The 144,179-nt window shown below is 37.7% G+C and overlaps 1 long non-coding RNA gene across 1 annotated transcript; it reads left to right on the top strand.

The window, feature by feature from the left end:
* Positions 1-31,412: 31,412 nt before the first annotated feature.
* Positions 31,413-118,613, top strand: LOC119866582. The gene is made up of 5 exons (XR_005380281.1): positions 31,413-31,545; positions 34,978-35,184; positions 53,679-53,781; positions 103,891-104,144; positions 117,927-118,613. It is a non-coding gene; the product is annotated as an uncharacterized LOC119866582 (long non-coding RNA).
* The last annotated feature ends 25,566 nt before the right edge of the window (positions 118,614-144,179 follow it).

The following is a 144,179-nucleotide window of genomic DNA, read 5'->3' as shown; positions in this document are numbered from 1 at the left end:
AGCAAGTGAAGACCACACAAGAGTGGATAAATAATTAAAGATAGCACTACTGTTATTAGAAAAAAAAATCTCAAAGTGCACATTCCATTGGCAGCACAGCACTTAGTTAAGCATTCACTGAGTATATTCTTTCTGGGTCCAGTTCTAGCATATCGATTTCAGGATTACTGGATTTCTCTTGCTTATCTACATGGAAAAAAGAAGAGTTAGTCATAGAATGAACGTGGAGCAAAGGTAATTTACTTTATAGATTTAAATGGGTTTTATAAGTAGCCATGACTGCATCTATAAAAATACTGCAGCCTGGTATTGGAATTGACTGAATCACTTCTTGCTATAAATCCTTTCATGAAAACTTATGGAGTCTCTCTTGTGCTAGGGAGTTAACTGGGCATCCATCACACTAAACCTAATAACATAATGCCATATATAGAATGGACCCAAAAGTTGTCTTTCCTTGAATATTAGCAGCTCTATTTGGACTTGGATCAAGCAGAGTACATTGTGTACTTTCTGAACATTCTAGCCCCTGTGCAAAAGCCATGAAGTCAGTGCCAGCTCAAGGGTACTGACTAATGAAACTGCCATGTGTGTGTCTATGTGTGTGAGTGGTAGGAGAGAGTGGAGTCTGTACTGTCTGTAGAATCCCAGTAGTCAGATTTTAGAAAATATCTTGTCTTTTGATATCCATTTTATAGACTTTTATTTCTACAAGAGACACTTCACTGTTCACAGAAAATTCCTTTTCCTAGGTCTGAACATCAGAAGGTCAATGCTAATATATTTGCCCAAGTGGAGGAGACAGGGAGTTTCATTTAATATCATAAACCCTACTGATCATGTGATGATTAGCTTTTCTCATCACAATGACAGATTAAATGAAATCAATAAGGCTATAAAAATAATGAAATAGAAGTACCATAGGAAAAAAAAAGTCAATATTTCACTGTTCTTATACATTATTCCTTCTGGTATTTGCAAAAATCTCCTGAATTTATGTCCACTGAAAATACAAGTGCTTTGTTTAGTTCATTCCAGATAAAGTATAGGATTAGTGGCTGTTTGTTTGTTTATTTATTTATTAGCAAGGAGTGGGGACAGAAGGAGAGGAAGAGAGAGGGCTCCATCTCACAACCCTAAGATCATGACATGAGCCCAAATTAAGAGTCCCATACTTGATGTTCCAGAATAGTGGCTTTAAAATTAGAAAGATACTAGTTTGAGCATAAAAACTTACTATCCCCATCACCTTACTCTCTCTCTATACCTTGGTTTCTTTACCTCCTAAAGATGAGGTAATGAAGTCTACTTCTTAGATTTGTTGTAAGAATCCCAGAAAGTCATCATAGGAAAAAATTTTAGCATAGTGTTCAGCTGTAATAAACACTTATTTTTGTCATTACTGCTTTATTGTCTCTTATTTGGTTTGTAGAGTAACATTGCATAATGAATGCCCCATTGGTGAAAATTAATTTTTATGGGTAAAAATGAAGAGCATTGCATAACAACATTTCATGTTCTATTTATCTTTATTTCATTCTTATATAAATATTCATTAAACTATAGCAAATCCATTTCCTTCTGGGCTTTGAGGTTTTTGAGATATGTGTTTATAGAACTTTAAGTTAGAAAAGGTGAATTATTTACTTATTTATTCTGAGTTTTAGTTTTATAAATAAAGAAACAAAGACCTCAAAAGATAGAGTGGTGTATTTCAGGAAAGTTATGCTGGGTAGAGACAACTGAAAGTAGAATCTCTGATAGAATGCTGAGGTAAAGACATTCAATTTGTTGATGCCTCCCTATGTCCATGTCCTTGTTAGTCTCTTACCACAGGGTCTCTAGGATATGGCTAGCTTTGTTTGACCAATGAGATAATAGAAATCTGACTCATGTAGAGACTTGTTCATTGGAGGTTGAAGTACCATGGAATGATCCCTACTACAAATATTGAAGCAACATTTCATTGTTCTTATCTATCATGCCTTGATGTGTCTTGGAATTTTGCCACTAAGATAAAAAGAGGTTGATCTATTAGTAGAAAATAGAGCATGTGGGAAGAGACAACACTTAGCCAAGGTATCACAAACATCTTAGTCATCCGAGCCAAGCTTCATCTAAAAATAGCTAGGCCCGAACCCAGCAAGTACAACAACTGAGTATAGCCAAAATATGTAATTCACACCAATATGGCTGTTGTTTAAAGCCATTCTGTTCTGGCAATTTTGTTACAAAGCAAAATATAATGGATACATAACTAATTCTAGTTTACCTTGTACTCTGCCATGTAACCTAAGGATTGAAATTAAAAATATGATTTTTACATCGAGATAGATGAATGGATGATGAAGATGTGGTATATATGTATAATGGAATATTAGTTATAAAAAAGATGACATCTTGCCATTTGTGATGACATGAATGGATCTAGAGAGTATCATGGTAAGTGAAATAAGGCAAAGAAAGACAAATACCAAATGATTTAACTTATATGTGGAATTTAAAGAACAAAACAAATGATTAAACTACAACAACAACAACAAAATCAGAATAAGACCTATAAATACCGAAAAGAGACTGATGGTGGCCAGAGAAAAGGAAGTGTGAGGATGGGCAAATGGGTAAAGGGGAATGGGAGATACAGGCCTCCAATTATAGAATGCATAAGTCACGGGGATAAAAAGTACAGCACAGGGAATATATTCGATGGTATGGTAATAGTGTTGTATGGTGACAGATGGTAGCTTCACTTGTGGTGAACATAGCATAATGTATAGAGAAGATGAATCACTTTGTTGTACATTCAAAATTAATGTAACAGTGTGTGTCAGCTATACTCAAATAAATAAGAAAATGTGAGTTTTTCTGGGTAGAGATCCTAATAATTACTGAATTAACATGAATAAATTAAGGATCTAGTTTGCTCACTTCATCTTAATTCCAGATTGTGTACCTAAACACTAAATTTCCAGTCTCATAACTAGGAGGCTGGAACAAGGGTGATTATGATTTTATTTTAGACAGTAGTGCAAAGTGAACAAATGCATTGGTCCCACAGCTTCTAAAAAACATTTGTTTTGAAAAGTTCACTACACGTTCCAATGTGGAAATGATAGAGTCTTCTTAAAACTCATACTGCCTAAGCATAGCATCCAGGAATACTTATCATGCCGCCAAGGGTATAATCGTGAAACAAGCTTAATTAAGTGCATACTAGTGAACAAACTTTGGATCACCTGCACTGTCAAGACCCTGTATTTCTTCAAAGCAGAGACAAGAAAAAGAAAGACAACTCATCTGTTGTAGTTGTAAGAGAAATGAGCTGTGGCTGCTATGATATTCCTGAAAGCATCTGCATCACAGAGCTAGATCTGAAAATCATTGTTCAGTCGGATGTTCAGCACTAGAACCAAGGTTTTATCAACAGCAGATTTCTAGAACTGCATTTGAAAATAACGATTGTGTCTTTGATGTATAGCAAGACTATTTTAAAACTTAGAACTTTATAGGCACTGTGTTTTGTGCCAAAACCTCATTATCGTGTGAATGAAACAGGCAGTCTCACAGGTGCAGAGACTCTATACTTGGGGGTGGGGTATGAGGAAAGTCTTCATGGATTAGGTTCAGTTATCACATTCTCACTGGTACCCACTTCTTGAACCTTTTTCTTTGCCCATTTGGTCTTGGCATTTCAGTTTGGAGTGTATGTCCTCTAGCTACTGCTGAATTTCATATTCCAATTTAGGGCATTTAGAAAAGTTGCAGCTATAAGCTCCTACTCTCAGCTCTACCTTTCTGGGCATTCAGATGTCTGTCCTAGAAGGTCTTCTTCACCCTACTCCGCATGAGGATAATAGTGATGCTCCTACTTACATATATTTTGAACTCTTTGGTCTTCCACTCACAGACCTTATCTCCATCTGTTCACTCCCACTACTCCACATTTTAATGTGTTTTTATCCTAATAATGCTTCTGGAACAGTTATGTTTTTCCGCCTAAACAGGCGTTTTATTTGTACATGAACCACTGGAATTTCTTTCTTTTCCCGTTTCTCATCCCTTTGAATGAAAGTTTCTGAATGATACATGACTTTTGCTTATCTATGAAATACCAGAGAATCTCTTCATTTTTGTAGTGCACTTGTCAACTTGGATTTAACTATCACAGTTATCTACCCACAACATAAGATAAAAGTACTCTGGGAGCCTTTTAATTTTTTCAAGACACATGCTGTGGTTGTTATCCTTATACAGTACTGTTAGCATTATTTAATAGTCCACTGACTACTGTGGAGGAAAAGGTGCTATCCTTTCTCAACAGGTTTACAATATAAACTAGAAATATATGTATGAAATCTAGAAAAATGTATATGAAATGAGGAAAACATGGAGTATGAATGGAAAGAACACTGAGGAGAAGTGAAATATAGGGTTGTTTTAGCTGTGTGGAAGGGGACATGCACACTTGTCTTCAGGAGCATTGCTTTGATGACTCAAGCAGGCAGCAAATTAGTTTACATTTGGGAAGAGCTTTGTTTACCCATTTTAATACAGGTATGTGTTCATACTTCTATTCCACTACTCCCAGATATGTCATGCCTCACTATGGTAGGCACTTCTTTTTTTGTTTGTTTGTTTGTTTCATTATTTTCAGCTGTAACATGCACAGTTACTTATTCAACAAAGGCACACAGGGGTCCCAAATGCAACGGGCACAGAGCAGGCCCAAGGGGTATGATAATGAATGAAAGGTCTCTGTCATCATAGAGCTTACATTTCAGCCAAGAACATATTTATATATTTACCAGTGTTAAGTATGTGTTTATACCTATTTAAGAGGAAAAGTGCTGGATCGTATGGGAATTTAAAATGAATTTAAAATAAATAACCAAAAATAAATAAATAAATAACCTAGTCTGAGGGGTGATTATTAACCAAGGAAGATTTTCCTGAGTATGTGAAAATTAATCAATGCTCTCAAAAGTAAGTAGGAAAGAAAGAGGATGAAGTAGAGCAGAAGAGAAGTCAGGAGAATTCAAGCAAAGAACAGTGGCATGTGGAGGCCCCTGAAGCACAAGGAGGCATGGCACATTTAAAGAAGTTCGGAATATCTGGTGTGACCAGAAAGCAGAAAAGACTGGTGAGAGGTGAATCTGGAAAGTCAGACGAGGGCCAGATCATGCAGTGTACTGTTCATCATGTTAATGATTTTGAGTCTTATCCCAAAAGCAGTGTGACCCATTGGATCTGAATTTTCTGGAGTCTGGAAATTTTAGCATTATATGTATATAAAATATAACATGGCTTAACTTTGAATAAAACATGTGTAGTTAAAGCATGCAGAAGAAATAATACAGTGAATCCCTCTCCTTCTTGGATGTTTTTTTTTTTCCCCTCAAAGGTACCCTAAGAATTTTATCTGATACTTTTATCTTTATAATACTCATGGAGAGAAACTGTCCTTGACTACTTGAACAGGCAGGGTAGAAAAGAAGCTGGTTCCCAAAAGCTATCTTGGGTTCTATATGTCTGCTCTTGTGTCATTACTTTCTAAATTCCTTGAGGACTCAAGGTTCAAAGAAAATAGCCATGGAAATGTGACAAGAGAGATGGGGATGAGTGGGTATCAGTGAGAATGTAATAGAAGAGTTTAATTGTTTTATCCACTTCTACCCTGGGTGCCCCCATCAGTTGGTGTTTGTCATGTTATGCCTATTAACCTGGAAGGAGGTGGATTTTAAATGTATTAAATATTAATTTGAAGTTAATAATCTGAAAATTAAACACGCCACTGGATGTTACTAAAGTCAGCATCTTGAGAATTCTTTTTTTTTTTTTTTTTTTGCTAAGAGAATACCAGCAATTAGGGAAAGGATTTTCCACTGATTGCATTGATAGTTCTGTTTTCTAAGATTAATTTGGAGAAAATATTTTTCTCTCCAGTCAGTCCTTTCTTTTGATGTAAATTTGCTGGGCCCACTTCCTTTTCTTGCCTGGCATGTGTTCTCTCAGTACTGCTTCTCTTACTCCATCCCACAACCCTCTCTCCTCATCCAGCTGCCAAATGCTTTTCTGCTTTTGACTCCCATTGACTTCTTTATGGTGGTGAAATTGTGCAGAGGATATTTTTCTCAATAATTGAGTCCAGGAATATTATATCAAGTGGAACTTCCTACCATTCAGTTCTGTTATGTCACAGAACACATTCTTAGGAGCTATAGTATGAGGCTGATCATGTGAGTCATTTAAAACTCAACTGGAAAAAATAAATAAATAAAACTCAACTGGACAAAGTCATGGTGGATGTGGTGCCAGGAATCCCCCCATTTCAGTCACAATAAAATTAAAAAGACAAAATGGGCATCACAAAAGGATCTATATCTTCAGTTTTGTTTTGTTTAGTTTTCTAAGCTGAATTCCATAATTTTACTGAAATCAGCTATATTAATAGACAGCAAGATTCTTCACTCTTTTGATGTCAAATTTACTAAGCACTGGAACAAAAGGATTGAGCCACAAAAGAAAATCATTGACTATGAAGAAATAATCTGATCTCATGAATGAAAGTTTGAACTTGGTATTTAGACACATGGGCCCTAATTCTACTTCTCTTTCTGATTCTGTGATCAAAGGAAGAAAAATTGCATAAGAACAGGCAGTAAGTTATGATTTTTTTTTTGTTTTTTTTAATTTTTATTTATTTATGATAGAGAGAGAGAGAGAGAGAGAGGCGCAGAGACACAGGCAGAGGGAGAAGCAGGCTCCATGCACCGGGAGCCCGACGTGGGATTCGATCCCGGGTCTCCAGGATTGCGCCCTGGGCCAAAGGCAGGCGCCAAACCGCTGCGCCACCCAGGGATCCCTAAGTTATGATTATATCTTGTGATAAATAGCCTGATTTCATATATCACTTCTTACAATGTTTATGTATCAATTTTGTCAGCCAATAAGTATAATTAATTTGAATTAGTATCCATTTTGCCATTAAAAGATTAAGATGAGAGATGCTTGGGTGACTCAACGGTTGAGCATCTGCCTTCTGCTTAAGGCATGATCCTGGAGTCCTGCGATCGAGGCCTGCATCAGGCTCCCTGCACGGAGCCTGCTTCTCCCTCTGCCTGTGTCTCTGCCTCTCTCTCTGTGTCTCTCATGAATAAATAAATAAAATCTTTAAAAAAAAGATTAAAATGATTTCTCTTCTATGCATTTACTACTAATAGTGCCACTACTGATACTACTACTACTACCTGCTTCTATTATTATGACTATGATTAAGATTGCAGTACACACCAGCCTCAAAGAACATTTCAGAAAATTTTCCTAACCCAAAATATGAAAACATATGCATTGCCAGTGTAGAATACAACTATGTTCTTAGGACTACAGTGTCATGGCTTTTCACTATGATATCAGAAAAAAAAATATATTCTTAAAATGCCCTGAATTTTTAATAAAAACCCCACTAGAGTTCCACAGATCAGCAGACTAATTAAATGGAACTCTTAGTTTATGGAGCATTTTCCAAAGCAACCTCTCATTTAAACCTGAGGACAATCCTGCGTGGTATGTACTATCATTAACTTTATTGATCCATGAAAAAAAAAATAAAGTTCAAAAGGAGGAGTAGTTTCTTCAGAGTAAGAGTAAGTCCAAAGTAACATCACCTTGGGTCCCATAGCCTTTTATTCTTGTTCTAGATACTTGCCCTTCTCAAGTATTTAGGGGGCTTCATTCACTAAAAAATGTTCAGGTGACAAATTTTGTGTGCCAATTACACTTTCCTCCCTCCACTTTCTTCTCTACATGTTCTGTTTCAAGACTACACACATAAATACAGGTAGTATTTTAACAAATGGTATTTTATGGAATTTTATTTTTTTAATTTTATGGAATTTTAATGAATAGTAGGGTGTTTTATCCATTATCAGGATGAACTTAGTCCTACATACACAATAATGTAAACAAATGCCGCAAGTTGTTTAAAAGACACACCTGTGTCTACAAGAGTACATACTGAGGTTCTATACATAATCTGCAAGAACAGACAAAAAACAATTTAAGGTTATTAAAGTCAAAATAGAGAATATCTCTGGGAAAATTAGATGATAGATAGATAGATAGATAGATAGATAGATAGATGATGGATAGATAATAGATGACAGTCTAGAGAAGTTGGAGAATCAGTTACCTACTCCAGAGGCTATTTAAATATATTAGTGAGAGGTAATGAGAGTAGAGACTATTAATAGTGCCTAATGAATACTTGGCTGTGAAAAATGATGGTAAAAGAAAAGTTAGGGGTTATTTTCAAGTAATTTCTGATAATATTAACTAAGATGATTCAAACCAGATAATCAAATAATTCATCAAATATAAAAATGAGCTGGTTAATGTCTTCCTATGTTTTCTGTGAAAATGTGCTGATGAGTATGAGTGCAATTCACCAAGGAGATGTTTTAGCTGGTGAGGTAAGCCTGTGATTCATTAGCATAAACACATTCTAAGTCATTCTGGCATTAAATATTGTCCAGGGATATTGTTTAGAGAATGAGGGCTAGGAATTAGAATTTTAAAAATAAATAAATGAATGAATAAATAAAGGATTAGCAAAAATAGGAGGTGAAGAAGCCAAACAAAGAGGAACAACCAGAAAAGCAGAATAAGATCCAGATGGTAACAGAAGACAAGCAAGGAGAGCGTTTCAAAGACTAATTGGTCAGTGGTATCAAATCTACAAAGAATCTACAAAGTTCAAGTCATGTAAGATTTTACATTGTCCATTGGGTTTGGGTATTAATGGCTATCAGTTATGCTTGCAAGAGAAGAGAAGTGAAATTGGTAGTGCGGTGATGGTGAAATTGATTGCAGTGAACCATAGAAGGATGTGGAGGTGAGACATAAAAATTGTGAAGATGACTGTTCACATCAATTTGAAAGTAAAAAAAAAAAATGAGGTGGAAAACTAGATGCCTAGGCTTTTGACTAATGTCAGTTTTATAATATTAGAAAGACTTGTGGCACTGTACTTGAAACCAAAGTATCACTGAGAGAAAGAAAAATTAAAAACAGAAAATGAAAGAGTACTGGGATTACAATCTTGGTGGAATAATTAGCTTTGGACAGAAGTTCAGGTTTCTATACCTTTGACATTGGAAGAAAGACCTTATGGGTATTGAAGATATAGATTCATTGCAAGCAGAGGCAGAGAGCCACCATCTCAAAAAGGAGGAGGTGAAGGCATCAATCTACTGCATAAAGCAAGTAGAAAAGGTTGAGAATAGGCTGAACAGAAGGGAAGAGGTATTACAACCTTTTTTCCTTCTCAGTTTTCTAATATCACCTTGAAATATTGAAAAATAGTATTAGAAAGCCATTTCGATTTCAGATTTGTAACATATAGTGAGAATGAAATGCTACAATTATTTAAGATCAGGAGAAAATACACTGCTCACTAACCCTAGTCCCAAGGGACCACAGAACTGGATGTGAACCCACCCTTTCTAGTCAATGCCAGCCCTTCTTCAGTACACACACTTTAACCAGGGTAGGACAAAAGTGAGGCGAGTGAGGCATTCATCTCAGACACAGCATTGAAGGAGACACCAAATAACTCAATAATTAAGACCACATTATAAAGCATTGTCTGAAACAATTGAAATTAATGCAAAAAAATATATTGAATAAAATACAACTTTAGTGAAAGATTGGCTCCTGATGTAAATTGCATTACTCTCTCACCCTAATTTCCCTGCTTCTGGAAATGAGCCAGTCTCCTAAGCCCCAACACCACTTCCCCAAAACACTAGTAAATCTGTTTTCCTCCTTTGTTCTAAATGACTGAGCTCTGCAACCAAACTTGCCTTTTGCTTAGCAAACAATAGTTTGTTTCAGATACATCTGACTACTCATCTTTTTCCTCAATCTGAGAATAATAGCAGGGCATGTATATTTTCTGTTAGATAAGGGTTCCTAACTCAATCTTGCCATTAATATACTCTGAGACTTGGCTAAGAATTGTTCTCTCTGGGTGTCTTTTCACATGTATTAAGTAGGGTCTTATGTTTGTAATAAAAAATGATTCTTATAGATACCTTCAATGAAGGGTGTTACTGCAAGGAATCACAGAAATAAACTTGAGGTTGCCATGGTCACTGCCTTTTAACCCTGAGGCATACAGCAAGCATTGGAGAAAGCCCATGGAAGTAATTCTGCTTCTTTTATGACAGGGCCAAAGCACTGGTGACATTCTTTTATTTATTCTTTAATAACAAAGATACAAACATTTAAAAAACTACTTCCCCGGTATTTCTCTCTCATAAAAAAAATTTAGCTTTGAGATTTTACAAATCATCTCCAATCATCACACTAACTCAGTTACTTTTTTTTCTAAATAAAGCAAAGCTGCCAAAAAATTTGGGCAAGACACATCACTTGAAATTACCTCGGCCATTGCTAGCTTGGGATGCTGATAATAACAAAATGCATCCAGTGCTAATAATGCTCAAGGCCCTGATCTTTATTTAAATTTTCTTTGGATCTTTGTATTCATTTTTCAAGGAAGTTACTGTTATTACCCCATTTCACACATGAGAAAACAGAAGGAAGTGATGCAAGTTTGAGCAACTATGATGGAGAAGAGCCAAGATTTCAGCAATAGGCTGTTTTGCTCTGGAACCCACATTCCTAAACATTATGAACTTCTGTTTTAAAGTTTACCATACTATATCAGATTTAAAAAATAAATAAAAAAGATGAACTAGAAATGTAGTACTTGCTCAGAGGTCTATATCTCCACAATTGCAAATTATATTATAAATAAGTCTTTTAAAGATTGTAACTACAAAATAACATAATAAGTTTTTGTTGTGATTATGTTTTCTAGAGTTATAAATATATGTTTAAAGGCTGGTTAAAAATTGCTTTAATATTATGTAAAAGGGTGCTTGTGGCTTAAAATAAATTCTTTAGTATTCATATTGGATACGATTCAAAAAGTGTCAAACAACTTCATCTTAGAAAGCATGATCTACCCCCTATTTTTTTGTGCTATATGACTTAATAATGGTTCTAGCAATGAAGTTCCTAGGATTGTAAATAGCAATAAAGTTAAATGTCCACATACATTTGCTACTCATAAGCTTTGTGATGGCAATGATTCAGGTTGTCTTAGAAATCTTTATTATGTGTTTTCTCATCATGAAATGGGATATTGCCTTATAACCAAAGTGTTCAAATATTTGAGTATACATACATTTTTTTAGACTTTCCACAAAGAAATGGTGATTTTATTGCTCCATTACTTAGATAATGTCCTCCCTGAATAGAGATTTGAGGACAAGTTGGTCCTGCCCTGTTAGTATGTGATTTACCTCTGTCCTGATGCCATCATTTGTGGCTGAGTAAAAGGGCTTGGCTCCCCTCAGAATGCACTGAGATGTGACCCCATGGACTTGACAAGCACTTGAGACTTGATGGACAACCCCACAGTCTGATGGCAATTCCCCACCTCTGCCAAATGGAAGTAGTATCACCCATTATCACCTTCCCCAGAGAGGAGATAACAGAGCTTTCTCCTTTTGTTCATCAAACTATAAATGTTAGAAGTTACTGTAAAAAGGGCAATACTTCTTTGTAGTTCTTAGCAGAATACCTGAATATGTTAAATTTTCTAGTCTAGAAAGCCTCTACATATGTGAGGTGTTAACCAAAAAAGTCAGCAAGACTGTCAGGGTTTCTGTTTGCTCCCAATGTTGTCCAACCTTTGCCTGGCACTCTGGACATATTCCACTATTTGCTGATATGTTTCACAAATAAGGGGGAAGTCCATCCAATGTCCAATGCTGGTGATATAGGTTTTTGGTTCCTCCCTAGTTTCCAAACTCCAGCTGCCTACCTCTCATATCCTTGCTATTCTTTCCTAGAGTAAAGTAATGGAAGTCAGAAAATACTAGTCAGAACTGCTTGTCCTCCTTTTATTGTCTCCATATTCTGTAACTGACTGGATAATATAGGAAATGTGGAATAGCTGCAAGAGAAGCAGGATGTCAATAGTCATTCTGAGGTCTAATCCTCTCACTTGCTATGGGACTTCGGACAAGACATTTCACCTCCTAGATATCATTTTTCTCCTCTGTAAAATGAAGGGATTGAATTAAAAGATCTGAAAGGTATCTTCAAGGTAAAAAAAATATCTAAGTCTATGATTGCATAGATATTTATAACAGTAATTTTCTTACAAAAGTTTTGTTAAAGGAAGCCTGGTACCTTAAGTTTGGTGGGGCCACTTGTGAGGATGTGCTCTATCTCAGTGTTACTGCTATTATGACATGACAGCTACTTAACATCCCTATGAATGGATCATTGATTTATTGGTGTGCATAAGGTCAGCAAATCTCAGGCAATGGGATTAGTGAAAGAACATGGCTTTATGTGTCAGAAAATCAAGGGATCAAATCTAGGCAAGTACTTACGTCATTTAACCTCTCTAATTCAATTTCCACATCCATGGAATTAGGATAGTTATACCTCCTCCCAAGGTTGTCATGAAAATTACATGAGGTAAGATATGTGAAGAATAGAGCACAGTACCCAGCCCATGTCGAGTACTTGTAACAGCTTAATTTTCTTTGTTTCCTTCCTTAACGTTAAAGCTGGCCAAATCTATGAGATCTATAGTTATTCAGTTCTCAGATAAATTTCTTGTCAAAACTTTGGCTGAAAAAAAAAAAAAAAAACTTTGGCTGAATGAATATCTCTCTCCCCTGACTTCTCTGCCTCAGCATTCAGAGATATAAAATCATTGCAGAACACTCATGATCTCCCTCCCCCAATATTCATAGACAGTAATATAAATGACTTTTAATGTTCGCCATAAAATGATATATAACAAATTGTCTTTGGGAAGTATATGTTTAGAATGATAGAATCCAGAATTTTTGATGCAACATTATAATGCTATCACTTGACTATCACAGTCAATAATTTATTGATTTTAAATATTACTTTTATTAGAAAGATTGGCATTTATTAAATATCACCCAGTGTTTCTCCATTATGTCATCCTCCTGTCTCATATTGCATTTAGAGTACTGACATTGTCTTCTATTTTAGAACATGGTGCAGCCACTCTGGAAAACTGTGTGGAGGTTCCTCAAAGAGTTAAAAATAGACCTGCCCTACGACCCAGCAATTGCACTGTTGGGGATTTACCCCAAAGATACAAATGCAATGAAACGCCGGGACACCTGCACCCCGATGTTTCTAGAACATATATACCTTTACCGAAAACTGAAATATATGTATCATAGTTCAGATGTTAAGTCTCTCAGGCAGTATGTTTTATTTAATCTTGAAAGTGGTGAAGCCTAAGCTGTATGGCTGCTGCCCCGATATTGCAGTCACCTACAATATCCTATAATATCCCACATTTTCCTTGGTTCGTGATAAGAAAGCATTCCCCATAGTCCTTCTTGTTGGACATCCATATTTTTTACCCTGGGCATTAACAAATGAATTGCTCACTACTAACTGTTTTAGGGTCAGAGAGTCTAGAATGGCAGAAGTATATTCCCCAAGGATCCCATTGACATGTTCCTACTTAATTTAAATTTCTTTGAGTCATATGTTTAATGTTGTAGACTTTTCCCAGAGGCATAGTTCTCAATCTGGATAACAGATTGTAGGGAAGATAAGTCATTTTCTGTCTCAATTTAGTCAAGCCAGCAAAAGCAACCTGTTGCTTTGATAATCAGTATACTTTCCCCCCTTTTGATTTCATTATTGTCATAAATCACACAAAAGAATTGGGCTAATCCACTTCTCCTGTTACACCATCTTCTAATATTTTCTGACTCTAAGTATTTTTGAGTAGCTATTATGTACCAGGTTCCATGGGTTTATAAGAAGTAAATGTCCCTGGCTGGAGGCAAACAAGTAAGATTCTCCTACTCAATGAGTATATGGGGTACTGATGTCATAGTATAATTAACCAGGAGAGGATGGGAAGACAGGAGTAATTGCTCTGGCTGTGTATCTTCTTTTATTTTTTATTTTTATTTTTTACTGTGTATCTTCTTATCAGACTCTTGTCCTGAGAGCAACAAACAGGAAGTGCTTGAGTATGCCTGTGATGACCACACAAAGTTATGCCCATTTCCTTGTTGAAGGTATAGAGGGACAACGAACACATTGCCAACCTAAGTATGAATTAGAGGAAGCTAAAATCTTCTTCCTTAACAAAAATATCTTCACCACTCACTGTCCATCTCTCTGATCTAACAAATATTTAATGAGTGGCAATTCTGGCCAGGTATTGTGTGTGGTGCAGAGCACTCCAGAGCAAATGAGAAAAAACTGTTGCTCTCTGAGAATTCAAAATCATAGACAATTCTTGCAGGGAGGAACTTGGGAATGGTTAACACATTAAACGTGGTATGTTGAAAAGGCTTTGGTTCAGATTAGGCTTTCTTATCTGTCTGATTTAAGAACAATAACTTAACTCTCTGACCCTTAGTTTCCTTAACTGTACACATGGTCAATAATAACATATTTTTTTAAGATTTTATTTATTCATGAGAGACACAGAGAGAGAGAGAGAGAGAGAGAGGCAGAGACATAGGAAGAAGGTAAAACAGGCTCCCTGCAGGGAGCTTGATGCTGGACTCGATCCCAGGACCCTGGAATCATGACCTGAGCCAAAGGCAAATGTTCAACCACAGGGCAGGTGTCCCAATGTAGCTCTCTTTTTAAAAGCCTTAGAGGAGAGCAGGGCACTGTGAGATCAGAGCTCCAGAGAGAGTAATGATATGGTTAGAGCAGATGAGAGAGGAGATTCCCGGGAGCCAGGCACATACATGTGGATTACATATTAGATATTTAGCTTTCAGGGCTGAACGAGGATTTATTTAACATGATCCAAAATAAGCTGAGTCATCAAAAGTGGGACTAAGAAACAACCTGGGGCACCATAGCAGGACTCTTGGTAGGCTCTTTACAACTCATGTCAGCTTCAGAACTTTTGGTACTGCATTAGGCATGGATCTCGGCTGCATGGCCATTGTCTCTAGATAATACGGTCAGGACTCGGGGTTATTTTAACCTCAGGTTATTTATTCTTCATGTTTCATGTTGCTTTGATGATACAGTCTCTGGAATTCTAAAGGAGAGGGAAAATTCTCAAAAAAATGTCCTGGAGGAAAGAGCGTAAGGGACATAATCTCCTCAGAGTACATAAGATGTGACCACCTAGTTACCTCCTGGGTTTGGACTCCCTATCCTCTGGCTGTTTGGCTATTCCATCTGGTTTCAGGGGCCCATGCTCCTCATGCCCACACAAAGGATAGAATGGAGATATAGAGATAAAGAAAGAATTCAAATGTGCCCAGCTTGCAATCCTGAGTATCTATTTTTACCATTTTAACCCTTCTTTTGAAGTCTGGCTCCCTTGAATGCACTCTCTTTGGAGGCTCTACAGAAATGACTGGGGCCAGGGGAAAGGAGTGCTTGCTAATCAGAGGGCCTCATTGCAGGTTGCTCTGGAACACGTGGGGCCTTCCTAGTGCCAGAGGGCACCCTAGTTTCCCTCTTGAACATAACTTTTCCCAGACATAGACAGAGCCACATTAGGGTGCTCTTTGGCCAAGGGTGTCATGAGGCTTTAGGCCTTCTTCACTTGGTCCAGAGGGATTCGACCCTCACCCTCATGGAAAATTCACCTTCCCTCAGGCTATCCTCATACTCTTTCCTCATAGAAACAGGAGACTCTCGTCTCCTTCTCCTCATGCACAGACAGAGCCTGTGCTATATCTGGTCCTACACCTGTGACTGGTATCTCAACCTCATCACTCCTTCCTAGTTCTGCTGCTTATGTCTCTAAAATAAACAGGTCTTGATCACAAACACACACACACAGAGTTTAGGTGCATTGTTCAGTTTTTATCAAGAAAAAAAATGTTCCATGATGTTAGAGCATTTCAATGCAAGATCAATTATTGGGGTTATTTTGGCATTATTAACTATGCTAGTAAAAGCTGTTTTTGTTGTAGTGGTGGTAATCCTTTTAAAAGGCATTTGTACCAATTCACATTGTGGAGGTTCCTCAAAGAGTTAAAACTAGATCTGCCCTATGACCCAGCAATTGCACTGCTGGGGATTTACCCCAAAGATACAGATGCAGTGAAACTCTGGGACACCTGCACCCCTATGTTTCTAGCAGCAATGTCCACAATAGCCAAACTGTGGAAGGAGCCTCAGTGTCCATCGAAAGATGAATGGATAAAGAAGATGCGGTTTATGTATACAATGGAATATTACTCAGCCATTAGAAATGACAAATACTCACCATTTGCTTCAACGTGGATGGAACTGGAGGGTATTATGCTGAGTGAATTAAGTCAATCAGAGAAGGACAAACATTATATGGTCTCATTCATTCGGGGAATATAAAAAATAGTGAAAGGAAATAAAGGGGAAAGGAGAAAAAATGAGTGGGAAATATCAGAAAGGGAGACAGAACATGAAAGACTTCTAACTCTGGGAAACGAAGTAGGGGTGGTAGAAGGGGAAGTGGGCAGGGGGTGGGGGTGATTGGGTAACGGGCACTGAGGTGGGCACTTGACCGGATGAGCACTGGGTGTTATTCTATATGTTGGCAAATTGAACACCAATAAAAAATAAATTTATGAATAAAAAAATAAAATAAAAAGTATACACAAAAATAAAAAGTATACGTTTAAAAGTAAAAAAATAAATAATTAAATAAAAAAGGCATTTGTGAGTGGCTCAGTATAAGCCCTGTGCATGTCTGAGTATTCCTTAGGGCTAGCTGCCATCTAATAATGGTTATGCAGGGGTGGGCAGACCTACCCTCTTACACTTAAAATCCTCCTTTGTTTTGCTACCCCAATATAAATAAATAATTTTGTGAATAGATAATTGCTCTTTTACTATGAGATAATTTTTGCCTACAGAATGCCTTCCAGAAAATCATTTTACAAAGCAATTTTTTAATCTATTGAAACTAACCTTTTACAATAAAGAACTACTGTTTAGACATTTTTTTTTGTAGTTTGTTTTATCTAAGAATCTTGCCCAATTTTATTATTTCACAGGAAAGAAGAAAGAGATAAAAGTAAGTTTAACACTTCCTGGCTACTGGTAGATGATTTCTATTCAAATGGTACTTCTTATTCACAAGAGTACTAAATTTCAGAAAGACAGTTATGATATGAACATATGCCTGAGCTACTATACATAATTATAAAAGCAGATTTTGTAAATTCCAGTCTCATCGGTAGGAGTGAACATTTCATCAGAACTAAGTAAAATTTCCCTTGGTGAGTCATACTTCTTCACTCTTAGCCCACATGTTATGGTTAGATTTGACCTTACTATTGTGGGAATAGATACTGAATAGTATGACCTATTTCTCAAAGTGTGGACTATGAATCACATCAAAAGCATCACTGGACAAGCTATTAGAAGCTATTAGAAATGCAGCATACTGGGCCCTGCCTCAGACCTCCTGAATCAGAATCTGTCTTTGGAAATATTTCCCAGATGAATTCTATAAACATGAATCACTGTAGTCCAGGTCTAAATCAGTGATTCTTAAGTCTGGGTAGACATTGAAATGACAAGGGAGCTTCAAAGCATTTAATGCCTGATTCCCACTCACAGATGTACAGGCTTAATTAGCCTAAGGTGGGCTTCAACATAAGTATTTTTTAAAATCTCTGCAGGTGATTCTAAGGTACAGACACTAATTTTCAACCATGGGAGAGCTTATCTCCCTACCTGTAGTGGTTACTTCAGATGTAAGAATTCGACCTAATTCAACCAATGAGAGTCTCACCTTGGACATTTGTCAGATTCTGAAGTAAAGACAAGCTCTCCCTTTCTACTTGAAGGTGAAGTTAAAAATATATAAAATTGGCACTTGGTGGAATGAGCACCAGGTGTTATATTCAATTGATGAGTCACTAAATTCTACCTCTGAAACTAATAAAAAAAAAGAAACTAGAAAAAAAGATAAATTAAACCCAAAGAATTCAGAAGAAAGCAAATAACAAAGATTATACCAAAAAAAATCATTGAAATGGAAACAGAAAAAATCGAGAAAAAGCAATACAAATATAGACATATATATTCACAAATATATACATATATATATATATAGTATTCAGAGCAGATACATACACAGGCAAAGATCATAGCTGCCTGGTAGCAAAGTCAACACATGGAGGAAAACATTGCTGAGCAGAGGGGCTGGAGTGAAGTGGGTCCTGGTGATAGTTTCAAGTCCTGCTGTAGGTCATTCCTGAAGTATTTAAGCTTTGCCTTTATAGTCATGTCAGCTGGTAAATTCCTTTTCAGCTTATAATCATTTGGTTGGTTTTTCTGTTTCGTGCATCATACAGTGTTTTAGTTAATAAACTGAGATTCAGGACTCTCTTGCTAGACTTGATCTTTATAGTAAAATACATTAATCCATTATAAAGTTATAGAATTTTAAAGCTTGAGGGATCCCTGGGTGGCGTAGTGGTTTAGCGCCTGCCTTTGGCCCAGGGCGCGATCCTGGAGACCCAGGATCGAATCCCACGTCGGGCTCCTGGTGCATGGAGCCTGCTTCTCCCTCTGCCTGTGTCTCTGCCTCTCTCTCTCTCACTGTGTGCCTATCATAAGTAAATAAAAATTAAAAAAAAAAAGAATTTTAAAGCTTGAAAGGAAACTCTTGAGTGCTGAATCAGTACACATACTTTATAATTGAGAAGAAAAGGTTCAGGACAAGTGAGAAATGAGGCTGGCCAGTAGGAGCTGGATGCAGAACAGCAAGGGAAGAACCCGATGCCTTCAGGAGACTTGCACTTTCCTGTGTGCAATACTCTCTCTACCTCGCTGACAGTTGTCCTTCCCATTCATTGCTTGGACTTTTTACATATTCATATTCTGAAAATCTAATTATCATTTACTAAACTGTGCTCTAAAAATGACCAGCAACCTGGCAGATGAATACACAACCGAAGGATTCTTTGACAAGTCAATTTGGAAAGTACTTTTTAATAATTTCTACCTCCCCTGAGAGCATCTCAATTCACCTAAGTTTCTAATAAATGCTTCTGTAAAGGAAAACTGCTTGAATCCTCCTTCTCCCTAAAAATACGTATTAATGTAACAACTTCCTGAACTGAAGTTTTAGAACATAATCGGTGAGTAGTAATATGGCCCTAGAAGAGTCTGAGTTCATAAGAGAAATGCCTAGGTTCATTTTCTCCCAAAATAAACCCTAACAAAAAGATTTGGATAAGATGACTTATTTAGAAGGTAATCTCAGAGGGCACTTGAGTGGGTCAGTCATTGAGGTGTTCAGATTTTGAATTTGTCTCATGTCACGATCTCAGGGTCTTGATACAGAGCCCTTGCATCAGGTTCCATGTTCAGCGAGGAGCCTGCTTGGGATTCTGTCTCTCCCTCCCTCTCTGCCCACCCCCTTCTCTCTCCCACACTCTCTCTAAAATAAATAAACAAAATATTAAAAAAAAAAAAAAAACATTGGTGATCTCAGGGAGCAGAACAGAAGTGAAGGAGTAGATGGAGAGATGGGAGAAAAAAAACCCAAAGATCTGTCCCCATTTGATGGGGTTCAGAATTCTGATATGATAAATAGGTAACAAAATGCTGCTTCCAGAGAAGTCCTCAGTGGTTCAGGTTTAGAGATGATCATATAGCTGGACAACTGCATGGATGAGAAGATTTGTCTTCCCCTCCTATTCACTGTAATCCTGGGACATAGTTTTCAGGCCTCTCCCCTCCTGTCTCAACAACAGTGAGGTCATCTCTGGACTTGAAATTCTCCTGAGCTTCCTAATCAGAGAATTTCAAGGCAAAAGAAGAAGAGTGGTTTTTATCTCCCTCTGATATGGTCAAATTTCATTTGTATTGATGGCTTGGACACCAGTATCCTGGATCTCAGCAGAAGATAGAAATCTGAAATTGGGACTCTGAAGTCACCAGGATGATTTTAAATTCAAATAAGCTTCGTAGACAAAAATGAGACATGCTGGTGGTACAGCCATCAAGAGAAATGAAGACTGACAGTTTAATTTCTCAAAATACTATAAGCAAAATGATGACAGCTCCATTGGCTGGCATGGAGCAGGGCAGGTGGTTGCCTCCATTGAGTATAATAGCCTATGGCAGAGAAATATAATATTAAAACATATCTATAAAATTCTACATGGAGAAACTGGGAGGGAATCTTCTGGGTAAGGATTTCAGGTTATATTTTGCCTCTTACTCTGGTCCCAGACTTCTACAGCCAGCCAAAATGTGTTGATTTATTTACTACTGCCTAAAGCCATAAAATGACCCTTTCTGTTTATCAAAATTTATCAAAATGCCCCCGTGTCTTCTGTATATCACTGTTCATACCATCTTTAAGAATGATTGTGTCAAGTGACAGTCGCATATAAAAAGGCTCATATTTCCTCCATTTGGAAGCATCTCAATTTACAATCTATCAAATGCTTTGGGTGCAAGAGACCTCACATTGTTGAAATAGACAGAAGATACATGCCACGTCTAAGTTTTCTTTACAAGGCAAGGATTGATATCTAAGAATTAATTTTATAGGCCAAATTTTCTCAACACAAAAAGCAAGACCAGTTCTGCAGACAGGACACTGGAATCCACATGGTGGGGAAAAATGACAATGTAATGAAAGTCAAATATTTTAAGCTTGTATTTAAATAATGTTGAGGAAAATGAGAAGAATGTCAGGTTGTGAATGAAATAATTTGGTGGGGGGAGACAGAATCACCTACAAAATAATAAAAAAATATTTCTTCCTTATTTTATTTTAGGACATCTACTTTAAAGTACATACAACTGTCCTTCACTCCAAATATACTGAATTCTCTGATGATGATAATTACAGCCACATTTTATAAAGTTTTTATATCAGAGGCTGAGCTACAGGGCTTACCTCTGTTAACTTTAATATTTGCACGGCAGTTAAACTATCATACTGCATAAGTAATGATGGTGAAGAGAAATAAAGTCATTTCTAATACAAGAGAAAACATATGTTTATACCATTAACTATGGCATTGGTATGGTTGAAATGAATTTCCAGGCCCAGGAAGGAGCTGCTCTTCCCTAGGGTGCCACATCAGCAACCTGAAACTTAGATTAACTTTTGTGCATCTATAAAGGCTCTGCACTGAGCCTCCCACATATAGGACAGCTATTCAATGATGCAAGAAGCTTTCTTTAAGTTTCTTAGTCTTTCTCACCCCTGTCTCCCTCTCTTCTCTCCCCCCTCTCTCCCCCATCTTCCTTTCCTTATTTATCTTCTTTTCTCTCTCTCCTCCTCTCCTTCTCTCTCTCTCTCCGTTTTCCTCTCTATATATATGTATCTCTATCTCTTCCCTCTCCCTCTTTTCCACTCTATCTGATCCATTAGTCTCTTCACAGAAAGAGTTTTCCCTAATCACTCCAAAAAAAGAAGCTGAAAGAGGAAAAACAAAATAAAACAAAAACAAACAAAAAACTTTTCCAAAGGATGAATTGTAAAATGGATTTTAAAACTTCTAGTATAAGGAGAATGCTTGCAGTTTTGCCATCTGGAATGGCAGAGCTGTGACAATATGGAAATAGGCTGTGTGTGTGTAGGAGTTGGGGTAAAGATGGGAGGGGCTGTTTTCCATCTGAGCTGCAGTGGGTGAAGTTAGAGATTTGCTTCATTCAGCTTCTTATTCTGGACTTGTTTATTCATTCTTGAGAGCCTAACCTTGGTGGGGCTGAAATCAGGACTTCCCAGGTGATTGCTGCAGCCACAAATTGGAATCTCTGGCTAGTTGAGTCTAGGACATTTGGGAGGAAAAGGGTACTTTTGCAAATGTGAACATCTCAGAAAATTAGAACACTCTTTACCCAACAGACACCTTCTTCATTACATGGAACTTGTGCCTTTGTTTTTGGCTTGAACAGGAAAAGAGAGAACATTAGAGTGGAAGAAAAGGAGTAGAAACACAAAGAAAACAGTTTCATCCTGTGATAACATTGCCTTCTCTGAAGTCTGACTGTAAATTCTAGTTCTGTTCTTTTGTAATCTGAATTTCACTATTTGTCCCTAAAAAACGGGTGATGATGTCCTGAGAAGTCTGGGGACTTATTTCCCTTTTCTTAGGAAAATTGGTTCCTAATTAGAATCTCTTTTCATTTGCATGGGGATGCTGGTGGTCATGTTTGACTCTGACTCTCCATCACCTACCATGATGCTTAGCATGTAGTGGTTTACCCATAAAAGTTTATTAAATCACTAAATGAATGTATTAACCATTTATTTAATGGTTTGTTAGTGTCCCATGCTGTGTAATGAATTACCACAATCAGTGACTTAAATAACACCCATTTAACATCTTCTGATTCTTTGGATTAGGAGTTTAGGGGCAGGTTAGCTGGTTACTCGCTCAGGGCATCACCAAACTGAAATCAAGATGTTGGTCAGGGATTGAATTCTCACCTGAGACTCAGGGTCATTTTCCAGGCTCACAGATTATTGACAAAATTCATTGTATTGTGGCTGTATTCCTGAGATCCCATTTTCTTGCTAGCTATCAGCCAGGAATGGCCCTCAGCTCTGAGAAGATGATCTCAATCTGTCTCATGGCTCCAAAGGCCCTTCACACCAAAGCTATCTGCTTTTTTCCTGGCATCAGGATTATATCTCTGACTTTTTAGTTCCTCTTCAGTCTGCAGTGAAGTGGTATTTTATAACATAACATAATAATTGGGGTAACTATCCTGTAATCATTTGCAATGTATAACATAACCTCATCAAGGAAGTAACCCTCTCATTGTATTCACAGGCTCTGCCTCAGAAGGGAAGAGGGCTATACAAAAGATTGGGAAATGTGGCCATCTAAGAATTTTGCCTACCACGAATGGCAAGTATTCATCCTCTCTCATGATGAGGAAATTCATACATGAAAATCATGTGTCTTATTTAAGACATTGTTGAGTTAGCCATCATGGTTAGCCCATTTCCTATACTTTAAAAAAATCTATCTTTGTCATTAGTATGACAGGTAAAAATTATCACTTCACCTTAAGGCATAGGAAATGCAGGCCAAACTTACCAAATTTGCACAGGTGGTTTGGTTTCCCACATAGTCCCATTCTTGGTCAGAAAGAAGGCCCCTTTACTCAAATGGGTCCACTCTTATTATTGCTAAATGTTGGTTATCCCTTGATAGAGAACCAGGGGATAGTGAACCATGTGTTCACATGACACACACACAGGCAAACATGCACAAAATTGGTTTTGCCATCTATAGTTTGCCTGTGTGACCACAAACCCTTGTCACTATTCACTAGACAATGAACAGTCACCAGAACCAAGGTGAGCCAACAAGGTTCATTTGGAAATTGAACATAGTAACTGCACTTTGTAGAAAGGTCACCATATACTCAGGTATGTATCAGCCACCATGAAAAACACACACTTACATAAACATAGTCCTTCCTACAGAGACAGGTGTAAAATACCTTACTTCCTAGGGAGAGATACACAGACCTTCATCAGTAGTAAGCTGTAATTGCCATTCTCAGAACCTTATTCAGTATAGATTTTGATCATAACAAGGAGTTATTGTCCTATTACAGAAAGTAAGGGTCACTGGAAAATAAAACATAAACTGGAAAGAACATTTTCTGTCACAGTAACATAACACTTAGCCCAGACCTCCACAGTTGTGATTTCCTGGAGCTACTGAGGCTAGGCTGTGCCTTTCCTCCAGTTTCTTTTCCCCCTTCTCACTGGTGTGAGGTGGTATCTCATTGTGGTTTGATTTGTATTTCCCTGATGGCCAATGTTGCAGAGAATTTTCTCATGTGCTTGTTGGCCATGTGTATGTCTTCCTCTGTGAAATTTTTGTTCATGTCTTTTGCCCATTTCATGATTGGATTGTTTCTTTGCTATTGACTTTAATAAATTCTTTATAGATCTTGGATACTAGCCCTTTATCTGATAGGTCATTTGCAAATATCTTTTCCCCATTCTGTAGGTTGTCTTTTAGTTTGGTTGACTGTTTCTTTTGCTGTGCAGAAGGTTGTTATCTTGATGAAGTCCCAATAATTCATTTTCACTTTTGTTTCTCTTGCCTTCATGGATGTATCTTGCAAGAAGTTGCTGTGGCCAACTTCAAAACGGTGTTGCCTGTGTTCTCCTCTAGAATTTTAAGGGAATCTTGTCTTCTCAAATTTAGATCTTTCATCCATTTTGAGTTTATCTTTGTGTATGGTGCAAGAGAGTGGTCTAGTTTCATTCTTCTGCATGTGGAAGTCCAATTTTCCCAGCACCATTTATTGAAGAGACTGTCTTTCTTCCAGTGGATAGTCTTCCTGCTTTGTCGAATATTAGTTGACCATAAAGTTGAGGGTCCACTTCTGGATTCTCTATTCTGTTCTATTGATCTATGTGTCTGTTTTTGTGCCAGTACCACACTGTCTTGTTTATCATAGCTTTGTAGTACAACCTGAAATCTGGCATTGTGATGCCCCCAGCTATGGTTTCTTTTTTTAATATTCCCCTGGCTATTCGGGGTGTTTTCTGATTCCACACAAATTTTAAGATGATTCGTTCCAACTCTCTGAAGAAGCCCATGGTATTTTCATGGGGACTGCATTAAATGTATACATTGCCCTGGGTAACATTGACATTTTCACAATATTAATTCTTCCAGTTTATGAACATGGAATATTTTTCCATCTCATTGTGTCTTCCTCCATTTCTTTGAGAAATGTTCTGTAGTTTTTAGGGTATAGATCCTTTACCTCTTTGGTTAGGTTTATTCCTAGGTATCTTATGCTTTTGGGTGCAATTGTAAATGGGATTGACTCCTTAAGTTCTCTTTCTTCAGTCTCATGTTAGTGTATAGAAATGCCACTGACTTCTGGGCCTAATTGCTGTATGAGTTCTAGCAATCTTGGGGTAGAGTCTTTTGGGTTTTCTATGTAGAGTATCATGTCATCTGCGAAGAGGGAGAGTTTGACTTTTCTCTGCCAATTTGAATGTCTTTTGTTTCTTTATGTTGCCTGATTGCTGAGGCTAGGACTTCTAGTACTATGTTAAATAGCAGTGGTGAGAGTGGACACCCCTGTCTTGTTCCTGATCTTAGAGGAAGGGTTCCCAGTGTTTCCACATTGAGAATGATATTTGCTGTGGGCTTTTCGTACATGGCTTTTAAGATGCTGAGGAATGTTCCCTTTATCCCTACACTCTGAAGAGTTTTGATCAGGAATGTATTTTGTCAAATACTTTCTCTGCATCTCATGAGAGGATCATATGGTTCTTGGTTTTTCTCTTGATGATATGATCAATCACATTGATTGCTTTACGAGTGTTGAACCAGCCTTGCATCCCAGGGATAAATCCCACTTGGTCATGGTGAATAATCTTCTTAATGTACTGTTAGATCCTATTGGCTAGTATCTTGTTGAGAATTTTTGCATCCGTGTTCATCAGGGATATGGGCCTATAATTCACCTTTTTGGTGGGGTCTTTGTCTGGTTTCGGAATTTGGGTGATGCTGGCCTCATAGAACGAGATTGGAAGTATTCCATCTCTTTCTATCTTTCTGAACAGCTTTAGTAGAATAGGCATTGTTTCTGCTTTAAACCATTTGATAGAATTTCCTGGAAGCATTCTGGCCCTGGACTTTTGAGTCTTGGGAGGTTTTTGATGACTGCTTCAATTTCCTCCCTGGTTATTGGCCTGTTCAGGTTTTCTATTTCTTCCTGTTCCAGTTTTGGTAGTTTGTGGTTTTTCCAGAAATGCGTCCATTTCTTCTAGATTGCCTAATTTATTGGAATAAAGCTGCTCATAATAAGTCTTTAAGATTGTTTGTATTTCCCTGGTATTGGTAGTGATCTCTCCTTTCTCATTCATGATTTTCTCTCTTCTTTTCAATAAGGCTGGCTAATGGTTTATCTATCTTATTAATTCTTTCAGAGAACCAACTCCTGGTTTTGGTTGATCTATTCCACAGTTCTTCAGGTCTCTATTTCATTGAGTTCTGCTCAAATATTTATTAACTCTCTTCTTCTGCTGGGTGTAGGATCTATTTTTTTTTCTCCAGCTCCTTTAGGTGCAAGGTTAGCTTTTGTATTTGAGTTCTTTCCAGTTTTTGGATGGATGCTTGTATTCCGATGTACCTCCCCCTCAGGACGGCTTTTGCTGTATCCCAAAGATTTTGAACAGTTGTATCTTCATTCTCATTAGTTCCATGAATCATTTTAATTCTTCTCTAATTTCCTGGTTGACCCTTTCATCTTTTGCAGGATGGTCCTTAACCTCCATGTGTTTGAAATCCTTCCAAACTTCTTCTTGTGATTTAGTTCTAATTTCAAGACATTATGGTCTGAGAATATGCAGGGGACGATCCCAATCTTTGGGTATCAGTTAAGACCTGATTTGTGACCCAGGATGTGGTCTATTCTGGAGAAAGTTCCATGTGCATTTGAGAAATATGTGTATTCAGTTGCGTTTGGATGTAAAGTTCTGTAAATATCTGTGAAATCCATCTGGTCCAGTGTATCATTTAAAGCTCTTGTTTCTGTGGAGATGTTGTGCTTAGAATATCTGTCGATTGTAGAAAGCGCTACATTCAAGTCACCAATTGTTAAGCGTATTATTATCTAAGTATGTCTTAACTTTGGTTATTAATTGATTGATACACTTGGCAGCTCCCATATTCAGGGCATAAATATTCATGATTGTTAAGTCCTCTTGTTGGATAGTCCTTTAAGTATGATATAGTGTCCCTCTTCATCTCTTACTACAGTCTTTGTGATAAACTTTAATTTATCTGATATAAGGATGGGTACCCCTGCTTTCTTTTGAGGACCATTTGAATGGTAAATGGTTCTCCACCTTTATTTTCAGGATGTAGGTGTCCGTATGTCTAAAATGAGTCACCTCTTGTAGACAGCAAATAGATGTGTCTTGCTTTTTATCCAGTCTTAAACCCTGAGCCTTTTGGTGGGGTCATTAAGCCCATTCATGTTCAGAGTTACTATTGAAAGATATGAATTTAGTGTCATCATGATACCTATTCAGTCCCTGTTTTTGTGGATTGTTTCCTTGGACTTCCTCTTCCTTTTACAGAGTCCCTTTTAACATTTCTTGGAAAGCCGGTTTTTGGTCACATGTTCTTTCAGTTTCTGCCTATCTTGGAAGCTCTTTATCTCTCTTCTATTCTGAATGAGAGCCTTGCTGGATAAAGTATTCTGGCTGCAGGTTCTTCTCATTTAGGACCCCTGAATTTATCCTGCCAGCCCTTTCTGGCCTGCCAGGTCTGTGGAGAGGTTGCTGTATCCTAATGCTTCTCCCATAAAGATTAGGGATTCTTGTCTCTTGCTGCTTTCAGGATTTTCTCTTTACCTTTGGAATTGCAAGTTTCACTATTAAATATTGTGGTGTTGAACGGTTTTTATTGATTTTAGCGGGGGGATCTATTTCCTGGGTCTGAATGCCTGTTTCCCTTCCCAAGTTAGGGAAGTTCTCAGCTATGATTTGTTCAAATACAGTTTCTGGACCTCTGTCCCTTTGGCGTTCTCAGGAACCCCAATTAAATGTAGATTTTTCCTTCTGAGGCTGTCATTTATTTCCCGTAACCTATCCTCATGATCTTTAATTGTTTTTCTCTTTTTTCCTCAGTTTCCCTCCTTGCCATCAACTCATCTTGTATGTCACTCACTCTTTCTTCTACCTCATTAACCCTCATCGTTAGGACCTCCAGTTGGGTTGCATCTCATTTAATTGATTTTTAATTTCGGCCTGATTAGATTTAAATTCTCCAGTCATGAAGGTCTCTTGAAACCCTTATGCTTTTTTCTAGAGCCACCAAGTAAGCTTTATAATTGTGCCTCTGAATTGGCTTTCTGACATTGAATTGTAATCCAAATTCTGTAACTATGTGGGAGAGAGGACTGTTTCTGATTCTTTCTTTTTATGTGAGTTTTTCCTTCTAGCCAGTTTGCTCAGTGCAGAGTGGCCAAAAACAAGTTGTAATGTAAATAGGAGAAAAAGAGAGGAAAAAAAAAAAAAGAAAAAAAGGGGGGGGAAGGGGAACAAAAAGAAAAACAAAAAACAAGGGGGAGTATCTTCTGATTCTATACACTGTAAATCCCTCGACTTCCTCTGGAACTTTCCAGTGATGCTTGGTCAATAACTTGCTTTTCCCCCCGTCCTTCTAAGTGGTCTTCTGGGGAGGGGCTTGCTGTGCTGATTCTCAGGTGTGTGCACCTGGGGGAGCTGCCCAGCCCCTGTCTGGTGCATGGCTCAGTGGGAGGTGTTTATCCTGTGATGCCCTGGCTCGGACCCAGGTACAAGGTGACGCCAGGAGGAACAAAAACAGTGGCGGCCAGCTCTCCAGCCCTAGAGTCAGGTCTCGCAATAACTACCACAGCTCCCAGTCCGCAGGGGCCTGGATGCTCCAGGGACAGGGGGCGACGATCTACACAGCTCCGGGGGCACCGGGGCAGGAGCGTCCTCGCTGTCCTGGGCCCTCCCCGCCTCCACCTGTCCCGGGAGAGTGCAGGGTCCTGGGCTGTGTCCCCCAGTGCCCTGGGCTCCGGGGCCTGTGCTGCTGGAATCGCACTCCTGGGGCATGCAGCCCCCTCCGCCCGGAGCCACCACCCACCACCCGAGCCGCAGCGGAGCTGCTCCGGAGGTCCAGGGCTGCAGCCCTTTAGGGAGCTCGGCCGCGGGGTGTGGCGCGCTCTCCCCGGGGTGCAGGTGCTCCGTTAGTGCCCCTGGGAGCCTGAGGGCATCCCCGCCCCTCCTGGGATCCTGCCCAAGCTCCCTGCCAGGGCCTTTCCCTCGGGGAAGATTGGTGAAGCTCCTGCTTCTCCGGGGCGGGGCTCTCCTGTCCTGGGGGCACTCACCCCGCAGCCTTAGCCTGGCTCCTTGCTGGGACCCCTCCCCCTTGGATGCTTTTTTATTTCTTTATTATTATTATTATTATTATTTTCATCTTCCTACCTTGATAGAAGCACAAACTCTTCTCACTGTAGCATTCCAGCTGTTCTCTCTAAATCTCAGACTGAATTCATAGGTTTCCAGAATGATTTGAAAGTTATCTAGGTAAGTTGGTGGGGACAGGTGACTTGGGGACCCTACTCTTCTGCCATCTTGCCCCACCCTCCATCTTTTACTCTTAACTAAAGGAAATCTCACAAAGAGAGGCACAAAGTTTTATGTTCCAACCACATTTGCAATAGGGATTGAGAGAAAGGAGCGGTAGACCGTAAAGGTTAAGGTGAGTCTTATGTTGGTCCTGAAAGAATGAGTAGTAATTGAGAAGCCAAAGAGATAAATGATAGTACAGGTAGTGTGAATACTATGGCCAAAGGTAGAGACAGCAATGCACATGTTGCATATGGAGATCATGAACCATTTTGGTTTCCACAGAGGGTTCATAACATATATTTGTGACACTTAGGAAGGAGTATCAGAAATATTCATTTTATGGAAGATCATCATGTTTGCCTCTTTTATGTAACTTTAAACTGTTAGGTTTGCAATAACAAATCCTCATTTGAAATCAATGGTCAGTTACCTATGCATTTAATTTAACCCCTTTTGCAAAATATTGTGGCAAACTGAGGAACTCTTCTATGGTTATAAATCATACGTAGTAGACCAGGACTCTACACCAAGCTCCATCACTTATCAGTTATATGATGCTGAGTAAGTTAGTCTTTCTGAGGTTCATTTTTCTCATTTATGTGCTAGGGATAATAATACCTAGTATATAGAATGAAATAAAACTATGCATATACAATGATATTAGGGTCACTAAGATATAAGATGTGACTTCCTTCCTTACTCATTCATTGTACATCTGCACTGTTACCAACTTAGGCCTAATCAAAGGTGATGATGACAGTGATTTTCATGACCGATCAAAGTAAAATATGACCCAAGAGTTTTGTTAAATGCCTTATGTGGCTCATGCCCTTTAATTCTCACAACCTCAAAAAAAAAAAAAAAAACCCTCCAGTACAGAGTTCTTGTTACAAAAAATTTTCTATTGTACTCTGGAATTATTTCCAGCTTGCTATCAATTCTGGTAAGTGAGTATGTCCTGGACTCTAAATCGAGTTGTTCTGTCAGGACAAGAGTGCCCTCCATGTATGCCATCAGGTGGTGGCTATGAAAATCAAACATCACCTTCAGAACATGTATTTTATTCTCAGGGCAAGTCTTGTGTGCATCTTACCTAGAGAGCATTCCTAAACACGATGGAGGAATTTTGTAACTGGATGAAAAAGAGAAGAAGAAAGAAAGAAGAAGAAAGAAAGAACGAAAGAAAGAAAAGAAAGAAAGAAAGAAAGAAAGAAAGGAAAGAAAGCGAAATGAGTAAGTACGGATCTTACATTCATTCAGGCCTGCCGTAATGAATGCCTGACACTGCCTAAGGAATCAGGTGAACTTGTAAAGCATCGTCACTTCTTTCCGTGCTTACTTTTTTAGTTTAGTTGTGAGGCAAGAGGGACCAGTTTGAATCCCCCTACTAGCGATCTTAAAAGTAGGGAGACTACATGCTTTCTGCTTTCTGATGACACATAGTCTTCTTTCTGAAGCTCCACCCAGGTCAGACACAATATGTTAGTGTTTTCAGTTTGAGAGTGTTGCACTCGTAGCTTATAAGTTAAGTTTTGGGGGAACAAAGATGAAACATTGATCTATGTCCTTGACTTTGGAGTAAGCAAGCCTTCTATTTCACATGATTAGGTATTTTCCTATTGTTCACATACATATGTGTTTACATAAATTCCTGAAGTTTGAAACCCACTATTTAAATAAGGTACTGGTATTTGTAGTAAGAAAGATGTAGTAGTTTATTTTATATCACCTTTGTGTTGGCAAACACGCAATCTTTAGCTGAAAAATGCATAATCTAAGAATAGAAATTATACTTCTTTTTGGAATTTGCTGATACCTTCTATCAAAGATAATTAAATATTGACTTTGGGGGTGGGGTGGGGGATGGGTTAAATAAGTGATGGGGATTAAGGAAGGCACTTGTTCTGATGAGCACCAGGTATTGTATAGAAGTGATGAATCACTATATTGTACACTTGAAATCAATATTATACTGTAAGTTAACTAACTGGAATTTAAATAAAAACTTTTTTAAAAGACTCAGGAAGATTCATATCTTTTAAAGAAAAAGGATATGAATAGAATAGAATTAGACACGAAACCATAGATTTGGGCACAAAAATGCGTGGAGTGTTTTCTTATTTATATGAATAATTGCTAACATTTAAGTAGTACTATGTGCCAGGGACAACACTAACAGCTTTATGCAAATAATCTTATTAACTTTTCATTCTACAGATATCGCTGAGAACCTAAGTTGTTCCAGGCACTGATAGAGAGGTGTGAGTAGCATGGTATAAAAAGTCATGAACGAATTCACATGAGGCAGTAGAAGATGCACGTCTTCTCATGGGAGAACTTCTAGAGGACTAAAGGTGAGGTGGGAACCTTCTGGTAGGGATGGTTAAGAAGGCTTTTTGACAAGGGTGGTGCTTAATTTGAACAAGGAATAATAGTAGTGAGAACTTTAAAAGGGGAATTTTGAGGTGGCCACAGTTCATGTTAGGCAAAAGAACTGCAAGAGCACGTGTAGAGAGGAAATCCCTTAATATATGACATCAGGTTTGAACGATTAAGGATATATTGCATGCCCAATGAGAAATTGAAAATTCATGCCCCCTGAAAACAAAAACAAACAAACAAAAAAACCCCACGCCATCCCTTAAAGATATCATTGCCCTTATTTGCACATTTAAATCTCATCTTGGATGTCATAGCTTCTTTTTATCCTGACTTGTTTTCAAAACAAAGATTGTCTTTTATTTAGTAAACTCTATCAGAGACATCCTGAGCCAGGCTCCCCAAAATGCCACTTTGCCTTATGTCTTTAAATTTATATACAAATACTATGGCTTTTCTTTATGTGTATCTTGATCATTGTCGCATACCTCTTGAAAGTGTGAAGGATGCATCTGTGTCTCCAAAGGCATACTGGCCAGACATCATCCCTGCAGCAGCCAAAAGTGAGAGCCTGGAAGAGCTTTGGAGGAGCAATGTGAGGAGGAACCAGACTCCTCAGAATGTGCCAGCCACTGCAGAGTGTAGATTCTGCTTACATCAGATACATGTCTAGGAGAGGAAGAAGTTTCCTTGTTTCTTCTAAGCTCCTTCCAGTTGGTTTGGGAATTAAATTGGCATGAGACAGATGAAAAACAAAAACAAACAACAAACAAAAAAACAAACTAAAGTGCACACAGAGGCACAATAATGAAATTAAGACTTCAAGAAATGACCAGCTCAGGAGGTTTTTACACTTTTTTCGACAAAGAGACAATAAATCTATGAGGAATTGACAGGATGAGAAAATGTAACTTTGGGAGCTACAATTGGTAAGGAATTCTAAACAGAATTTGGGCTGGGAAAATAAAAGAATAAAAAAGTAACAAGGGTTGTTTATATAGTCTCCCTGGCTCAGATTTCTTACAGAGCAAAGATTCTCTTTACCCGTATTACAGGGAAGGAACTTTTCACTTGGGAGATTGATTTCTTGCTTTCTGGAGTCTAAGACAGGTTGAGAGGCAGGGGCGATCAGAGCGTTATTTTTGCAATGGCTGTCTCGTAAGTGACATTTATTTAAAATGAATATTGATGAATGAATGAATGAATATTTTGGCCTATTGATGAATAGGCCAAAGTAGCACATTTGGGGGTAGCCTGCTCTTGGCCCCTATAGATGCAATGGTTAAAAGCTTGGCAACAAAAGTGAAATCTTACTATTCAAGGTTCATACTGAAAGAACAGGCATTATTCTAAAATTCTGATAGAGATAAAAGGACCTGGATGCTCTTATAGGAAACTACGTAGTTTTTACATATACATCAAAGCTGTCTTGTCTCTGCTTCTGCTGAGATCTACTGAATATTTTTCTACTACCTTAGATCAGTAATATGCCTTTTTACTATTCAAAATGCTTCACTTTGAAGAATTTTGTCATGTTTCTTCAGTTTTATTATCATCATAGTCCTAAGAGATAAGAAGGACAGATATGATTACCGACATTTTGTGGGAGATGAAGCTGAGAGATGGCTGGTCTAGCAGTGTGGTTTACATGTAAGGTGTTGGAAGAAGGGGAGACTAAAATTTAGGATGCAGAATTCCACTGATATCTGGACTTGCTCAGGCCTTTTTGCCATGGGCTGGGGACAGAGTTATGTTTTGGCTGAAGCCAGCATTCCTGCACATCAGGGAGTACCATTGGGATTGGGCACAGGGCTCCTGGGGTCCAGGAGAACTGATACAGGTGATATGTGCTGGGCTTCAGAACAAATTGTCTGATTCAGGGTGATTGAGGGGTCATTACTGGCCTTATGAAGTGGCCATTGAGGGAACTATTAAGATTTACTTCAAGTCAGATGTCATTGCCTCATGATAGAAGTGTTATGTTTTATGCTGACAATTATAAATCAGTCATCAATGGCTCCCTTTGCTCTTCTTGTATCTGATTGAGGCTGGGGGTTGGAGACAAGGCAGAGGGGAGTTTGCTGAACACTAGAGTAATGATTCTACTCCACCCTGATACGCTCTATAGTATGATATTTCAGAAGCTGACCTTTAACAACAGTAATAAAAGTCACCATATCTAAAAAAAAAAAAGTCACCATATCTTTTGAGCAACCCTCTATAAGAACATTTGCAAAATATCATCACTATGTTATTTAATTTAATCCTTACAACAACCCTCTGAAGTAGGAATTATCCCCATTCTAACACTGTGGAAACTGAGTGGAGTATTAATGACTGGGGTCCTTGAGCAGAAATTTACTAGAGGACAAATGGGAGTTCCAGGCAAGGCTTTTGGGGCTTATGCTCAAGCACATGTGAGAAAAACAAAGGAAAGGATCCTTCAGGCTGGCTCTCAGAACAGAAGGTGAGGCATGTTTCTTTTTTTAAAGATTTTATTTATTCAAGAGAGACACACAGAGGGAGGCAGAGATATAGGCAGAGGGAGAAGCAGGCTCCATGCAGGGAGCCCGATGTGGGACTCAATCCCAGGACTCCAGGATCACGACCTGAGCCAAAGGCAGAAGCTTAACCACTGAGCCACCAGGCATCCCAAAATCTGGTCAAGGATTTTTTTTTTAATTTATTTATGAGAGGCGCAGAGAGAGGCAGAGACATAGGCAGAGGGAGAAGCAGGCTCCTCACAGGGAGCCCAATTTGAGGCATGTTTCTAAAGAGCCTGAGGTGGCAAAGGAGTGATGTCTAAGTATGTAGGGGGGGAGATACAGGAAATGAGGCATGCAGGCACAGTGGGTGGAACATGCTTCATCATGCACTGCATGTCTCATGAGCACGTCAAATCTCCACCCTTTGGTGTGATTTTTTTAGTGTTATAGTGAGGAAAAAAGTTAGTGAAAGGTCAGGTCAGCACTGTGGTCCACCTTGGCATAGACTGGTTTGGTTCAGTCTTCACCAGTCTTCCTGGTTGAGTCTCTCTTTTGGTAAATGTGTTTCTTCCACATGTCTGTAAGATCTACTACTCAAGAGGCATAGGGGTCCAGCTACCAAGAAATGCTGAGTTTTGAGGTCAGAGTTGAGGGACCCAAGTCCAGCCCCAGCTCTGCCTCCAGAGAGGTTAAGAAAGCCGCCACAAATTATCTAGCCAAAAGGCGACAGATCAGCAATTTGAGTTTTGCTTTGACTTTGACTCCAAAGCTCTTTCTACTGTCACACTGCCCTTGTGTATTGGGTTCATGCTGAAGTTTCTTAAAGAGGAATTCCTAAGCCAGTTCAAGTGATGGTAGGGGAGCCCTTGGCATGAACAGAAGATTCTAATTGTGCCCCTTTCCATGTTACTCTGTTCTCAGGTTACTGGCCTCTTTTATTCTTTTCATGATGCCCACCCATTCCTGTGAATGACTCCTGTAGCATCACTAAAATGTCATCTCCAGCTTGTTCTCCAGGAAGGATGAACGTGTGGAAGCTGGCATTTGATTTCTTCCTGCTGGCTACTGACCTTAGAGAGACAGCATGGACAGTGTGGATACTCACTCTAACATCAGGCATGCTATCAGGTAATTGTCTGATCATACTGTACTCATGAGCCAAAGGCTTGACGGCTCTAGTCATTTTCTCTAATTAGAATGAGAGAGGAGATGGGAACCCAAACTTATTAGTCATCTGATCCAGGGCTTGCCTGTTTGGAAAGTCAAAGGTCTTTTGCTTATTTCTTCACTTCTTTCTCTCGATTAGAATCAAGGGAAGGGTTTTTGTCACTCGGGTTTGGAAATGCTGCCTCTAATCTCTACCTGACTAGCTCTGGGTAGATAGAGGGATTTTGAACTGAGCAGCCTTGGGTTCTCCAACTGGCAACTGAAACTACATTCAGAGATGGTCCTCTGCCCCCCACATTTAAAATAACCTGGGGTGTTTTAAGTAAATGTAGCCTCTGGAATTAGTATTTATTCTGTTGATGGGGGCAGAAGAGTGAGCAGGGTTATTGATGTTTTAATAATCCCCTAGGTGATTCTTAGTAACACTAAAGTTTGAAAAATATTTCCCTAGGGAATTCTTCTGTAAGGCTTCAGAGCCCATGAACTTTCTGAGATTGCCTACACATTGCGTGTATATGAGCATTTTTTTTTTTTTTGGAAAAAGTTGAAGTCCACAGCTATCTATAACTTCTCAAAAGAATCTGAAATATTGGGGTACAACCCTCTGAAGCAGGCTGGAGGAGAGGTGATGATGCATGTATAAGATGTCAGAAAGAGGAAATACAATACCTTTCTCTGGAAATAAACACTTTGTAGTTTGTAAAATGGAAATGAGTTTTTGGTACCATCTTTCTTGTTTATCCACATAAATAAGATTTGTGTTCTGAAGATAAAATATGGTGCAATTTTTTAACTCTAATAATAGTGATTAGTAGCAAAGACTCTGGAAACAGACTTCTTGGGTTTGAAATACTGCTTCATCATTAATTAGCTCTGTGACTTCATGAAAATAACTGACTCTATGCCTCTATTTCCTTATATGTAAAAATATTCTTAAAGGGTTCGTACAATCTTAAATGGCTTGGTAGCCCTTAATGCAGTACCTGGCACATAGTAATAAATATTAGCTGCATTAGTAGTAGTAGTAGTAGTAGTAGTAGTAGTAGTAGTTGCTGTTGCTGTCATCACTGAATTAATAACATGTTAAAGTAAGCACATCTAATGCCCCCTTAGCAGATGTGTAATGCATATTATCTTTCTTCTATAATTATACTCTCTTCCTTGTCCATTTTCATGTTTTAGAGGGCTGAGACCCTCATTCATCTTTTAAAAATGTTTTTTTTTTTCCTTTTTTCTATATATCCCTCACAGCATTTATAAATAAATACTCAGGGGCATCTGGGTGGCTCAGTGGTTGAGCATCTGCCTTTGGCTCAGGTCGTGATCCTAGGGTCCTGGGATCAAGTCCTGCATCAGGATCCCTTCAGGGGTCCTGCTTCTCCCTTTGCCTATGTCTCTGCCTTTCTCTCTATGTCTCTCATGAGACACAGAGAGAGACATGAGTTTACTCTCATGAGTAAATAAGTAAAGTTTTTAAAATAAATAAATATTCTCTCAGAGTAAATACTAAATTCTTGTGTGATTTTTGGGTTTGTTTTTATTTTTTTGGACTTTTCTTGGTCCACAAAAGCAAACAATACCCATGTTCTTGTGCATTAGTGTGATAAAATATTATATACCCATTAAACATATTATATAGATCTGTATTTAATGATTTTAAAATTTTACACAGCAAAGCAATATATAAATATGTATAAATATACATATATTTTTAAAATAGTAAGATTTTAAGTTCCATGAGGGTAAAAATTTTTGTCTGTTGTGTTCTCTGGTGTATTCTAAATATCTAACAGGGCATCTGGTACATAATAGGGGCTCAGTAAACTTTTTTGTAAACGGAAAGAAAGAAAATGTGAAAAGAATTTGGAAAGATAAAACTCAAATATTATCATTGATTGTGACTATCTTAAGTATCATTTAGATTGAGTTTTTTGATGTTTCTTATATGAATATATGCTAATTTTATTACTTAAAAATATTTTAAACCAAACATAAAAAGATCATTAACCTTATAAGCTTCATTATACTTAATTCTAGGCACCTAGATTTCACCAAAAAAACTCAAATCTCTAATTACTAGTGTTGGTAGATATTTTTGATGACAAAGGTGGTAAGGAGATCACTTTGTATTTTTTTTTTTCTGATTGTGTGATAGTCGATGCATCTAGGCCTTTCCTCATCAGTTGTTTTTGTTTTTGTTTTTGTTTTAGAAAAGAGACAGATATGGAGGTTCTTGTACCAACAAGACTGTATACTATATACTAGACATTCTGGTGACCTGTAAGTCCAACAAAGAAAACATATATCTCAATTTAAATCTCAGACATTACTTGATACTCATCTATGTATTTATCTACATGTACATATTCATATTGCACACACACACACACACACACACACACACATGCATGCACCCTTAGCCATATGAATACTGTGAGTAAAGCACTCATATTTTACCTGTAACTCCTCACCCAGGAATATGAATAATTAGAAGGTCTTGCATGGCAATGGAAAAGAACCTTGCTGATTGAAGTGCTTAAATGAAAGGCAACCAGACAAAAGGAGAAAGAGAAGACAGAATAGACAGCAATTGAGGTACAGAGAGACAGACAAAGAGAAAAGATCCCAAAGACTATGATAGAACCAGAGTGAGAGGGAAGAGCAGGAGGAAGGGAGAGAGAGGGAGAGGGAACAGGACTATGTCAAAACATGGAGACCCAGAGATCCAAGGAGAGAATCACAGGCAGAGTGAGAAACTGAGGGAAACCAGTGACAGTGGAGAACTTGTAACTCATCAGAGTTTTCAAAAGTTCTAGAGTGGGACTTGATCTTACATCCACTAGAACCTTTCTTACTAATAAGTTGGGTGTTTTTCATTTTGTTTTATGTTTTTTTTTAAAGTTTTGGTATAATTTCTATTTTTTTCCCCATAGATACCATGTCTTACTACTAAAGGACCTGAAATATATGCCCCGTTGCAGGGCACAAGGGTAACCAGTACACCACCACAGTCCCCGTTTGAAAGAATGTGCTGGTGGTTTCTGATGTTACAAAGAAAGGGTATTTCAATTTTTTTCCCGTTGGCTTGCAATTTTTTTTTAAGATTTTATTATTTATTCATGAGAGATTCAGAGAAAGAGGCAGAGACACAGGCAGAGGGAGAAGCAGGGAGCTTGATGTGGGATTTGATCCCGGGACTCCGCTATCACACCCTGTGCCAAAGGCAGACACTCAACCATTGAGCCACCCAAGTGTCCCTTGCAATGGGTTTTACTTTTGAAATAGTACTCACCTTGTGGTTAGATTTCTAGGCAGCCCACAAAAGCTTCAAGTCCTAGCATTAGAGCTTATGTTATAATTTAGATATTGAAAGGGTTAGATAATTTTATAGGCTCATCTGAGCATAAAACTAGAATTAGTAATTTCATTTCTGGTGAAAACTGTGCATTTGAGGAGATATGGGGGTCCCAAAGACTTAAATACCTTTGCTTTATTTTTTGACTCTTCAGACATTCCACAAAGGTAGTTGGTAGCTACCTAACCACATATACCTGTTCTTTGTGGTGGTAGGGGGGAGTGATTTAGGAATTTTTTTCTCTTTGAAGACCAAGTCAATTATTGTGTATTTTTGGTGTCTTTTTTAAAAGATTTTATTTATTTACTCATGAGAGACACACAGAGAAAGAGAGGCAGAGACACAGACAGAGGGAGAAGCAGGCTCCACGCAGGTAACCTGACGTGGGACTCATCCCGGGACTCCAGGATCATGCCGTGAGCCGAAGGCAGATGCTCAACCACTGAGCTACCCAGGGATCCTCTATTTTTGCAGTCTTTAAAAGCTTCATTTTGGTTAGTGGGACTGCTTAAAGGATATATTCAACTAACAGGCTGTACATTTTATAAGAACTTTAACAGTCATTAATTTGGGACACGAGCTCATCACTGAGCATAGGGATGGGCAAACTATGTTCCCTGTGACAAATTTGGTTTTCTACTTGCTCTTCAAAGTAAAATTTTATTGGAACACAATCTCGTTCATCTGTTTTTACACATCATCTATAGCTGTTTTTGCACCAGCAGAGTTGAATAGCTCTAACAGTGACCGTAGGTCCTACTGCACCTAAAATACTTCCTATCTGGACCTTTACAAGAAAAGCTTGCTAACCGATGACCTAGATCATGGGGAAGAAACGTTTATCCATCCCTTTCATATTCGTCTATGTTGTTTTGAAATTTTTTTGCCATGTGTATGTATTCCTTTTGTAATAAAACTATTAAAACATCTTGGATGACTGTGCTACCTGCTAAGATGCTTTGCCCCGGAGGTTACATTACATATTGTGGAGGCTGTAGCTGCTATACAGGCATAAAAAAATACAATTTAGAGTGATAAGTACATAGTAATTATAATCAAGATTTGTGCTAAGTCCTGTGAGGACAAAAATGTCTCCGGGAGAGGGAAGGAGTGACTTTATAAGGAGCTGATATTTGAGCTGGCCTTTAAACAAGATTAGGGATTTGCCAACCAGGGACTGTTGGGAGGGAAAAGGTTATGTATAGCCATTTTGCCCTCCCTTTTATGAGAACTAGGTCTACCTTGTGGTTCTTAGTACTTTTAGCGGATGTGATTAGTCGTTCTTCCTTTTTGGTCTCCTCTGTGTCCTTGCCATTTGGGACTCAGTCTAATGGTCCTTAAATACCGTGTGTTTGATTTCCTTCTTCCCTTTGAGCATCATCTCTTTGACTGAACCAAAGAATCTGAGCTCCCAAACAGATTTCTTTCTCATCTCTTTACAGTAGAATTTTACTAGCATGGTTGTGATGAAGCTTCTTTCTCCTTGATATTTGTTATGTGGCTTCTTTTACACAAGAGAAGAATGAGTGACTCTGTCATATTTTGGGCATGGGGCCTGAACCAGAACAGCTGCTGGGGTGCATTATTCTTGTCATTTTCTGCTAGTGCAGTATTGTTACCCTGGGGAGTGTGATGGTATGCAAGAGGGAATGACATCATAATTATCTATAGTCAAGCTGTTACACATACGGATGTGAGGAGGGCTTGTGTACCTAAAGTAGGTATTCTTACCTCTTGATTTTAACCTTGCCAGCTTTCTCAGAGCTGTTCCTAAAGAAGAAAGTTAACTCTTAATCAGACTTTGTAAAAATTTTTTTTCTCCAGTAATTCTCATCCATCTCTTCTTCACCGTGGATTTTTTTTAAAAGTAAGTATACATTAAAAAGTGTCCACATCATTCCTGCACTGCTTGTAGGATTTTCATAAATGAAAACACCTGTGTAGGGAGCACTACGATCAATAGGAGAGCATTAGCAGCTCCCCGAGGCCTGACTCATACTCCCTTATAGTCAGTTCTTCCACTAGGATAACCTATTTTGACTACATAGCATTGATTGGTTTTACTTGGTTTTATACTTCATATGAAGTTTATATAAATGGAATCCAATTCTGTGTCCTTTTTTTATGCCTATCTTTTTTTGTTCAATATTATGTTTTCAAATTTCTCCCATAATATACTTACTTTTCAATTATTTAAACTATATAATTTGATATTAATATGAGTCCTTCTTCTATAAACATTCTTTTCTGTGTTTTTTAGTGAGCATACAGACCCATCTCCAGTTCTGAGGACAGCAAAGTTTAGCTTTAATAGATACTGCCAAATTTTTTTACATAGTAATTGTATCAATTGATACTTCTATCAGCAGTGAAAAAGAGTTTTGGTTACTACACATACACCGACACTTAATATTTTACATCTTTTTAATTTTATATATCCATTGATTATGGAATATTATTTTAATAAGTATTTCCCTGATTACTGTTAAAGTTACTTGTTCATTTGGATATCAGTATCTCTTTTTGCAAATTATTTGTTCAAATCTTTTGAATTCTATTCTGTTTCCTGTCTTTTTCATATTGATGTTTGGGAGTTTTTAGTTTAGTTTTAGTTTTTTGTTATATATCTAATCTTGCTGAGACATGTGTCACATATATGTATATTTTCCTATATGTGATTTTACTCTTTACTATCCTAGTGATATGTCTCTCAATGTACAGAGGTTCTTGATTGTAATTTATTCCTGCATAATAATAGCTGCTCAGAAATTTTGAGGGATTGGTTTAAGAAAACCAGTCTGCGGGATGCCTGGGTGGCTCAGATCTGCCTTCGACTCAGGGTGTGATCTCAGAGTCCCGAGATGAAGTCCCACATTGGGCTCCCTGCATGGAGCCTGCTTCTCCCTATGCCTGTGTCTCTGCCTCTCTCTCTCTCTCTCTCTCTCTGTGTCTCTCATGAATAAATAAAATCTTTAAAGAAACAGTCTGCATCAGTCATCAAAAATGTTTTCCTATATTTTCTTACAAACTATTTAATAATTCATCTGCCACATTTTGATGTGTAATTCATCTTGAATAGATTTTTGAGTATGGTATAATATAAAAGTAAAGATACATACAATCATGATTCTTCTCTACAGCTATGCAGTTGACAAAGGATTACTCATTGATAAGATCATTGTTTACTCATTCTCTGCTGAGTGCCCTTTGCCACAGATTTGCTGACTATATTTGTCAGTGTGTTTCTGGACTCTCCACTCTAATCTATTTGTTGGTTTTTCCTTGTGTTAATGTTATATTATTTTAATTATATGGCTTCATCATAGGTCTGTGTGCCAACCATCTTCACATGTTCAACAATCTTCTATTGTATGCTAAATGGCATAGAAGATAATTGAGGAAATACAAATGGTTCCGGTTCCAAAAGAGAAATTTCCCTTTTCCTCTGTTAGGATCATCAGTAGAGAACAGACCACCTCAGTCTTACCAAGGGCTGACATGGGTTTTGCCTGTGTTTCAGATGTGGTAAGATTCAGTCTTTTTTGGCTAGCCCCTGCTACCATGGTGTGATTCTCCATGACTTTCAATTGAGATTCTGGTATCTCTGGTGTCTTCACCTCCAGAAAACAGCTAGAAATTCAGGGTTTTTGTTTGTTTGTTTGTTTGTTTGTTTGTTTTCACAAATATTTAGCTTAGCATTGGTCTTCTACCCCATCTAATACTCTTCTCTGCCTTTCTTTTTAAATTTATTTTCTAAAATATTTTATTTATTTATTGACAAAGAGCAAGAGAGATCCAGAAAGCACAAACAGGGGGAATGACAGAGGGAGGAGAAGCAGGCTCCCTGCTTCCCGATGCGGGGCTCAATCTCAGGACCCTGGAATCATGACCTGAGTTGAAGGCAGATGCTTAACCGACTGAGCAACCCCAGCACCACCTTTTTTATTGGAGAATGGCTATGGTTTGAAGTCCACCAAACCCTCCACCTTGTCACTAAGCAGAAATGGCTGCTAATTTATGTCAGCTAAGGAATCATAGCTTTCTGCCAACAGTCCATGCTGGGCCTCAGACTTAGCTTTTACTATATTGAGATGTGCCACCAGATGAAATGTGATTTAGATTCTCAGTATCAATTCACCATGCCTCCTAAGGTTTTCATGAGTTCCCCGCATTGGACCTCTGCCTCTTTCTAGTAGGTTGTTTACTAAGCATGGCAAAACTGCAGGTTTGCCTCTTTGTGTTCCTGTACATCCTCAGAATTCAGCAAATATGTTGTGGAGCAAACTAGACATACAAATCTCTTAGAATGGAGGCAAGGAGAACAGTTAGAAGGCTAATCCAGGCAGGAAGTTATGGTGGTCAGAATCAGCAGGTCACTTATAAAGACGAATGGACGTAGGATAAAGTGGAAACATTTGATACAGATTTTAGGCTATATAACCAGTAACCATGGGGAATCTAGGAAGGAAGGTGGGAAATGAAAGAGACAAGGAAGGTAACTCACAGGTTTCCAGATATGACCACTGAGTGCCTGATGGCAATATGTGTTATGATAGGGGACAAGTTAGGGGTACTGGATTTGGAGTTGCCAGTAAGGAGGAAGAAAGGTTAATCTAGTCTGCTGAGCTCTGCCTCTGTACCTTGCTAGGTGGGGGAAGCCCAGTACCACTGAGGATCTGTGTGTGTGTGTGTGTGTGTGTGTGTGTGTGGTTTAGTATGTGTATGTGCACATATGACTTCACCTGGTCTGACTTGCTCACAAGAGTGCAGTCTCCTCTGGCTCTTTCCTCACTGCAGGATTTTAAGTCAATGGTGACTATACAGAACCTTCCGATATGGGGGATTTTCTGTTGTTTGATTGAGTCTGTGTGCTGAATAAACATATCATGTGGTTACCTACAAAATCCATCCTGGACACCAAATACAAATCACAGGTGTTTTTCTACAAGTCCATTGTGAACAAAATTAAGGACTTGTGCTATGACCTTTCCCTGAGGGAGAAGGTGTGGCTCAGAGACAACCAGCATTATCATAAGGAAAGCAATCCCCAAGGTTAGTGACCCCACTGTGGTTCTTTGTAAACTCATTAACTTTTCATGGTAACACAGAGGTGAGCTGCCACTCTTGAATCTGTATCATCTGACTATCCTTTTGAAGCTTCCTGAATGAGGTATACATTATTTGTTCCAGTGGTCAAGGAAAATATATGAATCTAGGCCTCTGTGACTTTAAATGAGTTATGTCAAGAGAATTGGTAAATAATCTGACCTCCAGCCATGATTGCTAAGCCAGTTATATCTTGGGTCTACTACCAGTGGAATCAGTTTTGTGCTTTTCCGCCCTTTCTTGAAATATACTAATGTGAATCAGTTCTCATTAAAGACTATAAGATGTCAGAGAGCTTTTTATGTTAAAAAGGTAAATGTTGGGCATCATTCAAAATCTTCTGTCCCGCCCCAATAAACTTTGAGTCAATCCCCTATACTGTTAACAAGCGTTAGTGTATATGATGTCTTATGATGTAAAAGGTTCATTTATTCAATCTGTAATGAATTAGTAAATGCACGAAAAATGAAGACTGCCACTTCATTGCTGATTTTCCTCCTCTCACATCTTGCTTCCTCCGAGTTATCCTTTATTTAAGCATCCATCTCGGGAAAGAACCAAAGATTAGGATTGAGTCCTGATGTGGGAGACTAAGAGGGTGCAAAGTCACGTGTAGAGAGCATAGAGAATATGTGACTGATCGTCAGTGATTTGGCCAGTGCTTCGTAACAATGAACTTTAATGCTCCACTCCCCCTGAATGTTAGTGAACGTGGCTGATGGAAACCTAATTAGGAAAGACGCTAAACCGACTCTGTAGAAAGCATGGACTTTTGATTGAATTGGTGAGTTTCTATTAATAGTAATAGACAATTGAAATTACAGGGTTTTTTAAGTAATGGCAGGACTTCTTCTCTTACTGATGATCTTCAACATAATCCCAAGAGGTATTATTTTGATTTCAGAATGTATGGTGAGGTCATCCCAAGAGTTGGCACCTCTGTAATCCCCAGAGTGTCTGCTAGTGAATCTCTTGCCATGCTAGCATGAATAGTTTGGCTTCCAGTTCCAGTCCAATTCTTCTGAAAAGACTGCTGTTTTACACTGTCTTGGCATTATAGAATTCCTTGTACTGCTGACGTCAGAACTTTACTTAAACCATCCCCATGAAATTGGTAATTCATTAAGGGTCAAGGGCTGGCTGAGTCATTCCTAATCAGATTGGCTATTTGATACATATTAATTCTCTCTCTCTCTCTCTCTCTCTCTCTCGTCTCTGTTTCTCTCAATCGATTAAATCTCCAGAGGCTCATTTTGATAATATATATATCTGTTCTAATTCCTTGTGGAAAGGCTTCCCTCCACCAATTTCACTTAGTCTGGTGGGTTTGGAGTTCCTCAGAGTCTATGAGAAGGTACATGGAAGCCAAACCTTAGAGAAGCCAACTTGCTTCCTTAAGAAGGACGTTATTTTCATGAAAAGTGACTGCAAACAGCAGTAAAATTATATGAGGGAGCGTAAAACATCTCATTACTCTAGAGCCAGCCTTATCCCCTTTATGAGCTCCATTTAATTAATTATTAAAGGCTAGGACATTTCAAAAAATTTATCAGCCTCTGTTAAGGTCAAAGTGATAAGATTCACATTTAAATGTTTTAGAAGTTGTGTTATTTCAAGAACTCTCTCTTGCATTGGAGGGGGTAAACTGAAATGTGGAGTGGAGGGGTCAGGGCTGAGTCAGGAACACCTGCTGCTTCTTTGTCCACTGTTAGCTGGTGACCTCAAATATGGTGCTTAGTTTTCCATAGGTAAGGAGGTAAAAATACTGTTTACAAAGTTGGTTGTGAGGGATCTGTACTTAGGAGAATGGCTGGCCTAGTTAGGGGCCTGCCTCGCTGTAGATGTCCACTGAACGTTTGGGCTCAACATATATATCAATCTTTTCTTTAAAAAAAAAAAAGATTTATTTATTCATGAGAGACAGCACAGAGATAGAGAGGCAGAGACACAGGCAATGGGAGAAGCAGACTCCATGCAGAAGAGCCTAGATGTGGGACTTGATCCTGGGACTCCAGGATCATGCCATGGGCTGAAGGGAGGCGTTCAACCACTGAGTCACCCAGGCATCTCTACACCAATCTTTTCTAAGGCATTTGTTCAGGAAGTTTCATGAAATGCCAGTGTCGTGACTTGTGAGCACTGGTCCAGGATATTCTTAGGCTAGGGGATGATCATCTGCCTCATCCTGGAATATTAAAAGGTTTAGTGCTGATTTGTCCCTCATTTGTGAGTGATTTTTGAATAAGGTCACATAACCTTTCTTAGTATTTCATTCCCGTCATTTGAGCTAGGATCGCCGCAGACCAGTGTAATTTGGCTCTGAGTGAGACTGCTCAAGTTTCAGTCTCATCTCTATTATTTAATAAATAGCAAATTTAGTCCAAAGCCTTGAAACAGATTGTAGAAGCTGCTCTGTGGCCTCCTTTCCTTATCTGTTAAATAAGCACTTCATACAATCTTCAGGAAGCTGATGTGAACCAACACATTGAAAATGTTCTAGAGAGTACCTGTCACATCATACATGCTCATAAATGTTAATTGATATTTTTTCCTTCCTAAGTCCTCACTTGAATGCAATAACCCATCATGGAAATCAGAAATGCTGAGTATACTGCTAATACTGTAATAATGCCAACGGTAGTTCTCTGAAGAAAAAGAAAAACCTGTCTAATGCTCCCCAGTTTTATTTTATCTAATTTTTTTTCTCTCCTCCAACCCTGATTTCTCTTTGTGGCAGAGCAGCAACAAAAACAACAATGACAACAACTCTTGTCAGAGACCAAACTGCCAGAAACTAAGGATGAAAAGATCACCCCTCCTCCCTAGTCTTCTTCTGTGTCCCTGGGGTTTCTTTGGCAGGAATGTTTTTATATATTACCTCAGGAGACCTGTAGCTGTGAGTAGCAGTTTTCCTGGAAACAGAGGCAGAAGGTTCCTGCTTCCTTTATGGCAGGCTCATGTTCTCACTCAGGGAATCAAGCATTTCTTCATACAAGTGGAAGTACATGGTCTTTCCTTTCCTGGCTCAGCAGTTCCCACCCCCCAGCATCAGGCCAAGTCAAGACAAGTAGGGCTGTGACCTGGAGGAGTCTCCGTGAGCCCCACGAGAGAGTTTGGAGTGTCTCTCAGACAACAAAACTTTGATGGACTTTGACTTCAGCAATGACTCTTCTTCCTGGCAAACTACATGTTGGATGACCAAAGAAGATGCTCTCTGCAGAGTGTAATCCAGTCACCAAAGCCAGAGGTTAAGGGGAAGTTGCCATTTTCCCTTGTTGTTTACCTGTCAAGGGTCTGTTGTCCGAATCTTTCAGTTATTGGTATCCTGGCTTAGTACCCTCTGCCCTGGTATTTGAGTGTGTATATCAGCAGTGCTCGTGGCACTGCTTTGAAGTTTGTGGTCCTGCCACTCTAACTGTATGACTTCGGGCCTTCAGTTAATCTAAGTTTCAAATTTCTTCTCTGTATGATGGGAGTAGTTATGCCTGTCCTGCTTGCTTGATCAGATACAACCCCAATTTTGTAAATCTGAGAACTTAGGGTCCCAGATCTGGGTAGGAAGCTTATGTGCTAACCCACACAGCCTTTGTCTGCTTGAAGCAGCCACCCCTCACTGGCATCCTGGATAAATGATCCTCCAGCTTCAAACTGAGCTCTGGCTGGGGATCTGCCCACTCAGGAGCTGATTGTTAGAAAATTCTTCCATGGGCTGAGTTGAAATCTGAACCCTCCAGTAACTTTTACCTGCTGGTTTCTATTTTCTATCTCACCTGGACTCAACGATACACTTTTGTCACAAAAGTATTCTGTATATTGAAGACTACTGCAAAAAGTCCCACCATAGTTTTTTTTTTTTTTTTTTTAATTAGTTATCAAGTCATCTCTTCAGCTCCTTTGCTTTGCCTTAGGGGGTTCTGATCTAGGGTTGACCGCATAGAACAGGATATGGTGCAGTGTTCTGAACATTATCAGGGATCCTTGTGGCATCAGTTATAAAACTTTGCCTGGAGTTCTCTGGGGGAAGGTGTTATTAATTATTATTAATGGCAGATGTCACCACCCATAGTGTGAATGCACAAATCCTAGAGCCATAATTGGAAACACATGCTTCTTAACAGGTTTTAAATTATTCTACTTCACTTGTAAAAAAAAAGTATTTACTCTTATACCACCTTGCATTATTTTTCATTCTGAAGAGTAATAGAGATATATGAAATTTTGGTAAAAAAAAAAAAAAAAGAAAGAAAGACCTAGAGAAGAATATAAGGAATAAAATTAAAGTAATTTTTAACGCATCTATTTTAAAAAATAAAATTATATTTTTATACCTTATCCTTTGGTTGTGTTTCTACATATATATCTGTTTATGTGTAATTGTTGAAATTATGCAACATATGGTCCTGTGGTTCTATGTTTTGCTCTCTTACTGAATATTATGTTGTCTTTTCCGTGCCATTACCACTTATTTATAAGTGTTATCATTATAATGATTGCATCACAATTTCTTATTGAATGAATACACAATAATTTACTTAATGAATTACATCCTAATCCCTGATTTTCAATCTCCTAGTTTTTAGGAGCTTCAGGGCTGTTACCTCTAGATTCCTGTGTAAGTATTATTCCCAGTAATCCCTTCACCCCATTCTTCTTTTCCTAAATGAGAATTAAAAGACATATAGATCAGATCTTTTTAGAGCTGGAAAGCTGAACACAATGAGTTGTGGTGTGTGTGTGTGTGTGTGTGTGTGTTTGTATGTGTGTCGTCAACTCACAAATTCAAATTTAAAATGCTATTCTGGTGATTTATCTGAATAACAAAGGGTTCAGGTTTGTTTTATTTGCTTATACAAATTGGACTCACCAAGAGCTTGAGTGGTCTCTCCCTTGATCAAGGAAATCGAGGAAATTCAAGGATCAAGAAGTTGTTGTCCTTTGATGTCATGAAGAAAACTCAATGCACTTGAACTCCCAGCTGGAAATCAAAGAAACCCAGATTTTTTTTCCATTACCATAATCTAGGGCTCCCTTGCTTCTTAGAACATAGCCCTGGCAGCACAAAGGCTCCACTCCCATATAATGAGGTCAGTCATCTGGTGTAATTATTAAGGGGTCAATACCCCACTTCTCTACAGACATAAACCAGTCATCAAAATGGGGAACTAGAAATCTGTGTCTTTTTTTTTTTTTTTTTTTTAGAAATCTGTGTCTTTTGCAAAAATCTCCAGGTGAATTTTGTTAGGTAAATTTAAGAAATGGATCATGACCCATACAATAAAATATTTCTAGGCCATCAACAGCCTGAGAAACAATTGCCCCACACCTGTATTTCCAAGGAGTATTAATGTATTAGATATGAGACTTTACTTGATGTATTGTTTCATCTTTAGTGACTATCAAAATCATATGATTGGAAAGGAGTAGCTTCATAAACCTGTAGCCAGGCTGATGAAAGGGATTTTCTCCAATATAGAAGTGATCATTTTTGAAAGAAGCATCCTACTTCTCCCCAAGAGCATTGCCACTAATAAAGAACCAGCTGCTCCTTCCATCATGGGCCAATGTCACCCTTGTGGAATGGATAAAAACTGTTATCACCTATGGGGACTGGCTGATTCGAGGCAGTAGCATATGGTTGACTGTTAAATCAAAATAAAACCAAACAGAAACTTGTGGTTGCTTAGCCTCAGTAGAATTCTCAAAAGCCAATACAAATGACTAAGCCCAGATACAGCCTCACTCCATCTGTGTTTTATCTCCAGCCTAGAGGAACAACCTTATTGGGCTTGGTGTGCTGGGATGCTTTCAAAGCACTGTCCAGACATTTCTGAGGGCTCAGGTTTCTGTTTCTGCAGATGAGAAACTACTGATCATGTATCTCATGTGCCTATTAGGAAGTTGAAAAATTATCTCCTGACATGACCCCGTCCAATAGTGAGGGTGTCCATACACGGGAACAGGTCCTCATAGTGGTAGGCAGTGGTAAAGAGGAGTCAAAGTTCTAGGTTCTTCTCTTTCCCTTGGTATAATCGCCAACAACCAGGAAACCAGATCTTTAAACCTCTAACTTTGTTCTTTGCACAGACAAAATAATTAGATAAGAATTACCTTATGAAAAAGCAAGAAAGGGAGAAAGTATGGGAAGGAAGAGTGGGAGAGAGGTATGACCAGTCTTCTCTACTCTCCACATTTAAAAACATTCAGAAGTGTGAATTGCTTGAAAATAAGAATAGCTTCTCTTTTCTTTGTTGGGCCACCTGCAATAAGCCTGCCTGTTTTTTGTTCCCTCAGTATTGTGGAGTTGTTAAATTTTGTGGATAGGAGCTATAGGACCTTGGCTTCCAGTAGAACAGGAACCACAGCAGAGTGGGGCACCCCGCCCTTGAAGTGTTGTCCTGTACAAGAAATGCAGATGAGCCTTAGGGCCATTTGTATATTTCCTGCATTTCCTGGAGCATTCAGGAAATAAGAGGCAGGTTCCATGAATATGTGCCCACTTCTTACAAGGAGGAGAGAGGCAGAGATGGCTCTAGCCATGCTGGATCTGTGAGACCCTTCACAAAAGCAACTGGTCACTCTGAGTCTGGACATCAGTTCAGCCCAGAATCTTTTAGGTCTTGAAACCCTTTCAGTACAGGGTGTAAGGGCTGAAGAGAAAAGTTTGGTGCCCAGGATCAGGGCCTGAGGGAACACATACATGTTTTATTAAGAGCAGAGCCATGGATCACAACCACTGCAGGTACATACAGCAGACAAACTGGGCCCAACAGGAAGATTCCAGAGGCATTCCACCTGCCCCAACTTGAGAAAATTCAGGCATCTCCTCAAACTGCCTGATTTATTTGATTTTTAAAACTTGTTTTCTTTCCTATCATTCCGCTTTTTTTTCTGACAATAAAAGCAACAAACACTTGATACAAGCATCTAGTGATGTAAATGATAAAATCTAATGTGGCAATCACCCATTATTAAGTTACCACCTATAGATAACCACCATTAACTAGTATATATTCTTCTAATTTTCTTTCAATGCTTTCAGGAACATATAAAATGATTGTGTGTATATTTATAGAACAATGTTTCAATACACAGACACCCACACAGAAACATCATTTCATATAATGCATATTATGCAATTTGCCTTTTTTTCCCCTGAAAATAGATTTCATTTTTTCCCCTTTGGAGTCATGCAAGTCTACCTCATTCTTTTTTAAGTAATAGACTTTAATTTTTTTAGAACCGTTGTAGAGTCAAAGAAAAATTGAGCAAAGCCCACATACCCTCTCCTTATCACACATGCAGCCCCCTCATGTTTGACATCCCACAATATCATGTACATTTATTACAATCCATGAACCAATATTAGCACATGATTATCAATCATAGTTTACATTAGGAATCACCCATAATGGTGTACACGTTAGGGAGTTGATAAATGTATAGTGTTGTACTCACTATTACAGAATCAGGAGTAGTTTCTCTGTCCTAATGATCCTCTTTATTCAACCTACACATTCCTTCTTCCCATGAACTCCTGACCACCACCGATTATTTTATCATCTGCATAGTTTTGTCCTTTCTAGAATATCATAAAGTTGGAATCACAGTTTGTAACCTTCTCACAATGACCTCTTTCACTTTGCGATATGCATTTAAGGATTCTCCATGCCTTAATGTGGTTTGGTAGCTCATTTCCTTTTAGAGTTAAATAGTATTCTATTGTATGAATGTAACAGTTTTTCCACCTGTTGAAGGAAATCCAAGTTGCTTCCAAGTTTTGACAATTATGACTAGGTGGCTATAAACATTTGTGTGCAATTTTTTCTGTGGACCTAAGTTTTCAACTCATTTGGGTTGATGCCAATGAATGTTATGGCTGCATTGCATGAAAAGAATATGTTTATTTTTATGAAAAACAACCTGCCATACTGTCTTTCAATGTGGATTGTGCCTTTCATGAGTCATGCCTTTGCTGTTGTATTTAAAAAGTCATTGGCAAACTTAGTCTTTTATATTTTCATTTATTATCTTCCAGGGATTTTGTAGTTTTGTATTTTAAATTTGGATGTATGATCTATTTTGAGTTAATGTTTGTAAAAGGTATATTTGTGTGGGTCTATTTCTAGGCTCTCTATTCTTTTCCATTGATCTCTGTTTATTCCTTTGTCAATACCACACTGCCTTGATTATAGTAGGTTTGTATTAAGTCTTAAAGTCAGGTAGTGCCAATCCTGCAACTTTGTTCTTCTTCAATACTGTGTCAGCTATTCTAGGTCTCTTGCCTCTCCATGTAAGCTTTCAGATCAATTTGTTGATATCCACAAAATAACTTGCTGGGATTTTTGACAGGGATTACATTGAATCTATAGATCAAGTTGAAAAGAAACATCTTAACACTATTGACTTACTACTCATGAGCACGAAATATCTCTCAATGTATTTAGTTTTTCTTTGATTTCTATCAACAGAGTTTTGTAATTTTCTTCATGTAGCTCTTTTGAATGTTTTGTTGGATTTATACCTAAGGATTTTATTTCTGATGCTAATGTTACATCATCTTATTTAATGGCTGCAAAACAGTCTACTAAATGAATGTATTTAAGGACGCTCAGTAAGTCTTCAGTGCATATTTATTTTGGATAACTTTAAAAGTGAACGAACAAAAGCATACCTTTGGCCATTCACCAAAGCAGAGATGGTGATACATTACTTGGTCAAGCTGGAGGTCCAGAAAACAAATGATGCCAGTCTCTATTTATCACCCAGAGCTACAGTTGTCAAATATACCAGCATAGGGCAGCCCCAGTGGTTTAGCGGTTTAGTGGTTTAGCGCTGCCTTCAGCCCAGGATGTGTTCTTGGAGTCCCAGGATCAAGTCCCACACTGGGCTCCCTGCGTGGAGCCTATTGCTCCCTCTGCCTGTGTCTCTGCTTCTCTCTCTCTCTCTCTGTGTCTCTCATGAATAAATAAATAAAATATTAAAAATATATATACCAGCATAAATAGCAAACTAGATTATGCTAATAAGGTGAATCTACTAAAAAATAAGTACCTAAAAACAACTTAGTCTGATAGATAGACAGTTTTTATTCTTGTGTGTTTCCAAGAACCACTGATTCAAAATAGTATAGCTGAACCTTAACACATTTCTAGTGCTCAGGTTACATGAGTAACCAAGCCAGGGAAGCTTAAAGTGATGTTTCATAACTGTAGTCTAAATTGTGATCCATTAGAGATCATTTTGGGATACCTTTGATATGTATGTGCTCACATCTCTGATGTACTCCATAAGATAAGACTATAAAGGGGGTTTCTGTTTGAACATTTAGGGAAAGTTTCAATTTGTTACTTGTTTAAAAATCCCCTTTAAAAATCTGAAAACCTCCTCAGAATTTAGTCCGTTGTTTCTTCGATATCCCAATGCTTTGTCCATCCTACCTGCTCAGGAAATGTGTGTCCTGAATTGTAGCTGATTTGAAATTTAAGCGGACTTTACCTCAAGTGTAAACCCCACTGCTCATTGCCCAGGCTATTAAGCCTGCCATTTCCTACAGCAGCCTACAGAATAAAATTCTATTTAATTGTTCAAGCACAAGGGGTAAAAATATTTAGATGCCCTGCTTCTCTGAGGCTTCTTTCATGGACCTTGCCATCAGTTAGCAGTTAAGTTAGAAAAAAATAAATGTCATGAGATGGCCTGATGGAGATTCAACACCACAATAAAAGTGTAATACACATATCTCAAAAGGATGATTTGAGGATAAGCATGTAATATGAAAGAACTATTCTTCCTCACTTTTATCTAAATGTATTAAAAATATTTGAAGAGAATGGTCATTAAGCTAAAATTACAAAATAAATCCAGAGGAGCAGACCCTATTTCTTTGACTCACTATATTATCCATTACTTAAAGTTTTATCTGTAAGACCAGTAATCAGTATAAGCCTAGCACTCACATTACTGGTTTCCAACAATTATCAATTGTTCTCCTCAGACTGATTCAGAGTGAGAAGTTTCAACAGGCTGGTTTAAAAGGAATTGCAACTGTGATCACCAATCTTGAGCAAGATTTTGACCTTGGTATTCATCAACAATTGGTGAGTTTGGAGTTCATCAGGAGAGATGTAATGGAATTCCACCCCACCCCCAAGGATTCTATATGAGGGCCCTTTTTTTTTTTTTCTATATGAGGGACTTTGATACACTTTTAAGCAATAGCTCTAGCACTTTTGACTTTGTGGAGGACGGATTGGTTTAAAAGGATGATGTATTTGCAGATTTTTAAGGCCCTACTGTAGTTTCTTTTCTTTTTCTTTTCGTTTTTTTTTTTTTTTTTAAGATTTTATTTATTCATGAGAGACGCAGAGAGACAGAGGCGGAAAAGCAGGCTCCCTGCAGGGAGCCCGACGTGGGACTCAATCCCGGGGCTCCAGGATCAAGCCCTGGGCTGAAGGTGGCGCTAGACCGCTGAGCCACCCGGGCCACCCCCTATTGTAGTTCTTAATTGCAATGTTAGCTAAAGGGATAGATGTTAGGAATTAACTAATATGCATGGTCTATAAAGCCATAGATATATCAGGTGGATAAGGCTCATGAGTTAGGCAAATCAAGAGATGATAGACTGAAAAGTGATCTCTAACCCTAAAGGGGGCAGCAGATGTCCATCTCCAGGTAAATGCTACACAATGCCAGAGAACTCAGAGGAGGAGCTGAAAATCCTCAAGTTTGTTTTAAGGCTCACTCTGGGATTAGGCAAATAAATAACTTGCTTTGTCCCATAAAATGTTATTCATGCAGAAGTTTGAAAAACTGCTTGCATGAGTCCTTCTCTTCTCTTGGAGTCCCCCTACCGTAAGTATAAGCCTAGGCTTATTTGCCTGAGAGTGAAAGACCAAAGGAGGAACGAAATGTATCCCAAATAACCAGCCTAGACAGCTAACTTCCAAATATGAGGGAGCTCAATCAAGATCAGCAGAAACACTCACGCAGCTGTAGCCAACTGCAGACACAGTGAGTCCAGCTGGGTTTGGTGTAGATCAGCAGAACTGCTCAATCACCCACCCCACAGATTCATGAGAAATAATACATGCTGACTGCTGTATAACATTGAGGTTTTATGGTTGTTGGTTAGACAGCACTAATGTGGTCCTAGATAATTGGTACATCAGACTATGGAAAGTGATCAATAAATATTAACTATATATACTCTCATTTCATTGATTCTAAGGTGCTTTGATAATGATGCCACCTTTTTTTTAATTTAAATTTTTATTAATTCCAGTATAGCTAATATACAGGGTTATATTAGTTTCAGGTGTACAATATAGTGATTCAACAATTTTATACATTACTTAGTGCTCATTATGATAAATGTACTCTTTATTTTTTTTGTATATGTTTTTATTGGAGTTCGACTTGCCAACATGTATAACACCCAGTGCTCATCCCATCAAGTGCCCCCCTCAGTGCCCATCACCCAGTCACCCCAACCCCCTGCCCACCTCCCCTTCCACTACCCCTTGTTCATTTCCCTGAATTAGGAGTCTCTCATGTTCTGTCACCCTCACTGATAATGGTGGCTTCTTGATATTTCCAGAAGCTATCTACAGAAGGTTTTTGTTCCATGGCACCATAACTGTCCCCTACATGACATTGAATATTATATTTCATTGATTCTAAGATGCATCCAGAAATTTGAAGATGTTAAAATGCAAAAATCCTGCTTATTGTAGAAAACTTCACCAAGACTCCTCAGGATAGTGGTGATTTGTGAATATAGATAAAGCCCAGCTCCTCAGATCCAGAGTATCTGTGGGAATAGAGGTTGTCAGCATGATAGAAGAGAGTCAGAACTTCAGTTTAGTAAAGAACAGGGGGACCTGGAGAATGTGTGGCAAATGGTCCCTTCCATTAAAGTTTGTCAATGCTATCTTCTTTCATGTCATAGGTGACCAAACGTTTTTGGTGACTCCTAAATGTTCTCTAAGTTGCCTAAAAATCATAAAAACAAAAACTTCAAAAAAAAAAAAAACAAAAAGAAACTAAAGCATTATTTTACTCTTATAGTTTGAAGGTATAATACATGTCCCCTAGGGTCTCCTTACGCTGAAATAGGATAGTGTTTAATTAAGCTGCCCATAAACAGTATTGGGAAAGCCAGGGAGAGTTTAAATACTATAATTAAAAGCACTCATTGTATGTTTTGTCTTTTATGTTTCTTAAAGGTTTGTAAGCTACCCAGAAACAAATTAATATTTTATTCTGTTACCTCAGTCATTCCTAGTCTTTAATGGAGTGTAGTAAATAGGGTTAACATTGGGCATCTAGTGGATGTTTACAAGTATGACAAGAAAATCAATACTGTCATTTCATTGTTTGTATGATTTTGGACTAAAAACATTCCCCAGGTTAAATCCCACCTCTGGCTCCAAATAATCTTCCCCTGCTGGGGAAAAAAAAAATCATGCTCTTAAAACAAAAAGCTTCTCAGAGCACCTTCTCCAGACTCTGAGGGTCACTGGAAAAATAGGCATCCCTAGACTGTTTGAAAAAATGACATTGCAGAGATCCTGGCTGCCCTTTTCATGGCAAAATCAGTCAAGAGGAGTCAAGCTGAGTGCTAAGCTGATTCAAGATACCCTTTCTGCCAAAGGATTCTTAATACTCCCTTGTCTGTATATCTAAGAAAGTGCCCTTGGCATTATTCATTATCAAGTTGGGAATTGAGCTACTGAATATCCTCCTTGTCTAGGATACAGCTTTGGTTTCCTGCCCAGAACCATTGTAGTCTCTGGGAGGGTAAAGGTACTGTCAAGGTGGTATGAAGAGGGGTCTAATTCTGGTTATACCATATAGTAGCTGTGAAAAATTACCTAAGTTCTCTGGTTCTGAACTTCAGTTCCCTCCTTTCTTAAAAGGAATGCTGGTGATTAATAATACTGCCTTGTAAGGTATGGTGAAAACTAGAAATGATAAAATATAGCAAGTGCCTGTGTATAGAAAGGCTTGTTCTCATTCTCCCATTTCCCGCCACTCCCCCAACCCCAATCCTGAGCCTCACTCTCTGGGCCTGGCTACAGGTGCTACATCTTGATGCCAACTATTCGCATGAAGGTCCAGATTTTCTCACTCTCAAATGGTAAAAGTTCATGTTCCTCCCATTTGGCAAGGCACTCTCTTTTTGACTGATTTATCTGAAGTGACCACCAGCCTAAAATACCAGCATTCAACTTACTGTTCAACATAACTTCTCTGCTTCTGAATGTTTGTATTGCTAACCATCCTAGTGTGCAGGGTAGTCATGAGACACAAGGCCTACCCCTTTGTCCTGGGCATACCAGCAATCAGGCAAGGGAGAGCAAGGATGAAGCAGTGCAGCCCATTACTATCCCTGGGAACCTCATACAAAGAGAATTTGGTATAGAAGTTGAGCCACCTTGTCACCTTCATATAACAACAACAACAAAAAAGACACTGCTAGGATGAGGGGCTTTGGGTCATTGGGATCACTATAAGCATTGACATCAAGGTTTCTAGAAAGTTCGTTGTTAAGACAGAACAAAAATGAGCATTTATTGAGCACTTTCTACATGTGCCAGGCTCTCTTCTAATGGCTACATATTTATCATTTTGTTTAATACTCACAGCAGACTGACAATGTGGGCAGTATAATAGCTCTATTGTACTTAAGTGGAAATTGAAGCTTAGAGGAACCAGGCATCTTGCAGAGGCTGTATAGCTCCTGAGGGGCAGTGTGATTCCACAGCTCTCTCTGCTTCCCTTCAGCTGAAGCCATCCTCACTTGGGTACTGGCCATTTTCAGATTCAAACAGATTACTAAGGGGACTGGATGTGTTGGGGAAGTTCTGGGGACTGGGATGAAAGGGACATCCATACTTCTGTTATGATAGGAATTCCATCTGTAGTCACAAGTGGTCAAATTCAGGACCCCATAAAGCTTTCTCAGGGGTCAAGGAATAGCAGTTTCGATGCACTGTGTCAGGTGTCCAATGGCAGGGAAGGGATTAATCTCCTAAGGTCAAATCTTTAGGCATCAGTAAATGAGATGTCTTGTGAGTATAAAGAGAAAGACAGGTCCACATGCCCTTCCCTTCTTGGACTCCACCCTCTGCTTCCTGTTATATGTAATTAGAAGGCATGTGTATATGAGCCAGATCTGATGCCAATTAGAAGAAATGTTCCCTAGGGTTTAGGGTTCTGGTTGGCTCAGTCCATAGAGCATGCAATTCTTGATCTCAGGGTCCTGAGTTAAAGCCCCTTATTGGACATGGAGCCTACAGAAGAAGAAGGTGGAGACGGAGAAGGAAGTAGAGGCAGAGGCAGAGGCGGAGAAAGAGAAAAAAGAGAAGAAGAAGAAGAAGAAGAAGAAGAAGAAGAAGAAGAAGAAGAAGAAGAAGAAGAAGAAGAAGAAGAAGAAGAAGAAGAAGAAAGGAGAAGGAGAAAAGAAAAAAAAGAAGAAAGAAAGAAAGAAAGAAAGAAAGAAAGAAAGAAAGAAAGAAAGAAAGAAAGAAACTTCCTCTCAATGCTATGTGAAGCAATGTTCATTAATTAAGAGGCAATTCTCTTACTAACTGTAAAAATTAAAATAAAGGCATCAGGAATAGTATATCTTGAAGCAGAAACACAGCATATTTATTTCTATTCTTGTGCTTATAATCAAAACTGTATAATTTGAAACTATACACTCTCTAGAGGATTTTTAAGATGCTTCTATTTGCCTATCCTCAGGAAACGTCATACATAAGCCTTGTATTCTTGGGCTGTGAGGTCACCTAATAATTTTTCCTGCCATTTGGCAAATGTCAGGAAGTAAAAACTAATTGTCAAACATCTGCTTTATCCCGTGACAAAATGAGGTTATGTGAAAGAAAACATGTTCTTCACTTTTGAAAAATTAAAATGTATTAGGGTGCTTGTGTGGTCATAAGCTTATGCCTCAAAAGCTGTTCTTGTTTGAAAGCCACAAAAGTAAATTTTACTTATCTTTATCAAAAACAAAAATAAGTCAAATGAATAAGTAAATATTGAGGCACCTGTGTGGCTCAGTCCATTCAGCATCTGCCTTCAGCTCAGGGGAACCTGCCTTTCATTCTCCTTCTGCCCCTGCTCCTGCTCTCTCTCTCTCTCTCTCCCTCTCTCTCTCTTTCTCTAATGAATAAACAAAATCTTTAAAAATAAGTAAAACTTTTTTGAAGTGGGAGAGAGATTCATTTTTAAAAAAGATTTTATTTATTTATTCATGAAAGAGAGAGAGGGAGAGAAGCAGAGACACAGGCAGAGGGAGAAGCAGGCTCCATGCAGGGAGCCCGATGTGGGACTCGATCCTGGGACTCCAGGATCACACCCTGGGCAGAAGGCAGGCACCAAACAGCTGAGCCACCCAGGCATCCCCCACCCCCCATTTTTTTTAAAGATTTTATTTACTTATTTGGGAGAGATTTATTGGAAAAATATCATTAGCCCTGGGAATAGGTAGGGTAGCAGGAACTACAAGTAAGATTCTATTAAAGGGCAGTATGGTTCATGTACCACTGAACTTCAGATATTCCCTTATTGTAAGTACCATTTGATCAAGATTCAGAGTCCTAGAGAAGATAATCCAACTGACTGAGACTAGGTCAACAACCTACATCTAGGCTTTTCCAGGAGATGGAAAGAGAAGTGGCCTCCTTGGCTCTCTCATTAGGAGGAGGTGGCAGAGGAAGGTTGGGCTTTCCTCTGCCACCTCTGACAACATCGATAATTCAACAGAGTAGAGGTGGAATGCTACAGAAACAGAGACAGGAAAGGGTTGAATGCTAGCCAGCAAGTAACAAATTATTATTTTTTATATATAGTGCTGTGTGTATGTGTGTATGTGTGTTTCTTGCCTTATATAACCTACAGGTTTCTAAACACTGTATTTAAAATATCTCTTATTTCAGTTGTAAAAGTTAACCAACTAGTTGTAATAATTTGGATGCTGCATCTTTTCATTGTTAGTAATGCAAATGCAAAACAAGCCTCAAATTGATTTCATTTAAAAGTAGAATTATCCCACAATGGTGTGCTTTAAGGGACAGAAACTGAATTTGTAATCGAGTTCCCTTAAGGAAAGAAATTCTGAATTTTGCCTTCAGGAAGATTCTTTTTTGAATAGATCTTGTTGGAGGGTTCCATCACAGATCCTATTACTTTAGCCAATATCCCTCAAGAACCAAATGTACTGAGATCCCTTTCTTTTCCTTCCTTTGTGTGAGCATGTATATGATTCTTGTAGCAATCATGCATGCTATTTCAGCTCTGACTTATATGATTGATTTTATTCTCCTTTTCCAGGCAATTAAATAAGTCATTTTTGTTAATTGAGTGCATGCTAGGAGGTCCTAGATTTTCTTTAGAGTCTGCTTCTGGTGATGACACTTTCCTTAAGGACCACCAGGCCAGGGTACATTTTCCTTTTCTAAAAGTTCACTAGGGCACAAAAATCTCATGCCTATTATCTTTGTCCTTTTCTCTTTACTTGCATATGGAGCACTTATTCCCTCCTAGTCCAGACTCTCTGGCAATTCTTAAGGGCTTCTGATAAAACTCAATCTGACCTCATACTTGGGGAAAGTGACATTGTTATTTGTTACTTATAATTGTGAATGACAAGTGTGAAAAAAACAAAACAAAAACTTTCTCCTGTTTTTGTCCCTGTCAAAATACATCAATAATTGGTAACTGTGGTTTTGGGGGGCACCGCTGAGAATCTGCCCACAGGAATTGGCCATCAAAGCTAGCTATAACCAAAGCCCAGAGCCTCTAGCTGGCCTATAAATCACAGAGCCAAGAAACGTAAGGGCTTCTAGCCTCATGGAACCCAAGCTTAGGGATTTCAAGCCCCGATCAAAAATGTTAGTATGACATACCTTGGGGCTGAATTTGATAAGTTGTCACATTAAAATAAAAAGAAGGGACACCTGGGTAGCTCAGTGGTTGAGCATCTGCCATTGGCTCAGGGAGTGATTCCAGAGTCCTGGGATCGAGTCCCACATCAGGCTCCCTGCATGGAGCCTGCTTCTCCCTCTCCCTCTGCCTATGTCTCTGCCTCTCTCTCTCTCTCTGTTTCAAATAAATAAATAAATAAAATCTTTTTAGAAAATGAAAAGAAAACTAACTAAATAAATAAAGCACCAAAACTAAACTTCCACCAGTTAACAAAAGATTTCCAGAAAGAAAGATGATTTTTGTCACCAAAAAGATGAAAGCATATAATCTCAAATGAAATGACAGTCATTTATTTTGAATACATTTAGCTTTATGAAAAACATACTTTATTTTCTTTTTTCTTATATTTAAAACATGCATCACTAAACCCTTCAACATTACATTCTAAAATAAAAATAAATCTCCCATATTTAATGGTGAAAGAAGCCAGATACGGAAAAGCTCATACTGTATAGTACGCTGATATAAACAGGCGAAGCTGATCTCTGCTGACGGGAGTCAGGGCAGTGGGCCATCATCAAGAGGGAGATGGGGATGGTCTGGGGAGAGTCTGGAGAGAGTGAGGGTGGGCACATTTCTAGGGTGATAGTCATGTTTTGTTTCTTTGTTCAGGTGATGTTACACTTCTCTATTCATCTCGTGAAAATTCAGCAAGCTATACACTGTTTTACATGAACTTTGTCATATGTTATGCTTCAGTTAAAATAAAAAATAAAGGATTTTGTCATCATCTTCCTTTATAGACCAACAGGCATTTGGAAATCACTGATCTGGTTTGGTTTCCCTTTGGCAGATGAAGAAACTGAGGACCTGAAGGAAAACCATCTTGTTTGAAGTCAGGAAACAAACCAGTGTTCCCACTGGGAACAGAGCTTTCTCAACTTAATCCAGCACCCTTGCCATGCTGCAGGGTCCTTCATCCTGAGATAATCATTATAACTTGAAAAGTCTCTACAAGGAAGGGCCAACTTACACTTTTGTGTTCATTCAGGTGCCAAGCACTCAGTAGACACCACATCTGTACATACTAAGTGCGGCCTGGAATGAATGTGGCTGTCACCTGTCTTCAACCAGGGAGCTGGGCACTTCCTGCTAGCTAGCGGACTCTTTCCCACTTGTCCCTCTTTTGGTCATCATATTATCTCTTTAAGAAAATAAATTTATTCTCTTTCCAAGATGACTTCTCTCCTTGAATACCTGAAGCTCTTCAACCATTCTTGTTTTATTTTCTCCTCTTCCATTTGCACTTTTTTCCTTCTTTTTATTGGGTCCTCGCTCTCTGCCTATAGACATGCTCAATATTCCTCTTAGAGAATAAATATGATATACAAAAGCAAAGAAAAATGAACAAAAGTAGGCCCTTTCTTTGTCTCTGATCATGAGTCATCAGACAAATATTGGGTGCCCATCCTGTGTCCACATGCCAGCCCAGCCCACTTTCAGCCTTTCTCTTTGGTTCCTTCTTTATAACTTCACATTTCTTGAAGAAGATATGTAATAATTAATTATTCCTGTTCCTCCTCTCCAATTTTCTTCTCAGTCCATGACTCTCTGGCTTCCACTTTCACAGGTCTGCAGACACTGTTCTTTTAAAGGATGCCCATGGGGACACTGGGTGACTTAGCAGTTGAGCATCTGCCTTCAGCTCGGGACATGATCTTGGTCTGGGATAGAGTCCCACATTAGGCTCCCTGTGAGGAGGAGCCTGCTTCTCCCTCTGCCTATGTCTCTGTCTCTCTCTGTGTCTCTCAGGAAAAAATAAATAAAATCTTTAAAAATAAATAAATAAAAATAAAGGATGCCCACGGTCTCTTGGTAGGGTGTCCCTGCATCCTAATTTTTCTGGGATAGCTGCAGTATATACCTGTGGTCCTGGAACTCATATTAATGAATCTCTGCTTTTAAATTCATAAAAATCTCACAGATTGGAGAATCATTTATGGTCATTACTACATCTTAGTCACCATATAAATGGCCATTACTGAGTTCTCATTCTCATTGTCAACATTGGGCACATGTGTGCTAAGGTTATGACTATAAGCTTTAACATGGTACCCTGGGTTCAATTTCTAGCAATCATATGTGGTCTTACACAAGTTACTTAACTATTCTGATCCTCAGTTTCTCCATTTATAGAAAGTAAATAGTAGCAACAATGCCTACTTCATAATGTAGTTACATACATTCAACAGGAAAAGTATCTAAAGTATGTTGTGCAGTGCCTGGGGCAGTTAGCATTCAATACATGGGACTGTATCCTCCTGGTTGAATCTATCCCATGTTCCCAACAGTGGTGTTGCTTTTCTTTTCTTTCTTTTCTTTTCTTTTCTTTTCTTTTCTTTTCTTTTCTTTTCTTTTCTTGTCTTGTCTTGTCTTGTCTTGTCTTGTCTTTTCTTTTCTTTTCTTTTCTTTTCTTTTCTTTTTTTTGTCTCAGATGATGTTTCTTGGAATCCTTCTGTCTAATCATCTTTACCACTGTGATTTCTATGTTTGACACTCCCTTTGTATCTTTTAGTTAAGCCCCTGGGCTGAGCAGCCTGATTCATGGTTAATCTGAACTCTATCACTTAATAGCTGAGTGTACTTGGATAGGTTGTTTTACCTGTTGTTGCTTTGATTGCTATAATTACAAAATAAGATTTACAACAGTATCTAACTTCATAGCCGCTACCTACTTCAAAGCAGTTATTATAAAGATTAAATGAGCTAAGGCATGTAACAGGCGCATAGCATGATTCATGAAATGGAAGATGTGACCACAAAATGTTAGCCATTATTATTTTCAGTTACCAGATTAGGTATTTGGCCTTGCATTCATTCCTCCCTCTCTCCTGCCCTCATATAGGCCTCTATGCTTAGTCCTGTGCATTCCTCCTCTATGGAATCCTCTCCTCTGTCTACAAACCACTCTTACTCTAGTTCAGACCATTGTTCCTTCTTTCTGACGTACTAGAATAACTTTATAACTTGTTTTCCTGCCTACAGTGAATTCAATCTAGTTTTTATGGTAAAGGAGTTGAATTTTCCAGAACCACATTTCTGATCATGCCACTCTTTGGCACTGAGAAATCCTGTGGTTCCTCCTTGTCTCCTGATTAGATTTCAAGTTCTAGCGTGAACACAAGCTCTCCTGCATCTAGATCCCACTCACGTTTCAAACATTATTTCTCCTTTGCACACATTGCTGCATCTAGTGACCCATCTAGATGGACCTGTGTCCTCTTCTTCAAGTCTGACTGCAGTTACCCCATTGAAGGCACTGCTTCCATTTTTCCTCATTTTCAGTACCCTCCCTCTCTAAATGCCCAATTACTACCATTTTTAAAGTTCAATTCAGATGTTATCTTCCCTTTGACTTCCCCAATATGTCCCCTGCTGCTAAAATGGAAGATTTCTCTCTAACCAATGCAACCTTCTGAGATAGTGTCTAACTCCTCCCAAGAGATGTAACATTTTCTGGAATGTGTTCTATCTGAAGATAGTTCCCCCTCCACCACAAAAAACACCACCTGTGAATACTTACTCTCCTTGTCTCCCTGTCCTCTGTCTTTTATCATACAGTTTACATCAGTCTATCCAGGGAAAGAAGGAGAGTTGCTTGATTTCACTAACCTTACTGTATGCAAGTATTGAAACAGTTCTGTGAAGGCCACTATAAAAACCATAAGGGGGTCTACTTCTGCCTTGTAGGTACATAAAGCTGAATGGTGGAGAAAGAGTGCATACTCATGAGAATGACTTAGGGATATTTTTAGAGCAGGATATAAACAGGTGCAGATTAATGAAGTGCCCAGGGAATTGGTAAGTGCTAAAAAGATGTGGGATAGGGAGAGCCTATCTGCTTTGTGGTATAATGGGTGAAGGCACAGCAGAGACAGGAAGTTTGCAGAAGGAATAGAGAGGGAAACAATACTATTGCTGGCAAAGGGAGAGAAGGTTATCCTGGTGTGTAGGAGCAGATGGGCAAGAAGTGGCAATATCTATTTCCTCAATTGCCTGAGGGGCAAGGCTGGCTCTATCCTGAAGAATTTTAGGCCCAAATCAAGTTATTCTCCATCCTTAGTTGAAACATTGAGGAAATCAATCCTTTATCTTTAATGATAAGAACATGCACTTTGCAGTGAAACATGCTGGGGTTACCTCTTCTTTTACTTATCAGGCATGTGATCCCAGGCCCATCACTTCACCTCTCTAAGGCTTCAGTTTGCCCAAAAATCTTTAGCACAGTATGGGGTTTAGAACATGGGATTTGGTGGTAAGTTAAATTCTACTATTCCTGCATTCTGGTTCTGTGATATTGGAAAAGTCTTGTAACTTCTCTGAGCTTCTTCATCTCAATATGTTGGACATGAGAGTGACTGCAATAGTGTACATAAGGGTCTTATATATAAAAAAAGCCAATGCATTTTAGAAAATTATAAAATGGTAAAACTAATGATTACTTGCTGAGAATGTTGTACAGTGAGCCATCATCCAAAGTGCTGGGCATAGAGTAGGCACCCAATAAATGAAAGATTAATACTACTCCAAGACAATATATGCCTGAGATTAACCAGAAAAAATGCATCATCACTGTACTTAATCAATTGTGTAACTTTGTTTGAATGTTTGTCTTCCATGCTTGAATGCAATGCCAAGCATTCAGAGCTTTGACTGTTCTCTACTACTGGATGCCTGGTACTAAATATAATTTCTAATATAAAGTCAGTGTGAACTAATGCCTAGACAAACAAGAGAGATTAGGGAAATAAAGTTTTAGTGGGAATTATGGGACATGCACAGTTGAAAGATGGTAGATTTCTATGGACTAATGAATTGTGCAAATTATTTTCAGAGTTGTAGAATGAGGCCATTTGCCTTAAATATGAAGAGTATTAAATAAGGTTGTAGATTCTTTTTCCAGTCTATGTTCTTCTGTTTTATTTATTCCTTATTTGCAACAAATTTATGTTCTTGCCCCCATATTCTCTAACTTTGTCCTTTGTGGGTTTTGGGGATTGTTGTTGTAGTTTCCTTGCCCTTTAATTCTTCTATTTTTTTCTTATGGATTTTTATTACTTACTATATATATTGAAAGATCTTTGTGTGAAGAGTCACCTTGGTTTTAAGAAGGTGCCTGCTATTAGAATCTAAGACATGACCTGTCTTCTGGCAATTATTATAATTATTAGAAAACTTTAATTAGATTTGGAGAGGGGGGAACATTTCCTTGGGATGAGTTACACAGAAAAAAAGAGACAGGGGAAAAAAAGTCTAAAGAATGAAGGGAAGGTAAAGATGTTTAGTAATGGCAACTTAATCAGTTTAGTTAAACTTGATCCATTTTCATTTTTGGAAGTGGCTAATAACTTCATTTGCAAATGTTTATTAAGCACCTCCTACATGCAGTGTTGTGAAGTATTACACTAAGAAGGGTGGGAATTAGAAGAACGGGGCACAGCTTCTGATCTCCAGGATCTTCTATCTTAGTTGTGGAGGGAACTATAAATCAGTAAAACATGAGTAAGCCTCTTGACATCTTGATTTTAGTCTGTAGAAGACAGGCCAGGATGTTGGAGTTTGGAAACTAGTCATCTGAGAAATGATGAAAAGATGTCAATTATTGCCTTGGAGAAATGAAGTATGAACAGGAGTTTCAGACACTAAATCGAGGAGTGTCAATTTCATATGGCTCCAAGGGGCAGAATTAAGATTGATTAATTTATTATCTCATTCATTCATGTATTCATTAAATAAATAATTACAGAATATCAACTAAATACTAGCTATTGCTGTAAGTGTCAGAGAGAAAAAAATGCAAAAGAAAATCTGTGCCCTAATGATAGGAATGTCCCCCCTCTCCCAAAGGAAGATATTTGCTTTAGGAGATGGATTTCTTTAGAACTAGAGCTTTTCAGAGATGGGCCTCCTAGGAAGTAGGGTCAAAAATTTCTCACAGAGCTTTCAAATTATTCATACACAGAAAGCATTCAATATATTCATTTACTTATTTAGCAAATACCACTAATTATTGTAACCCATAAACTATGCTAAATTATCAAAATAGACGACACACAAAGGTCCCTGTCTTCACATAGCTTACATTCTAGATGGAAGGAGAGACAAAACAAACATTTGTACAAATAAACATGATAGTTTCAGGTGATGATGCATATACAAATAAAAAGCATTCTTTATAATTGTGATGAGGAGAATCTGAATGGGATGTTTTAAATTGGATGGTCAGCTTGCATATGAGTTCCCCACTCCATGATTACCTTCTGCTGAGGAGAGCTGCCTTACCCACGACCATGCTCCCTTCCAGGGACATATGGAAGGAGTCCACATGCAGTGACTCACCAAGGAATCATGTAAAGACCTGGGTACCTTGCTCTAATAAAGGGCAACAATGCAGAGCCTTCTTCAGTCCCAAACTCCCCATGACGTTGACTGAGAATTTCATTGAATAGTCATCACATTTCAACTTCTCCTTCTGTCCTGACCCTGCTTTCTTCACCCCCCACCCCACTCAGTTTCATCCTGAAAACAATCCCCAGTAGGTTTCCTGGATGCAAATTTCTGTTGTAGAGTTGGCTTCCCATGGTCTGCTTTCACATGACTTATGACACATTATTGATAAGGAGTTGACCATGCAAAAATACACTGGGTATACTCAGCCATAATGAAACTGATGGCAATATGGTATCATTATTGATACAATTCCAGGAAGATAGAATATTTTCCTTATTCCCAAACATGATCCCAGCCAGCTGACCCCTCATGGATGTTCTTTTGGACCAACACTGCCTTAACAATCCCTCAGCTTGATTCAACGTCAGGCAAGTTTTCTTCTTGATCATAGGCTCCTAATCTACGTTTTCATAGAGTATTTGTTTTAGAAAACTTGGAATTATAAATGATTTCTCTGTCCTTTAAGATGACACTTGCCAGTTTTATGACCCAGGAGTGTCTTTCTCAAGGACAGGAACTGGGTCCCTTTGAAATATAATCATCAAGGAAGGTAAGCATCTTACCTCCCAGTCTTTGTGGATGGGTGGGAGGCTAACTTTGATTAAGCACCAATTAGCAAATAGACATGGTGTAATTTCATTGACCAAACTCTTTCCTAATGCCCTCTAATAGTTTTCCACTAGCCCACCAGTTGCTTAAGAAAAAAAAAAATAGGGGCACCAGGGTGGTTCAGTCGGTTAGATGTCCGCCTTCAGCTCTGATCATGATCCCAGGATCCTGGGATCCAGCCCCATGTCAGGTTCTCTGCTCAGTGGGAAGTCTGCTTCTCCCTCTGCCCCTCCTTGTGCTCATGCTTTCTCTCTCCCTGTATCTCAAATAAATAAATAAAATCTTTTTAAAAATTCCTTGCCTATTGAACTGCTTCTGGTGCAATTTCTTTCTTTAACACCTCCTTTCTCTGATGATCATTTTAGCAAGCAAGGAGACTGGCAAAGGAAAAGTGGCTGGCTCTTAGCAGAGCTTAATCCTGCTGGCAGTAAACTCATGTTCTGGATTATTATTTGAATTCCTCCTGGTCAGGTCCACAGGAGACAGCAAGAGTCCCCATAGTTAGACTTCAGTAGGGGCAGCAACAATACATCTGCTGATATCTCAGACCCAACTGGATAATGAAGTGGCAAGGAGCTGGCCTTTGAGAGCCAAGCATGGGCATGAAGCCTGGGCTCTGGCATGGCTGAACAGGAAGTTGAGATTTCAGGCCTCAGAATCTATATTAGCAAGCACCAAAACTGATACCGAGCATCCAAAAATGTGATGAACTTGGCTATTTCTAAAGGCTCTTCCTAATAATTTCACATCAACGTCTCTAAGCATCAACACGGACTTAAGAGAGTTCATCTGTTGTGATTACATGGTGGTCTATTGAGCTTGTCACATTGAAATCTACCTTACAAACTCCTATTGGAATCTGAGTTACCTATTTTTTGCTATTTTGTTTGTTTGTTTGCCAGCTTACTTGCTGTAAGGTTATTTTTCATTAGAATAAATTCCCAGTATTGGGATTACTGGGTCAAAGGGCATATCATTTTTATGGCTTTTGTTACTTGTTCTGATTGTCCTTTTAAAAAATGGAAAAATTTTCATTTGCTGCCAGCAATGAGTGTACCAGTATTCTACAATCTTCTCCAATTCCCTTTTAGTAATTTAAATGTGTTTCTTTTGCTATTTGTTTGATGGGACATGGTAATTATTTTAATATAATTTGAGTATATTTAATTACCCGCTTCGTCTTTTTGTTCCCTCTGGACAGCATAACAAAGACTCTTGATATATGTTTCAGGATCTGTCCCTGGGCCAGCCTTCTGTTTTTTTCTTCTCATTGGCTAGGTTTAAAGGATACTTTCTGTGGTTATTTAATTACTGTGGTATGAACAATGGTAAAGGAGAGATCTCAGAAAAACAAGTGGCAAGCATGGAGATGTGTCTAAAGCAGGGCTCATTTCTTGGCTATGTGAGAGAGGATCCCTCTAGTTTTAGGGAGGTGCACATTGGGCCTACTTCCTGTATTCCTTTCCTCCTATCCCAACCAATTAGGAGATGTTTTATTAAAATCAAGTAAGAGCAGCTCAAAAATGTTAGAAGCCCTCTAGAGGTCACTTTAGCGTGAGGCAGCTACCCGGGAATGGAAAAGAATATTTTGATTGGTGGCTCACAGGCTAACTGTATGTGTGAGATATAGTTTCTTTATATTAAACCAAGAAGCAAACAAATATGTATAGAGTTCAACATTTTGCAAAAATATTACACATATTTTGAAACAATTGAAAAAAGACATAAGAGTATAAATTTCTAAATAATGCTGTCATTTTCCAGTTTTGCTTCTGGGATACATTCTGTGTTCAGGTTCTATGTACTTACAGAGATTTTTAAACATTACTTCAAATATTGTTATGAAAAATTATATGCATACAAGAAACAATAGAGAATGATATAATGAATATTTCTTTATCTGTTATTATCCAGCTTTATCAAATTTATCAAACTCCCATATTTCAGATTTTTCCATGTTTGGAATGTATATGCTCTGTAAAGGGCTTCCTTGGTGCTTCCTGCACATGGGGTTGGGTTCCTGTACTAAGTTACTTTTGCATGCCTTGTATCCTCTAATGCAGTTTGTACTATAGTCCCTTAAAGAAGTAGTTTTATACCTAATTATAGATGTGCAAAACTGAATCTCAGAGAGGAAAGGAAAGTAATTTAAGTTTTACAGATAATTCATGATGGACCTAGAATCTGAGGAGAGATCTGTCAGACTCAGAGCCAGCTCTCTTCAGTTTGGGGTGTCTGTGTGTGTGTGTCTGCTTGTGCATGCGCACACATGCACACACATGCATTAAGTACGTGTGTGACTGCATGTGTCTAAGTCCACATGTGATGTTCATACCTAGAATGTGTGCATGTGACTCCATACATATACATGAACAGGAGTCTTAGAACAAGGGAGAGAAGATCTTGTCATTTAAAGGGATGTGGCTCCTGGTAATAAAAGGAATTACCCTTTGAATAGTCTAAGCATTTCTCAACCCAAGTAGAGCAATGCCTATTCTCAGTCTTTTCCAGGGGAGGAATGGCCTCTCATTTCATTTTTTTATAGGAACATCTATCCCTAGCCGACAGTTTATGAGCAGCTTTCTGTCGTGGGCAGGAGCGTTGGCTCACTATAATTAATTCCTTTCTCACCCCCACACTTGAGAGTGAGAAATGAAAGGGCATTAAAGGGAATGCAGTTACAACCCACAAAGGAACTACATAAAATGTTACCTTTTGGCTCAACACACTGCTCCCTTCATGAGTCCTGTTCCTAAGTCCCCATCTCAGCCCTGAAGACCGGGTTTATTGCTGGCTGAGGCCCAATCGCAGATTCATTGTTAGTCACTCACCAAGATTTGGTAGGGGTATTCATTACAACTTTGCTGAAAGTAAAGATTTTGTGCCAAAGGTTTTACCTTATTCCGTATATGTTACATGTAAGATAAATAAAGGTAAAGAACAGAGATAAATTACTGATAGAATTTAAACTTTGTAGTCAGAGAGTTGAGTGTGAGTCTACACTGTTGCCATGTAACAACCTAGGGTATGATTGAGTCACAGAGACTTTCTGGACCTGTTTCTCTATCTGTAGCATAAGGATTACAATATGTATGCCTTAAGGTTTGGGGGAAGGTTAGATGGGTGAAGTGTATATGCTGCCTAACATAGTACCTGGCATATAGTCAGCTCTCAGTGCTAATAAAGATGTAAATGGGAAACAAAGTACTCTTCCCATTTATCTTCCTACGTACAATTTACAAAGCACATTCACGTCATGTCACTTCATTCTCATAACAATCCATTAAGACAAGCATGCATTCTTTTCTCATTTGCACACGTCTCATAAGCTGAATGGATGGCTTGATCCATCCTGTCTCTCCATTGCGACAGATACCACCATGAGAGGAGAACAGTGGCCCGTCTAGCTCTGGAATGTGTTGGATGGCTCTGTGAGGAAAACCCTCAAAACACAGGCTCTGTTCCTATCCTATTGTATAGTACAGATGGTCTTAAAGAGCAAGGATCTTACAGACCAGAATCTTCACACTGACTGCTTCAGTCTATGGTAAATTCCTTGTGTGAAATCTCAATCTTGTTTCATTTAGTAGATGACATAATGTTAGTTCTATGGACATTGGTTTTATTTGGAGAAGCAAAAATACGTTCCCAGAAGAAGACCCATTGAAGTTGAGATGTGATGGATAAGTAGAGGGTTGGCTAGAGGACAGACACCGGGTAGCCTGAGGCACTTTGAAGGTGTGTATTCTCTAGGCAGATGGATCTTAGTTTAACTTTACAGTAAATCTGTGAGTTTCATTCCATCAAAAATAAAAGGCAAGAAAAATATTCACACAACTAATCACTGTGATTATTTTCATAGACATCTGTGATGGGTTGCCAGTGAGGAACTAGTGTCCTTAGTCAGACAGCCTGTGAGCAACTCAGTCCTGACAACAGCATGTGATGAGTGTGGAAGCAGAACTTCTCCAGGTGAATCCTGAGATAATGGTAGCCCAGTCACAGCTGGATCACAACCTTCTAAGAGACCTTGAACCAAAGGGTCCCAGATAAGCCACACCCATATTATAGTCTGAAAGAAACTTTGAGAAAGTTACTCTTGTTTAAATTGCTCAGGTTTGGAGTAATCTGTGACTTACTAGTAGATAATTCATACATTATTCCTTGCTGGGATCAAAACATGTTCAGCCTCATTTTCATATACTTTCTCCTTGAAACCTTTGTCCAAAGCCTTGAGAAAGAGGGTCATAAAATTCATTCTCATAATTGTTATTAGTGAAGACAGACATCAAACCAATCATTAACCACACAGCTAGACACTTTCCACCTTTTCCATAGTCATAAAAGTCTGAATCTGAGGTTGGTTTATATGGAAGGATCCAGTTTATTCAGAAACTATACCTTAATACTGATAATACCTCATGTCAAGATAAGCACCTTGGGGCTTCTCAGGCCTGTGGTGCACTACACCTTAGGATAAACAAGGTAATCAGAAGGTCAGAAGCTAACTTCAGGGAGGGAGTGGAAGCTGCTGTCATATCAATCTTCTCAACACAACCTTTTCTACTACACTAGCTCCAGATGGCCTCCTTGGATGCCACACATTATTTCTCAGTGAGTCAGTTTCCCTGGCTTCCTTTAGGTCAAAGATCCCAAAAGAACAGGAGAGGTAATTTGCAATCTCCTATAAGCCCATGAGTTTTATGTTAATATCTAGGGAGACCCTCCTTCCCTAGAGGGTTTGGAAGCCTTCTCTTGCCCTTTGCCTCCCTCTTATCTAAGGAGAAATATTACTGCCAAACGTATTCTCAGAGCTGCTCAAAAAACATACCCAGCAGCATGTCCTGGCAAAAATAAAGGCAAGAATGAGGATAGGCTATTTCTAGATAAAAACTTAAAAAAATATATGCAGAGAAAAAAAATTAAGCTCATGCAATTTTCTTGCTTCTCCCACAGTTGTAGGGGCCTACATACCAAGAATTCAGTTTTCTTTCTCTTTGCTTTAATATTTTAATTGTGCATATTTCAAACTTATCCAAAGAAGAGAATAATATGAACTCCTATGTACTTTAACTCATCCTCAACATGTACAGTGAATGTTGACTGTGGATTATTCTTTATGCATTTCAAGACAATATACCACTAGTCTCTCTCTTTCTCTGTATGTGTGCCCGTGTGTGTGTGTATGTGTGTGTGTGTGTCTGTCTGTCTGTCTGTAGCTATTCCAATGCTATTCCAATGGTATTTATTGCTGTTTCTTTTTTTCTAGTATCATGATCTGGACTGAGTTCATAGGTATCGAGATAACATGATTTTACCTAGATTTCTGTTCACTAAGCATTGTTCATTGAATCCTCACAATAGTGCACTGAAGACAATACAATTATGAATTCCATTTTACAGATACAGGAACTGGTCTGGTGAAATGATGTCACTTGTTTAAGATCATGAAGATGGCCTTAAAGAATATGAGGGAAGATCTATTAGAACATTGATCAATATAACTTGACAAATATTGTTTCCTCAAAAGATTTGTTTTCCACATCCCTAAAATAGGTAAATAGATTTGTTTTGCATGCAAGAGGAAACAAGATGGACCCCCATTTTTACCCTTTGCTGAAGTAGGAAAGTGAGAGGCATGTGCTGAGAGCATGTTGTGACCAATAGCCACAGGTCAGCTCAGGACATCCATCTGGGGTGCTGGGGAATAAAAACAGGGAAGGAGAACAGTTTATTTCAGTTCCAATCAGAATAAGAGCAAAGGAATCAATGTTTACCAAATGAAACTTATCTAGAATAGCACTTATTTCCCAAGTCCCATAGGTATTACAAACCGAAACAGGAAATGAAAAGCTATTAAAATAAATGACCCAACGGTGTTCTTTAAACAACTATCAGCACTTTGATGAAAAGGAAGCCCAGACTGCCCTCTTCTATATTTTCTAAGCTCAAACTCATAGAACTTTCTTGGAGGGTCAGCATTAAATTTGGGTAATGACTGCTAAGTCCTAGACACTAGTAATTAAAAGGAGGTACAAGTTAAAAATAATCTATATGTGTGGGTGTTATGCTTGCAGGTAGTTTGTTGTTAGAGCAAGAGGAAGGTTGAAAGGGTGGCTATAATAAAAAATAACAACATATGAGGCAAGTGTTATATTTTATTTAGTTTAATGTGCTAGATACAAATGACTGAGATTTCCAAAATTCTTCTCTTCCATTTCCTCCTTAGCTTTTAAGAAGGTGTTGCACCTCTCTTAATCTTGCTTCTTTCCTCATTTTCCACAGAATATCAGTGAAAAGTGCAAAGGGAGAAAAACAATAGAGGTAAAGTGAAAATAATAATAATGATAATAGTCTCTTTTTCTAGTATTATTTCTCATCAGTACCTAGAGTTATGACTTTATGTAGTTTTATAGGGTTGGAGGCTTTTTAAAGGTGTTTTAAGAAGCATAGAGTGAAGGTCACTATAGTATGTGTTTTAAAAGTATATGAATACATTCTATTAATGTAGAATCTCTATTAATGTAGAGAGAAAATGTGATATATACTAGGTTTGTGTATTTAGGTTGTTTCTATATCTTGCATACTGTGAAAAATGTTGCAATGGACATCCAAGTGCTAATATCTCTTCAAGACCCTGATTTCAATTCTTTTGGGTAAATACCCAGAAGCAAGATTGCTTTTTCACATGGTTGTTCCATCTTTAGTTTTTGAGGAACCTCCACATTGTTTTCTGTAGTGGCTGCACCAGTTTGCACTCTTACCACCACAGGACAAGGGTTCTAATTTCTCCACTTCCTCATCAACACTTGTCTTTTGGTCTTTTTTGATAACATCCATCCTGTCAGGCATGAGATTGTATCTCATTGTGGTTTTAATGTGCAATTTCCAGAAATGAGGAATTACTAGATATCTGCTGCATGACAGTGTACCTATAGTCAACAATACTATATTTTACACTTAAAAATCTATTGAAGGTATATCTCATGTTAAATGTTCATACCACCATAAAAAATATATGAAGAGATCCAAGTCATTTTGTAATTACTTTTGCAGATCATGTATCTTTAGTGATTACATGAAAATGTTCCAGGTCAGAACCATGTACATTACGACTTTTATAAGCCATGCACCCAGTCTATAAGAAGAGGTAAACTCTATTTTTACTCTGCATTCTTTCTTCCTGTGCCAACTTTTGCTGGCAGTAGGAAGGATTGATTTAAATGACTGGTTAGTGCAGTGGAAAATTCCTGAATGTGTGAAAAGTACAATTGTGGTAAATTAAATAAACGTGTAAAGAAAGACTAACAGTTTTGAAAGACTGTGGCTTCAGTTTTCAAAGTTATGCATGTAATTTCTGCAGGTAAGTTCCCAAATTAAGGTTCCCCTCATTCTTTCAAATTTGTATATCCCTAAGGGTGCTTTAAGCAGAGTTTTCCTTCAAATACCTTGTGTGAGTTATCCGCAGAGGGTCATTCACAGAGATTTACTCAAGAGGTGACTGGTGTATTTGCAGAATGTTTGGCATCCAAGCTTTTGATGTTGGCTGAGCTGTTAGTAACCTTGGGAGAAGTCCAGCAGAAGTGGCTATGAGTGAGGAAGGCAGGGGTTGCTGCTGTGCATTAGAAATAGGAAGTCGGAGCAAAAAGTGCTGCTTTCTCAGCTTTGCAATGAGTCCACCAGTGCACCATCTTTATTAATACGTGTCAGTACACATATGTACTTTCATATCAGACTGAATGCAATTATCATCATGAATCTGGTTCTCCTACATAGTCTTTTAAGAATATGGTAGGCTTAAGAGGTAACATGCTGACTGCCAAATACAACTTATTTACCCAAATTTGGTCACAATGTAGTGTAGAAATAGATATAACAAGGGTTAGGACTATGGGAAGGCTGTTAAGAAAATAAAAAACAAAACCTTTTCCCAAAACTTTTACCTAATTGACCCAAACTTCCCATTTAGGGACTTTAAGTAATTATGGATCCTTCTCTTATTCTCTATTATTTTGTAAAATTTGCTTAGACTTGGATATGTTAAAACAGCAAAATCCCCCCACATGCAAATATATATATTTTCTTTCTCAAATCAACCTGTATATATATATACACATATATACAGGTTGATTTGAGAAAATATATCCAGGATATATTTAGATGGTAATTGCTAGGATTGCTAAAGGACTCAGCTTTTAAACAATTCTATTTCAGATTTTGGGCCTCTTCTATTTGTAAAAGAGTTCTAATTTGCTAAAGCTCAATTTCTCTAAGTAGTTTTTTAAGACTCTAGCTAGGTTGTGAAACAGAGTAGGCATATGGAGATGCCTAAAGCAAAATCTTGGATAAAACAGTACATAGGTCAACTCTAACCCTTTGGCTGCCTTTGTGCAGGAAAGAAGAAAGGAAAGGAAAGGAAAGGAAAAGAAAGGGAAGGGAAGGGAAGGGAAGGGAAGGGAAGGGAAGGGAAGGGAGAAAAAAGAAGAAAAAGAAAGAAAGAAAGAAAGAAAGAAAGAAAGAAAGAAAGAAAGAAAGAAAGAAAGAAAGAAAGAAAGAAAGAAAAAGAAAAAGAATTTACATCATCCTTTTCTCAATACAATTTACTTCTATCACACTATGGTGATAAATTAGAAAAATTAGATATTTTCCTTTTGGTTGTGTCAATGCTTTTCTTAATAAATATACAAAAATCTGATGTTGGCAATGTGTTCATATCCTCTAGTTTGTTACTGTTCTCAATACCCAACTAGCACAAGCAGATGCACTGGCTCCAGGGTTTGGTGGTTAGTATGAAAAGCTAATGAGAAAGCCTTTCCATTTCTATTTCTTAATTCCTGCCTACTAAGAGTTCGGTGGTGCTGCCCAATCATGGTGGCAGAAGTGGTGCTCAGATACCTTTGCCTGGCAGAGGTGGAATGCCTGGAGGTTATAGGGGTCTACAAAATATCTTGAAATGTCAATAAAATATAAATATTTGTCTGTATCAGGCATCATCTTATATTAGATCCAAAATTAGCAAGTTGAATCGAGCTTTGAGAATTAAATAATTAGGAAAGAAAGACTTAAGCTTGAGAAAAATTCAACCCAGTAATTTAGTTTATTGATGGCAATTGAGTAAAGTGCCCTTTTTAAAGCAGCCAGGTTTTTACATGAGTAGAGGTTGATAATCTTCCTCTTTTGAAGCAAGGTCAAAATATCTGCAATTGACTTAATCATGAGCTCCATTTTCACCAAGGGATTAGAAACCAAAAAGCTGAAAGCAACATGGTTGTCATTGGGGCTACCCATACGTATTCTTTTTCTTCTTCTGGGTGTATTTTAAGACTGCACTTGAAATCAGGTATGGCCATTAGTCTTATTTTGTACAATGAAATGTAAATGAAAGTAACGTGCTGGAGAAAACCTTCCAGGTTTGGCCTTCCATTGAGGTTTATTTGGAACAGAGCTTCCAGCAAATGGGTACTATACAAAAGAAATAAATATTTTAAGCCACTAGGAGTTGAGAGTAGCTTCTCAAATGTTGAGTGTTCATTATAATCACTTGAAGGGATTTTTAAACTGATTGCTGGGCCCACCTCCAGTGTTTCTCCTTTAGTAGGTAGGTAAGGGATATGAGGATCTCTATTTTAGTATATGTGCTGCCGAAGCGAGCACAGATATGAGGATCTCTAACAAACTTCCAGATAATGCCAATGCTGTTCATCCAAAATCCATGCTTTGAAAACAACTACCTATCTTAACTAAAGCAAAGATGATGCCCTGATTTATGTAAATGAATATAAATGATGACCATGCCTTGGTAATCTATTCTATGGTAGGCATTGAATTTCTTCACAATAATCTTGAGAACTATATTGTATTAATATCACCCATTTTACAGGTTGAAAACTCAAGACTTCTAGAGCTTTAACTATTGTCCACACTCTTATTTTTTTATTTTTTATTATTTTATTTTTCTTATTTATTCTATTCATGAGAGACACACAGAGAGAGAGAGAGGCAGGGACACAGGCAGAGGGAGAAGCAGGCTCCATGCAGGGAGCCTGATGTAGGACTCGATCCCTGGACTCCAGGTTCATGCCCCTGGCCAAAGGCAGGCGCTAAACCACTGAGCCACCCAGGGATCACCCTGTCCACACTCTTTTAGATACTAACTGGCAGAGTTGAAATCTCAGTCTGCCTGATATTATATATTATGCTGGTATTAATCTATTTTTAGATGATTCAGACAATTATGAGGGTGTTTGATCACCTAAATAATGCTGCCTATCAAAGTACTGGGTTTTTGAACATGTTATCATTTAGTAAGATTATGCTGAGTTACTTCAATATAATTACATTTTAGGAAAAGTATGTCCTTTCTAGATGTGGTGGAGGCTGCAAAGATTAATAAAGTCCCATATGTTTTCATAGAATTTGCAGTCTTTTAGAGTAAGTATCTCTAAAGCAAGTCAGATTATAAATGCATTTGGACAAGGATAAACAAAAGACTATGGGAGTCCAGAGGAGGGAGGGATTCCATTCAGAGAGCGGATGAGAACCTATGAACTGAGCTACAAAGAGTGATGGGTCTTTAGAACAAAGTGAGAAGGAAACTGTACAATTGCAATCCTGAAATACAAATCACTACTGAGAAGATTGGTTTGATCCATAATTTTTTAATTAAAAAATATCCTTGGGACACTTTAATTCTTTAAAGGTTAATTAATAGATGTGTTGAATGTTATGGTAAGGATTAATTGAGGTGATGCTGGAGGAATAATAAGGAATTGAAAGTATTATGTGGATTTTCTGCTAGGTCATTTTCCTATGGGACAGTTAAATATGATGACAGTGACAGTACCAAATTCTAAATGATATTTCTAAGTACATTGTTTAAATCCTCAATCTAGTTGTTTTCTTTTTTTAATCTGAAAATTTAATAGCTAATAACTTTAGAAAGTGCACACAGATTAAAATGACTTGTGGAGATAGTGGTTTAAAATATTTTGTCTCCAGTAAGGTCCCATGGAGTAGCTTAGTAGTTAAGTATAAGCTGGAAAGGAACTCCAATTTCTCTTGGAAAGGATCTTATAGCATCTTGTGCCTTCCATAAAATAACTGGCACTTGTTAAGAAGCTAACATTTGCCAGAAATAAATGGAGCGGTTTTGTGATGCTTTTTTCACACAAACATGTCACACTGAAGTCAATGTGTCAGCTGCCTCATAAATTTGATTGGGTTTTGAATCTCACTTTATAGTAATCGCTTGCTTGAGGCATGTCCAAAATATTGTTTTGAAACTGCCAGTAAAGCCACTAGTTGACCCTCTTTAGGGACATAACTGTGAAATGCCCAGATTGTTTTTGCCTCCAAATCTACTCCACAATATTCCTCCCTCAAATCACCAAAATGTCAGTCATTCTAGGCTGACAAGTGAGGACTACAGGAAAATAGGTGGATTTCACTAAGTAGAGTCTAGCCACCAAACCCGGTGTGCCTTCTGTAGGTGAGAGAAATGAAATCATCTGACTTATACCATTTGGATTAGATTTCACAAGACCACTTTTACTAGGGAAGATGAAGAGCATTATTCCTGTTTGAGGAAATTAAGATCATGATGGACTTTGGATTTAGATAGACTTTTGTCCAAATTGAGCTTTACTATCTGCTAGTGGGGAACCCTCAGATAAGTCCTTTAACTTCCCTAAGGCATGGGCCAGGGAGGCTTTGTGGAAGAGATAGATGAGGAAGACCTAGAATATGGAGGTGATTCTAAGATATTGAAATTCCAAAGCTGCATTTGATAACATAAGATTTAAAGGATCTGATGTGGACATTCTGGTGGGACAGAATTAGACAGAAAAAATGACCACTTCAAGATGAAAACTTCATTAAATTCTCATAATTTCCCATGACACCTGGGTGCCTCAGTGGTTGAGCGTCTGCCTTAGGCTCAGGGGGTGATCCCGGAGTCCTGGGATCGAGTCCTACATTGGGCTCCCTGCATGGAGCCTGCTTCTCCTCTCTCTGCCTATGTCTCTGTCTCTGTCTCTGTCTCTGTCTCTCTGTCTCTCTCTCTCATGAATAAATAAATAAAATCTTTTTTAAAATTCTCAGAATTTCCCCTTCTAATATGAATTAACTGGATCTCTCCCAGGTACCAAGATTTCCATCCTTGTGTGTTCCCTTCACTTAACATACATCATCCATTGTGAGGCTGAGGGTGACACCCCGCCAGGGGCAAGTGTGTGTGTGGTTTTTTTGTTTGTTTGTTTGTTTGTTTTGTTTTCTTTTGCTTTATAAATTTATTTTTTATTGGTTTTCAATTTGCCAACATATAGAATAACACCCAGTGTGTGTGTTTTAATAAAGATATCTAAAAAAAAAAAAAAAGATATCTAGACTCCAAAGCTCTAATACACCTGTCTTTTTGCAGTCAGAATTCATAGTAAAGTGTTGCTAGGTCTTAAGATTTTGACTTTCCTTACAACCAGTGGGTTTGAGTTTAACATTTGCAAGAAAAAGTTTTCCAGGCATATTGAAGAGTTCTGGTGACTTAACCATACAAGGGAGGAAAATTATTACTTGTAGATAACTTAGAAGACTTTAAAGCCGTGTCTTCTAAAGAGTCTCTGAAGTAAAAAGGGATTTCGTTGGTGGTTGTGTTCCATTCTTAAAACTTTCTAATTTTCACATCTGAACCAAGTGTTTGTTTAACTGGTTTGATTATGGTTGCCCCCGTATGTGTGTCAGAAAATGCTTGTATTACTCCTCAGCCCATCCCTTGAAATGTGGACTTAGACTATTCAGAAGAGAACACATTTTATATCCATTAACATGTCAGGTCATGAGCATGGGGATCAATATTATTGAACCCTAAGACATAGCCCATCTTTACTTTTCAGACTCTGACTAGTTGGGATTTGACTACTCTAAGACAGTGGACAGTAAAGGCTGGAGGGGGACAGAGGTGAGAGAAAGGCAGGAAATGAAATATCATTAGAGATTCTCTAAGCCCATGGCTTTTCTCTTTCTTTTCTTGAAATAGTTCTGAGCTATAAAAAAGGGTCATATTTAAAGTAAGCTAAATGCAATTTTTAATTGGGTAATCACAGAACATACTGTCTGTTTCTACTTTTTCATAGTCTCTCTAAATTTCTCACATGGTACTTATTTTCCTGTATTATAAATGAAGATGTTATATTTTTAAACTTCAGTTTACTCAGTAAAACCTATTTGATTCTGTCAGAGACTTGTTAACTAAAAAAGAATAAGATTACCTACTTATTCCAACCTGATCCAGTTGCTTGAACTGAAAAAATAAGGAAAAACATAAATAATTTTGACATGCAGCATTGTTAACAAGGGGCTAAAATATCAGTGGATTTATTGGAAAATCCTCTATAGAAAATTTTCCTCTGCAGAAAACAAGGATTAGCCTTCCAGGCTTATGACAGATTTATCAACATTGCCCAAATTAATTCTTAAGAATGGTAATATATGTCACAAAAACTATGTTTTATCATTTGGGAAACATTATGTTAAGCATATTTAACTTAAGGACTTGCCAGAGGCTTTAGCGTACTACTGCACATTAAGACGCTCCAACATATTTGACAACAGCAACATTTTTCTCTTGGGCTATATTTCAGGACTAATCTTCAGCAGAGGACATTTGGCAAAACTGATTTAGATGACTTACTTTCATCTTGATGGTTTCCATCTAGTTAAGTAGGATAGGGCACCCACTTAAACTCTAAGGGGTGATATTATGAAGGCTCATGACATGACTTTGTATCATGCAGCTTGGTGTCTCTCTCAGAGTTGTGGATGGATCAAGGCATTGAGCCGAGATAGTCTTGGGAGGCGCTCTTAGTTGTTGCCCCCAACCCCTCTACCCCAGGAGTCCTTCCACCTAGAATTAGTGCTCTTCCTGAAAGCAACATTTGCTTCTTTCTGGGCCAAGGAGCAGGGGTGGAGTGTTAAGTGTAATCATCACGTTGCCCCTTTTACAGTTTCCTTTGCAGCGAGGGGTGGCTGGGTGACTTGGTTTTGGTCAAATACACAAAATGGGGGCCTGTTAATAAAGATTAAACATTCTAACAGGAGGCAATTCTCAGGTACCAGAGCTTTCCATTTCTGCTTTTATCGAGTGTGTTTAGCCTTCTTGTGTCCATCCTATGAAGGTGAGGTGAGAGTAATAAGAATGAAAATAGCAGAGCCGGATGAGGGCAATTTGTTTCTTGATGGCTACTGCCCTGTGAGGGTCTTCACAGTAGATATCATTATCTTAGGCAGCTTAAAGATATTTGTTTGTTTATTATTTACATTCCCTAATATAAGCAACTTTACCTCATTTTCTTTATCCAAACTTTGTTCTTCATATTGTAAGTGTTCAAAATCACCAAGGACCTTTCTCTGAATGTTTTGAACTGTGACCAGAAAAGTTGATAACTTTTTTCTAACATATGCAGCATTCAAACAGCCTCTGCATAACTTTTCGTTATCTTTTATTTATTTATTTATTTTTGTTTTGTGGATGAAGGCTAAGCAGGTCAAAGACTACTAAGAAATTTGCTTATGTTCCTAAAAGGCACAAGGATTAGATCTGTAATTTTTGTAATAAAAAAAAGAAATACGGGCGGTGGAAGGGGAGGAGGGCGGGGGGTGGGGGTGAATGGGTGACGGGCACTGAGGGGGGCACTTGACGGGATGACCACTGGGTGTTATTCTGTATGCTGGCAAATTGAACACCAATAAAAAATAAATTTATTATAAAAATAAATAAATAAATAAATAAAAAGAAATATAAAGAAAAAATGGACATGTACTGTGTAAATATAGTTAATAAATTAGAGTCATCGCATCCAGCACATTCGCTAATTGATGATGATATACAATTGGCCTGTCCATGCAAATAGCTACATAAATCCTCCCAACCAGGGCTGAGTCGGTTGGTAAGGTCCCTGATTTCTTTACCACTTTTTGTGTCTATGGCGAGACAAATTGTTTGCTATGGAGATGGCTTTTAACTTAAAGACTACTGATTTCATGTTCATAAAATAAAGGAAAAATACCAGCCAAAAATAATAATAATAATTAAAAAGGCTTAAAAGGCAATTATTATTGGTTAAAGCTTTGAATTTTCTGAGCCATTTCAAAAAGGATTGTTCAACTAAGTTGTTCAGTCTTTGAAGTGAACCAATATTTTGACTGTGTTGATTATAGTCTGTCTTCTTCCCTGCCTACCTTCCTTCGATCCATTCTTCCTTCATGCCTGCTTGCCTGCCTGCCTGCCTGGCTTTCATTCCTTAATCTTTTTATTCTGGTTGCTGCTCAGTTTTTTTTTTAATAATAAATTTATTTTTTATTGGTGTTCAATTTGCCAACATACAAAATAACACCCAGTGCTCATCCCATCAAGTGCCCCCCTCAGTGCCCGTCACCCATTCACCCCCACCCCCCCGCCCTCCTCACCTTCCACCACCCCTAGTTCGTTTCCCGCCGGGATACCTGCACCCCGGTGTTTATAGCAGCAATGTCCACAATAGCCAAACTGTGGAAGGAGCCTCGCTGCTGAGTTTTATATTCAAATAGCTGCCTGGAATTGTATTTTTTAATAAATTTATTTTTTATTGGTGTTCAATTTGTCAACATACAGAATAACACCAAGTGTTCATCCCGTCAAGTGCCCACTCAGTGCCTGTCACCAAGTCACCCCCACCTCCCCATCTCCCCTTCCACCACCCCTAGTTTGTTTCCCAGAGTTAGGAGTCTTTCATGTTCTGTCTCCCTTTCTGACATTTCCCACTCATTTTTTCTCCTTTCCCCTTTATTCCCTTTCACTAATTTTTATATTCCTCAAATGAATGAGACCATATAATGTTTGTCCTTCTCTGATTGACTTACTTCACTCAGCATAATACCCTCCAGTTCCATCCACGTCGAAGCAAGTGGTGGGTATTTGTCGTTTCTAATGGTTGAGGAATATTCCATTGTATACATAGACCACATCTTCCTTATCCATTCATCTTTCGATGGACACCGAGGCTCCTTCCACAGTTTGGCTATTGTGGACATTGATGCTAGAAACATCGGAGTGCAGGTGTCCCGGCGTTTCATTGCATCTGTATCTTTGGGGTAAATCCCCAGCAGTGCGATTGCTGGGTCGTAGGGCAGGTCTATTTTTAGCTCTTTGAGGAACCTCCACACAGTTTTCCAGAGTGGCTGCACCAGTTCACATTCCCACCAACAGTGTAAGAAGGTTCCCCTTTCTCCGCATCCTCTCCAACATTTGTGGTTTCCTGCCTTGTTAATTTTCCCCATTCTCACTGGTGTGAGGTGGTATCTCATTGTGGTTTTGATCTGTATTTTCCTGCTGGGATTGTATTTGATTTGTATTATTGACTGGCAGGGATTGTGGGAGCTGATTCCATGTTCCTTAGGGTAAAGAATTTCTGTGTAAGAATCAAAGGTTATCACAGGGTGCTATGAAATTTGCAATTCCAGGAATGCAGTATTGATCATACACTGTGTGGTAAGGTATGGTATTTAATATGTTTTCTTAGTGTGTGGTCAGGTTAGACACAGTGATTGATGTCCTCACCTCTGCCTTCAAGTTGTTATTATTTACTCAAGTTCCCCAATCTCAACCTGTCCCACTGTAGCTCTCTGCATTTGGTACCTTGTCTGGGATTGTGGATTATGGCTATGGTCAAGGAGCCTGTGACTGTGTGAGAAGGAATGGAAGACTTGAGACTCATTCCAACTCTCTACTTCCTTATTTCCTTTGTTACCTATCCAAACCAACTTACTTTACCTAACCTAGTTACCTGCTTACTTTACTAACTTTTCCAAATATAATTAATATGTGTACTATTTTTTAAGGTCCAAAAATATTAAGACTTTCCCTCATATTAATTTTTTTACACTGAGGTAATCAGATGTACAGAAGAGTTACAAAAATAGTTGCAAGAGTTCCCAAATACTCTTTATTTAGTTTCTCCTAATTTTAACATTATGCATAGCCATCTTACAATTCACATAACTAAGAAGTTAACATTGGTAAAGTATTGTTAATTAAACCACAGATTTTACTAGTTTTATTCTAAAGTTCTTCTATACTAAGAAAAATCCAGAATCCCACATTGCATATAGTTTTCATGTCTTCATAGTTTCCCTCAATCTGTAATAGTTCTTTAATCTTTTCTTGTTTTGTTTTTACCAACTTCAGATTTTGAAGAGTACTTGTTAGTTGTTTTGCACAATACTCTTCCATCTGAGTTTGTGTGATAATGTGTGTGTGTGTGTGATATTTTCTAATGATTAAACTGAAATATCCATTATGTTAAGTGATGGGACCTTCTCAGGGTATCATATAGGAGGTTATTATTTCTACCTTTGTAATAATCATTATTTTCCTGCAATTAGTAAGTATTTGGAGGTGGAAATAATTTGAAACTACGTCAATATCCGGTCTCTTCTTGTTACAAAGTCCTTGAAACCATATTCTTCAAGAACCAAAGCAAACATTACTATGGTGTTTTAATAGTGATTTTCTAGTCTCTTCATTTCTTCTACATTTATTGAGATTACTCTGTAAGGAAGCATTATCCCTTTACCTCCATTTACTTATTTATTTTGTTATGTACTTATTTTAACATGGATCCATGGATATGTATTTTAGCCTTTGGAATATGATCCAAACTTGCTACTGATGTTGCTCAAATTCTTCTAGTTGTGACCACTGGAGCTCTTTCAGATTAGCTCCTGTGTTCTTTCAACATACGCCTATTCTATTTGAAAGAGTGGGAGGGAGGGATTCACTTACTTTTCATCAGAATATCTGGGGTCATCCTGTGTTTTGCTTGTCTCAGTCCTGAAAAAAACCATCTCTCCAAGAAGATTGTGTTTGTCAGAACATGGAATTAAGAAACTAAGTTGTAGGTGTTAGGTGTTTTTAGTTTTTATTGCTACTGTGGTGGTACAGATCTTTGGTTCTTCTAGTGAACAGACCTGACAAATATACAGATATATACTAACCCACTTCCAAATAATTATTTGCATAGAGTATTTATACGTAAAATAGTTTGTAATAATCCCTGGCAATTCAGGACTCACTCTAGTCTTTATTCTTACAGCTTCTTTCTCTGACAACAAGAAACTAACTCTCACTCAACACTGGTGTACACATACAGTTGCTGACTGTTAGTTAAACAAATTCATCAACCAGAATATAGTTTTGTGAATTGTCTTTAAGTCTTACAATATCCAATCAAAACACTTTTTCCAAAGTTATTTAGGTCAGCTCCTTTCTTTCCCATGCCCTTTTGAGGAGTGAGATGATTCCTTTGCAACATGGAATTACTTGTCACAGTTTTTACTATATCTTGAATTCCCTGCATATCATGGTAGATTTGAAAACAAAAACATCCAAAGAGTAAAACTCGCTCTGCATGGTGTACAGTTCTATCATTTGGGGAAAAAAATCCACGGAGTCATGCATTTACCACCACAATTCACATGTAATATGATCATTGAAAAAATTGAACTACAGTCTGCCATATTGTTAATATACGTGTTCCATTTAATTTTGTTTGTTTTCTTCTATTTTTCTTTCTTTGGATTATTTGAACATATTTATGATTATATTTATCTCCTCTATTGACTTATTATTAAAACTTAAAAACTTTAATGGTTTTCCTAAAATTATATATCTTACATTATATATCTTTATTCAATTAAATACTACCTTAAAATAATGTTATACAGCTTGAATATGTGATTTAAGATCATACAACTATTTAGTCTCAAGTCTTTTCATCCTTGTATTTTTGCTGTCATATGTTTTTCATATTATATAAATATACAAATTTTTCATGCCTGAAGAATTTCCTTTAACATTTCTGAACAATCTGAGTCAACATTCAAATAATATGGTCTAATACTTATCACAGTATTTTTCCAAGTCCTGCCTTAGAATAATACTGGTGTCAATAATACTTGGTGCCATTATTATCATATATTTTATATTTACATATGTTACAGATATAAAATATATTATTACCATTTTTGCCTTTAACAGCCAGTTATCTCTTAGAGCAATTAAAAATAAGAAAAATGAGTTTTATGTTACTTTCATGTATGTCATTTTCAATACTGGGATTTCATTGTGTGGACTCAAGTTTCCAACTATTATCAGTGTGTTTTTCTGAAAAATTCCCTTTGATATTTCATAGCCTGTATCTTCTGATAAGGAATACCCTCAATTTTTGTTTTGGATTTTCTGAACCAGTGTTTACTTTTCCTTTGCTCTTTATAGTTTTGCGTTGACAGTTGTATTTATTGAACTCCTTTTTAGTACTTTTATGATATTATTCCATTTTCTTCTAGGTTGTGTGATTTTGAACAATAATTCTACTATACTTCTTATCTGTGTAATCATTCAATAACTTCTTTTGGTTTCTGGTTGCTTTCAAGATATTCTCTTTGGTTTTAAACAATTTAAACAAGAAAGACATCGTGTGTGTGTGTGTGTGTGTGTGTGTGTGTTTGTGTTTGCAGGGTGGTGGAGCTTGGCACTCTATTAGCTTTTTAGATCTTCAATTAATTTTAGAAAGTTTTTGGTCATTACTTCCTCAGGTATTTACTCTGTGCTGCTCAGACCTCTTTTTTGGGGGAGATTCCAATTATTCAGATGTTATAGCACTTGATATTGTCACAGAGCTTAATGACTCTGCTTTTATTACTCTACTTTTAGTTTTGTTTTCACTTTTATTTTTTAGTTTTTCACTGTTTCTGAGTATTTTCAATTGATAATCCTCAAAGTCATTGATTCTTTCATTTACACTATTGAGTCTTCTGATGAACCTCTCAAAAGTAGTCTCATCTTAGTTGCTGTATTTTTCATTTGAAACATTTATATTTGAATCTCTCTAGTCTCCCTCTCTCTGCTAAAACTATTCATCTGGTCCTATCTGTGTTCCACCTTTTTATACCTAGTAGCCTCTTCATTATAGCTTTTAAATCTGCTGAAGAATGGTTCCAACCTATATCAGCTCTGAGTCTGGTCATGAAGATTGCTTTGTCTCTTGAAAATATGTTGTATTTTCTTACTTTTTGTAGGAATCATAATGATTTTTTTTTTTTTTTTTTTTTTGTAGCAAGGTGGGTATCTTGGGAAGGCCAGTGGAGCCTGAGGTAACTAGTTTCATACTAGGTAACTCATTAATGGACAAAATGTTCCCTCTTCTAGGACTTTACAGTGAAGTTTTATTCTAATTGGGACTTGAGATTTGAAGTTTGTGGTCAGTGTGATCATCCTCAGTGTGCCACGGGCTTCAAATTCCTCTAGTAAAAATTTGTGCTTAAAGTAAAGCCTTATTTGCCAGATAGCTTTTCTCAGTGTCTATTCCATATGGAGCTTTGTATTTCATCTCAAAAAGACCTCCCAGGTCTCTTACCTTTTTGTCCTTCTCCTACCCCTTCCAACATGATTTCCGGATTACTTGTTATGCCATACTTGTTACCTCAGCAATGGGAGGTAGGAAAGGCCTTATCTGGTTATTCTGATGAAGCCCCAGTCTCAGTGACACCATGGCCCTGTGTCTTATCAGTGCTCCTAACACACCTTGGCTGTAGTTGTGGTTCTAGCACCTACCCCTGCCCATCCTCCAGGAGTAGATTTTTTTTTCTGTTTTTTCCTTCTGATTATCAATAGTATCCCTAGCCTTTCAGTGTTTGTTGCCCTTCTGTGCTAGTGTACTGAGGCTGCTGTAGCAATTGCCATAGTCTTGGTGACTTAAAGACTTTTTTTTTTATTTACTCAGAGAGAGAGAGAGAGAGAGGAGCAGAGACACAGGCAGAGGGAGAAGTAGGCTCCATGCAGGGAGCCTGACGTGGGACTCAATCCCAGGTCTCCAGGATCACAACCTGGGCTGCAGGCGGCGCTAAACTGCTATGCTACCGGGGCTGCCCAGTTTTGGTGACTTAAAATATTAAATGCGATCACTCACAGTTCTGGATGTTAGAAGTCTGGAATCCAGCAGAGCCACATATCCCCCAGGGGCTCTCTGGAAGAATCTGTCCCTTTCCTCTTCCAATTTCTGGTGGCTGCTCTGAAATTTCTGTGCTTTTAGCCACGTCTCTGCCTCTGTTTTCACTCATCCTTTCCTTAATCTGTCTTCTCTGTTGTCTGCCTTGTAAGAATACACATTATTGCATGGAGGGTTGTTTTGTGAAGGTCTCAGAATATTGATAACAAATGCTGTGGTCAGATAGGCCCTTGTGGCTCTTATTATGACTGTAAGACACCCTTCATCAACAACCATCAAGAACCTGAGAAATATGGAGGTTTATTATTTACAAGACCTGGAAATTACACAGCACAGGACGGTCAAGGTGGGGAGGGGTTAAAGTGCATCAGCAAGTGGTTCTGCTTTTAGTGAGGTCAAGGGTGAGATCTAGGGTTTCACGGGCTCCTTTCTTATTGGTGAACTTAAAACTTGGGGCAGGGTGGTTTGGTCAGGTAAGCATCTGACTATTTCAGCTCAGGACAAGCTCTTCAAGATTGTAAAATCAAGCCCCGCATTGGGCTCTGTGCTCTTGTGAAGTCTGCTTCAGATTCTCTCTCTCATAAATAAATATAAACTTAACAAAAAATAAAACTCAACAAGAGTGGGAAGAGAAAAGAAGCTTCAGTTAGAGAAGGTGGCCAGATACTTTATCTAGTCCTATGTCTGCCAATGCATTTATTCATTTTGAATGGATGCCTCTTTGAAATGGATGGCCTAGCAGTCAAAATTTAGGTCAGTCACTTGCATTACAAAAAAGAAAATAAGCAACTGTCAGGGTTTACACTACAAAGGCCCACCCAGATAATCTAAATTAAACTGCTCCTCTCAAAATCCTTAATCACACTTTCCCCCATATCAGATAATATTCATAGGGTTCAGGGATTTGGGCATGGATTATTATTCATGGAGGAGGAAGGAACCATTCAACACACTGTACCTTCTAACTCAAATACAGGCTTTTGTTCAATAGGAGAGTGAGGCTTATCCAAGTGGGGTCATGCCTCTCACTAGATACGGTTGCTATTCTCTCTCTGAGGTCAGTCTGATGGGGACATTTTCACAGGACTTTCTACAATCTTTGTATGAGCCCCTGTTGGGATTACTACAGAAAAAAAAAAAAAAAAAAAAAAACCTCAAAGAGAATGCCGACTGCTGTAATTTCAGTCCTCCCAGGGGCTTTAAACTTCCTCACCATGCATACTTGTCCTGAACCCACTTTGTAACCCAATTCAGTGTTTGCATCTTGTCTTTCCTTGCAGGTACTATTTTCTTTCCATCTCTTTCTGTGTGTGTGTGTGTGTGTGTGTGTGTGCATGTGTATGTGTGTGGGGGGGGCGGTATTACCAATTATATCTCTAATAGGATCAAGACAAGTTGTGAATCTGCATTGGGTATAATGACTGAAAAAAATACTTTGCTAATTGTTATAAAATGACATCTTGCTGTTTTAATTTTCAAATCTCTGATTATCAGTGAAAATGACAGTGTTTCATGTTTGTTGAAATAGTTAAGAATCTCACTTAAACTTTGTTGATGAAGAAGAAGCATCATAAGAACATTTAAAGAAGGGTAACTGAGGAGGAAGGCTAGGCATATAACATTCCAGGTGCTAATTAAGCATGAAGGAGGCAACTACTTGGTTGGAATGTGTCGGAGACAATTAACGAGTCACATTTGGAATAAAAGATCTTCAAGTTTCTTTGAATCCTGACTGTGCACTTGGGGATAAGAGAATACATAGAAATGAGTTGTATCTCAACATGCTAAATTTAGGGGAGAGGAATTTGTTTAGCACCCTTTCTGATGCTGGCTCTGGTCACTTCCCCTCTACTCTTTACCTTTCCCCACCCAGGAACAAGATGTTGATACTATTTACCTAAAGGCCATTCAGTTTAGCACTTTCTAAAACATGCCAATTTTTAACCTAGAATGTGCCTTCATCTCAATTGTCTTAAGATCCTTTTGTTTTCTTTCTTTCTTAGGGAAATTTCTCATCAATACACTGAAGCTCATTTCATTTTAAATGAAGCAGCTGCACATGGTGTTGCGTAGGGGGACTGTTGTGTGTGAGATAACAGACTGGTGGTCAGATAAAAGCTGCGTCTAATGGAAAAGTAGGATTAATTTAGCAAATTGCTGGACTAATTTCTAACGGTAGCCTGATTTAAAAGACTGTATGATACTGCATGAAATTCCTAAAATTTGGGTTGTTTCTGGGAAGCTCTGAGGAAACAATTAGAAAAAAAAAACCTGCTTGTTTTTCTTTTTGTCTTGACTTTTCTTACTGTGATGCAGAGATGTGATATTGTTTGAGTATAAGAATAGATATTATTTCCCGTATTCCAGAAGCTATAATTCTATATTAGAGGACAAAATAACTGCAAGAGCTATTCCAAAGGATTCAGTGTGAGGAATCACACTGAATAGTTACAGCCATAATGCTTGTAACTACTTCCCCATGTTATAAATGCCAAGGACTAGAGGAAAGGAAAGAGTCCTTCTTGGTTCCCATTTGAGGGGAAAAAAATCTTTTTATTAAGAATTTATTTTGGATCAATGGATAGCAACCCGCTGGGGCTATTTCAGTGTAGGCAGAGATCACGGAGGTCAACAAATCTGTCTTCCTGTCTCTGAAATGTTTTAGGAAAAAGATTAAACATATGATATCAGCAAAATATCTGTAGCTAGGGAGTAGGCAGGACTAAGTTCTCATCCTAGTTTTATCACTGCCTAGTTTGTTACTCAGAAATTTTCTCCAGGAATAGAGAGATGGCAGGACCCTCAAAGAACAAAAATAAAACTGAACTGTCCAGAGTTAGCTATAAAAAGAACAAAAATAAGACTGAACTGTCCAGAGTTAGCTATAAAAATCTGTGGGATGGCCATTTTGCCTGTCTTAAGAATTGCAAAGCAAGGCAATCTCATGCCTTCAACAATAAGGTATTCCCAAACTTATGGATAGTATAGACCTTGTGTTGTATCTAAGTGTCTTAAGACATAGGATTCAAGGAAAATCAATCATGCATTTGAAGTAGATCCCATCCAAGCTTTTCCATCATATTCAGTAATTGTTTTTTTCAATCATGACCTCAGTGCAGGGACACCTGGGTGGCTCAGTGGTTGAGCATCTGGCTTTGGCTCAGGTCATGATTCTGGGGTCCCACATCAGGCTTGCTGCAGGAAGCCTGCTCCTCCCTCTGCCTGTGTCTCTGCCTCTCTCTCTATGTCTCTCATGAATAAATAAATAAAATCTTTTTAAAAAGACCTCAGTGGATGTCGGAATGGTGGGCACCTTGTACTACTTTGATTAACATTGTCAAATCAAATAGTATAATAGTTCATCTTGTGGGCTCTGTAGTCAATTTGCCTGTTTTAGAATTCTAGATTCCCTTCTACTAGTCATGTGAACTTAGACAAGTAATTTAACCTGTTGAGTCTTAATTTTTGTTACCTGTGAAGTTGTGGTATCATAAAACAACCTGCTGAGGTAAATGAAAATATGAAATGAGGCCTTTTATGTAAATCATGGTGCTAAAACATATACCAGGTGATCCAATAAATATTAGCTATTATTTCTACCAACCCAACCCTTTTAACTGAATTATATTTAGAAGCTATAAAGTACTGTGTAAAATATAACTGAAATTTCCAGATGGATTGTGGTAATAACGTATTTCCCACTTTATTTTCCTTCTATATGCATCTGTAAGCATCATTAAATTATGCTAATAAACACTGACTCATATCCTCTACTTCTACTTCTATTCTCTAGCTTCTTAAAATTTTTTGTGTATGTTTTTAGGAATACTTTATTTCATGTAATAGTTCCCTTGTGAGCAATTTAGAGACTTTAGAGAGCTTTCTCACTGATTATTTCACTTTCTTTCTGTTAGAGAGAGACCTTTAGTTAACCAGTTCAGATCTCCAGGTTGTTAAAATCAGCCCTGTCATTTATTTATTCTTCAAATATTTACTGAGCAGTTACTGTGTTTCATGTAAACTTCTAGTTGTATTAGTAGATAGTATGAATATTAAGGAACCTAATTTTTCTCTAGTCTCAATGAGTGAAAGTCTGCTACCCACCTGAATTCATTGCTAGGAGTGTCAGAATTAAAACTCTCAGAACCTGACACAGCTCTCCATGGAGCATAGTGGGTGATGAGTTTGGAAAGTCAGCAATCTGTCTCTCACTTCAAAAAGTCCTATCGGTACTATAAGTGAGTCTATAACCCCAAAAAAGGGTCTCATTTTTTTCCTCTAATTTTTATGTAGTTACTGTGCCATTCACAGATGTCCCTTTCTGGGGCTTAATTCTCAAAGACTGTTCTCATTCCTTTTTAGATTCTCTCTCTTAACTTCAGGTCTTGCTCTACACCACTCTGCATTTTCTCTTTCCTGTGCCTCTCCATTAAAGGAATGTTGCAGAACATGCAATTTTTAAAAATAAAACATTTTGTTTATTATACTAGTAAATTCTCTTTGGGTTTGCCAAATACCCACAGTGGATCTGAAGGATTTATATGGAAATTAAGGCAGCACTACATCTGCCTAATTAGACAGATGTACTCATAAAAGGAGCCCAGTGCCTGCTGGAATGGGAGGAGGACTGGGCTGGGGGAACTCCTCCTCAGCTGTTAGGAGCTGTTAATGCACAGGCTCTAGTCTCCTGGGATACTTCCCTGCTCCACAGGCAAAGTGAGGATAAGTTCTTTTTCACATCCAATAAAGTATCAAATTAACCTCCCTCCCCACTGTTACAGACTTAATGTCAAATTCAAGGAAAGCAGGTTACAGATTTCAAGAAGAGTGGCAGGGACCCAGCCACTTTATTGGCATAGAGATTCTATACCTTGGGTCTATATTAGAATTACCTGGTGATCTCTACGATTTCTTATGACTGAGCCACCGAAGACCAATCACTGAAGACCCAAAATAACTGGAGGAGTATGATACAGGTCCCAATGTAAAAAAAGAAAATCAGAATTTAAAATCATTCACCTGTGTTTTTCACCATGCTTATTTGAACAATTTAGTAACATTGATGGGCCAAATTACAGTTGCTCAATCTTGTCATTTGTAACAGAAATTGGCATACACCTGCTCACAACTGTTATGGATTCACAAAACACACAACATAGAGCAGGCACAAAGAGACAAACACTAACATGTTTAGAAACTTGCACCACACAGCTGCAGATACCTATTCAGGCACACAGATTCATTCCTAGAACCTCACAAATGAGCTCCTGGATATGTCGACACTCAGACACACATAGACTCAGAGACCTCATAGGAAAGAAATCCACAGTAATGGATTCACACAGATTTAGGTGCTGCTACAAAGACACACACACCAAAACAAACACATACATATTTGGATGCATTTAAAAGCCCACATGTATCAACTTAGCCCCAAACACACAGAAAGACCCTCAGAGATACTCAAAAACATAATAACCAGAGAGTGAACCTCCTGTTTTTTAAAAACTATATCTCAATAAAGCTGTTGAAAAATTAAGAGTAGGAATTATTGAGATACTCTTAGACAACTAGCAAACAAAGACATAAAAAGAGACATACACACTCCGGAAATCTCCTTTAGTAGTTCTGGATCTTCTTTACTTGTACATGTCTGCAGGTTTTCGGAGTGGCATTGTGGTATTACTTGCTACCTCTTGGTGGATAATACTTTTGCCAAATTCAATTGCAAGTTCCCTGGCCCCCTGCCCAGGAGGGTCGTGTGAAAGGCAGGATTGAAATTACAGCTTCCAAGAAGAAAATTATACATATTTTTCCATCAAATGAGATTGTATCAAAAATATTCCTCCTACAGGAACATGAAAATGTGAGGAGCAAGTTAAGAATGTTTCACTCAGGTTTGAATGCTCACAGAGATCCAGACAGTAGAACAAATATCCTGTAATAATGACAATTAAGAAGTAATATCTTTCTGGCCTTTGATAGTATCAATTGTCTGATACCTACTAACTCAGTTAATCATATCACAGAGCTATTCCCTATGATCTCATTTGATCTTTAGAGTAACCAGATGAAGAATTATTATTTTGATAAACATTTGACACTTGCTGAAATTACTCCCAGCAGAAGCTGTGTAACATTTTTAGGTCATCCAGCCACTAAATTTCATGTTTAGAAGTCAGATTTGTGTCTGATAGACTTAGGAGTCAGAGCTCTTGGCAGTGTGTGGGAAGGCCTCTGCAGACCCTGGGCTTGGGGTTCATTTTATGGCACATCTTAGTTTGCATATGGAAAAACTGAAGATCAGAGTTAAGTCCTTAACAATGAGCTTCCAGGGACACACACAGAGCCCTATTCTAAGGCTGATGTCACCAGAGAAATGAATTTTTGAAATAGTCAATGAACTGTATGTGAATTGGAATAGGTGAAGAAAAGGAACCAAGATTGAATTAAAAGCCCAATGGCCATGCTTTGAACACCCTCCAAATGAGACTGGGTTTCCCTGGAACACAGTGGGCTTCTTTCTACTTCTGTCTACTCCTCTGTTGCTTTTCTGAGGACTATGAAACTGTTCTCCTTAGCATTTGGTCCAGTAACATCTCAAAAAGCTCTTGGAGGGGATTCGATTCTATCCACAAGAGTAGAGGTACAACTCTGACTTCAGGAAGGGGTTTTGTCTGTTTTCCTTTTTATCAGGGTGTAGGTCTGGCTGGAATGAAAAATGTTCCATAAGTGGGGAAGCATCTTGAATATATTGGAGAATTTCCTCTAAATTCTCTTCTCAGAATATGAGTGTGCTTATGAAATTCCTTGGTATTTAATTCCATAGGTAAGAGATTAGGGGAAAAAACGTAAGGCTTCCAAAGAAGGTGATAATGACAAAAGGATGGAGACACACGGCATTGGATGATATGTCCCAGATCCCTTTATTACTCATTTAAACATTTTAAATTGTTGCCAATTTTAAAACTTAGAAGGTTTTATGCAAATATCTAAATTCCTGGTGTCTTTTAAAAATGAAAATGAGAAGACCCAGCAACTGTGGGCTGATGGTTTCCATGGCAATAACTGACCAAACGTGTGTAGCAGCTTCACCAATGAGTTGGTCATGTGCTCTATTGTGCATCCCTATTTGTCACATTCCCCACTAATTATGTTCATTCTGACCCATTTAACTTATCTGGGTTACCTAATGGACACTGCAGGTATCCACTGATATTCTCAGTATTCAGATAAAAATCATTACAATTTTAGAGACAGATGTTTTAGCAATCTAGAGAGAGAGAAATCAGCAAAGCATTGAGAGCTTGAAGATGATTTCATAAGGAAAGTGGGAATGGGGCTGTCTTATAACAAATCAAGATTTACTGATGCAATAAAGGAGGATACTTTAGTGGAGGGTGCATAATAAGAGGAATAAGAGATAATACAAAATTAAATTTTGGTGGACAAGAGACCAACCGTGCAAAGTAAAACTTTTAAACATTTAGAATAAAACGTGAAACATTATACTTACAATCTTAGGTTTGCAAAGGTTTTCCTTTTTAAATGACATAAAAAAGGACGAACCATAAAGAAAAAAAAATGGATAAGTTTGAATTCATTCAATAAAGAACATCTGTTCATCCAAAGACATCATAAACAAGGTAAAAAGACAAGGAACAGATTTTGAGAAGATATTTGCAATGCATAAAACTGACAAAAGCTAAGTATCCAGAATTTATAGAATGCTTCTACAAATCAAAATGAAAAAAGATAAACAACCCAATGAAAAAATGGGCAAAATATATGAAAATGTCATTCACAAAAGAGAAAAGACAAATGGCCAATAAGTACATGAGAATGCACTCAATTTGACATGTTATCAGAGAAAGGCAGATTAAAACAATAGAAAGCTATTATTCTGCAACCCTGTGACTTACATAAATCTAAAGTCAAATAATACCAAAGCATTAGACACAGATATGGCAAATTTGGAAATTTCAAACAGTAAAAGCTGGTACGTACCTTCAGAGGGCAAATGATAATATTAAATAAATTGTGTTATGTATATACTTCTTAACCCAGTAATTTTCTTAACCCAGTAACATAACTTATGTGTGTACCTTGAAGAAATTTTCACACGTGTGCAAAAAACAATATATGCTTGACTGTCCATTATATTATTGTATGTGATTGAGAAACACATCTTAAGTTGAAAAATTAAGATTGATTGAAAACATCTTAAATGATCCTCAACAGAAAAAGTGGTAAGTAAATTATTATATAGTGACAAAATGAAAAGCTTGTAATATAGTGGAAATAATTGCACTATACAACATTTGTCAATTTAGCTAAATTTTCAAAACCTTCAAAAAATTAAAATGCAGAAAAATGTACTCATCCAAATATAAAAGCATGAAGAATAAGAGTGAATGACATGATTGGTTTAAAAAAAAAGATAGAAAGAAAATGAGTTTGTGTGAAGGGAGATAAGGTTGTAAGGTTGCCAATATCTGGCCCAGGGCACATTAGGGTCTGGAGTAGGGAAACATCTGAAAAGCTTCACTTTGTTGTAGAAGCTTTTAATGTTACTGTACTTTCACTGTCTGATCAAGAAACCAAAGACAAGATCTCTATTTCAAGGCTATTATTACATGGGGGAAAAGAGCCATTACAGATTCATGTGGAAGATGGTAGTTTCTGGTTTCAAAACTTTTTTTTTTTTTTTTTTTTTGGTTTCAGAACTTTTATCTGAAGAATTAAGAGTCTTTTGCAGAGAAGCCAGTCCTGAGAGAAAAATCAGTTGATATTCTCGTCAGTTTGGACATCATGTAGAGGAAAACAACTGGACTCCCATAGATCATTCCCTAATTAGATAAACTTCACTTTTTGTTGAAACTTACAATAACTTACTACTGTCAAGACCTCTGTCTGTGCCTAGCCTCCTCTTCTTGAGGACATACAAATCAGCCAAAAGCAGAGCTCTGAAAATTATACTCTGCTTTTCAGAAATCTCAGATCCTCATTCTTGGAATAAAGCTCAGATCCTGCATTCTCTGAGGTTCCTTTTTTTTTTTTTTTCCCATTCCTTTTGAACAGTTTTTGGTTTACAGCAAAATGGATCAGAAAATATAGAGAGTAAATGCCTCCTCCCCCAACAAAAGCACAGCCTTTCCCACTATTAATATCCCACACTAGAGTAGGTACATTTGTTATAATGATGAACCTACACTGACACCTCATTATCTCCCGAAGTCCATAGTTTATATCAGGGTTCATACCTGGTGTTGTACGTTCTTGTTGACAAAGGTATAAGACATGATCTCACCATTACAGCAACATACAGAGTGGTTTCTCTGTCCCCCAAATCCTCTCTGCTTCATCCCTTTCTCTCCATAATCTCCGACAACCACATATCTTTTTACTGTCTCCACAGCTTTGCCTTTTCCAAAATGTCATATAGCTGGAATTATATAGTGTGCAGCCTTTCAGATTGGCTTCTTTTGCTTAGTAACACGTATTTAAGTTTCCTCCATTTAAAAATTCAGATTGATAGCTGATTTCTACTAACACTATTGGATAATACCCCATTGTATGGAGGTACTATATCCATTCACCTGTTGAAAGACATCTTGATTAATTTTAAGTTTTGGTAATTATGAAGCTCCTATAAATATCCATGCACAGGTTTTTGTATGGACATAAGCTTTCATCTCCTTTGGGTAAATACCAAAGAGCATGATTGCTAAATTATATGGTAAGAATATGTTTAGTTTTGGGAGAAACTGCCCAACTGTTTTCCAAAGTGGTTGCATCATTTTATATTCCCACCAGCAATGAATGAGATTTCCTGCTGCTCCACATCCTTGTCAGCATTTGGTGTTGTCAGTGTTCCAGATTTTGGCCATTATAATAGGTGTGTAGTGGCATCTTACTATTGTTTTAATTTGTTGTTTTTTTTTAAGATTTTATTTTATTGTTTTAATTTTAATTTCTCTAACAACATGCAATGTGGAGCATCTTTTCATATGCTTATTTGCCATCTATATATCTTCTTTGGTGAGATATCTGTTAAGACCTTTTGCCAATTTTTTAAAAAGATTTTTAAATTTATTTATTCATGAGAGATACAGAGAGATGCAGAGAGCCTGATGCATGACTAGATCCCAGAACCTTGGGATCATGACCTTAACCAAAGGCAGACTCTCTACCACTGAGCCACCCAGGTGCTCCCTTTTACCTTTTTTAAAATCTGTTTGTTTGTTTTCTTATTGTTGAGTTTTAAGAGTTCTTTGTGTCTTTGATATCAGTCCCTTATTTCATGTGTATTTTGCAAATATTTTCTCCCATTCTCATTCTCTAACATTGTCTTTTATAGAGCATTTTTCATCTCAATTAAGTCCATCTTATCAACTATTTCTCTAATACTTAATGCTTCTGATGTTGTATAGCCTCTGATTTTTGACTCTAGCTTTTTTTACTTTCTACTCTCCACATTGCTTCATCTGTTATGTCAACAGGTGTTTACTGTGAACTTTTTTATGATCACACAGAATTGAGAAGGAGCAAAAGACAATAGTGTTGTTCTCACATAGCTTGTACACCAGGGTAGAAGCAGGCTATAAACACACTGACAAATTAAGAGAATTTCAGAGACTTTAAGTGCTAATAAATGTGTAAAACAAAAATATGGTACAATTTCCCTGGGGACACTCTACAGTGTGATTAGATGACGTCACACCAAGGAGATGAAACTTTACATGGCATAAGTAGGATAGGAAGCAGTTTGTCAATAAACATCTGTGGGAGGAACCTGTCAGACTCCTCTCCTGTACTCTGCCCCAATCACTGTCCCTGATCTATTCCTTCAGGTCATTGTGCCTTTGGTCTCAGCTATTGTTTCTGCTTAGAACACCTCTCCTCTAGGACATCTTATCTGCCCCACCTCATTCAGCACCATTGATCTGCCTTTGCCAGTCCTTTCAGTAGTAGGGTGAGCATGTTCTCCCTGGGCTATTTGGTTACCAGTGATTAGACCACTGAAATGGGTATAAGGGGAGAAAAAGAGGGCATATATTGGATTAGAAAGCATGTCACTAAGAACTGGTAAGAACCTCCTAACTTCACCTTCTAATCTTAGTAGGTATTTGGAAGCAGAGGCTTGTTTTATGTGGAACAATCTATTACATATAAGGTCTTATACATACTGAGTGCTTGTAAAATACATGTTGAATAAGTCTTTGAATTCTGTTTATCATTGTTATTGTTGGCTGATATTTATGGAGTACTTATTATGTGCCAAGCCCTATGCTAAGAATTGCTAATGCATGGTCTTTTTAAATTCCTATATATAGCTTGTGAGTTAGACAATATGAGTATTTATGCTTTACAGACAACATTTTCAGCAAAAATATTTAACTACAACAATAATAAGACAAGATCTTATTTATTTGTTTATTTATTTATTGTTCAGAACAATTTGGCAAAGCACTTTTCTTTTAAAAACTTTTAGCTAACCTCCCATTTCCTGTTGATCAAATGAAACAAATTGGTAATGGCCAGGGCTGACATATTGGATTATGTCAGATGGACCTAAATTCATTTCCCAGGACATTGTAGCCCATAGGTTATATGCAAGGTCATTTTAATGGTCCTTATTCTTTATACATTTCCTGATCTTTTTTTTTCCCCCCAATGGATGCTTTCAGTCTCTAAAACAAAACTAAACAAAGCAAAGCAAAACAAAACAAAACATGGATTATACTTTTCCTCTACTTGCTTTCCTGCTTATCATTATGAGTTCCTTTGGCCAATGGAGCATGGGAATAGGTAACAGGCTCTTTTTTTTTTTTTTTTTTTTTTTTTTCTGGAATCTCTCAGAAGAGTTTTCTCTGGGTATTTCCTGCCTCCTCAGTCTGGGCCCCAGAATGAACTCATGTCAGTCAGGATTGCCCCAGCTGACCACCCACTATAGACTGCAGCATGAGGTAGTAGAGCAGCAGACCCGACAGCATTAAGCTGAGCCACACTATAAGAAATAAAATAACATGTGTTAGTGTATGTTGGTGCCTGTTGGTTACACAGCAATAAAATCCAAATACTTATCTAATAATTTTGGTTAGGAAAAAAAGTAGAAGTGGTTTGGAGGAGTGGCCACCATGGAAATCCATACTTTTAATGATTACAACCCCTTTATCCTAAGGTGCAGTGTCATTTTTCTCCTTTCATTTTCATTTTCTTTTTTTCTCTAGCCCTTTTCTTCTGCCTAAATCAGGTTTAATAAGACTGTACTTGAGGGATGTCTGGATGGCTCAGGGACTGAGCATCTGCCTTTGGCTCAGGGCATGATCCCGGGTCCAGGGATTCAGTCCAATATAGGGCTTCCTGCAGGGAGCCTGCTTCTCCCTCTGCCTGTGTCTCTGCCTCTCTCTCTCTCTCTGTTTTGCATGATAATAAAATCTTTTTTTAAAAAAAGTCTGTTTACTTGAGTTAACGTGGTGAAGTTTTTTGCAGTAAAGAATATCATACTGTGCTGAGTCAAGCCCTAGAGGGAACAGCAAAGGTAATAAGGGAAAAAAAAAAGAAAAAGCTAAGAGGAAGCCACCGTGGATCAGGATGGTTTGATGTGCTCTCTTAGAGTAGATGACTTGCAACACGGGTTACTTTCATTCATTTTCTACATTGGCTAGCTCTGCCTGCTTCTCCCAAGTTCAGAGCTTCAGCTTCACAAAATATTTTTGGCCTATAAAGGGGCATTTTGAAGCACTTGTCTCTATAATACCTAGCCTATGGCAAGACATTACCAGATGTTGATCGAATAAATGAGTGAATGAACAAACCAATCAGTGAATTAATGAGTGATAATCAATGGAAAAGTTTATCAATGAAAACAGTGATCTCACCAGCAATATGATTTATTTGACACAATATGAGAGGACTAGAGATCACTAGAGATCTTCTCCCTTTTCCCATTAAAGCTTCACAATGTCCTATTGATGTAGGTGACATGCATCTCACAAACCAGAACATTGAGGGTTGAGTAATTAGCTCAGAATGAAATCAGTAGTAGCAACATCCTTCTAGATTGTGTCCTGAGGCAAGGGAAACAAAAACAAAAATAAACTACTGGAACTACATCAAAATGAAAAGCTTCTGCACAGCAAAAGAAATAAATAACCAACAAAACCAAAAGGCAACACTAAATGAGAGAAGATATTTGCAAATGACATAGCTGATAAAGGATTAGTACCCACAAAAAATAAATAATTTATAAAATCAACACCTTCCAAATGAATAATCTAATTAAAAAATGGGCAGAAGGCTTGAATAGACAATTTTTCCAAAGAAGACATAGAGATGTCCAACAGACACATGAAAAGACGCTCGATATCACTCATCATCAGGGAAATGCAAATCAAAACCACCATGAGATATCATCTCACACCTTTCAGAATGGCTAAAATCAAAGACACAAGAAGCAACAAGTGTTGGTGAGGATGTGGGGAATACGGAAAACTCTTGCGTTGTTGTGGGAATACAAATTGTTATAGTCACTGTGGAAAACAGTATGGAGTTTCCTCAATTTACAGTTACCCTGTGATCTGGTAATTGCACTAGTGAATATTTTCCCCAAAATATGAAAACACTAATTCAAAGGGATATATACACTCCCATGTTTATTGCAGCATTATTTACAATAGCCAAACTATGGTACTACAGTAGCAGCCCAAGTGTCCATGGTAGATGAATGTATAAAAAAAACAGAGAAAAGGCATTGTGTGTGCCTTCATATGCGTATAAAATATGTTACTCAGCCATACAAAAGAAAAAAAATCTTGCTATTTGCAACAACATGGATGGATCTAAAAAGTATAATGTTAAAAAAAATAAAAAGTATAATGCTAAGTGAAATAAGCCAGTCAGATAATGAAATATACCAAATGATTTCACTCATATGTGAAATTTATGAAAAAATGAACAAAGGCTGAACCATTTCACATTCCCAACAACAGTGTAAGAGGGTTCCCTTTTCTCCGCATTTTCTCCAACATTGGTGGTTTCCTGCCTTGTTAATTTTCTCATTCTCACTGGTGTGAGGTGGTATCTCATTGTGGTTTTGATTTGTATTTCCCTGATGGCCAGTGATGCGGAGCATTTTTTCATGTGCGTGTTGGCCATGTCTATGTCTTCCTCTGTGAGATTTCTCTTCATGTCTTTTGCCCATTTCCTGATTGGATTGTTTGTTTCTTTGGTGTTGAGTTGAATAAGTTCTTTATAGATCTTGGAAACTAGCCCTTTATCTGATACGTCATTTGCAAATATCTTCTCCCATTCTGTAGGTTGTCTTTTAGCTTTGTTGACTGTATCCTTTGCTGTGCAAAAGTTTCTTATCTTGATGAAGTCCCAATAGTTCATTTTTGCTTTTGTTTCTTTTGCCTTCATGGATGAATCTTGCAAGAAGTTACTGTGGCCGAGTTCAAAAAGGGTGTTGACTGTGATCTCCTCTAGGATTTTGATGGAATCTTGTCTCACATTTAGATCTTTCATCCATTTTGAGTTTATCTTTTTGTATGGTGCAAGAGAGTGGTCTAGTTTCATTCTTCTGCATGTGGATGTCCAATTTTCCCAGCTGGAAGGGGAAGAGGGCGGGGGTGGGGGTGAATGGGTGACGGGGTACTGAGGGGGCACTTGATGGGATGAGCACTGGGTGTTATTCTGTAGTTGGCAAATTGAACACCAATATAAAATAAATTTATTATTAAAAAATGAACAAAGGAGAAAAAAAGGAGAGGGACAAATAAAAAACAGACTCATAACTATAAAGAACAAACAGATGCTTACCAGAAGGTAAGTAGGGGAGGAGGGTGGTGAAATAGGTGAAGGGGATTACAAATATACTTATCTTGAGGAGCACTGAGTAATATATATGAAAGTGTTGAATCACTATACTGTACACCTGAAACTAATATAATGCTATGTTAACTACACTGGAATTTACATTTCAAAAAGAATGAAATTGATAGTAAATGCTGAAAGTGAGATGCAACAACTCCTTTCTTTGTCCCAGGTAAGTCTCAGGAATTACAGAAACCCATTTGGTGAATCACTTTTACTGTTGTGGCTTGTTCTATTTCACAGATGAGACAACATAGGCTTAAAGAGATATGGGAGCCTTATACAAGCCCCCTAGAAGGACCAGCAGTGGGGAGTGTGGAGATGAGGAGGACTGAGATTTACTCTATGGAAAGCACAAAATTAAGAGAAAGAGATATGACTCTGAGGCCAAGGTTGCCAAGATTGGAAACAACACCAGTGCCTCACTGTGAAATCCAGCTTCGATACCCATAGAAGGCTCAGCCATTGTGCTGCCATGCTGACCCTCCCTTCTGAAGGTAAGGATCTGACTCTTCTGCTGCTTACAGAGACCGCCTCTCTAGGAGGTTGGTACTGTCTTTATAAACTGTGATACCTTGTAAACACAAGCTATTCTCAACAAATATTCTTTCTTCCTTTCTTCACTGCCAATTATGCTAAGAATTACACTGCTTATATTTTATTTCCCTAGACCAGAATTTATCAACATCATCAACTTTATCTATTTATTAATTCTTCAAGTAACTCTTCTTTTTATTTGGGGGAGTGGGGGTGGGTGCCTTGTGAATTGTAAGATATTTAACAGCTTCCCTAGCCTCTACTCAGTAGTCCCAAGAACCCCCCACCCACCACTCTGCATTGGTGGGTTGTGACAATCAAAAGTGTCTAGCTTAGTTCAATTGAGAATTTAATTCCTGCTAGAATTCTAGGATGATCATTAAGTTGGCTCATCGGTCAATTACTCCTCCCTGTCCATGAGTTTCAGATTCCTTCTTGAGAATAGGTATTAATGGAATGGTGACTGGAGGAAGAGAAGTAAGGAAAGACTTCTGAATAATATGTGAAGGTGAGGTTTCAGACATAAAGATATTAACCTCTACAACTTGGAATGACAGACTAATCCCCCTTTTCTTACATTTTGCCTCTGCTCTTACCTTTGCAATCTAACATTTCTTATTGTTTCACATATATGTTATCTGTCATCTAATTTAGCAAAAAGAATATTATGAAGCTCTCCTATTTATGGTCTTTGGGGGTGAATATCAAAATAAAACACAGTCTTGGACATTAAGAAGCTCACAGTTTTGTGACCCTTGTTCAGCCCAGATCTTTGCTTGCTGATGGGGCCTTGCTTCATCCTACACCCTACTGACACCTAAAAACAAAATGTGTGTCTTCAACTATTTGATTCTCCACAAGCCACAATTAAGGTAAATGACTAACAACCTAAAAGTGACCTGTCAACAATTTATTTTCCTTAAAAAATGGAGTCTTCAATGATTAAACCTCTGTTAAGGACTTAATTTGAAGGTGCTAATTAATAGATTTGGAAAGCACAGTTTTCCATTTGTTTAATTTAAAAATGGAAGTTAAACTACTGATACATTTGTGCTACCTCAGGCTGTAAGCACCATGTTCATTCATTTGTATGAAACAACAAAGTTCACTGGGTCTCGGACTATCCAGGGCCAGTAAGGTATTCCCAAAGATTCTTTCTCCCTGAGGCAGTTTCCTTCACTCTCTAAGCCCTTCAGTCATTTTTGTTCATCCAAGAGCAAGATAAGTGGTTGGCCCCACTTTCACTGCCAGTTATTTTTCAGGAAAGACTTCACATCTCACTGGTTCTATGGGAAAAAAAATGTCATGTTGGCACAGAGATTTCATTCTTTGTCTACACCACATTTCAGTGATGAGTCCATTCACAATTGGAGATGATACCCTGGTGAGAAATTCTTCTCAGGAAAAGGGTAGCTAAATTGCTGTTGACAATATTTTCCTCTGGATAAGAGAGAGTTACTTGTAATGAATATTCCAAGAAGATCTAATGGATTAAAAAAGATTCCTATGTATTTAGAAGGCACATATTATGCCTTATGTGCCCTGTTCTTCATACTTTTCTTACACATTTTCACACGTTCTCTTTTTTTTTTTTAATTTTTATTTATTTATGATAGTCACACACACACAGAGAGAGAGAGAGGCAGAGACACAGGCAGAGGGAGAAGCAGGCTCCATGCACCAGGAGCCTGACGTGGGATTCGATCCCGGGTCTCCAGGATCGCACCCTGGGCCAAAGGCAGGTGCTAGACTGCTGCACCACCCAGGGATCCCCTCACACGTTCTCTTTGATGTAGTATCATGAGGTTTGCTTATTAGGCATTATCTCCAGTTTATAGATGAAGAAACTAAAGCTTGGAAGGGTTAAGTGACCTGCCCTGCTTTAGTCAAGCCTGGCCCTCATTTATCCCCAAATGATAGCCGAAAGAATTATGTTTGTTTTCTAGACATGCCCAATTCCACTAACTGGGTAACTTAAAAAATAGAAATCTGTTGCCTTATGGTTCTGGAGGCTAAAGTTTAAAATCAAGGTGTTGGCAGGATTAGTTCCACCTGAGGGCTATGAGGGACAGTCCATTCCAGATCTCTTTCATTGGCCTGGAGACGGCCCTCCTCGTGTTCACATGACATTCTTTCTATTATGTAACGCGGTCTCCAAATATTCTTTTTTTACAAGAACATCAGTTACTTTAGATTGTGACTACCGTAATGACTTCATTTTAACATTACCTTGATAAAGACCCTATCTCCAGAATAAGGTCACATTTGGAGGTACTAGGGATTAAGACTCCAACACATGAATTTTGTGGGAAACAATTCAACCCATAACAATGTAATCCATGTAAACAAATCTGAATAAACCACTCCTCACTTGCTATGGAATTAAGTATAAGTTTCATATTATGAGCCATGTGTCCCTTCCTTATGTAACCCTTGTCCCTAGGCTCAGCCTAATCTCTTACCACCACATAGCAGGAAATCTAACCCTCCTAAACTCCTCAATAAAAATAACTTATATTTATTAAGCCCTCAAGACACTGGTCTAAGTGCTTCACATGTATGTATGATGTAAATATATTATGCTGATCCTCAGTACCACCATATTATAGATTCATATGTCCATTCATTTATTCAAGCATTCATACATTCAAAAATATTTTTAAGTCCCTATTGTATTGAAGCTTTGTTCAAGATCTAGGGGATAGAGCTGCCAAAAAAAAAAAAAAAAAAAAAAAAAAAAAATCCCGAGTCTCACAAACCTATATTCTAGTAGGAGTCAAAAGTTATAGATGGAGGGGTACCTGGGTGGCTCAGTCAGTTAAGCATCTGATCTTGGTTTTGACTCAGGTCATGATCATGATCATGCCCTGCATTAAGCTCAGTGCTCAGTGGGTAGCCTGCTTCCCCTTTCTTTCTCCCTGTGCACCCCTGCCCCTGCTCATGCACTCTTTCTCTTTTTCCCTATCTCTCAAATAAATAAATAAATATTTTAAAAATATTAAAAATTATAAGTGGATTTTGGACTGTGTTAAGTTAGTACCCCTAACATCCCTGTTGTTCCAGAGTAAACTGTATATTAAACAACAGGAGGTGCTGTAGAGAAAATTGGGACATGGATGAAAGTGATCCAGAGACAAAATGCAATTTTTAAAAATTGTATAATAAATTTATACTTATGGAAAAGTTAAAAGAATACTCTGCATACTGATTCCACAAATATTATTCTGAAATTAATGCAAATGTATAAAAAAGCTGCAAGATGGATACAAACATGTCATGGATCCTCTTTATCCTGAATTCCCTATTATACATTTCCGAATATTTACTCACAATTTTTCTATTGTCTTTCTCTCTCCCTTCTATCTATCTCTTTCCATTTCCATATTTCACATGCATGATACTGTAACATCCTTCTTGGTGGATTATATTACTGATAGCCCCTATACAATGCATTTATTTCTTCAACAAATTAGTAGTCTTGAGAGTTTTTACTAAGGTAATATTCATCTTTTCTCAACAAGAAGTTGGCTATATTTTTACCTTATACATCAACATAAAAGTTCAATTAATTTTCAAATTATTGAGCACTGAACTCGGCTATTACAAATTAGATGCTAATTAATGCTCCTTTACTTGCTCATTTATTTGTAGCCTTCTTTTTTTTTTTCCTGTCAGGGCCCACAAAAACGTGAAAATTCCATTAATTATTTTTACTAACTCATTGATGGATTATAGAACAAAGTAGTAATTTTGAAAATTATAGCTATCCAACACCTACATTTTTAGAAAGATGCAACATTCTGAAGGATATTGCTAACTAGACAGCAATTAAAAATTGCAAGAATACTTCACAGCAAGATTTGTGATAATTTTAATGAATTCCTGAAATGAGATAAACAGTTTCTTTAAAGAACACATCTAACCTTGAGAGTCCATGAAATTACAACTGGTAAATGGTAGGAAGAAATATATTATTCAATATATTTTAACATGAGGATTATTAGAATATATTTAAAAATGTTTAAACCTGTTTAGGGAAATTAAAACTTACTGAATATATAATACCTATCTTTCATAATTCTAATACCCTGATTTAACAACATTACTCCCATTTCATAGAGGAGACAGCTTAGTCCTGGAGTTACTCACAATTTATCCTCCTTTAATGGGAGCATTCCAGGCAGAGGGCCACATGTGAAAACGGGAAGCCAAAGGAATGTGGGGAGGAGGAAGAACTAAAGGAAGGCTGACATGCATGGAGTACAAGTGTTGGGGGAGAGTGGTCTGATCTGTGGCCAAGGAGATAGGAAGGATGGTACATGCAAGTTTTTTTGGGAAATATCAAGAACCTGGGGCTTCAGTCACCATGTTTCAAGATCACTCTTGCCACAGTGTGAAGAATAGCTTGGAGAGGACAAGTGGGAGACAAGATGCAAAACAATTGCAGAAGTCTAGAAAAATGATGGTGATGATGATGATGACTGTGATGTTGGTGATGATGACAATAATGGCATGGACTATAGAAAGGGACAGCTGAATTTACTAGAGATTTAATAGGAAAGTGATAGGGATCACTCACTGATGGCAGGGTAGGTTGATGATGAGGGAAAGAAAGAGTAAGGATGACTACCTCCTTTTCAGATCTGCTCAACTCTGTGGAAGGCAGCAGGGAACACTGGAGAAAGAAATTAGCAGAGAATTTTCTGAATTTGTTCTATGGCATAAAGAATTGAACTGAGATATGTAAAAAATGGTATTTGAATGTACAGATCTGGAATTCAGAAATGTTAGGACGGGGGATATAAGTTTGAAAGCAAAAGTAAGGAATATTTAAAAAATTTATTTCGGTGTTTTTCAAAGTGTTCCTTAGACCACTTATGTCAGAAGGCCCTACATATCTATTTCATAATTCAATGCTTCTCAGGTTTTAATATGCATCAAAATCATGAAGGTACAGTATAGTGAGGAAGATGAAAGCTCTAGGTTCCATCTGCTTTGGTTTGAATCAGTTTGGAGACTTTCTAGAATAAACTTGGGCAACTTGGCCTTTGTACCCTAAGGTCTTTTTCTATATAAAATGGGAACAATAATATCTCATTGGATTTCTTAAAGATAAATTTTTAAAAAATAAGAAAATAATTGGATAGACCAAATGAGTTCATTTATATAAAGCCTTTAGGACACTTAGTGGCATTTAGAAAATAGCCAAAAAAATGGAAGGCTAGGCATCATTATTTTCCAGATAATTTTTTAAAATGTCGATCCATGGACTCCCAACTCAAGATTTTCACGTATGTGTCAAGTTACAGGATGATGTGGTTATGTTAGTATGGATTTGGCTGTGTTTTGGACTGGAGATAGAGGATAAATTAGAATTCAGTAATTCTAGTGAAAATAATTCTGGACCCTACCACACTTACTAAATCACATGTAGTTTTTTGTTGTTCAGATGCCAAAGAATCTGCATTTTTAAATAAACTCACCAAGTTTTAGTGATGCTGATATATATTCATGCTTGAAAGTAATAACATAACTCTGTGTCAGAACAATCTCAATGTCTCAGTTATTGCCAGTTGCTTTTTCTTGTTGATTTATAGTTTTTATGAAAAAAGTATGCATTTGAAGGACATTTTTACATTTTCCTTAGTAAAATTTTAATATAAGTCACTAAAAATTGGTAGCTTTCTGTTTAGTATCACTATTCTTTCTTTTTAGCTCAGGAAACATCCTGGTGGTTTTGTTTCCCTGAAAGTAGGATATGGGTTTCTATTCTGCATCTCTTCAGTCAACCAAGCACCTGTTTTTATAAAATAAAAGAATGTTGTTTGTATCTGGATCATTACTTAAAGTAATAAAAAAAATTGCCAAGCAGTGTAAACATCAATACTCATGAATTATTATTCTTTAAAAATGTTGGCTAAATTTACATATAGATTAAACTTAGAATTTATGAAATGTGATTTTCTTTCATTCTGATGGCTTAATGCCACTGGTGTTTTATGGGTAAAGTCCCTGCACAGAATGCTGTATGTTTTTCCATGTGACTGAGGACATGGAAAACCTCACCATTGGCAGACCTCATGGCATTAAATTGCAAATTGAATTTGAGGGGGAAGAGAAAGGATGTGTTGGAGAGTGACTGAGGGCTGGAAATTAAAACTACATGGAGTTAACACATGTTCCTGAGAAACTCATAATGAGACCTCCTCCTCTCAAAAGGAGGTTTACAGAGAGCAGGTTTCATTATTGAGGGCATATATTTGATGCAGCTGTTGTTCAGCACCAACTCAACTCATTCTGTCTATGAAGAAGATATTGTTCTCCTTGTGTGGAGGTTTATTACCTGTACATATGCACATTCATACCCAACACCCCTAGGCTTGGCCCCTTCTTCTAAGATACTCTGTGGATAGAAATCAAACCAGACCCTCACACATCACCTTGATGTTTAGTGCCTCATATGCAGATGACTTATATTTGCAACTTTGGTGAAAGAAGTAACTTCTTTGGCGGACCCCACATCATTACATTGCAAATTGATTTTGAGATGCAGCAAAAGAATGTGGCAGAAAGTGACCAAGGACTAGAAATTAGAATGATGTGGAGTTAATACCTGTGACCTGAGAAACTCATAATGATCCTTCTTGCTTCTGAATGAGGGTTTACAAACAGCAGGTTTTATTATGGAGGCTGTATGTTTGATGTCAATCTTTGATCAACACTGATTCAACTTGTTCTTTGCATGGAGAAGACTCTAATCTTTCTTGGTGGTCTACAGACTACTGCACATGAGCACACATGCATTCATCTCCCCCAGAATGGCCTGACTCTAGGTAAAAGAGAAATCGGATCCTTATTTTTTCACCGTGATTCTTTCATGCTTTATATCCCAATGGCTTTCCATTTTGATTTTTATGATAAAATCTACCTTTTGCTTATCTCTTATTGTGTGATTTTATCAAGGGGACATGATTTTAAAGTCAGTTTTTAATGATGATTGTTTGGCCTCTCAAGAAATAGCCATCGTTAACAGGACCCACATATGTTGTATTCTTCCTACCTCTCACACTTCTCTTTGACATTGGCCTAGTCCACTTGTCCTCTCCAAACAATACTTTCCTCAATTGTTAAAATAAGATTTATAATAGATTGTAATACGGACCTTCTCAAGTCAGGGTACCATAATATCTCTTTTTCTAAGTCTGTATCTGGTTACTTCTACTGCTATCACTGAACTGTGAAGAGAACAGGGACAGATGGTTTTAGTTCTATAGGGAGGTTTTTCCACCAACAATCAGCTTAACTTCCCCCAAATTGACCATAAAAATATCAGTTAGGATCAGTGGGAGAAAGAAACAGAAACTGATGATCAAATCATACACAGAATATTAACAAGTCAATCAGCGAGTTTTGATGACTATATGATTTCTCAAAATGCGTTTCCCAGCCCAGCAGATTCACCTCAATGCTTGCTAAATATTCAGATTCCTAGACCTAATTCCAGAATCATAGCAAAAGAAGGTCTTGAGCTGGGCCCTGAAAAATTGCTTTTAAAACATGATCCGAGGTGACTTGGATCATCTGAGTATGAGAACCACTGACCTAATATATATCTGTTACAGTGGGAGCTTTAAATGGGGTACAAATAAATAAAATTTTCATAATAAATGGTTTTCCATTTTGATATATTAAATGAAAGTCCCCTCATCTTCCCTCTGACCACGTCCATATCCAGAGTCATCAGAACCAGGACCAACCCCTCCCCCAGAGTGGGGAGAGTGGTAAAATACAGCCCTGGTGGATACAGAAGAAAGTGGGCTTTAAACCATTGCCAATTCCTCTTGTAAGTAGAAAAGTATAGCTGATGAATAAATAAATTAGAAAATCAACAACAACCCAGTGAGTTCTAAAAGGAGCCTTGAATCTATTGCTTAGATCCAAGAGTAACTATGAAATTGGCAAAGTAAGTCCTAGTCTTTGCAACCTGCCTCAGAATTGCCGCCAGCTCCACAACGTAGGTGTGAAATGAAAGCCTTTCCTTGTGGGAGAGTATTATCTCTTATCAGGTCCAAGCCGAAAGTTACAGTTAAAATACCTTATTCATTATCACCACTTTAATATGTGTTTTAACACCTGCATGATGTGATTCTCTTTTACTCCCACAGTCCATGTTGATCAGTGCTGTATTATTGATTTTTGTTTTTCATTAAATTAGGAACAGGCATCACTGCAGTTTTTAATGCCAAGTAGAGAGTGACTTTTTTGGGGGAGGACTGGGGAGGAGGTATGAAAAATACCTTCAAATATCCTGATTTTTCTGATAATTCTATGTCTGTCAATGTACTGCAAGGGAACCAGAGATTAACTAACATACACTCACTTGGGTTGTGTTGCTCAAATTTACTTCAAACATATCATCTATGTATTTTGAGACAGGTATTTTTTCCATATATAGTGAGCATGTGCACACACACATTCACTCACTCACTCACTCACTCACTCACTCACTCACCCTAGTTTGTGTGGAAACCAGTAAATCCTTGTAGGAAAGCAAAACTCATGACTCACTGACTGATATTTGATTCTATGAAATAAAAGTTTAAATTCTACTTGTGTTCAACATAAGCCTCATTCCTATTATTATTTTCTCTGACAGTCAAAAGTGTAACATGTTGGCTTTGTTTAATTTTGCTTCTTTTTGTTTGTGATGGATGAGTCTAATGCAAGAAAGGAGTTCTCACCAAAACAGATAATGAATGGATAGCCTTATCTTGTTTTGTTTTTCTATATTTATCTCCCTCAACCTTTTGCTACTCCTGTCCTTTTCTCTAAATTCTATAAGCTAATGTTTATTGGACATTCAGTATGTTCTTGGCCCTGTGTTATGGATTTTTTTATTGGTGTTCAATTTACCAACATACAGAATAACCCCCAGTGCCCATCACCCAATCACTCCCACCCCCCACCCTCCTCCCCTTCTACCACCCCTAGTTCGTTTCCCAGAGTTAGCAGTCTTTACGTTATGTCTCCCTTTCTGATATTTCCCACACATTTCTTCTCCTCATTCATGTGGGGAATATAAATAATAGTAAAAGGGAAGGGAGAAGAAATGGATTTTTTTTGAAGAGAGAAAGTGTATGTGAGTGGGGTGGGAGAGGCTCAGCATGGAGCCTGACATGGGGCTTAACCTCAAGATTCTGAGATCATGAGCTGAAATCAAGAGTCAGATGCTTAACCAACTGATCCACCCAGCTGCCCCATATTACATGCTTTATGCACTTTTATTTCATCCACACAACTACCCAGCAGAAGTTGCTTGAATTTAAAAAAGGAACTACATTATTCAAAGTCATAAAGGAGAGTCAGTTCACGTATTCATTCATTAATTCCACTGATATTTAGAGATCACTTATGTGTCACAGTCCTTGGTCCTGGGATACAGCAGTACAATAAAAGACATAGTCTCTGCATCATGGAACTTTTATTCTGAGGGGCAGAAGGGCACACACATACATACAAACACATACATATGAACTTAAATGCTATGGAGAAAAATTAAACAAGATAAGGACTAGAAGGGACTAGAAGTTGATGAGGAAAACATGTCGGTTTGCATACAATCATCAATGAAGACATTTATGAGAATGTGACTTTTCAGTTAAGGGACCTGAATCATGTGAAGGAGAGGACCATGTAAAGGAGACGCTATTTGGGAGATTCAGTGATCTTAATATAGTCCATAAATCTCTGTAGGATCAGTTCCTTGCACTTCCTTCTAATCTCATTTTCCCCCATTCTAAGCATTCCTGAATTTCTCTTTTATTCATAATGGACTATGCATCAAATTAATTTAGAATTTTTACCTATGCCATCCTTTTTTTTTTTTTCCGTATTAGAATATCCTCCATCTGGTTCTATCTGGCTATTTTGTGCTCCTTTGTCACAAGATGTGTGTTAAGTAACATAGTATTCAAACATTAGAATTTATCTGTTCTTACTTCCTCTAAAAGTGCAAGATCCTTTGGGGCTCCTGGGTTGCTCAGTGATTGATCATCTGCCTTTGGCTCAGGATGTGATCCCAAGGTCCTGGGATTGGAGTCTCTCATCAGGCTCCTCACAGGAAGCCTGACTCTACCCCGATGCCTCTGCCTTTCTCTCTGTCTTTCATGAATAAATAAATAAAATATTTTTTAAAAAGTGCAAGACCCATTAAGGAAGTAGGTAGGTATCCAAAATAATTGAAAGCAGGAATTCAAATACATAGTTGTATAGCCATGATCATAGTAGCACTATTGACAATAATCAAAAGGTGGGAACAACCTAAGTCTTCATCAATAGATGAGTGGACAAACAAAATGCAGTATACACACACAATGCAATATTGTTCCCATGAACAATGAAAGATGACTTGTTCCCATGAAAGGGAATGGAATTCTGTTGCATGGATACAACAGAATTTGGATGAACCTCGAAAACATCATGATAAGTGAAATAATCCAGAGACCAAAAAATGTCAATACTGTGTTCTTTCACTATAGAAGGTATCTAAGAAAAGGAGAATTGACAGAGATAGAAAGAACTGAGATTACCAGGGACTATGGGAGAGGAATGGAGAGTTATTTAATGGATACAGAGTTGCTGTTTGGAATGAGGAAAATATTCTGGAAAGAGATAGATGTTTACACAATGTTGTGAATGTATTTAATGCCACTAAATTGTACAATTAAATGTGGTTAAAATGGTAAATTTTCTTATGTATACGAAATTTGATTACTGTAATTTTTTAAAAGGCCCATAAAGGAAGGCTATTTTATTATTTTACCATTTGTTCCTAGCACCTTGTACAGCACCTAACATGTCCAGCAGGTTCTCACCACACATTTCTGAAATGAATGAACCAGTATTAAGTTCAGTTCCATGTCCAGAGCCCACTTATGCTCTTAACCACTGCATCAGTGACTCTCTTAAGTGTGTTATTCACACATCTGGTGCAGGCGATTTCGGGTGGAGCTTGAAATTATTTTGCATGGCACGGGGCCATAACAACATATAACAGCACATTGTAGCTCAGGGAGAAAAAAATTTACATACTGCTTTTCTCGCTCTTGTTGGTGTCTGCCTTTCCCACTCTGTTCCTGCCCCCCCCCCCCCCCCCCCCGCCTGTGCGTGCCTCTCTTTCTGGTGCTCTTGTCTGCTGCCCATCCCTCACTTCCCCACCGTGGTGCATCTTAGACTACGTCCTTGCTTAGCTATGTCATCCTCACTGTGCTTGGAGATAGGGTAAAGTGCAGACCGTGTGAGAGTGACTTTCTATGTGGAGTAACTGCTGTTTGTTTCCTGTCGATCCCTGATGAAAAGTTAATAGCCGCTTGCTTTATTTACCACTTCCAACTTTGTCCCTGAAAACTCCTAAACTTGCTCCCAGCCCTCTTCAATTTCCAGTCGTTTCCAGTGAATGCTTACAGTGGGGACAAAATTACGAAGGGGGTACCAACCTGTATCAGAGAGGAATGGGACTTTAAACTGAAGTGCATTTATTGCTTTTATCTTCTCCACTACACACACACACACACACACACACACACACACACACTAACACTACCACCACCACCCCTACGCTACCCCTGGTCTGGATACCAGAGGAGGGATAGGCTGTTATAATCTGTTGAGACCTCCACTGGAAAGGAGATTCAGGATACTTTTTTGGGGTGTGGACGCTGGAATGGGCATGAGGGGTATGTGTGTGTGCACACACCATATTAGTAATAAAAAGACACTGACATCTTTCTTTTTTAACCTACAAAATCTTATTTCCAGAACAACTCCACAACTTCCTTCCTTCCCTATATTCAGCACCAGGGTGACAAAGGGGACTTCAGGGCAACAAGAGGTCTCTGGCTTGTTTATCCTCTGTATTACTCCTAAGTCACTTTTAATCCAATGCCATCATGATAAAGTTATTTTTAGAAGTACAAATGGCACAGAGTTTTCAAACCCAGAGCTAGTCCGATGCAGAGATGTACAAAAAGGAGGTGGAGTCAGACACATAGCATAAAAGGCCTGAACTCCAAATTTTTCCTCAAGAGGCTCATTTCCACAAATATGCAGAGAGAAAGAGAGAGAGAGAGAGAGAGAGAGAGAGAGAGAGAGAGAGAGAAAATAAGTATTGCACAGATGCCTTCTGAATTAATCTCCTAGGAGAAACTCTTCAAGCATCACTGGAGGCAGCTCAATGCAACAGGCTTTACACTTCAGAGGAATAAAGACAATCAGAAAAGTCCTGGATGGAACAGATACCCCTTTCCTCCAACAAGTGTGTTGGATTATTGATAAGGGAGGGGCCCACGCTGCCAGGTCTGCCCCTGCCATTTATCTGCATGAATTATGTACCATCTTCATCCTTACTTCTTTCCTATGGGCTCTGCTTCAGTGACACAAATATGTTCCTGGGCTCCCCTATTTCCTCAATTCCAACTGCACTACACTGTACCTGGCAGTGGATTCATGCAAATCCGTAAGTGGACTTAAGGTCCATCAATCCCAGTATTCTCGTTCTGTCAGAGATGATAAAGTTGAATGGCATATTCATCACCCCCGCAATCTTAGGGCTGCTTCCCACTGACATCCAGTATCTCATAACCTACATGACTCCGTGGCTCACTTACACATTACTTAAAACAATCTTGACCCTGTTTTAAATCTGAGGTTAGTGTCTCTGTGGCTTTCTCTTCCTGCCATGTGCCTTAGAATTGTTTAGCTCTAGTGAGTGGTATCTGTGAACATCCCTCTGTCAGATGAGGGGGAAATGGGAAGAACGCTGATGTCTGAGTTAGGGAGATGGGCATTTTCCTAATCAGTGTATCTCTAACTTCAGAATAATCATGGAAGATTTCTCAACTTCCATGAATCTCATTGATTTCACTTGACAAATATAGCAATATATCTTGAATTTCCCATATTATTATTATAATGTTCCAGTTAGAAGATAAATGTTAAAATTTATATTATCAATTAATAAGCTTCGTTTATATTCCATAGAAAATGAATTTTTATTTTATATCCATATTTTATAGTATCTTTGTTAATTACATTTTTAAAGTAGTATATGGCATAGTAAAAATTAATTGGTGGATTTATTAAGAAATATAACAATTTCTCATCCTATTGCTCATTGCCTATACCCTCACTCCCTGAAAAGTTTTATTTTAATAATTTCTGGCTTTTAATTTTAATAATTTGTTTAAGTGTTTTGGTTGTTAACTCATAGATCTTAAGCATTATTCTTAAAACTTTATGTGTTAATTTGTTAAATTTAGACCTAATTTTAGTCTTTATTTTCTATATTTCCTCATCTCAACTTCTGAAAACACCTCTAATTATTTTCCTAACCCAAACTCGTGTCCAAAAAACAAACCAAGTAAAAAGACAAAAAGAAATTTTTTCTCATTCTCTTCCCCACATCCCAAGGCTATACATCATTATTGACCTCCCTCCCGACCAGTCCCCCCTGAGAGAGCACTGTCCTGAGACCAAAGGTCAGTGGAAACATGGGGTCCCTCTGTGACAGCTATTAGTGGGTTATTTACCTATGACACAGGCAAAATTACTCAGAATCCCCTTCCTGACGCTAGCTAGCCAAGAACACAGAAAGGAACTCAGTGCCCTTCTCAGACAAAACTGAATGTTCTTTCAGCTACAATGAGAGTTGCTTTGACAAGAACATGTCTTTTCTTTTTTGCCAGCCTCTGCCTGTAGTTTTCATGGCAGCACAATTGGACCTGGATTCCTTGCAACTGTCAAAATGAATGAGATGGAGCATGAATCCCATTGCTTTATCTTGCTGCATTTGGGGTTTGTTTTCTAAAGTAATTATTCACAAGATGTAGCACTTCACTTTTTTCTTCACAGCTGTGGATGAACACTCACTCTAAATCAATACCCTATTCTTATCTAGAATTACATAGGAAGAGAGGCTTGAAGATGATTGGAGATGTTGGAGAGGAGGAGAGATTTCTTTCAAGGGAAAGTCATTGCTGAGCTCATAGTGGAAAACTTCTAGAAGAAATGGTGCCAAGGGATATAAATGAAGGGTCAGTAGAAAGAAAGTCAATAGGATATCCTTGTTTGCTGAAGAGTCATAGATGTAAAGAAAAATACATTTAATTTGGGTTAGAGCAAAGCTTTTTGTTGACACTTAATCTTTAAGTATCCTGTTCCCACAGCACTACTTATGAAAGTGATCTTCACCCCAATGAATAATAATAGTACTGATCTGTAAGAAGAAAATAGTAGAAATTGATAGGTAAATTAATTAGCTCAAAAGATTTATCTTCCATTACCAAATTATAAAACTACTATAGTGATAAAGACCGACCTTCTCCTACAGAATGGGAGAAGATATTTGCAAATGACATATCAGATAAAGGGTTAGTTTCAAAAAAAAAAAAAAAAAAAAAAAAAGGTTAGTTTCCAAGATCTATAAAGAACTTCTTCAACTCAACACCAAAGAAACAAACAATCCAATCATGAAATGGGCAAAAGACATGAACAGAAATCTCACAGAGGAAGACATAGACATGGCCAACACGCACATGAGAAAATGCTCTGCATCACTTGCCATCAGGGAAATACAAATCAAAACCACAATGAGATACCACCTCACACCAGTGAGAATGGGGAAAGTTAACAAGGCAGGAAACCACAAATGTTGGAGAGGATGCGGAGAAAAGGGAACCCTCTTACACTGTTGGTGGGAATGTGAACTGGTGCAGCCACTCTGGAAAACTGTGTGGAGGTTCCTCAAAGAGTTAAAAATAGACCTGCCCTACGACCCAGCAATTGCACTGCTGGGGATTTACCCCAAAGATACAGATGCAGTGAAACGCCGGGACACCTGCACCCCGATGTTTCTAGCAGCAATGTCCACAACAGCCAAAGTGTGGAAGGAGCCTCAGTGTCCATCGAAAGACAAATGGATAAAGAAGATGTGGTTTATGTATACAATGGAATATTACTCAGCCATTAGAAACGACAAATACCCACCATTTGCTTCAACGTGGATGGAACTGGAGGGTATTATGCTGAGTAAAGTAAGTCAATCGGAGAAGGACAAACGTTATATGTTCTCGTTCATTTGTGGAATATAAATAATAGTGAAAGGGAATATAAGGGAAAGGAGAAGATATGTGTGGGAAATATCAGAAAGGGAGACAGAACATAAAGACTCCTAACTCTGGGAAACAAACTAGGGGTGGTGGAAGGGGAGGAGGGCAGGGGGTGGGGGTGATGGGCACTGGGTGTTATTCTGTATGTTGGTAAATTGAACACCAAAAAAAAAAAAAGACCAACCTTCTCTCTGATATTAGAAATCATATCCATAAACAGTGGCACATAGTGCCCTGAAGGGAGTAGATCCATTTGGGTTGTGTTTTTAGGTTTTCAGTACACTTTTAAATTTCCTTTCCAATTTGAATTTCCAGAAATTCTGTGAAGTAATACTATTTTCTGGATGAAGATGAGTTTGAGGCTCATGGAATATATTATATATAACTTGTCCAAAATCAGATGTGAGGTCAGTAGCTAAGCCTAGATTTGGACCTGTTCTTTTAGCTCAGTTTTCTAACCTTCAACTAGAAGGGGAACAAGCCAATCTCTCCTTAATTCTAAATTTCATAGTATATTTCTATTAAAAGTAAATATTTGAAAGAAAAATGTTTTGGTGAAACCTAATTAAGAAAAGTAGCATTTCTCTTGCTTTTCTGTTTTACCAATCAAACCCATGTAAGATACCTTTCCTCAAGAAATATTTTATAATACTTAGTCCACTCAAATACTCCCTGTATATTTCACTCCTAATATCAATAAGAAGAATCTGGTTGTCTTGACTTAATCATACAGTATATTGATGCCAGCTCTTCCAATAGATTGTAAACATAATCTGGACTCAAATCAAGCCTTGCTTTCCCACCTATACATGGATGATCTTCCACCATTTACTTAATTGATCTAAACTTTGAAATAGTTTTCTTATCTATAATATAGTTAACTAAATATACCTCCCTGTTGTGGTTAATCGATTGTGTGTGTGTGTGTGTGTGTGTGTGTGTGTGTGTGTGTGTCTGTTCCTTTTACCAATTGGATCTATTATAGTGGACCTACTAAAGGAAAGATCCCACCCCTGGGCCTTAGGGTTTAACATGTGACCTAGGGCAGGCCAACCAGAGAACTCCAACCCCAAGATTGGTGTGATTGATATAAGGCTGGATATGTTTTTTCAAGGAAGACCAGCTAATATCTTCCAGAAGCCTTACCTTGTGATGTACTCATAACTAGCTGCATGTTTCAGCTGCATTTACCCATCTTCCTTATCATAGGGAGGAAAAATGTCTATGGAATGACAGAGTAAAGCTAAAGCACAAAAAGTCGGTGGGAGGAAAAAGAGTGTGCAAGCAGTGGATCTAATAATACCTAATCCACTTATTTCAGCAGAATTTTTACCTGTAAGTCCTCCTCATTTCATTATTTTTAATATTAATGTTATACTTTATTTTTTTTGACACTGCGTTTTTAGACTATTCTTATTTATAATTTTAAAAGTTCTGATTAAGGGCAATAGAGTCACAGTATTAAATGAGGTGATAAATTAAAAACACTCAACACAAAATATTACACATAGGGGTGACTCCCTTTATTCTTGCATCTAATATTATTTTTTTTGAGGCTCAGAGAAACTAAATAATCATCCCAAGATCAAAGAGCTAGAATGTGGCAAAGTAGTTTTCTCCGATCTGAGTTCACTCCGATCTGCTGGACTCCAAAGTCTACATTTCAACACACTGTTTTACTACTCTATTGATTATTCTGTCATCTGGTGGCAGTTGTGTTGTACATGGTTGAGTGATCTTGTTCTTTCCCCAACTGGATCATAATTTTTCTGGGGAATAAGGATAACATTATAGAATTTTATAGTCCTAGTGTTGCCCCATCCATTAGAGAGGAATAGACTTTCTGGCCCCCAAAGAGCAACCTTCTTGCCTCAAGTGGAGTTAAAGATTCTAAGTCCAGAGAGATCCATGGGGAGTGGCTTAAACCCTGAAGATGTCTTACCCTTGCTTCTCCATTCTATGCAACACATCCATACTCCCCCCACGTCCCTATGCTTATCACCACACTCAAGGCAAAATGACGATTTGACACCAAGCTCCTTTAATGTACATTGCTTGCCAGCCCAGCTAAGGAAACTTTCAGTGGGCTGGGGGGCTGCTTTCCAGACAGAATTCTACAAGGGGCCATTCACTGTGTATGTTTTGGACTGTTTTGTGGCCTGCCATGTTCCCTGATGAAAGGTATGCCTTTCTGCTTTTCAGTTTTGAGGGGAACATAACTAAATGTTTTTCCTTAGCAGATCTCCCCTTCTTTCCCTTTCCCCCAACTCTTTGCTGCCCAGGAAATAGTGAGGATAGCGGTTGTTTAGTTTTGGATTGAAATTTCAGTTTGATGCCATGAATGAAATGTTTTTGCAAAGTGTTTTGTGAAGCTTAGGAGAGACATGTGAGTGTATGAGTATGAGAAGGTGTTACATTGTGTGTGTGTGTGTGTGTGTATGTGCGTGTGTGAATACATGCACTCTCTGTGGCACCTAAAAACTCATAAACTTAGAAGTTCAATACCAATGTCTGCCATCAATGTGAAGGAGAGACTTTAGGGCAGCCCCATGCCCACCGTGTGTTAGTGTTTGCTCTTTGTATTATTCCCCAATCCCTTGATTGCAGCAGGACCTGTTTCTTGCTTCTTAGTAGTAGACCATGGCAAAGGTGATGGGAGTTCACTTTCATGACTACATACATTATATAAAACTCCTCTTGCTAGCTGACTTACTCTTGCCTTCTGGCTGGCCTCAGAGAAGCGAGCTGCTATGTTGTGAACTGCCTATAAAGAAAGCCACATGAGAGGGAATAGTGGGCAGCTTTTAGGCCTAGGGTGGCGTCCAGCTGACAGCAGGAGACTAAAGCTCTCAGTTACAAACACAAGAAAATACAGTGTATCCTAAACCTGGGGGATTCTGAATGTGAATTCTTCTTGCTCCAACAATCCAAGTGAGAACACAACCTGGCTACTCCTTGATTGGAGTCTGTTGAGATCTGAAGCTGATAAACTAGTAAAACTGTGCCTGAATTCTTGGCCCACTGAATCTGTGAGACAATAAGCTTTTGTTGTTTAAAGTCATTAATCCTTCAATAATTTGTTATGCAGCAAAATGTAACTAGTACAATAGATACCAGAATTTGAATATGTTGTTAAAGTGTGTATGATTTGCATAAAAGAAGGAGTTTTCAGGTAGATCTTTCTTGTTTGGAATATTGGCCACAGGCTTTATTTTCTGTGTTCTTCAGAAATGTATTTGATGTCTCTGAGTTTAAATGAACTTCTTAAACTATTAAAATAAAACATGGCCATAAGCGTTAGCTCACCAGATGTTTGTCAACTTTAAATGAGCTAATTCATGCAGTAAGCTTTCAAGGAACATTACCTCCTTTTTCACTCTCTGAATAATCTCTGCCACTGTTAACCTCATTTTCCATAGGATTTTACTGAAACCTTTATTTCAGCCTCAAAATTAGACTTGAGAATAGCAAGAACAAGAAGATTCCCATCTTCTTGACCTTAAAATCTCTAGCAAGAGCACAGCCAACCTTGCTAGCAAATAGGCTTAACAAGTAACTGTCGGATATGTGAATTCATGAGTCTGTATTAGGGGCTCTGAGCACACCAACATGGTGTTTGTTAACTTGACAAAGTGATAAATTATCTTTGTGTTTACTCACTCATCCCCAAGGCTAATTGATGTGACAAGTGTAAATTAAGATAGATTTTAAAAATCACTATTAATTAAAAGCTGAGCTTTGCAAATAAAGTTTACTGAACTGCTGACCACTAGATGGCTCATTGATGGCCACTGACTGAGCACCAGTGTTGTTTGATGAATACAATGTGGTGATTAATCTCAGAAAAATCTAGGTTTAAAGATCTAGGAGAGGGGCACCTTGGTGGCTCAGTCAGTTATGCGTTTGACTCTTGTTTCAGCTCAGGTCATGAACTCAGTGTCCTAGGATCGAGTCCTGCATCAGGTTCCACACTCAGTGCAGAGTCCACTTGTCCTCCTTACTCTGTTTCTCTCCCCAACTCTCTCTCAATAAATAAATAAATAAATAAATAAATAAATAAATAAATAAATCCTTAAAAACAAATAAATAAAGATCTAGGAAAGATCTAAGATATAGCAATTATGAACTAGAAGGGCTTTTCCTAATTATTTTTTGCCTGAACCATGAAATTCAGGCTATATAATCAGTCACAGAATATGGCCACAGATTCCGCCCCCCTCCCCAGTATGTATGCCAGTCTTCAATGTGAATTATCAATTGTTTCATTAAGGTGCAGAGTCTATTTACTAAGACTTGAAACTAAACTGGCCTTATGGTTTGTGTTGATGAATAAACTTTACCTGAAGTCACATTAGGAGATTAGGAGACTCCCAAGCTATCCTCAAAAGACTCACAGCTTCCACTTGTACATGCCTGGATACTTTCCTAAACAAAGAAATAGTGAGAAGCTGTGTAGAGAACCAAGATTCCCAGCTCACTGCCTCCTTTTAAGAATAGCAAAAACAAGAAGATTCCCATTATTTCCCCTCCCATTATTTCTTATATGAATAATATATAATTATATGTTTATATAAATATTTATTATTTATACAACTAACAATAAATCATTGTAATTTAAGCCATTGACTTTCAAGGTGACTCATTACACAGAAAAAACTAATGAAACTTCTCCCCCAAATGTGCACACACATGTGCACATATGATGTTGCAATTCATTGCTAGTTATTCAGTGACTCTGACAGGTGTATTTTCTATCTGTCGATATATTTAAGTCAAGGAAACAGGCAAACAATCAAACAAAAAAAGTGTTAAGAACCCTAAATGCGTTTTTAGAGGCTGTTTTCCTTGTATGTATAATAAATGTCATAGTGTTGTTTTGAGGATGAAATGGGTCAATCCTATAATATAGTAAGGGCATCTCTGGTTTCATCTGCCTCTGAATGTTCATGTCATTCAAACTCTAGTTTGAATGTCACATTGTCAGAGTCTTTTACCCATTTTACCTTTCCACAGGCCTCGATTTTTGGGAACGACCCCTCCCAAATTCAATATGCTAAAAGAGGAGTGCTGTTTATCAAAGGGCTTTGCTTCCCTATAGGGGCAATAAGAGGCCTCCTTTAGGAGATAGGTTTAGAGTCTGAGAGGCTCAGGACCTCTGTCCTGAGATCACAAGCTGTGAGAAGAACGTGCACCTGGAAGGTTTACTGTCTTTGCTGCCAAGAAGAGAGAACCTTCCAAGAATGAAGGTGTCCCAGAGTTAAGTATGGGGGACAGAGAGAGATAATGTATCGAGATGTATTTCTGTATTTCTTAAAAACATAATATGAACCCCTAGCTCCAGCTATTTCTGACATATATATATATATATAATTTTCAGTAGCATAATCAAATGAATTCATTTTTTCCCTTCAATAAGCTTGAAATTAGGTTTCCATCACTCCGAGTAAAAAGCCTCATGGTTAATATACTGACATAGACTTTTCTGGTGGATTTGCATCACATTTTAATCCCTGTCTCATAATGAGATGCAAATGCTATTTCATACGAAAGAAATTTCAAATACAAAACTGGCAAGGATGTTTATTTGGGGGTACACAAGGATTTTGATGGGGTTTCTAAAATTACATCCATGGAGAGATCAGCCTAGTCCCTCCTGTGCTGTTATTTAACGTAAGATTGCTAGGTACAAAGTAGAAGGCTTTGAGTACAGCAAAAAGTCTGACTTTCCCTCAAGTTAGAGGGAGCTCCTCCTGCTGGACTGCCTTGAGCTGGGACACGGGTTTTGTCCTGCCCTCTTCCCCCCTGTCTGTAGCATGGGAGATTGTCAGCTTCCATAACCACATGAACCAATTCTTTACAATGGATTAAGCAATCTCTTTCTCTCTCCCTTCCTCTCTCTCCCTTCTCCCCCCATCTCTCCGACCCTGTTTGAGATGAATTAAGCTGCTATATAACCCACAGAAGAGGATCAATATGCTCCCAGCATTATAGCTCGGAGAAGGGTCTCTGCCTTACGTGGAGGAAGATAATACCTATTACACATTCCTTCATATTTTACAGAAGAAGAAAACACGCTTCAGGTTAGCAATGGCTAGATAAAATAAAGATCACAAATAACACGGTTTTAAAATCATATAAATTCTAGTAGTATGAGCATCTTCCCGGGAATGCAAAACCCTGGGAAGTTCTCTTTGGTCACAATTCAATATGGTTTCTAACATGACTGTGCTGTGGCTTCTATCTTAAGGTTTCCCAAGCAGAACCCCAGAAAATTCAGTTCCTTGAGAGAGGAGGGATTGTCTTTTTAGCTGGAGTTTACTATACAGATATGGGAGGAAGGAGTTAGATAATTTGGGAAGGCTTAATGCTTTATTCACAAGACTGAGAGTTAGTAAAGAGAGTAGGAGGAGGTCCTTGGCAATGGTTTATTAAAGGGGTTTGTGTGAGTACCTGAAGAGCTGCTCTGATGGAGGGAAACCTGGTTAGTTGTAGAAGAAAAAAAAGTACTGCAGTGCTCGTGGGAATGCTCCCACACCTGCAGTAGACCTTTCACCACTTTTGGATGTGTGACCCAAAGGTAATATGCATCAATAAAACAAGCTTCATTCCAACACACTCAACTTAACAAAAGGTTCAGAACATCGACCTCTCCTTCACATGAAGATGACTGTGACCTCCAAGAGAAATTGGTACATTTAATGACAGAGCTTCAGCTTTTTCCTCTATGTTCACTGTTGAGGCCCTTGGAAATGCCCATGAATTAATTATTCAATTATTTATTGGATTCAAGATGATACCCAGTACCATTTTGTATTTGCCTTAGCATATTTTCTGTTGTGACCAAAAAAACCTTTAATGTATATTTTAATTACACAGCTTTTGGGTAGCTACTGGAGATTTAAGCCCAGATCTATCTGACTCCAAGATTTGAAACAATTTCTTCTCGAATTCAAAACAGTGTCAATGATAATAGTTCCTCAGTTAGGAATAATACTCTGTAGATATTACTTTGAAGAATAATATTAACAATTTTGTAATTTATTTTTTATTCATTTTTTAAATTTAAATCAGTGTATCTGTTTTTCTTTGTATTCAGTTCTATTTGAAGTATGAAGAAGATACATTGTAATTGCTTTAGAACTTTTTGTTCTTATTTTATCCACTCTCTAATTACCAATAGCCAATTAACTAAGTTCAAAAGAATTTCTTGAGAGTTTGAAGAAGGTAAGGCTTTTCTTTTTCAGAGGGTTTCCAGACAAGGTAAAATTATCCAAAGGGCACAGGTAGGTAAATGTCATGCCCCACCCGTGCTCCCGCATCCTTTAGAACAGAGCTGGTTCTCACATGTAATTGGTTACTCAGTGAGCAGGGGTTTTACAAAAGTGACTGATAACACTGGGCTTTTTTCCTTTTCAAAGATCATTTTACTCTTGCAATTGAAGTCAGTGATCCCTGCTCACCAGCAAACATCTGCTGTTCATTGATAGCAGCGTCCAGCACTCCTCACTCTGCTATGAAAGCATCTGTGTAGCCGCCTCCCAGAGGATGTTTATTCTAAAATGACACGCTGGAAGTGCAGGCCTAATAGTGTAGGTTTGCTGAAAGCAAACTAATTTGCTCTTTCCTAGTTTCTGAATGGGCTCTCCTGATGCCTTCACCTGTTCATGGTCCAAGTGTATTTGTTTTTTTATATTTGAGAAAATACATATTAATGTGCCTAGTGAGCAGCTCGAGAATAAATGTGCTTATCAGCATTTTTCCTAAAGCTAATGGGCATGTAATTCCTAATCTGAATAATTTATTTTGAGGGATAATTATGACAAGGTAAGGGCAGCTATCACATGACCTTTGGTAGTGCTCCGTGGAGAAGTGATACCTTTTAATGAATCCATAAACGTTGCCCCATTCAATTAGTAGCTGCTTGAATTATTGATCAAACCCTTAAATTTACTGAAGTATCTTGATGTCACAATCATGTTGGAGAAGCCAAATTAGAGTGGTGTAATCAAAAGAGCACTGGATAGGATAATTAACTAGCAGTGTGACCTTCAATGGTCACTTGACCACACTGAGCCTCACTTTTTTCCATTGGTAAATGGAATACTTGCCCCATCCTGGTTCTAGGTTATTGTGATACTTAAATGAGACAAGCCATATGGACATATATAATGAGCAATGTGAATAAAATTATGTTATATATTACTGTATACTTATCTTCTCATAAGAAGTTGATGAACTAGTGGGGATTATTTCATGAATTTGGAGCAAATTTATTATATATTTGTAGTAAGTATATCTACTATATCTCAGTAGTTATTTTATATCTGTAGATATATAGATATAGATATTCTATATCGATTTTATGGACATATTTTCTCACTCCAGCTTATTCCCAGTAAATTCCCACCCAAGAAAAATGTACCTTCTGAAAACCCTTTCTTTCTAATATGAGTCATATAAATTCCCATAGGATTTCCTGGAAAGAGCAACCATTATTTCAGGAGTGTCGGTCTTGAGTCCCATACTAGTTGGTCATTTTAAGGGTAGAAACTATAGTACATTTTCCTTCTGCATCACAAAGCAAATAAAAGTAAACATATCTATGTAGGCATAACATGTATTTTGATTGTCAAAGGAAAAACAGAATCTGTAAGAGTGTTTAGTTTTGTTGAATGTATTTAATACTACCACAGTTGCAGTCACAGACCACTATCAGGTTTATATGAGATCCTAAGAATATTGCTCATTTGCTTCTAGACACTTTTTAATTTTATTATTATTATTATTATTATTATTATTATTACTATTCTACTAGCAGCTTGTAGAGCCAAACAAATCAGATATCTTGTGTAAAGGATGGGCATGTTTGAACTGAGGCATCCCATTTGTTCAAGGCTCTAAGACTGAAGATGTGCCTAGAAATTTTGGAATTTCAGAAATCAGTGTGATTTCTGAAAGGATCAATGAAGAAGTTCAGAACTGAGATTCACTGGAATGCAGGGTGGGGTATATAGCCGAAGAGCTTGGCTGCCTGCATCCTGTGGGCAGAATAGAAAAATCACGCGGGAGTGGCCTGGAACACATGAACTGTGTGAGGAATCAGAGGTCATTCATTTTAGGGTCAAAGCAGCAGTGATGAATGAATCTGAGAGCAGAAGTTCAAGGATCACCACTGGGATCCACATCTCTGATCAGCTTCATGGGGAAATTAACCTAACCTTAACTTAGATTCACTGAAATAGGTGAGAGTAGTAGTAGTAAAGCTCAGTTGTTCAGATGTTTTCTTCCCTACCCTGACTGTGATATAAAATGAGGGGCAGGGTTGGGAGGAATTGGGGAACTAGATTCAGTGAATTCAGGGGAAATAAATGGAAAAAAAGGGGATTGTGGCTGGACCAGGCACACATGCCACTGAGAGATCTTCCCCAGTGAAATGAGGGGCAGCAGGTTTAGAGCAGATAGGTGTTTCACTGAACACAAAAGGCACAGGTAGAAGAATTCAGACAACTAAGCAACCAGTGTGGGCTGAAAGAAGGAACAGAGAAGAGAATGCTGTGCAGAATGAGGAGCAGACCAGGATCATGATTCCCTGACCATCCTTGGCTTACAGATAGGCTGCAGCTATATAGAACCACACACCAGGAGGCCTCACAGAGAGCTGCTTCCACATCACAGAACTTGAGAAACTCTCCAGAGGTTGGGCAATATTGGAGGGCATTGAACTGTAGCCAAACCAAAGTGAAGACTAAGTACTTCAAGCATTTAATTGAGACTTCAGAAAAGCCAAATGAGAAAGAAAGAGCATGTCTAGAATATGAGGGAAGCATTAGAACTAATAGCAACAAGAAAATAAAACCACAATAGCAAAGAAAAAAAGAAGTGTGTCAATGACAACAGGTTTACAATTAGTTAAACTACTTGATCAAACAAAATGAAAAATCTTCTAAAAAAAGACATATTTCAGATTACCTATCATATATAATAAGCAATATATGACATGCAACAAAAACTACTAAACACAGGAAGAATCAAGAATATATAGGGATGCCTGGGTGGCTCAGTCAGTTAAGAGTCCAATTCTAGATTTCAGCGGAGGTCATGATTTCAGGTTCTGAGGTGGAGCTCAACATCGGGCTCCACACTGGGTGTGCAGCCTACTTAAGATTCTCTTGCTCCCTCTCCATCTGTCTTCCACCCTCAAGGGGAGGGAGGTGGTAAAAAGGAATATATGTCCCCAAAATTAATAAACAAACAAACAAATGCAGCCAATTAGAAAAAGAATCCAAAATAAAGTTCAGGTTATGATTAGAAGACAAAGGGTTTAAAGGAACTGTTGAAATTAGGCTCTAGGAGTTGGAGAAAATGTGGTAAAAATGAACAAAGTGGTAGGGAATCCCAGTAGAGAAATGAAACCTCTAATTCTGCTCTGGATATGAAAGGCACCGTTTCTCAAAAGAGGGGGGAAAAAAGGAACATCATGGATGGACTGAACAATATATTTAAGAGTGTAATTGAAAGAGCCTATGAAGATCAACAGAAATGATGCAATCTGCAAAAAAAAAGTGAAAAATTGTTTACAAAAATAAGTGGAAGCTTAGAAAATTGTGGTGTAATATTAAGCGGTCTAGATAAGTGGGTTCCCACTAACTCAAGAGAGAAAAAACAGGCCAGGAAAATTATTTTAAGGAAATGGATCAATATTTAAATTTGGTGAAAATATCAAACTATGCATCCAGACCACGAAAACTAGAGCTTGGAGTCAAAGGGATCAAAAAGAATAAATATACAGATAATTTTAGATATGTTAATCATAGGCTAATGATAAAAATCACAGATGAAGAGAAAATCTTAAAAGCAATCAAAAAATAGATTACAGAGAAAGAATAACAGTGAGAATGATAGTGGACTTCTCATTAGCACTTACTTAAATGTACATATTTTTCTATCAAATATTTAGGGAAGAAATAATACCCATCTAACACAAAATGTTTTAGAAAATAGAGGAAGAGGAAGCACCTCCCAATTTGTTTTATAAGACCAGAGGGGACTATTACCAAACTCTGATAAAAGTGTTATAATAAAGAACATTTCAGACAAATATCCCTCATAAACATAATTGTAAAAATTCTTCATGAAATATTAGCTAAAATAAATTCAGCAACATATAAAAAGGTAATATTTTATTACCAAGTAGTGATTATTTAAGGAATATAAATCAGTGTAATTCACCATTTCAAGATAATTTTTTAAAAAAATCATGTCAATGCATGAACAAAAAATAAAATGGATATATGATTAGATAAATTGACAGATAGTTGGGGATATCTGTGATAAAGCTCATATATTAAACATTAAAAGTAAACATTATTTAATTCTTATATTAGTATTCACTGTAATATTCTTTCAAATTTTCTGTAACTTGAGAAATGCTCACAATAAATTGTTGAGAAAGGTCACTGTAAGCATTTTGGAATATTTTTTCTTCTTTAGAATTAGTTTCTAAAAATAAATTTTCAGGAATGGGTTAACTAGTTAAAAGATCTGAACAATAAATAAAACTTTTAAATTGATAGACTTTTCACCATAAATATTAGTCTTTAATTTTCACATGTGCCAGGTGAACTGAGCATGTAATGCATGCCTTCCATATTTTATGATTGTAGAAACTGAATCTCTAAAAGGAGAGTAACAGATATTCTAAGGTCCAATAAATAGCAGGTATCAGAGGCAGACCCAGAACAAAAATATTCTTGTCTTGGGACTTTTCTGTAAACTAGGATAGCAAGGGGAGAGTATATCTTTTCTCTTTGTTTTAAAATTGCTATTGATTCCTTTCCAATTTTTATGGTATTTTTATGGCTAATTACAAGATTTGGGGGGAATATGTCAAAAGGAGAGAAGAAATTCCTTCAGTGACTTAGATATATATCATTGAATTGTAATAAAAATGAAATGTAAAAATATAAAACTGCTTTATGGAGTCCTAAGGTACTATATTAATTGTTTTTTTGAATTATACCATTGAATTAATTCTAACTAAAATCGTATGATGTTTCCACTGTAAGATTCGAGGGAAAAGAAGCCTAGAGATGCCAGGCAATCTGTAGGTTGCAGAATTAAAATTAGAAACAGGATATTTGAGACACCAGAGCATTTAATTTAACCCCAAATTTAGTATTCCCTACTGCTATAACACAGCACTGATGGATTAAGAATATTTCAGACTTATTAGTGACACATTCTGAGTTTGGGGTTTAGCTTTCGCCTTATTTTCTCAGCTATCTGTGAATAATGAAGCTCAGCATTAGAACAACAGTCACATTTTCTTTAGTTTAGAGGGTAGTTTAATGGCAAAATTCCCCATTTTTATCAATGAGTCTAGTGCCCTGAGAGCTTAAATAACTTACCCAAGTTTACTAAATGTGTAACTAAATGTGTTACTAAATGTGTTACTAAAAGTTTAGAGGGTAAGTTAATTGCAAAATTTTGTTTAATGGCAAAACGTGTTACTAAATGTGTTACTAAAAGTTTAGAGGGTAGGTTAATGGCAAAATTTCCCATTTTTATCAATGAGTCTAGTGCCCAGAGAGCTTGAATAACTTACCCAAGTTTACTAAATGTGTTCCCACCCATAAGAGCAATTGAGACCTGCTGATTCCTATGATAAATAAAATAAGGGCTCCATGCCTTTGGACAAGTAACCAATAGATATAGATGCTCAAACTGTTTCAGGAGTCAATTTCCATTAAGCTCTACCATGGCTCTATCAGTATTTGTTTTATAGAAAAATATTTCCTCTCTCCTTTAATGATAGTGGGGTTTGTAACATCTCTATTCTGTAATATATCATCTATTACAATACCAGCTATTCAGAAGAGAGACTTTTTTAGTGTATTTTTTTAATCTCTCTTTGAGTTCCAGATGGCTTCCATAATTGGTTTATTAACTTTGCAGATGTTGTAGGAAAATTTTAGGATGTAAGCCAATAATGGATCACAGAAGCTAATGAAAGAAAGCTTTTGAATTGATTATTTGCTGTGAGAAAACAACTATATTACATATGTCTATGCAGGAAGTATGGATCTTGAGTCTAGATTATTTGATATTTTAATAACAAATTGATCACTAAGAAAGTGATTCTTAACATAGTGATTTAGGTAATTGAAAGAGAAAACAGAGTTGTACATAGTTACAAAGTAGAAATTCTCTAAGGTTTATAACATTAGTATAATATAAAAGTCCACTTATAAATGCAATTTACTTTTAAAAAGTAACTAATTGAAGTTTAGCTTGCTCAGTCTAGAGGAAAGGGCCAGGGAAGTGTTTAGGAAAATCCCCCAACCAAAAAAAAAAAAAAAAAAAAAAAAGATAAAAAAAAACAAGTTCTAAAAGAGTTGTACTGATTCTGTGTGCTAAGAAACTTCTTAATTAGTTTGTACACCTGCTCCATCTAATGATGACTTTAGTCATAGTTTGGTAGGTAGTAACATAAAATGTTCCCTGCATATGTAGTTCTTCGCACCATCTGACTGATGTCATTACTTCATGAAAGAAAAGGCTAGAGAAAAGAGTTTTATTAATTTGAATTCCACAGCTAGTGGCATGTCCAAGAAGCAAAATTTCTCTTTTCATAACTCAGTTTTCAGAACTCCTGTGTTGAAATTTAATGCAAATCATGTGGTAGGTAGTAATTATCTCCACTCTCACTCCCTATGCCTGTCAATGGGTTTTAGAAAATAAAGATAAGAGTACCAAACAATAAAAGTCAAAATTGTCTCATAATCTATCCTCCGGAATGAAAACTCATTACATTTTCTTTTTATTCACCCAATAATTAATATGTATATTTTGCAAAATTGGTTCATACAACACTTGACATTTGATCTGCCTTCTTGCTCAATGGTTAGTGACTGTTTCCTCTTGCAATTAATTGTTCTTCTACAATTTTATTTTATCAGCTAAATATTGTTAGCCATAATTCTTATGTAATGGCAATTAGTTGGCCAGTGGCCTCTTTTTGGAATTTAAGATTTTTCAAGATTTTTATGACTCATAGCATTTATAATTTTTGCATATTTGTAATTACACATATAAGATAGATTCCTATATAAAGAATTGTTAGATTAAAGAACATGGACAAATTTGGGCTTTTGAAATATTGATAAATACTATGGCCAAGAGTAGTTATTAGCAAACACAACACACACCCACATATAGAATTTGAATAAACCAATAGTGACATTTGATCTTGTATTTCTGTGACTACTAGTAACAATAATCTTTTTTATCATTCTTTTTTTTTGTTATTTGGATCCCTTCATTTAAGAAATACTATATATTTATGCTTCACAAAAAAAGCAAAAAATTGTAACTTACACTGCACATTCATACATGGAACTCAGGATTCAGTTTTGACATAAATTATGTAAATTGCTATATAATTTGGGACAAGTTTTCCCTTTATGTCTATGCCTTATTTTTGTCAATGGGTGGGGGGCAAGGGGAGAATGATGACAAGAATGAGCAGTATGCTTTGAATTTCATCAAGATACCATTGGAATAAGTGAGATCATAGCCCAGTGCTAACATGACTTCAGCTACCTATGAAAAGTAAGCAACACTTTTATGTTTCATCATGCTATTTAATAGTGACATCAGCAGATTTTATTTTATATATTAAAAAAAGACCCTCAGAATCCTTAGCTATATTACCTGGAGCTCCCAAGTTAGTAAGAAAGACATGGCTGGCATCACTTTATTTAATCTTGATGAAAATCTTACATTATAAGGTACTATAATCATCCTTATATGTTAGGAGAGGAGCTGAGGGTAGGAGCCTTTTAAATAACCTGCCCAAGAACACATGGTTAATAGGTATTTAAGGTAGGAGTCAATTCCTGGAAATCTGAATAAAACTGTGATGTGATCTCTGCTTTGTGAGTCTTGGAATAAGAGCATGATTTGAATTGATTGTACTATTATGCTCAAATACATAGTAAGATTAATGGCAGGTTAATCCTTTTCTGATACTCAGCATAGGCCTTGGTCATTTTTCTCTACTTTCAGTAACTGAGTTCTCAGATCATACAAAGTAAATTTAATACTAGCCTAAATCAACTGTCCTAAGCTGAGGAAATCAATGACTAAAAAAATAAAACAATGAAAATAAGCTCGCTAAAAATGTATTATAGTGACCAGATGTCAACAAGATGGTTGACTAGGAAGTTACAGCCCCTCCTTCTTCAACAAAGATATAGAATTAGACACAATATATAGACCAGAAAAGCTGTGAGGACTCTAGAGATGAGTTGAGAAGCTATAGCACACAGGCTTTTGTAAAACCAAAAGAGGATTCCAGTAAAAGAGGTAGAAGTGTGGTGTTTGGCAGGCTTATCCATGCCTCTCCCTTTCTGCAGGATTTTGTGGAGCAACTGGAGGAAACACCTCCCCGCACCACCACCACCACACATACGCACACAACTAGAGCTCTTTCTTCAAGATAGAAATAAAAGCCTGGACTGGATCATGCATCCAAAACTCTGGCTTGACTGGAGGATGCCCAAGGAAGTAGTTTTGTCTCAACTGAATCAGAGAACTGATAGAGCTGACCAGGGTTTGGAAAGCTCCTGAAAAGAGAGGTGAGAAGTTCTGCAGGTAGATACCATGGAGAGCAAGAGATCAGGTCAGAGAAGTCCTAGAGGCTCCAGTTGGGCTACTTGGTAAGGGGGTCCCCCTGCAGGAAGGTGTATCTGGGACTGGTCATCATAACAATTTAGGAACAAAACAGATTTTCTCATTTCATGTGCTCAGACTTCTGTCTCCATCGCCTCCACTGGGCCTCATCTTCTTTCTGTGTTGTCTCTCATCTTCCATTTAGGATCTCAGGGCCTTCCTTCTCTGTTCCAAAAATTATTCCCTATATCTGCTATGGATTTTGCTACATGTAATAAAAACAAATATAACCAATTAATTAGGAAAGAAAAGAAAATTATTTTCAACATTATGGAAATATTTCAGGAAATTTTGGATTCTAGTAATAGTGGCATAGCTTGGATAGACTACACCTCTTATAAATAGCATTATGAAACTTAGAAAAAAAAAAAGAAGTGTGAGGGGATTCCAGGGAACAATCAAAAATAGAAATCAAGTAGAGGGAAATCAACTTTTGAAAAACAAACTGTAAAGGATGAGATCTGTAAGCTTGAGGCTTTTTCCTGTATATTTACACACTGAAAGCTGACTTCTAGGCAAAATAGCAAAATTAACTTTACAGGGCATTGGAGGACAGAGATCTGGAGTTTTGTAGATTAGCAGAAGTTTGGAGGAAAAGTCAAGAAAGGGAGCCACAGAAAAATTAAGCCCAGGAATGTGCATCTGAATTCCTCACAGAGACTTGTCCGACTGCTAACCTATGTGTGTGCCAACAAGATCCCAGAGGAGCTGATGTAAAAGCAAGGACTGGAACCTCACAGAATTGAGAGACAATTTCAGCTACTGACCCCTGCAGGAGAGGCTGAGTCCTGAATTTTAATATAAACTAGTTAACTGGTCATTAGGGAAATGTCACTCTTCAGAGAAACATACCAGGAAAAGTCCAGATGTTAGGAAACAAAACAACATATATATATATATATATATATATATATATATATATATATATATATATATGTGTGTGTGTGTGTGAGTGTGTGTGTGTGTGTGTGTTGTGGGGTGGGGATGAGGGTAAGTGATTTAATTAGAGAAAATGATCCGAGAAGACGGCCGTTTATGCTGAGGCATGTATGATTTATGAGAAGAAGTCATCTAACTACAAACAGAAATTATACCAGGATGAAAAGGAGCACGTATGTCCACAATCAATAAATACTTTTCAACCGATAAACTAAGAAATGTTAACAGTGACCCACTTTGGTGACACAATATTGATTCTCAGTAAAATCTTTGGAGCTAAGTGTACAAGCCTAAGAATGAAGCTAGGTCAAGTTCCTATCTGGACATGTGACTCTTTTTCAAGTAAAATATCAAACTATGGCTTATTTTGAATAAAGTTGCATAGGTTTTCAGTGATTGCACGTATGGTTTCCCCTTCTGAACTCATTCAATCCTTGAAATCCTTGTTGAATCCTTGATATTTATGATGCCTTTTTGAAGATTAATAATTTCTTCTGGTATCTGTCTTATCTTCCCTAGTGGGTCATGACCACATTGACCCCCACAATGCTGAGGCCAGTGCCAGTATCTCTCAGTCTCCCTGTTTGGAAACATTTTCAATAACTGGAGTTTCTGGAATGAAGAGACTATGTCCATTTTGTCCATGTGTAATCCTGGACTGATTATCTAAGACTCAGATGCAGGTCTATCTGACTCCCAGGTATATATACCTTGCCATTATCTTGTAAGTCTTTCTTAGTGAAATTTATTTTCTAGTTCTAGACATAGCAGGTGTAACTGTGGGTTATGTCTTTTTTTTTTTTTTTGTGAGTTATGTTGTGATGGAAAGCAGACTCTGAGTCTTCACCTTAAGAAGGTGATTTCAAAGTGAGCTAAGCACTGAAGACAGAGATGCTGCATATGTCAACAGGAGCAATTGGGGATTGTTCTCATTAACTGTTAATTCTGGATCTTTGTTTTCTACAGTATTCTATGCTTCTCCTCTTTATCTTCCCCAATGCATTTCCTTCCAAATATGGCTTCTGGAAAAACATTCTCTGTTTTTAATGGATTATTTTGAAGGTTCTCCCCTTACTTTCTATTGTTTTTGTTTTTGTCTCTATACAAAAAGCATGCTTCCTTTTTGATCTGCTGGGCTTTCTTTTTTATCTGTCAGCTTAAAAATGAATCATTCAAATTTTAACTAGTAATTATTCTGTAATTAGACACTTTTCTGGTCCATGGGATATCCTCATCAGAATTCAGAATCAATTTCTTTAATTTGCCTTTTATACTTTCATTCAACCTTCTTGAGTTATTAAAGCATACAGTTATGTAATAACATTAGGAGACATTTTTCATATGGAGCCCAGTGCCCTTCAGCAATTAATATTGTAAAGTATTGGAAGAAGGAGGGCTCTGATGAAGTTCATATTTATTTACTGATGAACTCTTTGGCCTCACTAAATTGTGTAAATCGGGACAAATCGCTTATTTCTGAGTATCAGTTTAGTAATCCATCATATTGTTCTGACTCATTTTTAAAGTTTTTTTGTTAGAGTCAGGTGAAAACTATTCTTGTCATAACACAATCTGTATCTGTGACATTATATAGGATTATGATTCCCATTGTTCATGTTGAATATTTATTGAGTACTTTCTATGTGCCAGTCTGTATAAGGTATTCTGCAAGCATTATCTCATTTGGCCTTCCATTTGAGACTTGAAGAAATTCAGTAACTCAAGTCACAGTACATTTAACTGAGAAAAACAGATACAAATTTCTGTCTCAAGAGAGCACATCATCTAAATAAGGATGAAAATATATGTATTTTCATGTTCCTTGACCACTTGGATTTATGATATTGAATAAGAAATGAATGAATCCATTCCCTTCTCTGAGCCTCAGTGTCTGTCTCTGTAGAATAAAGGTTATGTTGTTAGCTAAAACAATCTATACAAATAAACTATCAAAATACTTTGTGCTCCTTAGTTTCTGCAACCAGCTCAATTCATATTTATGCCATTATTAATAACTCTTGTTTTGCTTTGTTTGACTCTTCTTTTGCATTATTTTTTATTGTGACCATGAATGGCTGCTAAGAGAGTTGCAAGGAGACAAAGCTGCTGCTGTTAAGTGGCCTAGAGGCTTTCAGCAGAGTTCTATCAGCACTGCTCACCTAGCACTTTTCCTTCAACCTATGCTGGACTACTGATGACGTGACACCTTGCCTGTGGACTCAAGATCAAAGAGTCAGGAAATCACTAAGGAAATAAAATGTGGTCATCAGAAATTATTTCTGATAATTCTTTAGTGGTCATTATGAAATGAATTGACCCACACATCTGGGGGCCAGAAGAAATGGTGGGCCTAAGTGGTTAAATCTCTATGCAACATGCTATAACCAGACATTTCACAAATAATTTTTAGGGGGTATTAGAAAATAATTTTAGGGGGTATTAGAACTAGAATGGAAATATCTTCCTATATAATATCTTTGCAAAAAGTATATGCCAATAGACAGCATAAGTACCTCAAGCACCTCTAAATTTTCTAATGCTTTTCTATTGTCATGTCATATGTTTGGGTGTATACATAGTATGTGTGTGTAGTGTGTGTGTGTGTGTGTGTGTGTGTGTGTGTGTGTGGTATTCATTATGTTTTAAGCATCTTGCCAGTTTTAAGAATATAGAAACTGTGATTAAAAGATTATCTTTTACCTCCTCAAAGCTCTATAGTATTCTTTCATATACTGGTTTATAGGATTTTAATATTATTCATTTAATGGACTTGTTGACCCAGATATGTAGAATGCCAGAAAATCTATAATTTTCAGGACTGCTTATAGAGGAAAATTGGAGTATAGTCTTGAACTATGTCTTTTGGTAACTACTCTAGGTTCTGAAACCAATTCCAAAATGTATATTGGAGAAGGGTTTCCCCTACAGCACCAAGCAATTCTCTGGACTGGACGTTCTAGAATTCAGCTCAATTCTGACACTGTTTACCTGGAGATAACAGATTCTGCAGAGGCAGCTTTTAGGCAACAGGCCTGACAATGGAAACCTGAGTAAGGTAAAAGGGCTCACAGTGAGACCGGGCTGAAGCCACATAGACCCATTAGGTGATCCATCTCAAAACATCCAACAGCCCTAGCTGACCAATGGGCTACTTACAACATAGCACAGGTAGTAGGAAAAGAATATTCCATATGTTCTCATATCTCTTCACTTCCCCCTCTTATAGCTGGCTGATAGTCTCTCCCCGCCCCCCACCCCAACTCCTGGCTGATAGTCTCTCCTTTGCTATCCTGTCCACTGCTCTCTTGCAGTGTATTCAGTAAACTTCAATATCCTTTGTTCTGCCTTGGGTGAATTCTTTCACTACCTCACCACTACCTCTACCAGACGGTCACCCCCACAGATTCCACAGGTAACAGTTCAGTCCTACAAACATGACACCCCTCACCCCCCCCAACACATCACACACACACACACACACACACACACACACACACACACACACACATTTCAGATACTAATCACAAGCTCAGGTTGTTTCCTGTGCTTCTGACTAACTGGCTCTCTTTCCGTAACTCTCTCCTTGGCTTCAATTAATTTGATAAAGCAGCTCATGGAGCTCAAAACATTTTACTTTCTAGATCACTGATTTGTTATCAAAGGATCTGACTCAGGAACAGTCAGGTGGAAGAGAAGCATAAAACAAGGTATGGGGAAGGGGCACAGAGCTTCCAAACTCTCACCACAGATTCCATTCTCCCCATATCTAAGTGTGTTTACCAACTCAGAAACTCTCTGAATCCAACCTTTTGTGCTTGTTTGTTTGTTTGTTTGTTTATAGAGGCTTCATCACATGGACATGATTGATTAACTTATTGGCCATTGTCAGTTGATTCAATCTCTAGCCACTCTCCCTTTCCCATGGTCAGGGGATGGCAATGAAAAATCCAACCCTCAATCTTAGGGTTGGTTTCCCTGGCAACCAGTCCTCATCCTTAGAAGACCTTGAGGTATTCCGAAAGTCATTCCATCAATATAACATAAGGCACTTTACCATTCCTATCATTTATGGAAATTCCTGGGATTTTAGGTATTTTGCACCAGAAAAGGGACAAAAACCAAATACAGATTTCTTATTATGAATTACAATATTACAGGAACCAATATATTTTGAACTATTTAAAAAGTGTCTGGTTTGAAAAGATAACTGAACAAGGTTTATATCTATAGGTGGAGTGTTTTAACAGATCTTGTTAAACTTTAATATTTTAAGATAAATGATAAGTAGAGAAGATAATAGTACATATAGTCTGTTTCCTGTGAAGCATAGTCATAACGTGTAACAACTGCAATAAATCTATTTATTTTGTTATTCAAATAGGACACAGGTTCCTAATGTTGATTTTTGCTCTGATTTTGAACAAACTGACTTCTTGTAGTGAATCATTGTCTCTTGAATTGCAAATAAAAAAACTATTTGACACAAGATGAGCCCTGGCCTGGACCAAAAAATCTCTAAGAATTGAAATTATCCAAATTCCTTAATCCTTACTTGAAGGTTATAATAGTTAATTTCATGTGATAAGTTGACTAGGCTAAGATGTCCAGATAGCTGGTAAAACATTATTTCTAGGTATGTCTATAAGGGTATCTCAGAAAGAGATTAGTATTTGAATCAGACCAAGTAAAGATGCATCATTCAATGCAGTAGGCATCATTCAATCCATTGAAGGGCTGAATACAATAAAAAGGTGGAGGAAGGGTTAATTCACTCTCTCAATGACCTTCATCTTCTCCTGCCCTCAGACATCCACACTCTTGGTTCTCACACTTAGGGATTCAGACATGGACTGACATTGGTCCCTGCATTCTCAGGCTTTTGAACTTAGATGGATTTATATCAGTAGTTTCCCTCATTCTCTAGTTTAGAGATGGCAGATTATATGACTTCTTGGTCTCCATAATTATATGAGCCAATTTCTATAATAAATCAATTATCTATCTATCTATCTATCTATCTATCTATCTATCTATTTATCTATCCATCATATATCTCCTACTGGTTTGTTTTGCTGGAGACTTCTGGGTAATACAAACATATAGTAACAAACAGAATCGCCAAAAGCTCTACTTCACCCAGAGAATTCCCTATTTATTATTACAGTTATCCTAACATCTTGACTGATTGAGACCTTTTTCCTCTCTCAAAAGTGTCTTGGAAATAAACTATTTCATTTTGCAGTTACCTTACTCATGATCAACCTTCTCTATACCCCTCCATAGTAATAAAAGGCCCAACAAAGCATGGTTCTCCAATACATTCCAGGAAAAGATTTAGCTAATAAAGGAGACTGCATTATAAGAGAAAACGTCTCCATTCCTATTCACTATAATTAGATTCATCTGCTCCCAGAGACATTTTCATGTACTCTTAAGCCTAATATGGAATTTGCCTTAATGCTATAGAATGAGGGGTAAGTGGAGCTAGAAGTCAAAAATAAAATAAAAATAAATCTCAATTGCTTATTTAAGTGGATTCCCATGACCCAGAAAGATGTGATATGTTTTTAACAGGCCATACCTAAAAACCATGTATCCATAAAGAGTAAGGTGGATTTAAATGAATACTAATAACATACCAAACCTCTGCTTTTCAGTTTGGGAATTGAAGCTGCCTCTCTAAGGCAATGGAGCTCTCAATTTCTTTCCTAGAGGAAGGTCCCAGCTAGAGAATTCAGTTCCTGATTTGACAAGGGAGTGGTGATAACAAAAAGTAGCTTTCTTAAGAAGAGAGCAGAATGGTTTCAAAGCATGAACTTTGAGATAATGCTGTTTTGTGTATGAATCCTGGTTACAGAAATAAGTAGCAGGGTGACCATGACCTTGTTACTTAATATTTGAAGCTCAGTTTGTTCATCCTTAGAGTAAGGCTAATAATTCTTCTTTGATAGGGTTGTTGTAAAGATTAAGTGGGAGAAATTCTACATAAAGTGCCAAACAGGACCTGATCCCTAACAAGAATTGGCAAACACAAGCTACCCTTTCAGGCTGGTGTTGAGACCCTTAGTTATCCTGTCGTCTTTCTTCCATTATATTTCTGGGATTGCTTGAGTCCAGCCAACCTGCAAATTTAATTATTTCTCTGTTGTGTATAACTCCAAAATACTCATATCACTTTTGAAAGGAGCCTGTGTTTATACTGTCTACCAGGGCAGTGTCTCTTCATTCTTATTCATTCAGTGCTTCCTTTGACAGTTCAGTGGACAAGAACACTTTACTCAGTCAGTAGTTTAAACGTTTTCCCCCCCAAAATTATTCAAACATGTTTGTGTGTGCAGCTAAACAGGGCAGTATTTCTAGATTTCCTCCAGCTCTCTAGTTCTCTATTCTTATGCTTCTATTCAGGAAAATGTTGCAGGCCCCCTGTTTACTTTTTCTCTGTTTAGATTTTATGTGAGGCAGTATCCATGCTCTTTCCTAAAATCACAGCAACTCAACAGTTTTCTGAATTGTTGCCTGATTTCAGTCTATGCTAGATTCAGAAACCAGAAGCTCCCTCTTTTCACCTTAGGTGGAAATGGAGGCATCTCTCATCCTTTCATGAGAACAGACTTATCCCATGAATCACAATGGATAGAAGGAAGATGTCTGAAGTTTTGATGAGGAAGAAACAATGGAATGAAGAATCGGGGACGACTCATGAGGAAAGAATGATAGCTTAGGAAAAGGAAGAAAAAGGAAAAAGAGAAGAGAAGAGTGTGAATATGAAGATGTTAAAAATGTGTCAAAAAAGTTAAGGAATATTTCTGGTTCTTGGTCTGGCATATAAGCAGCTTAGAAGTTGTCACTCCTGTTGTCACAGAAAGAAAAAAAAACTGAACTAAAAATAAATAATTCTTCTTAGATTCATTGGGAAATTGAGGTCACAAGGCAAAATGCTGCCCTGAAAATTGAAGAGACAGATAGGTAGACATAGAAAATTAGGACTTACTATAGCAGAATTCTAGGACCAGAAGCCCACCACTTGAGCTAATAATGGTGTACAAAAGCTTAAGTTTTAGTTGAACTACTGGAAGCTCAGTATGGACAAGCTTGAGAGTTAAAAACCCCCAGTTTTAGGGGGACTTCACATATTCCTAAGATTTACCTGTGAGAGTCCCATCAAATTCTCAAGGTGAAAATCAGAAAAAAAAAAGAAAAAAAGAAAAAAGTTGCCTCTGTTTCAGGCATGGAGAGGGGGAAAGTAGCCATTTTGAGACAAACACAGCATGTTCTGTTTGTCTTAACAAAAGTGTGACTTAAGGGAAAATATTTCACTAGAGCCTGACTACCTTGAGTTTTACCAGAGATTAACTGACCTCGAGGAAGGGAAATGCCCAAACTCTGGTGCCCTCTAGTCTTCCTATCTCATTTAAGTGTATGTGTGTGGTGGGGAGAGCTGAAAACATTTGTGGATGACACAACGTAGGGCACAGACTGACAAAATGAGTGAGACTTAATTGTAAGGCTTAAGGCTTTCCTTCTTCCCACATCTTACCACCATATCAACAGTACTCCTATATTAGAGAATTGCAATAGAAAGAACTGCACATGTCAGACATTATTCAAGAATTCTCTAGAGAAACACAAAGACAACAGGAAAAACAAAGATAAGAGCAACAGAGGAACATTCAGCCTCTGAAACCCACAGTTGTGGCAAATAGGAAACATGGCCTAACTCCTAGTTAGATAAATATAAGACTTCACACTAAAGACCTATTTACATAGGGCCCTTTTTCACAATACATCATGTCTAGCTTCCATCAAAAAATTGCAAGACAAACAACACAATATGAAGAGACAGAACAAACACCAGAAGATAGTTAAGGGCACAGATTTTGGAATTATAGATTAGGAATTTAAATAACTATCATTAAAAAACTAAGGACTCTTAATGGAAAAAGTGGACAAACAGAAAAACAGATGGGTAATGTAATCCAAGATATGAAAACTTTAAGGAAGAATCAAAGGGAAATGCTATAAATGAAAACACTAATAAAACTAAGAATGCCTTTGATGGACTCATCTATAAACTAGACATGGCCAAGGAAAGAATCAGCAGTGAGCATAAAGATAGGTTAACAAGAAACTTCCAGAACTGAAATGCAAACAGAAAATAAG

This window comes from Canis lupus, chromosome 28 (assembly GCF_011100685.1).
Source record: "Canis lupus familiaris isolate Mischka breed German Shepherd chromosome 28, alternate assembly UU_Cfam_GSD_1.0, whole genome shotgun sequence".
Lineage (NCBI taxonomy): Eukaryota > Metazoa > Chordata > Mammalia > Carnivora > Canidae > Canis > Canis lupus.
The sequence above is the reverse complement of the archived record's forward strand: the minus strand, read 5'-3'. Positions and strand labels throughout refer to the sequence as shown.